Source organism: Rhinolophus hipposideros, assembly GCF_964194185.1.
Source record: "Rhinolophus hipposideros genome assembly, chromosome: 3".
NCBI classification, from domain to species: domain Eukaryota; kingdom Metazoa; phylum Chordata; class Mammalia; order Chiroptera; family Rhinolophidae; genus Rhinolophus; species Rhinolophus hipposideros.
The window spans coordinates 38,919,567-39,063,449 of NC_138049.1; the positions used below are offsets into that span (position 1 = coordinate 38,919,567).

Sequence of the window (143,883 nt, forward strand, 5' to 3'; positions counted from 1 at the left end):
ATCTACTTCCTGGTAGCTTTTGCTACTGCAATGTTTATCATAGTTCTTAAAGCCCGATAATATAATTATGTATTTAGATGTTTATCCCCCCCATCGGCAGTGTACTCAAAAAAGGCAGACCCTTGACTCACTGTGTATATATCCCCAGCATTTAGCACAGGTCTGGTACTCAATAATATGAATTAGGGGCATTTCTTTGCAGATCCCCAACCTAAAGAAAATAAAACATCTATTTTTGCTCACAGGTCCCAAGTGAAGGACTATGAATAATCACATACACATGCTATTTATATCTATTTAAACATAAATTTTTACCCTCAGAGACTATCAGTGATAAACAGCATTTCTATCACTTTTCCCATCCCTTGGCCTAGCTCTATCTCCCATGCAGCTGTTTATAACTTTTAATTTTCTCCTAATCATCCTAGAAAAAATTCCAAAACCTGACGACAATAAATATCATAGTACCCTACTAAAAAAATAGAGGCCATCAGATACACATGTCTTTCTTCTTTGACTCCTTACCTTCTCATTTAACTCCATACTAATCCTTTTCTTTTTTCCTTTCTCAGAGGAAAATGCTATTTCCTTTCCAATATGAACCATCTTTGAATGGATGGACTACATCTCTTTCAACATCCTCCTGGATTTATTTACATTAATTACCCACCTCATTCTTGTGCCTTGATTTTCTCTCTCAGCTGAGAGCTTTCAAGACAACAGGTTTTCTAGCTATGTCATCAGTTTCAAGCTATGTAACAATGGGCAAACTGTCTAACTTCAATTTCCTCATCAGTAAAATAGGAACAATAATCCATGTCTCACAAGAGTTTGGATTAAATGAGATAATGTACATAAAGAACTCAGTCCATTGCTCTCCTAAAAAACATATATCCCTTTCATTTTTCCCCATCCAAAACAGAATCACTTCTAAGGATTCAGCTTCCCAGTCTTGATTACATTTTCTTTTTTTCCCTTCCTTCCAGACCCTGAGACCTGTGCCAACAGTTCCTCTCCTCTCATTTACTCCTCATACTCAACCCACTGTAATCTGGCTTCTCCCCAGTCACTCCATGGAAATATATCTCATAAATGAAACCAAGACGCCTCAATGTTCTGAGTTTCACAGATTTAAATATTTTCTGGAAAAGCCAAAGAATGAATCATAGAATAAAAGACAGAATGAATCATGAATAGATAATATACTCCCTAGTTAATGTTATCTACTTTCATGGTTCTAACTTTTACCCATTTCTCATGATTTTCAAATATATCTCCTGAACTCTCTCTCCTACTGTGTTTCCTTGAAAATAAGACTGGGTTTTATACCATATTTCCCCACAAATAAGACCTTATATAAATTTTTGTTCCAGAAGATGCATTAGGGCTTCTTTTCATAGGATGTCTTATTTTTTTCATGTACAACAATTTACATTTATGCAAACATAGCCATGCCCTCTTCTTTTGGAACATCGCCATAACACATTAAATGTGTCCGTCTGGCTGATGATCTTAACTGGGGCTTGTTTTTGGGGTATATCTCATTTTCAGGGAAACACAGTATCTCAACCACTTATATATTTCAAAGGGCTTTCTAAAATTCTCTACCTTTAAATATCATGAGATCACAACAAAGATTTAGGCAAAAATCTACCCAATTGCTCAAATTGGAAACTCTAGTACAGCCAGTCCTCAGGAAGCCTCATTTTTCTTACATCTGAAAGCTAATCAGTCATTAAGTTTAGTCAACTCTATATTCAAAATATCTCTCGATATTAATCAAATTTCTGGGAAAGTTTCTAAATGTTAATGATGTCTTCTAAGGCTCAACCACCTATAGGTATAATCACACTAATATAAACAACTCAAGTTCCTTTTTTTCTTATATAAGGAATTTTATATGTGTGGGCCCTTCAGTATCCCCAATCTTCCAAGGGAGAACCTTACATATGCTCACAAATCATTTGCACTTTTTGTTCTCCCCTATGTAGCTTCTCTTAATAAGTGAAAGACCTGTCCATAACTCCACATTTAGGTGCTTCATAACTGCCGCCGACGGTTCCTATGTCAGAAAGCAAATGATGCTGTCTAGAATGTTATCACTCAAGTTCTCCAAAACAACACACTTTGAGACGTCAGGGAGTATCATGTACAAATGAAAACATGGCCCTCCATCTGACTCAGGCTGCACATGGTCTTCTGGTTTGGGAACAGAATTACTGGTACCCAGCTCTTATGGTATCTCTCAGCAATCAACCCCCATCATCTTTCTCACCCTTCACTACTTAGAACAACCCAGTCCAAAGGGTGAAGAAGGAAACCAGTAGGGTTTGATTCTTTCTGGTGGACCAGTCAGTAAGCCAGCATCTCTGATAAAGACAACCTTCTCATTCTTTGTCAAACCAATTCCTGGCATTATAATAAATAGCAGCTCTGATAAATACATGCTCCATAAATGAGGTGGCTCCATCCACAAGTTCCACAAACAGCCAAACTCAGAATCCTAGTTTAGGTTACCTAGGAGACTCTGCTACATTTATTTGAGACATGAAAAAAAAGAAATAGAAAATGAAAAAAATTCTGGAAATTATTAGCTTCTTTGCATTTAAAATAAGAAGAATTAAAGGAAATTGTATGTATGTTTCCAGACACATGGAACAAAATTGCAAAGGGTTAATATCTTAAAATTATAATAAATTCAAGTTGATAAGAAAAACCACTAAAAACCAATGCATAAACGGGTAAAGAATGTGAATCAATTATTTCAAAAGATGAAATGCAAATGTCTAAAAAGATGGGAAAATGTTCAGACTCATTATTAATGAAAGAATTGTAATTTAGAACAGCAAAATAGAATGGGTCTTATTCAAACAAATTATTAAGATTTTTTTTTTAATGAAAGTATCTAATGATCTTACAAGAAATAAACTCCCTCACATATTGTTTCCAGGAGTAAAACCATCCCAGAAAGCCAAAAATAGCAATATATATCAAGAGTCTTATAACTGTTCATTTTCTTTTTACCCGGTAATTGCTCTTCTGTGAAAATATCCTAAGGAGATAATCATAAATGTAGACACATTTCTGTAAGCAACAAAGTATTTATTTTAGCATGTTTTTAATACTAACCAAGAAACAGAAACAACATGAATGTCCACCATTAAGGAACTGATAAAATATGTACTCAACTGGTACATCAACTGATGGAATATGGTATATTCCAGAATATCAAGTTTCTGAAGTTTCAAATGGCATAAGAAAGTAAATATAATATTTCCTTTAAAAAATAAAATTCAGAGTTCCAGTCAAGATGGTGGAGTAGGCAAACGTTGTGCTTGCCTTCTCTCATGACCACATCAAAATTACAACTAAACAACAAAACAACCATCATTGAGAATCACCTGAAATCTTGCTGAACTGAAGCCCTACAACTAAGGACATAGAGAAGAGGCCACCTTGAGACTGGTAGGAGGGGCAGAGATGCAGAAGAAGCTGCTCCTACATCTGCGTGTGACCATTAAAAATCGGGAGAGGTATCTCAGATGCAGAGGTCCCCCTTGGAAGGGGGGACCAGCCCCTTCCAAGCCCAGGGTTCCAGTGCCGGGGAGAGAAGTTCCCATAACATCTGGTTGTGAAAACCAGCAGAGATTGTGACTAAATGAGACAGAGGCTGGCTGGAGTCCAGGCACTCCTCTTAAAAGGACCACACAAGGACTTACTGACCAACAGAAACACTGTCTCTGAGCTCCACTGCCGGTACAGCAGCTGGAGAGGTGGCAGGGACATATGGTGGGGAACTGAGTTGTCTGGCTTCAGGATGGGGGTAAAGGGGGCACTTTCTCCTAGATGGAGGAGCTGGCAGAGGCCATTGTTCCTTCTTTCAGCCCTCTACCTTCCCAGCACGCAGATGCGGGTGGCCACTATATCTGAGTCTCCATCAGGCTGGTTAACACTGATCCTTCATCTCTGCTTGGTGATTTCAGACCCTGCCCCACCCAATTTCCGGACACACCTAAATCACTTCCAGTGGCTTTTTTGTACAAACCTCCAGCCTTGGCTCATGCTGCAGACTTTCCTAGGGTCTCTCAAAGGTACACAGAACCCAGACAAGCAGTATCTGGCTTGAGCATGTCCTGTACCTCTGGCTGAGCAGCCTTAAACCTAGCACTAGCGGCAGCAGGACTTGGTTCATGGCTTGGCCTCTCGAGGCACTTCCAAGCATGACACGTGTGGAGGCCATCTGTGGATTTCTTTCTGGCTCCCACTGCGTGGCCCTGAGTAGGACACCAGCTGTGGCTGAACCTGACCTACAGCGGGTCCTCTCCCAGTTGGCTCTGAGGCTGGTGCCCCTGGTGGCAAGCTTTGAAATGAGCCACCTCCAAGGATGACACACCTAGGGGACAGATTGACACCTAGGCATCAATCCTGATGAGTCCTGATGAGGCAGATCCTGCTCTGTATGGTCTGCCCCTGCACTACAGCTCCTCCATTGTACTTATGGCCAGTCCTCACAACCAATCAGTCCAAGAGTCAACACCTCTCACTCACATGCAAATAGCAACCATGGCTCAACTACAAGAGGAGGGCACAGACAACCCACACAAGGGACACACCTGGAGTGCATGGCACAAGTGACCTGGAAGACTGTGCCACTGGGCCCCACAGCACACCTACTACATAAGGCCACTTGACTAAGATAAGAAGACATAGCATCCCTACCTAATACATAGAAACAAAATGGGAAGACAGCCAAAATGGAGATACAAAGAAACATGTCCCAAATAAAAGAACAGAGCAAAGCTCCAGAAAAATACCTAAATAAAATGGAGACAAGCAATCTACCAGACACAGAGTTCCAACTACTGGTTTTAAGGATGTTCAATGATCTCAGGGAGAACTTCATCAAAGAGATAGGAAACATAAAAGTGGAGATAGAAAACATAAAAACAACCAGTCAGAAATAAAGAATATACTAATAAAAATGAAGAATACATTACAGGGAATCAGCAGTAGTTTAGATGAAGAGGAGGACTGAATCAGCAATTTAGAAGATAAGGTAGAAGAAAATACCAAATCACAACAGCAAAAAAAAAAAAAAGAATCCAAAAAAATGATGATTAAGGGGCCTATGAGACAACATCAAGCGTAATAACATTTTCATCATAGTACCAGAAGGAGAAGAGAGAGAGACCGAGAAATTGAAAATGTATTTGAAGAAATAATGATGAAAAACTTCCTTAACCTGTTAAAGGAAATAGATATACAAGCCCAGGAAGTGCAGAGAGTCCCAAACAAGATGAACCTAAAGAGGCCAACACCAAGACACATCATAATTAAAATGCCAAAGTTTAAAGACAAAGCAAGAATCTTAAAAGCAGCAAGATAATAGCAATTAGGTACCTACAAAGGAGCTCCCATAAGACCATCAGCTGATTTCTCAACAGAAACTTTGCAGTCCAGAAGGCAGGAAATGTTCAAAGTGATGAAAAGCAAGGATTTATAGTCAAGATTACTCTACCCAGCAAAGCTATCATTTGGAATCATGTAAAATGTCTGAGCTAAGTTATACTTGAGAGAGTGAACTGCAGTGTATGGGCAAGAAAGAGCACAGATGACCTACTCTTAGAGTGTGTGTTCTGCTGGAACACTGCTCTCCCCATAGGCATAGATGGCATATCATCACATCGCCATCTTTCTTTAAATAATGCTTCAGTTTCTAGATGCTCTTTTATTCACCATAACTGCAGTTTTCCATAGAGGATGTAAGTAAATGTCTTCATACCTTTGTGTGAAAGCACCACATTTATGTAACAAAAGCCACAAGTAAGGCACTTTAGACACAAAAGACAAAGATGATTCCACACCTCCCTGTACTCCCCCTTTGAGATCGCTATTACATATAATCCTCTGGTGACTGCTCTTCACCCGAATGCTTTCTATTGGCAGCTGCTGATGTCGTGGAATAATCACGAATTTACTATCATAGTATGCTTTAGCTATAATGGTCTTTCTAATACTAGTTTTCTGTCCCCATCAATATTTATTTCATTTTACTGCAGCAATTTTGCATTAGGAGACACAAACAGAAATCAATATTAAGATCCTTCTCCAGGAGCATGATGTCCTGCACACTGTCACTCCTTAATAAGTGACTTTTCTTTCGTAAATTGAATATAATCTGCTCTTTCCTAAAACCTCAGTGATGAACTCAGCCCCTGGAAATGCTCATATTTTAAAAGTAAGCCAATGCCCCTCTCAGGGCTGGGTTTACAGTGTGAAACCTCACTTCATGTGTCCCAGCCATGCCTATCAAACCTGATATTCTCACCTCTGCCTTTCTGAAGCAGGCAGATTCATTTAAGTATTTTCCCATGAGTTATTTATTTTGTGAGAACGAGGCCAAAAAGCTGTCTAGGACTAAAGCAAAGCACATCTTTTCCCCAGCACCTGTGTTTCAGGACATTTTATACCTTGAAATCTAGCAAGTTGTGTTGAAGCTGAATATATCACCAGGATCCCCATTCAGAAGTGATACAAGGGCAGCTGTGCTGAAAGCTTTGCCCCTGATACCTACAGAAGGCTCAGGACGGCTCCTGTGAGGTCCATGCCCATAGCAGGACTGAAAGCAGAGGGCTTGATAACACTGCAAGTGAGCCTGTAAGCTGTTACAACATTAATACCAATGAGATGGGGTCTGTAGAGTATCTCATAAAGCTGTGAAAAAAATGAGATGGAGTACCAGTTGTCAAAGCTTATTAGCCCTCCCGGGATCTCTCAGATGTGTGGCTAAATAGCCATCAATAGGGTTGTAAATTTTTCACAAGGTTGCTCCTTCTGGGAACTTCTGACTTAGTGTGTAGTGTCTCTCTATTTTTCTCTCTTCTTTGCACCCTCTTTCCTACCTCCTCCCCACCACCATTTTATTTTTCTCAGGTTTCAAACGACTACTGAAATCTCTGCATTGTGAAAAGATTTTCCACAAACAAACAAGGAAAAATCTCTGCTCTGAGTCTTAGCTTACCTGCAGGTGGTAAAACACTGAACCTGGATGATTGGGAAGAAGGGAGGAGCAGAGGCGAAATGGTTGGGGTGGGGACAGAAGTGGGAGAGTAGCCCCCAGCAGGTATAGATATTGAGACAGGTTTTTCCACTGCACAAATTTTCTGTCACCCATACATTTTTCCTGGGGATCCAATTGGCCACACACTGTTAGCAATGGGGCAGAATGGAGATGCCCACTCTGCCCAGCCACATTGTCTCTTATTTTCTGGAGCTGGCATCTACCCCAGTCTAGAACGGACTGTGCTCAGCTGCTGGATCTGGGCTTTGAGACTGGGGGAAGCTTCCGCTGACCTCACCCTGCTGGCCCGTGAAGCCCAGTGGGACACACTATGCAAGTGTACCCATCAGTTCCCCAAATGGAGGATGAAGGGAGTGCTGATGAGATGTTCCCTGACTCCTTCCCTAGGCACCCAAACAGCCCCTCTTGCAACCGTCACATGAATGGCCTTGAATTCCCAGCTGCTGTCCTCCACCAGCCTGCTATGGGATCAATATCTAGTCATACTGCATGAAACCACCCTATTCTTCTGATGGGAAATTAGTACATTTTGATATTTTTTCTGTTTTTAAAATCTGTGTAATAGAATCAGAGCAAGCCTGAGGAATAATGAGTCAGTACCTCCCTAAGTGCATGTCTAGGATGCAAAGCCATTCCCAAAACCCCTAAAGAGCAATGTGGGGTAGGAAAAAGGAAAAGATGTGCTAGAGAAATGACTATGTATATTGGTATTATGCTGCCTGACTTCCTGACTAAAATAGAAGCCGTGCCCAATGCAGTACTGGCAGGTGGGGCAGCTGCTTCAAGTCCGCTGTATTTGGGAACTTGAATTGAAGCAGACTTTGGAGTCGTAAGTAAAAGCTTTTTCCCAAACACAATTGATGCATATTGCAAGGTCCTCGCTCTCCCGAGGTCATTGTGGCTCCATGTTTATTGATGAGAGTGCTTCGTCCTAATCAGTATTCAAATCAGGGTGTTTGCCTGATTTTAAACCCAATTTTACACATACTGTGGTTTTAGAAGTTGTTTAAAAAATGAAACCTTACTAACAGCACAAAAATAACAAGCATGAAGTAACAGAAGGTTGTGCAAAGACTGTAGCAAAACGGGGGAAATGCCAGTGATTACTCAGGAAAAAAATCTTTGAAAAACATTCTGTACAGAAACAATTTCTGCTGATGTGTCACATCTTGCAAGCTTTCTCTGAGGCATCCTGTCTCTTTAAAGAAACATTTGTCAGGAAGGGTGAACTGGAAATGTGTCATCTTAATTATTACATGAGTAACCTTCAGATTCAAAATGATTTTTTGATTCACCCACTGAGTGTAATACTTGAAAGCTAACCAAAAATTTTTTAACATTACCAAGATTTTCTGCTCCTGTGACTTCCAATCTAAATAGCCTAGCAACACTAGGACAGAGATAAGTCTAACAGTTAAACTCTATTCTCCGAACCATGAGAACAAAATCAATAAAAAATTGTTGCTGGTGTGATGAGAGTGAGGCTAAGAGTGTCTGTCACCTCTGCCAGTGTCACAGATGGGCAGGTTGACTCTTGCAGATATCTGTAATCATAGAAAAATTCTAATGCCCTTCAAGTCCTCTCTAAACTGAGCAGAAAGAGAAACATCTGGAAAAATGCTGCAGTTCCTTGTATTGGTTTCTCCAACTGCTGTGACTCTGGCTTTCCAAATCGATCCTTAGCATCCATGAAACAAGGATTGGGAAGCCATGTGGCTGGAGGGCCTACATTTACATTAGTTCATTTGAATTACATGAATTATTTGAATGGGCTAGAGGATAGCAACCATGCAGAAAATGCCTTTAGGACTTCATAGAGGCCCTAAGCAGCATGCAGACAAGCTTCAGGTGGGGAATCAGCACTACCATGAACAGGTCTGACAGGTAGATTATAAGGACGCTCTGGCTGTGAGGAGGTATCAGGGAGTAAGTCTTTATGTGCCTGGGCATCATCGCATGAGAGATGGCCGAGTATAAGGGAAAGGTGCAAACTAGATTGCACTGAAACATCCTGAAGAGCAGAAACCGAGTCTCTAACATACTACTTTTCTGAAGGTACCATAAAACAAAACCCTAAATGGCAGAAAAGAATGAAAATGTGAACTCACTATAGTCTAGATGATGGAGTGGGGATGGAGAATTGTGAAAGATCCCTAAGTTTTATGAGCAACAACTTCAAAATATCTTTGAACTCTCCTGATTTAGCTTAAAGATCAACACAAGTAGGTAATACACCCTGGAACGAATCTTTACTGTTGTAATATAAAATCATTTGAAAATTGTTTTTCATTGAATAAACTCTGGGCATATGTTCCGTGTAGACTGAGGGTATACAACTGCCCATCTGAGAAGCGAGATCCTAACCTATTTGGACTCATTCTTTAAGGAAAAAATGTGAGATAGGTTAACACAATAATGGTTTGATTTTTCTCCTTAATAAAATGTTTAGGGAAAAGAAAAAAAAAGATTCGCCCTACTGGAGAAAAAGTATGCTCAAGTGATTCACAGATGTTCCTGGAGTGTCAGGCTGAGACAAAAGAGGGCAAAATAAGTTATGGTTAGTCTTAGTGATCATAGTGCCACTTCAGTTTAGAATTTTAAATGTTTATAAGGATAAAATTACTAGCCTGAAAGAGGCTAAAAATATGATTAACTGACTTTGGGGGCTTTTAAGGAATCTGGGCTTGCAAATGAGACAAACATGGTAAACTTTATATTTGCAAAATTGGATCTAGAGAGTGTTGGATAATTTGGAATGGTCAATAACACCATTGTTTCCATGAGCTCTTCCTCCCTAAAACTACCCCAAAGAAGCTAACAGTGTAAGTAAAAGATAGAGTGTTCTCTCAAATCCTTACCACTCACAACCAAATGGATTACTGTTTTAAACTTTCCTACATAAAAATTATGCAACCAGCACTAGATTTTTCCTGGAGCTATTGATAACCACAGGCAAGCTCTATTTCATTAGAATAAAGATATCTGTTTTAATGAAAGTTATATGTTGTAATGTCTCTTTGGTATATACCGTGTTTTCCCAAAAATAAGACCTAACCGGAAAATAAGCCCTGGAATGATTTTTCAGGATGACATCCTTGAACACAAGCCCTAATGCATCTTTTGGAGCAGAAATTAATATAAGACCCAGTCATATTTTCAGGGAAACATAGTATGTGCCCTATGAATTTGCATTTAAGTTTATTCCTTTACTTTTTTTTTGGCTATTAAAATACCACCCCATTGAGTTCACATTTGTATAACTATCTCTTTAATGTGAAAAAATTTAATGAGATGGAATTATTAAATCTAAAGCCTTGAATGTTTTACATTTTGAAACCTTCTGCAAGAGTTATTCCAACTTACTCTACCACTCATGATCCATAGTCTGAAAGTATTTCACCTACCCTATTGACTTAAAGTTTTGAAATTATTTTTGTCTTTGTCAATCTTATAGGAGAAATGTTTACTTCAATAATTTTTATGCAGTTGAACTACTTTGTAAATGTATTGGCCATTTGTATTTCTACTTTTTTGCTATTCATAGCCTCTATCCATTTTCTTTTGGGGTGATAGAATTTTCTTATTGACTCCAAAGAGATCTTTCTAAATTAACAATATTAATCCTTTGTCACATATAATACAATATTTCCTCAGTTCATCATTTGTTTTTAATTGTAGATATGTTTAACATTTTTATATTATAAAATGCATCAATCTTTTCTTGCTTAGAAAAGCTGGACACTCTCCAACATTTTAAATATGCTTTTTTTTTTCTGTTTTCTTTTTAACTTTTTATGTGCAAATTTATGTGCAAATCTATTCAGATTTATTTTGGTGTAAGAAGGTATACATTTATTTTCTTGTAAATGGATAACAGTTACTGCTAATTCCTCTACTGAAGCCACAGTACAATATCAAGGTTTCCCAACATGATCATAGGAGTATTAAACAAAAATAAAGTTGTCCAGGTCCCAACCCAGACCCTCAGAATTAAAATCTCCAGGAAAGTGGTCTAGAAATTTATATTTTTAAATAATCATCCAAATGAAACTTATGATCAAGAAAGTTGGAGGAATAATTAGAAAATGTGAAAGCTATTCATACTTATTAAAGACCACTAAAATTGAAGTTTACCTTAAAATTATTATTTTTCTTCTATTTTGGAAAACCCAGATTATGGACAATCTTAGATATAGAGATTTAAAGCTACTGCAATGTAACAACTAAAGGAAACTTGAAATGCTATCTGGAATTTAAGATGAGCTTTGGTAAGCTGGAGCTGGTTTACATTGGCACTTGAAAAGTCAATTAATTGTTAAATACTTAGGAATTTTACAAGCTGGTTGTTAAACACAGCTGGTATTAAAAATTGTATTATATAAACTTACAAGTAATTATATTAAAAACAAAGGGTAATAAATACTCAAAAGTCATCAATTCCCAATTAATTTAGAACGTTTAACTATTATGTGCTCTTGAGATATTTATATCTATTGAATCTATCGTGGAAATCGTACTACTACACATCTCTTCTCAATTCTGTGTTCAATGATGTCATTTTTGCAACCTAAAATCAGCCATGGTGTGAACATTTATACCAAGGAAGTCAGCAAATGTTGATTTATTTTTCATTGATTACCTACACCAGGGTTGGAAATTTTTTTCTGAAAAAGGCCATATAACAAATATTTGAGGCTTCATAGACCATGTGATCTTTACTAGAACCACTGAATTCTGCCTTTGTTGCTTAAAAGTAGCCATATACAACATATGGAATATACAACATACCATATACAACATACCATATACAACATATGGTAGTTCCAATATGGAACTACCTTACGACCCAGCAATTCCCCTCTTAAGAATCCATCCAGAGAATTCCAAAATGCTAATTCAAAAAAAATTATGCACCCTATGTTTATTGCAGTGCTATTCACAATAGCCAAGACATGGAAACAACCGAAATGCCCATCGATAGATGACTAGATTAAGAAACTGTGGTACATTTATACAATGGAATATTACTTGGCCATAAAGAAGAATGAAATCTTAAACCATTTGCAACAATATGGGTGGACCTAGAGAAAATTATGCTAAGTGAAATAAGTCAGATGGAGAAAGACAAATACCATATGATCTTACTTATATGTGGAATCTAAAAAAATAGAATAAATGAACAAACTAATCAGAAATAGTCTTAGAGATATGGAGAAAAAACTGAGTGTTGCTAGATGGGAAGAGGGTGAAGATGACGGTGAAGGTGAGGGGATTAGAAAGCACAACTATCAACTACAAGATTGCCACAGGATATGAAAGACAGTTTGGGGAATATAATCAATAATGTTGTAAAGATTTTGTAGGGTATCCAATGGACACTTTTCTTCTTATGGAGACCACTACATGGATTGTGTAGGTGCCTGACCACTGCTGTGTACACCTGAAGCTGAAGCTGAACAATAGTGAATGTCAAGAATGTATATATGTATATTGAGGATGGGGGTTATCTCTTTGTGAGGGGTGTAAATATCTAACTATTACATTGTTTTGTGCACCTGAAACTAAATAAAAAAGAACTATACTCGTCCCTCAACTACAATCATAGACTGAATATATAAAAAAGTTTGACAAGAATCAATGAAAGCATTTTATGAGAATCAATTGGCTATATGAAATTTCCAATAAGGAGTATTGTATATTATAATATTAGTAGTAAATTTCATGCTACATATCCTTTATATTGTAAAAAATAATTATGTGTGTGTGTTTGTGTGTGTATGTGTGTGCATTGCGTGCGCACTTGTGCATTATCTCAGGGGCTGGAGAGGAAGGGGGCCAGTTGTTGAACATTTGCCAGCACACTACTTTCATAACTCTCTTAATTTATAAATAAAGAGAGAGATGCATACTTTTAGCTCCCCTGGTGGACGTCTCTTAGTTTTGCCTGCACAGTGTTTTCCCCCAATTCTATTGGTAAGACACCTTAATTTTCCTTTGGGAACTGTCCTCCCTTGCATTTCAAGTTGTATTGGTTACCAAGTGTGGATTACAATATCTCTTTTTATTTTCAGACCGTCATCATGACTGAGAAGCAAAGATACTAATATCCTCTTTGAACAGACAAGGAAATTGAGGCTCATAACACAGAAATGACTTTCTAGCTTCCACACAGGAAATGAGTAATGTAGGCTCAGCTTTGAACTCAGGTCTTCTGACCCTTTCCTTCTTACCTGCCTTAGTTGCTGTATCCTCTTGGCTGTAATTTGATACATCTGATTGCCCTGCCTGTGACTTTGACACATTTCTCTGTGCTTCCTGTGTCTACACAAAATTCTCACCTTGCTCCTGCCCAATTCCCAGCCATAGCCTTGGCTCCCCCAGTACTCACACTCCTCTGTTTCTCCCTACTCTCCCCACTCCGTTTTCCACATGGAGACAATGGCATGGTGCTCAAGAACCCAAGCTGCCAGGTCACTTTTCTCAGGCCCTGAGCTGAGACTGGACGACTTCTCCCCATCACATGAACAGCAACAGCAGAAGCAGCAGCAACAAGCCCCCGCTTTCCTGGCTGCACAGCGCAGTGAAGTGCATGGCAGATCAAGGAACCAAATCAAAAACGGCCATTTTCTGATTATATAAATCTTGCCCTAATATTCATGACTTCCCATAACTAAATCATGCAAGAAACTCAGTTCTAAATTAGAGGCTTTCTTTGTGAAAGCTGTCTTTGACTAAATAGCTCAAAAAAGGACAAAGTAAATGGGATCATTACTAGATAGCGACTCGGCATGCACTAATAGAGAGGGAAGGCCAAAAAGTCTTCCACATACCACACATTTAGTTCTCCTCGGCTGACAAACCCTCAACTTGCCTAGATTTCTCTACTGTTATAATTTATTGATCTCTCATTCATTCACTATATAGTCACTAAACTAATATTTGTTGTTTCAGGGCTATACGTATTTGTTTCAAACATACTTCTACTCAACAATTTATTATTAAAACATATTTAGGTGATACTACTGATATTTCACATTTATTTGATTTATTTCCATGAGAAGAAATTGGTGAGTTGACAGATTTAAAGAAGAAAGGAAGGGAACAATGACTGAGGGCAGGAAGGCAGAAAGCCAGTGAAGAAACGAGAAAGAAAATCAATATTTATTTAGCTACCATGTCCCAAGAATTGCAGGAAGCAGTGACATGGGTTCAAGCCCTTGCTTTGCAGTTTAATAGCCAGATGACTTGAGACTGGCTCAGATCCTCTCTAAGGCTTAGTGTCTGTAGCTGAAAAGGAGAAATAACAAAAAATGCCTACTTTTTAGATGTAAGGGAAAGATTAAATGAGATAATGCATATACAAAGTTTTTTGCAAACTGCAACACAGTAAACAAATGTCAGTTGTGGGTTTAGTTACCTGTAGTTTCTTTTTATCCCATTAGCTTGAAATTAAAGGACATGGACCATTGACATACTCTCCCTTATATACACTAGATATTTTAATATGGCTGATGGACTGATTTGACCAGTAAAGAAATATCAAACCTGGCTCAATCTGTGAAAAGATAACATTAGCTACAGAGATAGGGTCAGCTTTGCATATAGACAAGCACTGCTGTGCTTTCAAGAGGGACCGCAAAGCTCTCATGAGCTTAAATAACTACCTTTATTTCCTGGTTCCTGCCAAAAATGTTGTTATTTATTTTCTTCTCGGGTAATATCTCTGATCTCTAATATGAAAATACCTATGAGAGGTATCTTGTCCATCATTTATTTTCAGTTATTTGAAGTCAGATCTATGAAGGATCCTGACGACAACCTTGGTGGATGTGGGACACAAGGACACTTGCTATCCTACAACAAAAAAGAGAAACTGCTTACTAGGAAGGCTGGTCACCAATAAAACAGCTGTCTGATTCAAAATTTTGCTTACAGTTAGTTTCCATCTTTAATTTCACTGCATTTTAGTGATATTTTCTACTTTATAAGTTTGAATACTTCTGGAAATTTCTTGAATTAAGATATAGTTCTCATTTGTGTAAGATATAAATTGCATCTAAAGTTTTTGAATGAAAATGGTATTTGCAAGTCTCCCAGGCAAGAGACACTCACTTAAAAAAAAAAAAAAAAAAAAAATTCTGCAACACAATTGAAGTGAGAAAAGTGCCTGAGGTTTTCAATAGAGCTGTGATTGTAAGTTGAAAACTTCAGACCTGTCACTGTCAAAAGGTTCTTTCTAATTTGAATGCACATTTTTAGAACTCTTTTCTGCCCAAACTCTGTAAAAGTTAAAACTTGAATCTATGTCTTAAGACAGACCTTACCTACTTGTCACATGTATGCTCATTACTATTTTAACCTGGTAGAGTTTGGGGGTTTTTTTGTCTTAAGCAAATCAATTATTCTTTAAAATAACAGACTTGGCAAGAAACACAAGAAACAAAGTCCAATGTGAAGTTATCTTGATTGCCAGTCTTGACAATGTTCCTTTTGAAGTTTATATAGATAGATATAGGTATAGGTATAAGTATAGATATAGGTATAGGTAGAGAGATAGAGATAGAGGTAGAGATAGAGCTAGAGCTAGAGATAGAGATAGAGATAGAGATAGAGATAGAGATAATAGATATCTAGATATATAGATATAGATTTCAAAGAAGAATATAAAGCATCTGATATTGTAAAGTGATTAAGACTCTAGAGTCAGACAAACTGGTTTCAAATCCTAGTTCTATTTGTTTGAGCTACTTAGCATTAAAGAAGTTTCTTAAGTTTTCTATGCCTCAGTTTAATCCATCTGTAACATGGATACATAGCATATATTCACAGACTTATTGTGAAGTTTAAATGAGATAATACAAATAAAATTTATATAGTGTTATAACATACCTGTATTTCAATAATTTTTAGCTTTAATTGTTGTTGTTGTTATTGTTATAATTAAAGGAATGGAAAAGTGAATGTTCCAGCTAGAATTCCTCACAAAATAGGAACAAAAACATGTTCCAAAATAGCTACTTAATTCCTGCAGTCATGTGAAGAGAAGAGGAAAAAAATATCTCTACCATATCTTGAAATCTAGAAAATCATATTTCAAATTGACAGGCTCAATCATGCACTCCTCCAACTATTCAGGATGGAACAAAAGGAGAATGTTAAACACAAGTTAAAAACAGGAGTCACGCCAACTACAACATTTTCTCAAAAAAAAAAAAAAGAAAATTCTTTTAAAACTGCCAAAAAGTTTCATATGCTGTTAATTATGGGAATTGCATAGACCTAATTATCTTAGATCAGAATATCTGAAAATGAACCAATATATTTCCAAACTTGTCAGAGGAAACATACATCTTTATGGTACACTTTAAAACCATAGGAATTCCAAAGATTCCAGATGGTGATTGCTTTGATGAATCAGATATTTTTAAGAGTTTTACACACTTATGAGTAAGACACCTCAACCTATTTTAAGAGTACTAGCTGAAGGGCATCTACATGAGGGTCAAAATTTGTTTTAACAGACAAGTCATCTCAGAGTAGTCCACTATGAATATATACCTACAAATATTACAGAGATTCTCTGAAAGAAAAATCTCTCATTATAAATCTAAAACCTCCGATAGGCAGGAATTTAACAGGGATCCAACACAATGATTTGATGGTAGACCCCAAAATTGAACTTTTTCAAGTAATGCTGGTAGGCTATTCTGCCTAATAGATTACTTGAGAGTGTATGGAATAGCAAAGTTCAATGTCTAATCAAACAAATGTTACAATTCAAATGAGAAATATACAAGGAGAGCAGTAAGGGCTAAAAGACTCAGAGTCTCTCTCACCATCCCCCTTATCCAATCACTGAGTTAGGTCTATTGTAGATCCTGTGAAATTCTTTAATATCCCATTGTCATTGCCACTGCCCTTTTTCAGTCCCTCAGCATCTCTGGAGTGAGATATAAGGACACCTGGAGTGAGACATAAGGACATGTAAGGATATAAGAGGGAAGGCCACCTTTCCTTATCTATCCCCTTCCTCCAGTCTCACCCTGCCATCCATCTAAAATGCGAATTAGAACTTTTCATTCCCTGCTTGAAATCCTCCAATGGCTCTCAGAGTCTTTGGAATAAATGAGAAGCTGCCTGGCATAGTAGCCAACATCATTGTCCCCCATCATCCTATCCCCAACTCCTCCTACATACTTACCTGGTAGACAATACTGAACGTCTCTAACACTCAGAACATGCCCTGTTGCCTCACACCTCTCCTCTACTTCTTGGCATATATAATTTCCTCTGCCTGAAATGTCTGTATAAAAACTACCCACTCATCCTTCAAATTTCAACTCAAATGTTATCTCTTTTTCTTACATGCTCTTTTCTCTCTGCTCTCGTTTTACTTTGAATATATCCAGGAGAGCTGCTTATCTTGTTTTGTAAAATGGCTCCTTTGCCAGTCTGCATCACTAGTACATAGTTAAAAGTTCTCCAGAGTCATATAGGCACAGTAGTCACCCCCTTCTCCACGGCTTCAGTTACCTGCAGTCAATGGTGGTCTGAAAATATTAAATGGAAAAACTCCAGAAATAAACAATTCATAAATTTTAAATTGTGTGCCAGGCTGAGTAGCGTGATGAAATCTCCCGCCATCCCACTCAAGATGTGATCCTTCCCTTTATCCAGCATCTCCACATTATATACACTGCCTGCCCGTTAGTTACATAGTAGCCACCATCATTGTTATCTGATAGACTCGCATAGTATCCAGTACTTGTGTTCAAGTAACATTTATTTTACGTAATAATGGCCCCATAGCACGAGAGTAGTGATGCTGGCAATTCTGATATGTCAAAGAGAAACCCTAAAATGCTCCCTTTAAGTGAAAAGGTGAGTTACAATACAATAAGATATTTTGAGAGACCACATTCACATAAATTTTATTACAGTATATTGTTATAATTGTTCTATTTTATTATTAGTTATTGTTGTTAATCCCTTATTGTGCCTATTTTATAAAGTTTATCACAAGTGTGTATGTATAGGAAAAAACATAGTACATATAGGGTTCAGTACTATCTACAGTTTCAGGCATCCACTGGGGGTCTTGAAATGTATCCCCCTTAGATAAGGGGACAGTTGGCCATTGTAATTGGTGGAAGAACAGAGTAAGAATTCAAGGAGTCTATTGTTCTTTCTATTCCCAGTTTGTGCTTCTTACTCTAAGATAAATCAGTTTTTAATGTATCTTTTCACACTTAGAAATTATGGATTTTTGTAAACAACATAAATCCAGGATACCATGTGGCTCAGGTTCAACTCAAAGTCACATTCAAAGCAGCACAGAGCAGCAACTATAAGTAATTTAAAAGGAATTGCAGTCTTTACTTGCATATCAGATAAAATTTTAGTGATTTAACTTATAACCCACGGCAATATTACAAAAAGCTTTTTTTCTCTTGTTTTTTTTTTTTTTTTCTGTTCTGCAACTATTCTCTACTTTCTCACCCACCAATCCAGAAAAACTTTTACTGCTATTTCCCAAAATTCTTCAGGCACTCTGCCCTTCTGTTTTACCTCTCTCTTCTACTTCCTCCTTTCAAATATTTCACTAACCATCACTTCCAGAACAGGAAAAGACCAAGTGGACTTAAGGTCCCACCCATTTCCACCCACCAGCAGCTGTGCGGTGGTCAGAGTCACCCTTTCTGTTGGGTTCTCCTGCTACATTCTTGCTATCAACTTCCCCTCAAAATGACTGCCTTTCTCCTGAGGCATTCTTGTGAGGACTTTCTGGTGAATTGTTCACCTCATCACAATTTCAAATTTTAACTGTTTTGTGAAACTAGAAGTTTCACCTTATGTTCCTAAGGAAAAAAAAAAATGCTTCAAATTTAGTAAGTAAAAAACTAAACATTGTGTGTGCTCTTTGAGCCTCCAGCAATAGTGTGCAATTACTCACATACCATTGATGGAAAAAAAAAATCTCTGAAAGGGTAATCCTCTTCATCTCAATTTACTTATTTGGAAGGAATCCATGAGAACTAGTAAGCGAGCAAGGCAGCCACCTACATAAATTGATCAAATTGTAAATCAATGGGTTACCATTGTTGCAGCTATATCATCCTTACACCCTAGTTATAAATAATGCTTATAAATCATGTGTTATGTATATCAATATAAAAGAGTTTACTAACTCATAATAGATAGAGCAATTATATTCAGATAAGAAAAAACTTATCTGAGGAAGCTCTTTCTTTCCTCGAAACTAACAAGCTTATGCTGTTGCCACGCAGCTAGAGGATAAGAGAGAAGTTGCTGGAGGATCTAGTTAACCACTTTGGAGGTGCTCTTTTTATTTGGATAAACAGAGGGTGCCAAAAAAATGTATACGCATTTTAAGAACAGAAAACTGTATTAAAATTGTAATACTCAATATATACCGATAACAACAGATGAATACAAGTCACGTTTGACTTCTGCAATTACAAGAGGTGCTCAAAGTGGTTCCCATCAGCGTCCAGACACTTCTGATTATGGTGAACTACTGCTTGAGTAACGCTGACCAAAGTGTCCACTTGTGTACATTTTTTTGGCACCCCCAGTATAGGTATCCATAGCACTTATTGGGTCTATAATTTTAGTTTCTGATAAGAATTTTATCTCCTACTTACACTCTAAAACTCTTGGCTTAAAGCTCTCAGCCAGGTCAAAGTAACTAGTATTCACAATAATATCTAGCCCTTTTTAATACCAACAAAGTTTTCAGAGTCTTATTTATATTTATTAAAAATGGGAAATATTAGTTAAAACAGTATGAAGATTAATAAAGGATTTACTTTATAACTTTTAGAAATAATGGAATGCGGTGTTTCCTCTTAGGAATCTTTCAATAATCTTTTCAGTTTTCAAGTGGGTGAAAATACTGCCCATGAGTATTGAACTTCATAAGTTACAATGCACAGTCTTACATCCATTAACGTTACAACAAGCCTAATGAAAATTACAGCAACCCTAATGAAGGGACAGTGACTTGAAAATTTGCATTTCTTTCACCTAGAATATTTACATTCACATTATACTAGCAAATGTTCTGAAATACTTAGAAAAATCCATGTTAGTGAATAAAAAGGTTATTTTTATCTTATCAACATCCATTCCACTAAATGATTACCATGTTCTTACTAAGAACCACATGCACATAATAACTAATACTCTGGATTTTAATGAAGGAAAAATACTTTATCCCTTACATATTTTATAGCTTCCTAAAGGAGAAGGAAAAACAGAGCCCAAACAGGGAAAAACAGCCATGAGAGGAAAAAGAATAGTACAGAATGAAACTGATGCTAAGCCCTCTGACCTACTAATGGATTCTTGAAGAAAGACTTTGAGGAGATTAATTCGAAAAGAAAATGAAGTGGAGCCCTGAGCTGTTACTTGGTGAACACTCTCATTGTAGAGAAATGGGAGCTATTTTCTCAGTAAATGTGTTGCCAGAAGTCAAGAGCACTAATATTCAAACATTCCCCATGAACAATTTATAATTGTTCAAGTACAGACTCCCTCCTCCTCCACGGCCTCTTCATTTACCTCCTCATTCTCCCTCCATTGTTCTGCTTCTTTATGAACACAGCTAGCTCATTGAAGCCTGGAGACAAAAATAGCCTAACCTGCAGTAACCATGGGATTATGAAGCCAAAACAAGAAGGAAAACAAAATGAAAAACCCATTCCATGGTCATGCTGACATCTTCAAGTCCCGTACTGCTTGCCCACGGGACTCAAAGGATGTATAGTGATAACTATGAGATGTTATATAAGTATTATTATTTGATAAGCATCAAATTACTGATGTACATTAATAGTCAGAGGAATTAAAAGCTTGCGAGTCTGGAGATTTTATTTTGATGGTCTTTTTTCCATTACCCATGGATTAATTTTTAGTAATGACAAATGGGTGGATACACTCTCCATAATAAATCTACACCCATTTTGCTCTCCACTGGGTCCTACTGACATGAGATGGCACCCCACACTGCCTCAGTAAGTCTCATTACTGAGTTGGGGGGGGAGGCTCAGCTGACCCCACCGGAGCCCGCAAACACTTCCCTGATGGAGAATCATAGCATCTGCTTTCACCAGGTGAGGAATAGGAGATCCGCTTCCCACAGCCTCATTGACACTACACTGGCAAGAGAATCAAAATGACTGCCTAGAGAAGGATAGACGCTCAGCTGCCCGCTCCATCTTATCAATAACACACCAGCAGAGGAATCAGATAACTGCCTCCTGTTCTGCTGGGCTTAGATGAAGAATAGCTCCCAGCTGGGTACCACCACCACCACACAGTTGGGGAAATCAGAAATTGCTGCTTGCTTCCTCACCGCAGAGGGTAGGGAGTGGTGGTGGAAAATCAATTCCCAGCTGGTCCCAGCTGAAATTGTAGAAGGCAGGGAGGTGGTTTTTCTATTGGTGTTTGGCCAGAATAAGATGGATATTGTCAAAAAGATTTTATGTTGTTAGACCACACTTTTTTGATCCTTTGCCTAAAGGGAAACAGTTTCCTTGGAGCCTTTTTGGTCTGTGTGTTGCCAGTTCCAGGTTGGAGGCTTTTGCAGTGTTCTGAGATACATGGGGAGATAATGAAGAAATCCAGAGAACACACTGCCATGTCATTCCTAAAGACCTGAGGTCCCTAGGTTGCCCACCTTATTTCAATCCTTCACTCTCCTATGCTTATTGTTGTATGATATCTAAAGATTTTTAGTTACAAGAAAGAATCTGGGAAGAATGATGAGGCTACTCCATTTTTGGTGGAACCAGAAATCTTCCCTCTTGGCAAAACCAGAAGTGTGTGTGTGTGTGTGTGTGTGTGTGTGTGTGTGTATTCACACACACACACACACATATATCCATGTATATATATGCATATATGTATATAAATATATATGGACATATATAATTGAGGTATAATTCATATACCATATAATTCACCTAATGAAAGTACTTATTCAATGGTTTTTAGTACATTCAGAAAAGGACGACTAATACCACAATCAGTTTTAAACATTTTCATCACCCCAAAAATAAATCCCATTTCCCCCACCCCCAAACTCCTCATCCCCAGGCAACCACTACTCTACTTTCTGTCTGGAAGTATTTGTCTATTCTGGACATTTCATATGAATGAAATAATACAGAGCCAGTCTTTAGTGACTGACTTCTTTCACTTTATATAATGTTTTCAAGTTTTATCTTATGGTGTCACATGTATCAATATCCCATCCCCTTTTATGGCTAAATAACATTTCATTGTATGGCTGCATTATATTTTGCTTATTCATTCATTAGTTGAAGGACATTCTTGTTTTTTTCCATTTTTTTGACTATTAATAATGCTTCTATGAATATCTGTATACAAGTTTTTTGTGGGCCTAGGTTTTCATTTATCTTGGGTATATAGCTAGGATTAGAATTTCTAGGTTTTATAGTAACTCTATGTTTATTCTTTTGAGGAACTGCCAAACTTTTCCAGAGAGGCTGCACCACTTTGCATTCCCACCAGTGGTGTATGAAAGTTCTAATTTCTTTACATCCTCCTTAACATCTGAGACTCAGCTGTCCACGTGGATAGGGTTTTGATTTTCATTTCCCTGATGACTAATAATATCAAGAATATTTTCAAATACTTATTGGCAATTTATATATCTTCTTTGGAGAGATGTCTGTTCAGATCCTTTCCCCATTTTTAAAAATGTGTCTTTTTGTAAATCGTATTGTAAGACTCTACATATTCCACATTCAAGTCCCTTATTACATATATGATTTGATATATGTGGTATATGATTCTGTGAGTTCTCCTTTCACATTTTTAATAGTGTCTTTTGAACCACAAATGTCTTTAATTTTGATGAAGTCCAATTTTTCTTCAATTTTTGAAAATCAAGTAAAATTATAATATACATTCTTGCTTTTCCTTCAGTAGTATACGTATTCTTACCGGCTTGTCTGTTCTTATTTGTATTATTTATTGAGTAGGTACCTAGAAAAATCAAGACATCTTTTAAAATTTTCCTAATAAAAGAAATTAACCATTTCTCTTCATTCTATGCACTCTATTAAGCTCTTTAAAGAACATGTGTTTGGGATAAAACTTGTCTGAGTATTATACCAATATATGGTCTGTGTGATTTTTTTTTCTTTTTTTCTTTTGTTTGATTTTGTCTTTCCTCTTAGCAGTTATAGGAATATCTCCAAATATCTACAAAATTTTTGGTTCATGTCTCTAACTGTCATGAATATAAAATTCAGCTGTTATGTGTGGCCCAGGAAAAGAAAAGATTGAGAAATGTACTAATCAAGGTTCTCCAGAGAAACAGAACCAAAAAGATATATAGAGAGAGACACATAAGAGGAGATTTATTATAGGAACTGGCTCACGCAGTTATGGAGGACAAGAAGTCCCACCATCTGCCATCTGCAAGCTGGAGAACCAGGCAAGCCTGTGGTGTAATTCAGTCTGAATCCAAAACTTGAGAATTAGGGGCCTGATGGTGTAAGTTCAGTCTGATTCCAAAAGGCTGAGAACCAAGAGTGTTGATGTCTGACAGTAGGAGAAAATGGATGTCTCAGCTTAAGCAGAGTGAGAGAATTCACCCTTCCTCTGCCTTTTTGTTCTATTCAGGCCCTCAAGGGATTGGACGATACCCACCATCATTGGTGAGGGCAATCATTTTTACTCAGTCTACTAATGCAAATGCCAATCTCTTCTAGAAATAACCTCACAGACAAACGCAGAGGTAATCTTTACCAGCCAGCTGGGCATCTATTAGCCCAGTCAAGTTAATACATAAAGTTAACTACCACAAGAAACTTATTTATAGTCATCACTGTTGTTTGCATTTAGAGAAGAACAAAACCTTGACACTAAAGTCACACATGATCTGAGCTAGATCTGGATTATAGAGAGGACTCTAATGAATGTTCTCTACATGTCCTGGATGCCATCTTGTGCATGGCATGAGGTCTCTGCTAACATCTTCCCATGAATAATGGTGAATTACCAAACTATGTAGCATTAGCAGTTCTCTGTCACAACAGACATAATGGATTCTGAAAAACAGTAAAGGAAAGTGATCAGTATTCTATCACGTTTCATGATGTTTGATTTTTAAGAAAATAAATGCCCACTAAATGGCTTTAAAAATGAGATGCATTTGAGGAAAAAAGGCCTAAAGCATAGACCCACAAATCATTTCCTAAAATAATTTTATAGGGGCATAAAGTTCCAGCATTATAGCATAATGTGTAATACTATTTTACAATGTAGAGTATTAGTTTAGACATTACACTTTGTTCAGTAATAGCTTATCGAATATATAGTATGTGAGAAGACCATAATAAAAGCTGGAACATTGTAAAATAGATTTGAAGGTGCATGCAGTCCCTCACCCTGAGATTTTACAACCATAGTTAATCAGACAGTATTTTAGAATGGCTTGTCTACAGTTTTGTAATTTATTGATCAGGGATTAAATAAACTACGAAACAAACTAATTAGCTGAGCTCCAAGAAAGTAAATCCTATTTGAGATGTAATATGCTTAGTATTCTAGGATTGTAATTACTAAATATTATAGAACAAACAATGTAAAAATATTTTGATGCCCAGTATATTCCTTAGAGGTATGTTTTTCAATTTCTTAAAAATTCCCACAGACAATATTTGGTTGACCAATTAACTTGCACTTAACTATCTGCTTTAGAGATGTTAAAAAATAATAAGAAAGAAATAAGTAGTATTTGAACATGGCCTCCTTTAAAAGGAAGAGCTCATGCAATGCTAATAGTATAAATGTGGCAGAGGTTTTGTACTCCTTTGCCTCTGGCCTTGGGAGTAAAGGGATGGAGGACAGCATTGGTTGCCTGTAAATTGTGCGTAGGACCTTGGCATTGTACTCTTTTAAAAAATCATTCTTTTACAATTCATAAAAGAATATATCCATTAGAGAAAATTTGAAATAATAACAGATCATAAAAAAGAAAATTAAAATTGCTTATAATCCTACTGTCAAGGCATACATTACTTACTCTCAAAATTGATTTCCAAACTGTTTTTAGTATGTGTAATACATACATAATATACAATACATTTTACGGAATTGCCCCATGCCATTGTCACCTTGGCCCCAAGTGGTATTTAGCTCCACTTTGAGCAATAGTTATAGCCCTCCCATCTTAGGGCTATACCACAACAACTTCATACTGTCATTCCTTAGGCTTATAGGTCCATATGGAAAGATGTCATTGTGAATAAAGGAAGAGTTAGGAAGATCAAGAAGGGCCAAGCTATAGGTTTTGAATTACTAGCATTTCAGTTATAACAAGTGATACCTAGAAATCCCAAGTATGCAAAGATATAACTTCCATTATACTGTATTTCATTGAATTTAAGACGCCATCATTTGTAAGATACACTGCTGTTTTACATAACATTAAGAAAGAAGAATCACTAAACTATGATATGCCATGGATTGTGTGTTCCATCTCAATTTCAGTGATGTTGAAATGTGGGGGAAAAAATGTGTACCTTGGAATCAGTGAACTAAGGTATTTCTATAATTGTACTTAATTCTCAAACCCCATTTTTACTGATACCAGGAACATTGATCTTACAAATTTAAAGTAAATTCTGTCTTTTCTGAGTTTTACTCAGTCTCATTTAAGTAAACATTCAGTCAAGTCAGAGATAGTTCACAGGGGAGGACTTGCTTTCTTCATTTCAAGAGATAATGCAGCATCTTAGCCATAGTCTTCCCCAGGCCACAGTAGCCCCGGCTGAGAGATGTAGCTCAATCTGTTGTGGATATCTGTAGCCTCTCCATGGCCTCTGTTCTCCTGGTCCATGAATTCTGTGCCCAGCATGACCAAACTACAAAGTGTCTTCAAGTCTACAAGCCCTTTTGGTAATCACTCAAGAAGCTCAGGCATTCCAGCTGTTTTTCCCCACCCTACAGAGAGATGCAGGCCTCATCAGCTTATATACCTCCCTCAACTAGAGACACGTTTCTGCTCTGGTTCCATGCTGGACTCAGGGCTTCTCAGGGAGATTTGTAGTTTCTCCTGATTACAACCTGGGCAGAAAGGTGTAGAGGCCTCTTCTAATAGAGGCCCCCAGATGCTCTGACATTTCCGGTATTCCTCCCAACACAAAGGACTGTTTCCCCAAGGATAGCCAGGTATATACCTCTTTCTCAGGGATTCACAACAACCAATTTTGTGCTACTCTTTTTTCAACTTCACTTTCTCCCTCAGTCAACAGAGTTTATCTTTACTCCCAAAGGCAGAAAATTCTGGCTACTTATTTAGACAAATTTTATGCCAAAAATTATGGCTTTTGATGATATACGGATGTCTCCTTAGAAGTTCAGATGCCAAAAATTTTACTGTTTTCTTGCTCTGGTTAATCCCGCACCCTGAAGGCAGCTCATGCAGAAAACCAAGGAGAAAGGAGCAAGAGAGCTGAACACTGGGAACAAGGAAAAGAAATCTTAATTAATCTGTCAAAATATAATATAACCAAAACAGTGATTCTAAAACACCTGAAGGAGTTAAGCCTCTGCTTTCTGAAATTCAACCATCTCTTGGGTTAAATATGCTGAACAGGTTCTTTATGGAGAAAGTTCTAAGGCTAGTAAAACACTGCACATTTACTTCAAAAGTGAGCTCCAATCCCAAATACCTGAGCTATTGGGTTCAACAATCCATATAAACACCAATGTATTTTAGGAATTGTCTCACTGTAGCCAGTAACAGGCAATGGACCATAAGTAGCCAGTCTCCAATGCACGCCTTGAGAACTATCGTGCTCCCTCTGAGAGAAGATGGGAGGAGCCAGGCCAAAGCCAGTAGCCCACAGAAGTGACTCCATGGAACCCTACAGCCATCTATATTGCACTAAAAAATCAACTTCCTAGAGTTTAAGATTGTGGTGGACTGATGACAAAAATCCCCAATTTTCCACTTTTGTCCTTCTTTCTTTTTCTTCCTTCCTTCTTTCCTTCCTTCCTTCCTTCCTTCCTTCCTTCCTTCCTTCCTTCCTTCCTTCCTTTCTTTCTTTCGTTCTTTCTTTTTTTTAATCCATGCCTTTCAAATATGGCTTTCAAGTTTCTCTTAAGAGGTGAAATCTATTCCCCTACTCCTGGCAACAGGTTGGCCTTATGACTTAATGTGGCCAATAGAAAGGACAAAAGTGGCAGTGTGCCTACTTCTGAGCCTGGACCTCCAAAGGTGTCACACATTTCTGCTTTCTCTCTCTTTGAACTCTGTCCCATACCATGAGAACAATCCCAGGCTAGTCTGCCAGATAATGATTCGTCCTCATCAACCAAAAGCAACCAACCCCCAGACATCCTATTACAGGAAGCCCCCAGCCATTCTCCTGAGTGACTCACACAACCTGAGCAAACCCAACCGAGATCAAAACTGCCAAGCTGACCCAAAGACTCATGAGCAATAACGAATTGCTTACTAACTTTTGGGGCAGTTTATTGGGCAACAGTATATCTAAAGAATATAGAAGTTAATGCCTGGGAGGGGATGCTACTTTAACAAAACGTAAGACACATACCATTCACTTTGGGACTTGGTAAGAAGCAGAGGCTGAAAAACAGAGAGTAAACTGTTATCAAAAGTTGGGAAAATTATGAGGAAATTATATTGGAGGATGAAAATATGGTGACCTATGTTATGGAGTAGCAAAACAGTAAATAAAATGGTAGTGTAATGTATCTAATGAACTTTTGGATCTGACTGAAAAAAAATCTCCAGATGAAATGTTAAAAGTGTTCTAGCTGCATATGATAGGATATAATAATAATAATAATAATAATAATAATAATAATAATAATATAAAGAAATAAGTGACCAGTTTGAAAGCACAATTTGAAGGAACTATCATAGGCCATAACATACTGAATTGAAAAATAAAACTGTTTCTTATCACAAGTGTCCCAGCCTGAGGACCAAAGTGAACTCAAGAGTAAAATCCCTGAAATAATTAAGTGATACCTAATAGGCCCTCTAATTTAGACAATCGAGCTTATATGAATCTTCACATTGTGGTCCCACAGAAGCCATCCGAAAGTAGCAGCAAGTCTAGAGAAAGAGGAATGTTCGGTTTTTGTCCAATGGGGTGGACTTTTGTTCAATTCACAAGAAGATCATAAAGTTTTTAATCAGTATACTTGTGAAAATACCACTAGCCTGGACTAAAATGGACAGGTCGTTCAAATTATAAAAAGACCTTGGCCTTCAATTTAATATAGGAAGGAAGAAGGCTGCAAAAGTGAATCTGCTGGCAAAAGCAGCAAATTCAGATGTAGCCAATGGGGTAATGGGAAAGGAAATAGGAGTGGTTAGAGCAAAAAGTGATGAAAACCTGAGGACTGCAGAGCCACTGCTTGGAAGCAATAGAGACAAATGGGCTGAGAAGACACTCCAGGGAGAACAACCTAGGTCTAATCAAGGAACATCCCCAATCCCCAGGATAGGAGGGCCTGGCAATACGTTCCCAGCTGGATTTCAGAACTGCTACAAACCAATGACTGCTACGTGCTTCCCATTATTCCCGTTTGTGTTCTTTGTCGCTATCTTATTGTTATCTCTATGTTCGGTAGGTAGGAGGCAGTTAACTTGTCATTTTTGTTCATAGGTCTCTGGATCAAAAAGAGCTACATCTAAGGAGACATATTTGAACCTGATTTAGATCTTTAAATTCTGGAATTCAAGCTTGATGCCAGGATTGATTGAAGCTTTTGGAAATCAAGGATGAGGAGGTAGAGGGGGTTTAAATGGAATGGAAACTATTCTCTCCCCACCCTCCTTTATCCATACCCTTTGCAGTGTGACTTTGCAGTTTAAGCCCCATTGCTCCCCTCCCCCCAATCAGGCACTAGAGTCCATTTTCCCTGTTGACTTGATCTGTCTGGTCAATGGACTGTGGCAAAAGTGACAGTATGCCAATATTGAATCTAAGCTGCAAGAATTCTTACAAATCATACACATTTGTCTCCCCAGCTGCAAAGGCTGCTGGAACCAATGCTCCTTCAAAGATAGATGGAGATTTTGATGAGATGGTGCTTTTAGTGTTTATTTTTAGCTCTTAGTATATTTTCTTACTCTTATTTTGGGGTTCCACCGAGAACTCAACCTGGGAGCTGGCTGACCAGCTAGAGGCACCACACTCAAAATAACCTTTTGTCTTTGAGTTTAACCAAAGCAATGTGCTTCAAATCTTTTCTGCTCTGATGGCCTTTTTAGGAAGCACCACAGTTCCTCATATAAACGATCCCCTCACAAGATACTTAGTTGTCCAGACACACACAGGCAGGCCTTAATTCAAGAATAAAATATAGCTTGGGCTTAAGCAGGGTCTCCTCCATTTCTGTAATAGAGCAAATGAAAATCAATATAAGCAAATATCCTATAAAATTCACTATTCATAAGAAATCCCATCTATCATGAGCTTATTATGTGCCAGACACTTTAAAGGGCTTTACATACAGCATCCTATTTATCCCCTTTTCAAATAAAAAGACTGAGGTTTAGAAAAATATGTAGTAACTTGACCAAAGTCAATACTTCCTCCAGGCCTGCTTGACATTAAAACTCTTGTTCTTGATCACTGCAATCTAAAGCAGCAAGGGGCATCTCTTACATAAAGAATGGGATTATAAACTTGAAAATCGCAGATCTTCATTCCTTTAATGAGTACTTATTAAATTCTTATTTATGCCTTAAACTATGCTAGACACATCATGAACAAAATGGTCTATGCCTTCATGAAGCTTACATCCAAATTGTCTTTCCCATCCTTCTTGACAAATAATCCAAGACCAACAGACGTAACTTCAGTAGAAGGGGAGTACGTTAACTTAAATTCAGACTATCCTCAAAGGGCAATGAAGCATCTCACCTATAAAGAAGCATATACTTCTTGAACTTTCTTGGAAGGCACAGAACAACCCAGGGATCGGCATCATCATGCTCTTTTACATGAGTCTAATCTGGTGTAAGGTGCAACATAGAAATGCATCTGAGTCATGATTTAGCATACATCTGAAGAAACTCAATCCTTTTTTAGTAAAAAATGTGAAACTTAGATTGAATAAACAGAGCCATGTATAGAATGATGAGCTCATAGTGTAATTCCCAAATGAATCCATTTCTGTAATATCTACCCTGCCAGCTGACTCATTTAGAATGTCCTATTTGCAAAAATGAAAATACTATCTTCAAAATAAAACAGGTATCAGAGAATCTGTAGTTTATATTTGATATATTTCCTAAATACTAAAATTTCTTAAACTTCCATTTGAAATGACAAATAGAAAAAGCAAATACTGTTTCTCCCCTGCAGAAACATTGGATAGTGCCTTCAATTACTGACTATCTAATATCTTAAAAGAGTAACTTTATGTGCCAAATGGGACTTGGAGGAAGGAGAGGTATACCTTTATGTGCTCTGCAAAATAAAGTGAAAAACTTTAACATTGATTCAATAAGATTTTCAAAAACAATAACCAAAGGGAAACTTTTCTTGACTTCTCTTTTTCTTCCAGAGAAAAGTTCACCCTGGTAGATAGATAAGGGAATTCCCTATGGGCCTAAAAGTCAGAGACCTGTATTTCATGTTCTTTCAGTTAGAGGAAGCCGCCCTGTTGTAATATTATCTCTAACATTAAAATGAAGGAAAGAGCCAAAAATTGAATTAATTTATATGGAGAACTAAAGTCTATCATGCAACCAAGTGAGATTGACTTACTGTGAGTGAAAAATAGAGCAAGCAATGATGCAGAAAAGACTCCATATATTGCTCTACATTTTTTATAGTTTAAGCACGAGTACCTTCTTCTGAAGAAAATACTTTAATTTCATGTAAGGGAAAGATAAAATTAGTTTTCTTCATACCAGTCCAGTGTATAATAGACATTTAGCCCCCATCGTATGATTTGAAGGCTGATCAGATCTCATCATCAAATCCGTTTTCTTTCGCCCACGGGCCTAAAATTCCACTATTAGGAATTCAGGTTTGGGTTTATAGGGTTTCTATTTTGCATGCACCAGCTTATGCCTACCTTGTTGTGGTATTACAGCCTTTGGCATTTCTGAATTTCTCTGTAATTTCTCTGCTTCACAGAACTTTTTGTGTATTTATGTTAGTGTACTTGAAATGATCTATTAAGGAAGAATGCAACCATGATTTTGAAAATTAGATATGAAAGTGCAGGAAAAGTTGCTAAATTTTGAGTGAAAATAAGCTAACTTGCAAGGTCATGATACCCATTCTTCTTCTTCAAAGACTTGAATCCATTTTGTTTTTAATTATATAACCTTCAGGAAATAAATTAGGCATTGTATTCTGATATCCAAACCTGATGCTTAACAACCATCACAGACAGGTAATTTCTCACCTAAGAGATAAGAAGTTTTCATTTGGAAGCCAAGTCAATATTTCTTCAGTACAATTTAAACATTGCTTTTGAGCATTCACTAAGGACTAGCCACTGAGCAAGGCACATAAGAGAATATAAGATCAGTCATGGTCTCTGCCCTCAAGGAGCCCCCAGTTTTCTGAAGGAGACAGATATATATTCAAGTAGTTCTAAAGCAGGGCAGACTATGACAAACATATCAGGAAAAGAAAAAATGAAATGTTAGTATAAAAGGCTAGGGATACAAATTACTTTAAAATTGGGGCAGGAGGAAGACCTTGTAGAGAAGGTGAAATTTGTAGAGAAGGTGAAATTTGTAGAAAAATCTACTCAGTTCTAAAGCAAGATGGGAATAAATAAGGCAATACTTGCGTTTATGTAAAACTTCAGGGTATCAGGGGAGCAGACCCTGAAAGCACTACAGCAGACTAATGTGGCACAGTGATGGTGGAAACAAATTACAGAACCATGGAAGAAAAAAATACAGAGGCTTGTCCTTCCAGAAGGGTTGGGGAAGTGTCTGCCCTGAAATAGAAATGTTTCCCCAGATCACGAAGCGTGCTGGAGGACATTCCAGGCAGCACAGTTAGAGTATCACACAGTCAAGGAACTGCTCTCAAAGAAGAGTCTGAGTTTCACAGGGGTAGAGAGTGATGGCGATTCCAAAGAAAAGAGAGTAAAAAACAGCAGTTAATTATTGTCTGCAAAAGAATGCTTTATAAATTGGAAGGCAGCTATCAACTCCACTTTCAATTTTCTTCTTTCTGGATTTTATTTTCTCATTATTTCATCTCTGCTGTGGCTGAGCCCTCCCATGTCCCCTAAATTCATATCAAGTTCGAAATTCACACTTTTCATTCCTCTATGCCAAGAGTCTCACCAGTCGTGCCCTCCCAAATTCTATACACCACACATTAATTGGTACATTTCAACTCTGTTCTCTGCTTGACAAAGAGAGAAATATACATATATACATATGTGTGTGTGTGTGTGTGTGTGTGTGTGTGTATACATATATACCAGGGGCGTCCAAACTGCGGCCCGCGGGCCAACTGCGGCCCACAATCCATTTTTTATTGGCCCACAGCAAATTCCAAAAATATATTTAGTTTACTTAAATAAACCAAGTGAGGCAATATGGCAATATGTACTTCATCTGAGTGAGTGGCCCGGTTATTTGTGTATTTTATCGCATATGGCCCTTGGTGAAAAACGTTGAAAAAAGTTTGGACACCCCTGATATATACACACATATATATGTACATATATATACATATATATATATACACATATGCACATATATACATATATATGTATATATCCTGTTTCCCCGAAAATAAGACCTAGCCAAACAATGAGCTCTAATGAGTCTTTTGGAGCAAAAACTAATATAAGAACCAGTCTTATATTATATTAGATAAGACCTGGTTTTATATTATAGTAAAATAAGACTGGGTCTTATATTAATTTTTTTCTCCAAAAGACACATTAGAGATGATTGTCCAGCTAGGTCTTATTTTTGGGGAAACACAGTGTATATAATTCCCCTGCTATACTTGCCCTTTACAGCTTGTCTCATTACGTGATTAACATTCCTGTTCCTGAATTTAATTTTCCTCTTAAGCGCATGTCAAGCATTGAAAGAAGCACTCATATGTTTACACACCTACAGACTTCACCTGCATGTGAGACATGATATAAAGATGAGAATGACCCAACACAATATATGCTAGAAATAACTTATTTATTAATAATTAATTAAATGTCCTCTACTTGTCCAGAAAAAAGGCAAGAAGAACAACCCCACTGGAAAAAGTTTTCAAAATAAAACATTCTACCTGGGAAGGAATAGTTATCTCTTAACTACCACTCTCATGAATAGAACATGTAAATAATAAAAATTTTTCTGAGGTGGTGGGATGAAAGTCAGTATCTAAACTGAAGGTCAGAACAAGTACCCGTAAGGCAAGGACCTGAAGCAGACCAGGAAAGTCAGGGACAGTCAGAGAGCCAGGAACATGTCTCCAGGGAGCCATAGATCTGGAAAGAATGCAGAGATACCAGGAAGAATTTCTAGGAAGATCAGTCACCAACAGTACAGCGGTGACTAGTTCTTCAGAGCTCCATGATCATTTGTGTGGGTACAGAGGCTTAAATTCTCCAGTACCAATGGAAGATGAGTGCCCATTGCTAAGTCATCTTTAGCCCAAGCCAAATACTTCTAAAAGTCTAAGTTCTTTGAATCTTGACTTCATGGCTGATCACCTTTATCAAATTCTTTATAAATATAATTTTAAAATAAAAGAAATATAGGTAGGATACTATCAATATTTATCTCTACATACTGGTTGACACTCCTTTCAATATTAATATCCTATTACCTTTCAGAGGAAAGTGAACAGGACTTTCCCCCCATTTTCTTCATTTTCATGTGTCCCTGGACTCTAGTAAATGGATACTTTCCTATTTTTCTAGGAAGAACATATGTGTGCACAGATTAAAATGTGTTCTAACAGAAAATCAATCCCACTAATGGCATCTTACTTAGTATTGGAAGAATAAAAGAGCTATAAACTAAGAAATCCCCAAACAATGAACTACTTACACCATTTAAGAAAGCAAGCAGAAAATAACTTTAAAGATGCTGAGATTAACTTGTCACTCTTAACCCAAAGAAAGCCTATTTAGTTAGGTCACCAAACCTGAGTAGAAAATACATTTGTACAACTTTATTACAGTAGCCAATGTGGCTCCCAGGGCCAGGCTGAAGTACAAAGTCAACACTGAATAAATAATATCAAGACAAAGACAAATATCTACCGATAATGATCTGTTCCCACCAAACCCTCAAAGCCAGTGTGACTTCACCAGAGGGTAATCTCATGACCTGAGTAGTAACTGCATTATGTATTTGTATAGTTTCAAGACCAGGCATATCTTAAAACTCCTAAACTTCTAGAAGCTCTGCTTAGAGAATGGCATCATGGGAATGTGCTTTTTATATATGTGTACACATACACACACATAAACATCATATATATATATACATGTGTGTATGTGTGTATATATATATGTGTGTGCATGTATGTGTATATATATATGTATGGTGTTTATGGGTGTATGTGTACACATATATAAGAAGCACATTCCCATTCCATATATAATATATATATATTCTAGAAATATATTCCGTAAACATACAGAAATGTTTATACGAAAGTCTGACAATTAAGTTCAACCTAGAAACTCATCCTAGAAAAAGTGCTACATACCTCATTGCTGAATCTCACTATGGTCACCTTTGAAGTACTACCCTTGGGAAGCTACGCAACCATGCCAGCACCTAGTCCACCCTTCAAAGCAATTTTGGAACTCTTTTTCTGGAATGACCATCAGAGCTGTCGTAGTATTACCCTTGATGTCCTGAATGTCATCAAAATGTCTTCCTTTCAATATTTCCCTTATCTTCAGGTAAAGAAAGAAGTCACTGGGGGTCAGATCAGGTGAGTAGGGAGGGTGTTCCAATACAGTTATTTATTTATTGGCTAAAAACCCCCTCACAGACAGTGCCATGTGAGCTGATGTATTGTCATGATACAAGAGCCATGAATTGTTGGTGAAAAGTTCAGGTCGTCTAACTTTTGACACAGCCTTTTCACCACTTCCAGATAGTAAACTTGGTTAACTGTTTATCCAATTGGTACAAATTCATAATGAATAATCCCTCTGATATCAAAAAGGTTAGCAACATCATTGCAATAAAGTTCACGAACTTAATTGTCAGACCTTCGTGTGTGTGTGTGTGTGTGTGTGTGTGTGTGTGTGTGTGTGTGTGTGTGTATTGTGTCTACACACAATGTTTATATACACACTTTAACCCTTATATAAGAGGATGGATCCATGAGATAAACACTTCTCAGTAAAACCAGGGTTATCGCAGAGCCATGAACATGAATCTAGGGAACCATACATCTGGCAAGAGTGTTCCTCAAAAAATTAAGAATAGAATTATCATGTGACCTTGCAATTCCTCTCCTGGATATATACCCAAAAAACCTGAAAACATTTATCTGTAAAGATACATGTACTCTGATGTTTATTGCAGCTTTATTTACAGTGGCCAACACATGGAAACAATCGAAGTGTCCTTCCATAGATGATTGGATAAAAGAGATGTGATATATGTACACAATGGAATACTACTCGGCCATAAGAAAAGATGAAATAGTGCCATTTGGAACAACATGGATGGATCTTGAGATTATTATTCTAAGCAAAATAAGTCAGACAGAAAATGTTGAGAACCATATGACTTCACTCATATGTGGGATATAAAACTGAAAGTAACAAAGGAACAAGACAAACAAATAACAAAAACAAAAACCCATAGACACAGACAATAGTTCAGTGGTTACCAGAGGGAAAGGGGGAAGAGAGGATAGAAGATGGTAAAGGGGGTCAAATATATCATGATGGAAGGAGAAATTACCCTGGGTAGTGAATATACAATGTGATAGATGATGTATTACAGAATTGTACACTTGAAACCTATGTTATTTTACTCACCATTGTCACCCCAATAAATTTTAATTTAAAAAAAGAAAAAAAAAAGAATGCAGAGAATACCAGGAAGAATTTCTAAGAGAAGCAGACACCAGCATCACAGCTGTGATTAGTTCTTCAGAGCTACATGTTCACTTGTTTGGACACAGAGGCTTAAATTCTCCAGGACCAAGGGAAGTTAATAGAGATTATATATATATATATATATATATATATATATATATATATATATATATATATATATGTTTTTATCATTGTATCTCCTCTTAGAAGTGTGTGTTTTGGTTTCCTTTGCCTTTTTTTTTTTTTTTTTTTGATCAAGGACGAAAAATAAGGTCTGTGAACCTGATCATGTCATTTTGGTCTTGGATATTCAAAAACTTGGAGAGAAAATTTTCAATTACACCTAGTGTTCTTAACCTATGATTTTGTCAGTCTTTCTCTCCCTATCTCAAATTTCCTCATCCTCATTATTTAGGTCTTGATATATTAACCTATAATAATTCTAATGATCGTTTTGCTTATGTTCCTACTATTTTTAAAAACTTCATGTCCTTTTTGTTTGTAAAGTATAAGACATGAGATATTTATTTATATGTATGTGAATACCTATCTGAATTTATAATGAAAATAGAATAACAGCTAGTTATTATTCACTTACATTTTATATTGAAAAGTATGCTACTATTTCTCAAGTGGAATCTGACAGTGGGTTTTGATATGGAAGATGGAACCTAGGGTATAGGACACAAGAGAGCCAGAACCCAGACAGAGGTAACAGGTACCAAAAGTATGTTTTTTTGTCACATTAATCACCAGTCAACTTCATCCAGGAAGAAACTCTGGTTCTCAATGGGCTCAGGGTAGGTGGAGAAAAGGGAGCTAAAAGTAGGTTCTTAGTAGTCAAGTGATTGCCAAATAGAAGCCGAAAATTCAATTACCCTTAATTGTTCCAGAGCAGCTTTGGAGCTGACTCCAACTCAGATAGACACCGAAGAAAGGAAAGAAACCTTACATCAGCTCTGGGACTTCTCAGTCTCTTAAAGCCACTCTACTAGAAAGGATTGTAGATCTCCGGCAAAAAGCAAAGTCACACTTTGAGTTTTACTCCACAAGGGAGGTAGAGGTAGACCAACAAGTGCTCATATAACAGTATTTTCCACTTTTTATTATCTCACAAGAATTTTCCTGCCAATCGATAGAATACATTTCACATTTGTTACTAGAGGAGATCAACTCAGTTACAACCACTCAACTCAGATCACATCCAAGATATCTTGATAAGCCACTGCGACGCATGATTGAACTCAATCAATTTCCTGGTTCGGTCATAGTTGGCCAAGCCCTGGTGACACTCTGGGATCTCTAAGACCAGCACAGGCTGGAGCTAAGGGGACTCTACTGTGGGAAGAGATCAGAGATCACACTGGAGCACAGCAAACTTAAATGTAGTCTAGGCATGTAGCAACATTTCCAAAATCTCATTCCAAGAGACAGAGAAAGGCATGTAGACCAATGTCCAGTCAATAGAAGAGTTGTCCAGCCAAGTAGAAAGCACAGTAAGATTAGGAAGTTTATTCTCTTTAAAAGACGTTAGAAGCAGGATGCAGGCCCAGAGAAAAAGCTGGCAAGAGCTTAGAAATAAAGTTCAGTCCCAGCCAACTCCATGATCCAGAATTCAGTCTCAGCGGAACCAGATGCCAAGAGCCCATGAAACAGAAGATGTGTACAGCAAATTGGCCACACTTTCAGTGGGATGGCAAGAAAAACAGAGGTAAAGATGGACATCTCTGCTTAGCCAGACACTGAACCTTTGTTATATACCAGACAATGAGTACAAGGTGACAGCATATTTACAGATCATTCCCCCTGGTGGGAAGGAAACTCTCGGTGTATTGACAGTCAGGGTTCCACTGGTTCGGGAACCTAGCAGGGCTGCATACGCCTGTGGCTGGCAGGCCTGAATACCAAGAGTAGCAGTTCCTGCCTACATGTGACATGGTGCCTTGTCCCTGACACAGAGTCATCTGCACAGGAAGAGTGTGAGACAGCCCTGCAGAGAGCACAGCTAGAGCCACAGGGAGCATGTCAGTGGTAAGAAGAATACATACAGAAAGTTGGATCAGTTCAGGAGCTCAGTCTTGAAAAAGAGAATGACCTTCCAACTATAATCATGTATTGAATTTCAAGCTATATTAATGCTGGAAAGGATAATTTTATGAATAACTTTCAGAAACCTTTATTCTCTCTTTAGAAACTTTTCCATCTAAATATTTTATATAAGTCTGTTTTCCTTAAAAAAAAAATCCAGCATTTATATAATACATCAGCCTCATGTATTTTATAATGCATGCTGTTTGAGTTAATGAAAATCCTGACATGAAACTTATTACTTAAATTATTTTAAGGTACATTATACAGCTTGTCGAAAACTGCCATTTTCCCCTCAGGATAAACCACTTCCCTCTGGTTTTGCATAATAAATACTTGCAAATTGCAAATTCAGGCATTATAAATCACTGTATCCCTTTGAAACACAACCAGTCAATTGTCTTCCTCAAGTACAATGTACTCGTTCCTCAAGTACATCATTGAAATGATGTTTTGTAGGCTATTGTAAACCAGGATACAAACGAAACCAAAATTAACTGTATGCAAAATCTATTACAAAGGAGTTTATAAACTTGCCACCTGAAAGTTTTAAACAATAATAAGCAAACACAAAAAAGGGGAGATTTAACATGAAAACAATTATAGTGAATACCTTTTTATAATTAACTAATGGCTACATATTATCTGATATTGTAACTAAATTATGACATATCATATTTAGGCGTAATGAGTTTTATTCTTTTAAAAAGCACACTGTGAAGACTATACTTTCAGGGATCATTTCTATAGTTCGTTAAAAAGCACACTGTGAGCTTTTTGTGTGTGGCACAATAATAATCTCTCTGAAGAAGGACCAGAACCATCTGGCCTACCTCAATGTATCTACTCTCTACTCTACGGGAATTTAAAAAAAAAAAAAAACCTCACCCCTATTTTTCTCATGAAATGATGAGAGACAAAGTTAAAAGTGAACTGCCCATGCTCATACAGCCAGAGCCAGCTTCACAGTCCTGCAGGCTGTGCTGTCACACAGGGTACCACACTTACAAGGGCTTTGCACTTGGTTTAATGCTCTGTGCCACCACCTTGAAATTCGTAACATTTTTTGAACAAGGTTGTCCTGCGATTTCATTTTGCACTGGGACCCACAAATTATGTAGCTAGTTATGCAGACAGAGGGGCCTATTACAAATCAAGGAATACTATCCCAATTGCCACAGAATTTCACATGTATTTGCCACATAGTATACAAACAGGAAATGTTCACTGAATGATTTAAATCATATTTACTCCCTAACTTCCAAGATACATTTTAATGCCAACAGTTCACTTCCTTTAAATCAATTGGGGTGAGAGATAGGAGAATCAAAGGAGCGAATCTCTCCCACTGATAATTCTTTCCCATATTACTCTCTTCTCTTTTTTAACAATCAATATGTAATACTTATTCATCTTTACTGTGTGTGAACAGGTTGTACTGATGTCCAAATTAATAAGAGTACTTCCAAAATCCTGAGGTACTCAGGCATGCCACCAGGACTCCTTTTCTATAAAAACTTCTTTAAGGAAACATAAAAGGTAACTTTGTAATTTGGCAGTTACTTCTTTGAGGCCCTTGAGCTTTCAAAATCTTGACTACAGAAGAGCAGTGAGTCATCCTGTTTCAAAAAGAGCTAGAAAAGTGATTTTACTTCAGCAAGGAGGATTGCTACATGGGAGATGTCACTCATATGCACTCATGTAGGCAGGTTTGGGGATTCCTGTCTGTCCATGTCATTTTATCTGTTACAGCACAGCATCTACTTCAGGGGTGGGCCTACTTTAGGGATGGCCATATTCTTGCAATATGACCCTGTTCCTACGGCCTTAGGTGATTAGGCAACACAGGTGTACTAGTCAAAGGCAGCTCCACCCCTGAGACTGAATGAAAACCTACCAAACCAGAGTCAGATAGGGAAAGCTTCCAAGGAAAGCTCAGGCAGAGGTGGGGCTAGAGGGACAATTTCTGACCACGTGTGCACCAATGTTTGAGTTATAGGAAGCCGAATTTCACAGTTAAATAAGAGAACAGAGCAAATATGCCAAGAAGGGAAAAGCCAATAACCTGGAGAGAGTACTACTGTATTTCCCTGAAAATAAGACCTAGCTGAACCATCAGCTCTAATGTGTCTTTTGGAACAAAAATTAATATAAGACCCAGTATTATTATATCATATCATATCATATCATATCATATCATATTATATTATATTACACCTGGTCTTATATTAAAATAAGACCAGTCTTATATTAATTTTTGCTCCAAAAGATGCATTAGAGCTGATGGTCCAGCTACGTCTTATTTTCAGGGAAACACAGTAACTGTCTCTATTCCTAGCAGCTTTCCAGTTCCCACTCTACTCTCACAAGGCTGATCTTGTTTTCATGGTTCTCATATGAAACAAAAACTCTTTCACTAAGATAGCTTAAATGGATTTTGGTTGTTTTGCAATCATATGTCTAGTACAGCACCCCTGAAGAATGTATTCGAAGTTATTTGGTAGCACTTACTATGAAATTAACACATCAAACAGCTGTAGTCACCTAGGAAAAGACCACCTGGGGTAGGCCATAAGAGCTGTCATTAGATTGGAAAAACATTATTCTCTCAACCCCAAGAGAAACTTATAGAGTCAATTATAACCGTCTTTTATAAGCTGAAAGTCTTTGCTTCTTTCCCGTGGTGCCTATTGCACCTGGTCTAAATGTCCCACCCAATGCTATAGACTTCCTTGTTCCTCTCCTGTTACCCAGTAGAGGGCGGGAAGTCCAGCCCTCTCTAGGACTTCTCAGAGTCTCACTATTTGGATACCTGCAGCCTGAGCACCAGCATAAAAAACATGACAATGATACCAATTACCCAGAGGTGCTCAGAAACTCAGGAGAAAAAAAAGAATCTCAAAAACAAAAACAAAGCCAGGCAGAGGCCTATATTCAAAACCCATTCCAGTGGCCATCCACATCCTTGCTTATCCTCATGACTGGTAGTATCTGAGAAAGCAAGGAATAGTTACATATCAAGCCGGTGCTCTTGGTAGTTTTGTGTTAAATTCTTTGATGATCTTTGCTGTAAGATTTATTATTTTTTCATACTGCTTCATTTATCTTCCCAATAAACTTTCAGAGGCACGGTAATGCCAAGAATTGTCTTTCATCTTGCACATTTGGCACAATAATAATAGACACATACAAAGTACTTAAAAATACTTACTCAACTGAATTAATTGAATGAATACTTTCTCAAATGGGGTTAATACATTTCTATTTTTCATATGGTGGAATCTAGCCTAGTATCTTTTTGGATAAAAGAAAAAAGCATAAAGCACATGGGAAAAATGCTTCATCTACTCTAACCTCTAAACCTTAATTGATTTTCTAGTCTTTGTTGAATTTTCCCCCAATATTATTCAAGACTTTTTTGCAACATGCATTTCTGCCAGGCCAAGCTTGAAACACAATATTTCAGCCCAGTTGAAGTTACACACACACACACACCACATATTGTTTTTGCATAAAGCAGATTCTTTGTTGAGGTTTCTCTTAGCACAGCACATAGCATCCTGCATAGTTGTCGGCATACACTAAGCACTTAATAAATGTTCTGCTATTGTAAGTAGTTGACTGTCCTTAGAGAGTCTTCAAAATAGCCCAAAGCTAAGGATAAAATGAAATCTTAATGACTGTTTTTAAAGAAATTGTCAGAAAAGAACTGCCAACAGCCAGTGCCCCTTTTCCCCAACTACTGTATCAGAATATGCCCTAGAAATCAGAGTTCCTTCATGGTTGTGATTTCCCATGCTGTGTACCTAGCTGACCCCTGAGCTCTGACCACATACACCTCAGCCTAGCTGGTTACACCATGCCATGGGGAGTTCTCTCCTTGCCTGCCTTGCTTCTCTTGATTTGCTGGATTATTTACCTCCTAACCCAGAATCAACACAAATGGACTAGGTTCGTCTCACCCATGTGGTAAGAACCTAGGGCTCTGAATTTCCATCTTATACTTTGTTATCACTAACTTAAATGTCTGACATTGACTGTTTTATGCCCAGCCCCATCTGGAACATAAAAATCCTGGTGCTATCCATCTTTTCTTCTTTCCTTCTTTACTTTTCATGCTGCCCTTTAACAAACATTAAATGAGGATTTACTGAGATTCTGAAGAAGCCAATATTGAATGAGATATAGATTCTGATTTGAAGGAACTCATAATCCAGTAAAGGAGACTGCCAATTAAATAAGCAATTAGAATACAATATGAAAAATATTCTTCCAGATAGATACACAGTGAAGTATCTGATTCTTTTGGGAGGAGTCAGAGAAGGCTCTGTAGAGAGGATGATGCCTAAGCTAAATTTTAATGACTACTGATTATATTGTCCAAATGCTATGCTATTGGTCAATGTTTTCATACATTGCTTCTGGGCAATAAGAAGAAGACCTATAAAGTTAAATTTACATTCTAGAAATTTCACTCATGTGGGTGCTGGTGACCCAGGAGTAAGGGTAGCAAAGTGTATCTGTGTGGATTTTAGAATTTTTTTCCTTATATTTAAGCCTTCATCTACTTTTTGGTGCTCATTATATTTACCATTTATCTTTCATTTAGTAAAAGTATTTAATGATATCTTAAAGGTCACATGGAAACTAATAACAAAAAGAGGCACTTCCTGGATTAGAGATTTTTTAAATTATTTATTGTTAAATACAAAATTAAGGGAAAAAGTATAAACTACTACTAAAGTATACATTTATTTTTATTACTAATAATATTTTTAACAACACACAGCTTCTTATTAAATATAAATAATAAAACTTACACATATAAGTAACCAACCATGATTGACCTTATATTTGGGTAAAGTTTTCCTGCTGATTTAAGAATTCCTCTTTATCTTCCTTATGAAAATATCTCTATAGGACCTGATGCTGAAGCTTAAAATATTGCTATTAGAGATGTAATTTTAGATTTAATACAAAGTCTTCTTACATATATATATATATATATATATATATATATATATATATACTTAAAAGATGATGGTGGAATACTGACTGGAGAGATAATCATTATCAGACAATAGCACCTTAAAGAGAATTAGTTTATCAACTGTGTTTCACCTGATAACTAAGTTCAAGTAGGTTACTGAGGAAATGGGATTCTTAACAGGGTTGGAAAAACACTAAGAAAGAGACGAGAACTGATCTGGGTAAGGTTTTTAATAGCACGTACTAGAAATCCAGGAGTAAACCTGAAAGAATTGCATGTCTTAAAGAAAGAGAGGTCAATACAAAGGAAAGAAAGAAAGAAAGAAAGAAAGAAAGAAAGAAAGAAAGAAAGAAAGAAAGAAAGAAAGAAAGAAAGAAAGAAAGAAAGAAAGAAAGAAAGAAAGAAAGAAAGAAAGAAAGAAAGAAAGATCAGGAAAGAGAAGAAAAGCAATAAAACGTATAATCACAATTTGCCTATAACTGACCCCAAATTTTCCTTCCCAAGACACAACTTAAAACTATTATTCTCATTAAAACAAGGGGGTGGGTAGTTCTGGAATCAACAATCCATTCCCCTAGCAAATTACAGCTAAAATTTTATTGTCAACTATGTGAGTATTCTGTAAACAACTACTGAGGTTTTTAAAAGTAAACAAAGTGAGGCTAATTCCGAAGAGGAGCTGAAACATAGAAAAGAAAGCGAGGGATGGTTCCCATTTGTTTTCTCACAACCTTGCTCCTAAGAGTGAGCACCAATCATAAAATAGCGTGGCAGTGGCAGCAGCCATGAAATATTCAATGGGACCCCATATTTATGGTCAGAGAAATAAAAAAAAGTAGATCTTACAGGATGGAGTGTATAAGAAAATCCCAATGCAATGAGAGCATTGGTGATTCCCTAAATCTGTGAATTTACGCAAGTCTCAGGCTTACCCTTTATCTATGCATGTGTGGCACAGACCCAAGCCAGCATAGTAAAGGCTTTGAGAAATAAACAGAGATTTGAACCACTGCCCATGTCTCAGACTAACCCCTGAGCTACCCATGTGTGAGACAGACTCAAATAAGAATAAAAAATGCTTTCAGAACTGAACTGATGTATTAACCAGAGCCAAAGGAGACAACACAAAACATTTGGTCTCAATCTACTCAAGTTCTCCAAGATTCTCCAGAGGATTATACATTCTCCAGTGTCTACACAACATAACATTCCCACTGTCCAGGATAAAATCCAAAGTTACTCAACACATCAAAAAAAAAAAAAAAAAAAAACCAGAAACATTTGACCAATTAGCAAAGGAATATACAATATACAGATGCCATTCTCAAGTGACCCAAGTGTTGAAATGATCATGCATTAACGCAACTAGTTTAGCTATGATCTGTAAATTAAACAATAACATGGTTGAAATGAATGAAAAGATAAGAGTTCTTAGAAAAGAACATACTTTTAAAAAATGGAAAATTTTTAACTGAAAAGATCAGTATCTGAAATAAAATATTTGCTGGATGAGCCCATTAGAGATTGGAGACGAGAGAGGAAAAATTCAATACATGTAAATTTAGATCAATAGAAAGTATCCAATCTGAACAAAAGAGACTAAATTTTTTTTTAATTAACAGATCTATAGCATAGTCAAAAAACAATTTTTAAAATGGCAATAGTAAGACCTTACCTATCAATAGTTACTTTAAATGTAAGTAGGTTAAGTTTTTCAATCAAAAGTCATAAAATAGCTGAATAGATTTTTAAAAATCCAGTGATATGCTGCTTTCAAGAGACTCACTTTAGCTTCAAAGACATACATAGGCTAAGAGTGATGAGATGGAAAAAGTAATTTCAAGCAAAGGATAACCAAGAAAAAGCAAGGGTAGCTATACTTACAAGATGTGGCCAAACAATACAGTGAATTTTTTTCGAACACACATATCCCATTGTTCTTGCCACTTTCTGAAGCAGTTCTGGAAGTCCTCTTTTGTGAGTGTCTTTATTTGCGCTGTCATGGCTGCCTAGATGTCCTGAATCGATTCAAAACATTTACTTTTCATGGTCAGTTTGACTTTGGGCAAGAGCCAGAAGTCGCACAGTGCCAGATCTGGTAAGTAGGGTGGATGACGACACACCACAATGTTTTTATTTGATAGAAATTGCCGTACCAGAAGCGATATGTGGCACGGAGACTTTCTGTTCACAAAATATGATGAATGCTGCTGCAAAGTGTCATCCAACAGAAAGGCAGAGATCTTCAATGTGGAAAGTGGTTCATCAAGCCTTAGTAACAGTGTGTGACAAGTTTCAACTTGTTCACTGCAGTTAGTCGGGTGTGAGCTATGGTTGAGAGAAGATGTGTTTTTTAAAGTGTGCCATAAATTTAAAGTGTTCATAAACGGATCACAAACAACGTATAAACATGAAATGGGCAAACGGCATCATCCTCCATCATGACAACACTCCATGTCACACATTGCTTCTGGTATGGCAACTTCTGTAGAATAAAAACATTACAATGTGTCCTCATCCACATTATTCACTGAATCTGGCACCACATTCTTCCCCAGAGTCAAAATGACCATGAAAAGTAAACATTTTGAGTTGATTCAGGATATCAAGACAGCTATGACAGCACAACTAAAGACACTCATGAAAGAGGACTTCCAGAACTGCTTCAGAAAATGGCAAGAAAAATGGGATAAATGTGATAGAAATGAGGGGGAGTATTTTGAGGGGAATTAATAGCAATGTGTCTTTTACTGTAATAAGTTTTTTAAATTTAAACAGTCACCATAGTTTTTCATCAGTCTTTGTATATCAGACAAAATAGACTGTAAACTAAAAATTGTAATAGGAGACAAAAAAGGTCATTATAAAATGATATGGGGATCAATTCATTGAGAAACTGTAACAATTGTAAATATTTGTGCACTCAACATTGGAGCATCTAAATATATAAAGCAAATACAAAAAAGAACAAAAACTAAATAAATTAAAATAAAGTAAGAGTTGAGGACTTAATACCCTACTATCAACAGTGGATAGATCATCCAGAGTATCAATAAACAGCTGATATGAACAATATAGACCAAAGAGACCTAACCAGTGTATACAGAACACTCACCTAATGTGAATAGAATACACATTTTTCTCAAGTGTAAACAGAATATTTTCTAGGATAGATCATATGTTAGGTCAAAAAACAAGTCTCAACAAGTTTAAGAATATAGAAATTATATCAAGTATCTTTTCCAAAGGAAATGGTATGAAACTAGAAATCTGGAAAATTCACAATTATGTAGAATTAAAAAACATACTCCTAAACATTCAGTGGATCAAAGAAGATATCAAAGGGGAAAACAAAAGAAACAAAATGAAAAAAGAACACAGGGGAAAAAGCTACTTGACATTGGTCTTGGCAATGATTTTTGCATAAAACACAGAAAGCATATTCAACAAAAGCAAAAATAAATGAGTGAGACAATATCAAACCGAAAATCTTCTACACGGCAAAATAAATAATCAACAAAATGGAAAGTCAACCTATAGAATGTGAAAAAATATTTCCAAAACATATATCTGAAAACAGGTTAATATACACAATATATAAGGAACTCACACAACTTAATAGCAAAGAAAAATACAATTTAATTTAAAAGAGACAAATAATTTAATTTAAAAATGAGGAAAGGACCTGAATAGACTCTTTTTCAAAAAAAGATAGAGAAATGGTCAACAGGTACATGAAGAGGTGCTCAATATCACTAATCATCAGGGAAATACAAATAAAAACACGAGATATCATTTCACAACCATTATAATTGCTGTTACCAAAACACCAGAGATAAAAAGTGTTGGTGAGGATCTGAATCAAAAAAAACCCTTGTACAGTCAGCGAGAATGTAAGTTGGTACAGCCACCGTGGAAAATAGTATAGAGAGTCCTCAAAAAATGAAAAATGGAAGTACCCAAAAGTGAAAAATGGAAGTACCAACAATCCCACTTCTGGGTACATAGCTGAAGGAAATTAAATTATCATCTCAAAAGAAATCTGCACCTTCATGTTCATTACAGCATTATTTACAATAGCCAAGACATGGAAACAACCTAAGTACCTATCCATGGATGAATGCATAAAGAAAATATGGTAGGTAGGTAGGTAGGTGATAGATAGATGATAGATAGATAGATAGATAGATAGATAGATAGATAGATAGATAGATAGATAGATAGATGATAGATTAGATAGATAGATAGATAGATAGATAGATAGATAGATAGATAGATAGATAGACAGATAGATAGATGATAGATAGATAGAAACAAAGTAATTAGAATATTACTCTAGGAAATAGGAAAAAGGAAATCTTTCCCTTTGCTACAACATGGATGGACCTGGAGGGGATTATGTATGCTAAGTGAAAGATAGAGAAAGACAAATACTCTATGATTTCACTTATACGTGGAATCTAAATACAACAAATTCATAGAAATAGGAAGTAGCTTAGTGGTTGCCTGAAGTAGGAGAAAAGGAGGTTGGGGAAATAGGTAAAGATGGTCAAATGGGTAAAGGTAGATCAAAGTTCTACTTGTAAAATGAATATGTTCTAGAAAAAAATTAACAGAAAATCAGAGACCTTTGAGACATTATGAAAATGTCTAACATACATGAAATTGAAACTCCAAAAGGAGAGGAGAAAAAGATTAGCATTGAATATTTGAAGAAGTAATGGCCAAAAATTTGATAAATTTTGATAAAGGACATATATTAATAGGTCAAAAAGTTCAACATATTCCTGTTGGAAGACAATTATCTAAGACAGTTATGAATGTTCTGCACAGTTTGCATCACATTTTGTTTCAGACTGTCTTTTCAAGCATGTTTGTATAGAAAAGAATTATGGATAACGGAGATAGTGTCTCCTTCTTAGGTAGAAGGCAGATTTATTTCATGATCATTATAATAAAGATGTCTTTTTTCAGGCAAAAGTTGGGCAGGTTTGTTTTGAGTGTCCTTCAAAATACAGTGGTACCTCAGTCTTCAAACGTAATCCGTTCTGAAAGACGGTTCGAGTTCTGAAACGTTCGAAGACAGCCAACAGCTAGGCCTCAGGATCTCGCACTCAGCAGAAGCTGCGTGACATGTTCGATTTCCAAGGCATGTTTGAAACCGAAGCATTTACTTCTGGGTTTATGGCATTTGTAAACCAAAATGTTCGTCAACGGAGACATTGGAAAACGAAGGTACTACTGTATTAGAGTTTCCTTAGCTTTGTTTCAAATCCACTGCATGTACAGCATTCTGCTGGACTGTTCCATATTGCACCATAGTACTTGAAAGGCAAGGGGAATCAACAAGAACATGAAACTCATGCTGTGTGCAGTGGCATAGGTAATAATATCTTTTGTCTCTTATCCAAAAGTATTATGTCTTCTTCCAGCATCCATGAAACTATATTAGGCTAACTTGTTAGTTCTCAAGTAGGGAAAATCTCAGGGCCTCCACAGTCTTGACTACCCCAAACAAGATACCTTCAAGAAAAATAATTCTTGGACTTTTTATAACCTAACTTTTGAACACCAAAAATAAAGAAAATTCTTGATGGTAGCTAGAGCAAAAACTATGACATACAGTAGAGCAAAAAAATTGAATAACCATGGATTTCTCATCAGAAATAATGCAAGTCAGGAGGCAGTTGGAACAACATCTTTAAGCTGCTGAAAAACTGTCAATCCACAATTCTATATCCAGAAAAAAAAATACCCTTTAGAAATGAAGGAAAACTACATTCTCAATGAAGGAAAACTAATAAAAGTCATCAATAGCAGACATGTTCTACAAAAAGTGATAAAGTAAATTCTTCAAATTGAAGGAAAATAATACTATAGAAAATATTAATCTTCAGAAATAAAAAACAACAAAAATGATAAATGGCTGGATAAATAAAAATGATTATTATTTTTCCTGTTCAGTTCTGCTAAAAGCAAAAATTATAACATTCTGTGCTAATATTTCCAATGTATGTGACATTATACATGTGATATGTTTAACATAAAGGGCTGTGGGAGTTAAAGAGACCTATATGGTGGCAAGTTTTCCACACTTGACATGAAGTGATACAATATTAACCATAGTAGACTATGGAAGGTTAAGTATGCATACTGTAATCCCTAAAAAGATTACTGAAAAAATAAAACAAAAATACATAGTTAAAAGTTAAATAGACAAATGTAAATTGAATATTAAAATAATATTTAAGTAATTCAAAAGAAAGCAGGAAAAGATATGAGAGGGATGATAACATGTAGCTGAGGAACAGAAAACAGAGACAATAGAGAACAAATAATAAAATGTAGACTTAAATCTAAGCATTTCTGTAATTATATTAAAAGTTAATAATTTACTTTCAAAAAATAGAAGAGGAAACACTTCTCAACTCAATCTATGAGGCCAATATTACACTGATACAAAAACCAGACAAAGACATCAGCACGACAATAAAAAACTACACACTAATATTCTTTATGAATATAGATCATAAAGATCTATATTCTATATTCATACAGATCATTTATGAAAAGATCAACAAAATATTAGCAAACTGAATCCAGAAACACTTAAAAATGGATCATACATCATGAATAATGATTGCTTCAATATACAAAAAGCAATCAATGTAACATGCCATTGTTTAAGGAGGTACATAGATCCCCCCAAAAAAACTCCTATGGGTAGTTTTGAAGACAAAATAAATAACCTACACTCTTTTTGCACATCTGAGAAAAATATAAAGGCTGCAACCCTAATATATAAGAACTTTGCAGGGAAAAAAAAAGATGCGAAAATTATATCAAATGAGAAACTCACCACTTGTGTCACAAGCACCTTTCCCTTAGTGGCTCTGGTTTCCATGACCTGGGTCAGAACACATTCTCTCTGGGTAATTAGCCCCAATATGGACAGGAGGAATATAGCATTTGGGGCTGATGTTTCTAAAGGAAAAATAGAATCTTTGCCCTTTACTTTCTATAACCCTACCCCAAAATCATTGGGATCATAATCTTTCCTTCCAAAAGGGGGGAAAATATCATTTGACTACATACATTGTAAAACAAAATTTAGTTCTGTTTGTTGTTTGACCACATGCACATGCAAAGTTTTCTATTGAAAAAGAAAAGACAAAGAACAATAAACAAGAGACATGATCTCTGGTAACTTTCTGGCCCACAAAAGATGTTGCCTCTCCAAACATGCAATGCTTTTGTGCTGAGCGTGGTAAGCAAGTGCATAATCCAACCAGTTTCCTTCTGCTACACTTTCCTGAAGTCAGAGCATATTTCTTTAACTCCATTCATCTAGAGTTCCAGACATCAATAAGTTTCGCCAAAACCTGTGTAACAATTAAAAGGCAGCATTGAGAATGAGGCTGTATCTATGTGACTTCTCTTGTTTCTGCTGCAATGCACTGCCATGGATTTTCTGTATTATTTTCCAAATTGTACTCTTTTACAGATCATGGCTGTTTCCTGATTATGGCAGCTTTACTTATCACAGGAGAGAGAGTAGCTGGTCTTAACTTACCTCTGTGTCATAAGTCCAAAGTCATCCCTGAAATCTTAACTTCCTGTTTTATTTATTTTCCACCTATTCTGCAATCAATTTAGTGATTGTCATTACTATAATTAAGCCTTTCTCTTGAAGGAGCTGCAGTAGCTTCTGACTGGTGTACCTCTGTTGGCTTGGCCCATCTGGAACGAGCTGCCAGTCACAAATTACCTTCTAGATTCCATTCCATAAGGCATTCTCCTGAGGATTGATTAATATTGGGTTCATCCAAAATTCGTATATTCAGGCTCAACCCATCTCATCAAAATCCCTCAGAGCTCAGCATTCCTATCTTAAAGGTAGCAAGGTAAGTGACTTTTCCATTCATAACTGGTGCTTACTCAGAGCCTCCTAACTCTGCCTCACTAGCTTGGAGCCTCCAAACAAGTCATCTTTGGTCTTCACTGTCTTATATTTCTACACCATTTGTCTGAATCATCTTATTCACATCCCAGTAAAATGTTTCCTTTCTAGAAACTGGACTATGTGGAAATTATCATATTATTTAGTTAATTCATCACATTCCTGTTTCTGTTCACTTAGACAAGAGTTCTAATATCTCGTATCTCTCCAGAAAAAAAACAACAACAAGGTTTCACATAGCTTATTCCCTTTGTGAACTTCAAACAAAAATTCTATTCAAGTGTCACAGCTTACCAATTTTCTATCTCCAATTCCCTCCTCTTCTGAAATATTGAAGTCCTCTGTTTGCTTTAAATAGTAATTTTATCAACACACACAAGTCATGCAATTCCTTTAATTTAGACAATTGGATGCAGTGCACACGGCTCCCAAGAGAAAAGAAAATACATTTTGCTTCCCCAAAACTCACTTCCAACCACAGGCAATCATGGCTAAAGTATTTTATGCACTTGAAACTATATCCATCAAAGAATATCCAACCAGAAATTAGGTCTATAATTTTCCTAGATCTGCCTATTCACCTGGCAGTATATGGACTCCTTGCCAACCTGCTAGACTCTTCTATTTTGTGCTTTCCAGACAGCTTCACCCCCCCACACACACACCCATCACACATTTTCACCTCTTTGTTGTGTTACATAACTATAAATAGAACCTACTACAAAAGTCTACTTCATGACTTCTATTTCCTGGTCACACAATAACTACCCCCTAGGTGTTCTTTCCCACATGCCCTTTCTATTCGTCCACCTTTAAATATTATGCCCTGCTGTCTTGGGAGTGCTAGAGGGGCAGACAAGTTTCAAGTCCCAGTGTGAGTTGAGTAGCACTGGGCAACTTATTTAGCTGTTTGAGCCTACATTCCCTCATCTATAAAATGGGATTCATAATACTTACCTTACTATGTTGTCAGAGAAAACAAATGAGATGATTTATGTAAAACACCTGGCATAGTGCCTGGTGAAATTAAAGGGAAAAGGATGAGTCTTTTGAAATGTAATTCTCCAGATGTGGTTTTATAACTCAGTCTATTGCTCATGACTAATAGAGAATTTGTTTAAAACTCCTGGAGGCACGTCCCCAGATGCTACATGATTCATTTCTGGAAACAGTCTACAATTAATCTTTTTTTTTTTTTTAATTTTAGGTAACGTGTTTTGGATCTACTGAAATTTAATGTCGTAACTATACAGATAGTTGAGGTGCCATTGAAATTTGCTCAGCCCTGCCCCTCTCAATCCTGTCTTTTTGAAGTCATTTCATCTGCTCTCGCACATAGCATTCCTCCATCTTACTCCTCCCCAGGTTAATTCAGGACAAGAACTAAATCTTCTATGTCTTCGTTTTTGTATTATAAAAGGACATATAACTGCATTTCTTTCCCATGCCAACCTCAAAGTTCCCAGTGCTCCTAATATGTTGTTTTCTACAGTGTTGTTCTTTAAACAAATCTTCTGTTTGTCCTGAACTCTCACATGCAAGTCACCTGCCCAGAATCAGAAAATGAAAACAAACATATAAGCGGCAATTGTCAATTCAATTGATTTTGAAATTGAAGGTATTTCCCTCTCAGTTGGCTCTGTGACTCTGGCTGGGGGTCCAGGACAACGGGCTTGCAATGCATCCAATTCACACAGAAATCTGAAAGTTGCTTGTCTGCTTTTATCAATCACTAGGGTTTTCAGCAAGACTCACCATCTTTACTACTTGCTGAAGCAAATTTATATGTAGAATTAATACAGGATAGGATTCAACTCATTTTATCTCTAAACAAAAGAGGCTACACTTGCTATTTAGTCAGCTGTACAGCAAACATTATTAGAGTGCAGGGGTCACATACCAGATTTAATTTGCTTCCACAAGAAGATCCACACAGGAAAAACTGTGCTTAACAACTAAAAATACTGTAACAAGTAAATTTAAATGACTTGCTATATTTAAGTACACTTAGAAGGAATGTTTTGATGGTAAATGTATTATAAAATGTTTTCCAAAGAACATACCACCTTTTTGTGAAAAGTTTATACTGGTACAAATATAAAAAGGCAAATTGAACATTGGCCTTTACATTTTTACATCAAATTTTCTAATGATGTGGAGAATTCAGAAGAAAATTAAAATTATCCGTAATCAAACCATTCAACATGTTTTCATTAACATGTTGATGTACTTCCTTCCATTCTTTTTCTCTGATCACTTTTAGAAATATTTGCAATGATATACTATTAAATTTTATATCTTGTTTAATTTTACATGTTTTTCTACCAAAGTATTATTATAACCTGAACACTCTCCATATCATTAAAAACTCTTTGTAAACATAGTTATAATAATTCCACAATATTATACATGAGTGTAATTTATTTAACTATCATCAGTTAGGATACTTTCAATAGTTACTCTTTTAAAAAATATTATGTGCATTAAATTTATTAAAAATTTTTATTATTCCCTCAGGATAGAGTTACAAGAGTATAACACTGATTATTCTTGATATTATAGCACACGGTTTAAAGCATGTATTTTAGTTAGCCACACTACGGATGGAATCTTGAATCCACCAAAATTATGAGATTTATAGTCTTGGGCACATTACTTAACCTCTCTGATGTTCTATTTTTTCATCTGTAAAACAGGAATAATAAATACCTCAAGAGGAGCAGCTCCAGGAGGATGACATGATATAATATATGCATAAGGCATAGTGGCTAAAAGCTTCAATCTACTTGGTTTGAATATCCTCCTTAAAAAAAAAAGATGAAATAGGCCTTTTTGAAACATTCAAACCCAATGAGTCATACATTTTAAAAAGCCACTGACCTCTTACTCAAATTTATTCTTCTCACTGGGCACATCACCCACCTACACAAGCTCCTATGCACGTCCAGATCACTGGGATCAATCACTGAACAGGCATTTATTGTTTACCTACTGTGTACAGTTTCAAAAGGAGGATAAAATAAAATATCTTTTATGGATATATAATAGAAAATATTTTTGAAACGTTAGCTGATATCCCCTCTCCCCAATATGCTACTCCTCCCTTCCTCTCCCTTACTCACCCACACTTTAATCAGCCAAGCAAGCAACTACAACACGTGTGTCATTGCCTCCGCGAAGTGATATAAAAGTAGAAAGAAAGGTAATGGTCCTTTACTGGCTTCTGCATTTCTCTAACCAAGGCTCTCACAGATTTAAGAGAAAACATGTTGAATAAGGGCAAGGCTTCCTCCTCTCATGCAGATGTTAGGAATGGTAATTTCCAGAGAGAGGGTCCTAGACCTGCTTTCCAGGCCCATCTTAATATGGGTTTATGAGGTCCGAGAGAAGAGAGGGGGAAACATTGAGAGAGTACAAAGGGGCATAAGGGGACTTTTGATGCATATGTTCATTGTCTTGATGTACTGATGGTTTCATGGATATATACAGATAGCAGAAAATATCCAATTGTGTACTTTAAATATATATAGTTTATCATTTGTCAATTATATTTCAAAACATTGGTGTGTGTGTGTGTAAGAGAGAGAGAGAGAGAGAGAGAGAGAGAGAGAGAGAGAGAATATCTGTGCATCAAGTTCCAAGTAGATGCCCAGGGAGGAGGCAGGACCCAGAGTATAAATGGCTGCCTGGTAGTATGTAGACAGGAAGGATGTTAAGCATTCTGTGAGTTTCCTATATCTTTGGAAGGTAGAGGAGAAAATAAATGATCATTCTATATCGTGAAGTGGCACAGAAGCATGAAACAGAGATTCCTGATGCTCTGGAATCCTGTGGGAAAGTAAAAAAAGCATTTCCAGGCCATCATGTGGACCACTGACCAGGCAGCAGATGGAGCAAAGACCACTTCCGCAGATACCTGTATAACCAAACGACAGCAGGGACCTATAGCAACCTACTCCCCACCCAATCCCTAGTCTTGGTGCTAGGTAAACTCTCTGCAATTCTGACATAACCTTGGGAGGTAGGGAGGGGTGTGGAGAGGAGAAATCCCTGAATTCACAGATATTTAGTTTCTGCCACATGGCAGCAAAAGGGTTGGAATAGAAATTGGGTAGTTATACATGAATAGACATACATTTCTCATATGTCTCAGTTCTAAATTGCATGATTCCAGGCTGAGACACAGTCCCTACCTTCCTAGGAGAATATATTTTCTAATTTAGGAGACTGTAAATGAGAATATAAGATCCCCAAGGATAGGTGCTGTGACTACACTATGAATACGCTATGAATACACATGTGTATTACCTAGTTTAATACCTTGCACTTAATTATGCTTTATATGTATTTGTGGAATGCATGGATGGATGGATAAACTCAAGTATACAATAAATTGTAACTAACCACCGAGATGAGAACATGATAAATGAAAAATGAGAGGTTTTAGAAGTAAGTGCAATAAAGAGAGACAGCTAAGGCTGGAGTCGCCATTGATTACCCCGTGGAGTAGAAAGAACTTGAAGGTGGTCCTTCAAGATTGAATAGAATTGATTCAATAAAGAGACAAAAGAGAATTCAATGTATTTTCTCCTATACTATTTTCTAAAAATAGTAAGTCATACAGGATCTGCTGACAATATTTGAAGGATAGCGGATGGATGCATGGAGCACAGAAGTGATAGGAATAAACCTTTAAAAAATATATAAAAAGACCTGAGTCTGAAGTCTTCAGACAATTTAGTCACTACCTAAAGTTTAGTTTTTATTAAAAGGAAAACTCTTAGGTTTTTTTCTAATAGCAAACCAGAGGCTCATGGAGGGTTTTACAATATTTGGAATTGTACTGAACCAGTATTAGACGGTTTGTGTTTAAAAAAAAAAAAAAAAAAAAAAAAAAAAAAAAAAAAAAAAAACACAAAAAACCTAGAATCCATGCCATTCAAGGATTTATATTGTGTAAACTATTTCTAACTCTGCCCACGTAAAAAGAAGTCATTATTTTAATTCCTGTTCTGCAATAACAGTTAACATTGTGTTATAATTTACCAACTTCTCTTACATTATAGGGGACTCATTCACTTGCATTAATTTACCAGCCAATAAATGGTAACACCTAGAAATGCATCCAGGCCCTTCTCAACACTACCTCGCCTCACTATTGTCACCTGAAGAATGAGAAAAGATGCTGAACTACAGAATTGTGTGTGTCTGTCTGTGAAAGAAGAGGGTATAGTAATGAGGTGACACATTAAAGGATTTTAATCATGGAAAATCATTAGTTGTTGCTTGAGTAAAAGGAAAATCTTTCCTTTTTCACTGGGAGGGAAAGGGTGTTCTCTGCTCAGCTATTCCATGTTTTGGGGGAATTTCTATTTGATTTCCCACAACGTCTCCCTCCTTTTTTCAAGTTCTCTCCCTGGAGCTAGAATGCTGAAGAGAATTTTTTATGGAAAAAATAATTAAGCTTTCTCACAGAGCAAATCCCCCAAAGTAATTTATCATAAAGAAAAACTCTAACCCAACCTTTTTCCTACCATAAAGTACTAATTTACTTTTACAACAGAACAGCTTTAGGGAACCCAAGAGCAGGATCAGGAAAAAGGAGAGACTGCCTATGTGATCTTCTTATGCACCCTTACTAATACAGGTTTGTTTCATACTGAGAATTATTTTGCACTTTATCCACTCTGATTTTAAATATTTCAGACAATAAATCTGAAGCCACTTAGAATGGGAGAGTCTGTTTTGCTAATAATTGGTTTTAGTCCTCTTTTTCCCTTCATGGGTAATGAATATAGGGGTAAATTTTTTAGAGTTGGATTAAATGTTAGGTCTCATAAGGCAGTCACAAGTGGCTGGCATTCAGTACATTTTAAACTCAAGTATTTATAAACTGCAAATGTTGTATCCATTTCTTCCACTCCTTCTTCTCTTCTCTGGTCACATCAATATGGTAACCATGTTCACCCAAAACAGTTGACAGACAAACATGTTAGTTTGAGAGGTGTATTGACACTCTGGAAAACAAGCTTTCAAAAGTTACGGATATATTGTGCCAGGCACTTTGATGCCATTTGCCTCAGTGCAGAACTGCCTATTCTCAAATATATGTCATCTGCTTTAAGCGGTTATTTATTCATCTGATACCTGGTTGTTAAAGGAGAATCACGATTGAACAATGGACCCACACTCGGGATAGACAAGGCTGAGTACTCTTGCATTCCCAAACCACCTCCTGATGTGAGAATTTTGACATTTCTATTTTGATGCAGTCATGTTAATGTAGATTTACTGACACAATCTGTCAAAATGTAAATTCACGGTTTTATATTGCCAAGTATTCATGGGATCCATCTCTCTGACTCTCACTCAATGCTTAAAATTTCTCCTGATTACAGAGCATTTTCACCTTCTAATTTATCCATGAGTTAATTGTTTATGTTTGTAAAAGTTCTTATAATCATTTTACTCTTAGAAGAAACCAAGGGTTGCTTTAAATTTTATCTGTGAGAAGGAGTTTAGCCCCTAAAGATTATGTCATCTATCCCCCCAAACAATCATTAGAAAAGAGTTTTATATTAATCAGGAAGTATATATTTTATCAAATTGTAAGAGGACCATCAGAGAGCTCACTGAGATTTTCTGTGCACTTTGGAACTGAAAATAAGAATATTTTTTTGAAAGGCTGCCAAAAGAAAATGTGTCCATGCTCTAGATTTTCAAATGGAAAACAAAGAACCATTATTAAGCTGATGATTCAATTTACTAATTGAAATTAAAGGAGTATGGCCATTGAAACAATAGCATGCAGAATATTAAAGATTCACATGAATTCCCGGAGATTAAGTTTATAGTAATACTTTGCTTAGCATGATAAGTCACCCTTTTGGAGAGGAGTAAATTTGGCAGACATGAAATTCCCATTTATGTGATTTTTCCTATGTAGCAAGTTTGAAGTTTACTCAGTCACAAAACGCTGGTGTGCATAAAATGCCAGTTTCTTTACATCTTTACAGCTACACTCTGCATCTCTCACAAGTCCCCATTTTTGCAAAATCTTGACAAGTTATGGTACCTCAGTCACTTCCACTCTTCATTTCTCCATTTCTTCACATTCTCTCCTTGTCCCGATGGTGTGTCCCCTTTGGGTCCACCAGCCCTGTCAGTCACATCTATATTCACCTCAGCGCTCTGGAGATGCTTGGCTGCTCTCTGCACACCCTCCATGTATAAACCAACATTATGAAGGTACAGAAATAGGAGGGAGAGAAAATAAAAGAATATGACTTTAGGAAATCAAGTGGTAAAGAAAAGAGCAGACATTTGGAGAGGGGCTGAGTCCCGTTAAAAGGCAGAGACTAGAGCCAATATCACTGACCATGTAGCTGAAGTCCCCAGGGCCTCCTCCAGAGCCTGATGTATTTGTGCTTCCTGAGGCCAATTTGTTAGATTTGTCCTACCATCTGTGTCCACACAACTTAACTCATTTGTGTGAACTACCATTTGTGGAGACAACTTAAATCTCTATGCTTGGCAACCATCAAAATGAAAAGGAGAAGCAAAACTCTTAGGATATCAACCTTGAAAGAAAAGCAGTTCCCGAAAAACATCAAGCCATTATTCCAAATAACCACCCAAAATTGTCACCGTAGAATAGCCTGCAGATCCATCAAGACAAATGTGTGTGTGTAGCCTCCATTGTGTGGAGAAACTTCAAATAGTTGTCCTACCCATAGAGCATATTTTACCCAATTCAGACAAAACTCTTCTAATAATGTTATCTTTCAGGTATTTTTGAAGACAATTTACCATTGTTCGGCATCACTAAAGCCATCATGTTTGATAATGAAAAGAAAAAAATCATGAAACTGGGCAACTATTTGTATCATATTTGTTATTCTCCACCGATCTCAATCCCGTTTTTCAGAAACACACATACACACACACACACACACACACACACACACACACACACACACAAATCTAAATTCCAAATGTTATTCTACAATCAAGAAACCAAAGAAAAATTTAACATCTTGCAAAGCTTAGGCAAAATTGCAAGATGTGTTTGAAAATACTACAAACTTTTTAGAAATATATATACTTAAACTTTTTAAAACCTGTTAATAACTAAAAATAAATACAATAAAGATCTTAATAAAATACAGCATATACCATTAGTAATTTGGATTTTATTTTAATAAAAAATGTTAAAATGTTGTAACACTGCTTAAGATAAGTTCAAAGTGTTTCTATTAACTTCTATAAATTTTTGAAGGTGGCATGTTACATATTATCATTTTTATGTATATTTTCTCTTTCTCCTAGTGATTTTACAGTTAAAAAAATCATATAGGTAACCTATACTCTAAATACATTAAACTTATTATGTAACATTGTTAACATTTCAGCAACCTTTACAGATTTCATTTAACATATTTTAAAATACTCCACATTTCCATAATTTTAAGGTTTTACATCTATATCAAGCTGAGAATTAATGTCCACTAGATATTAACTATACAGCTGTGGACAAATGCCATCATTATTATTAAAATCTGATTTTTATCCACACAATTTCACTTACAATAATATGACTTAACACATTTCTTTAGATATTTATAAAGAATGACTTTTAAATTGAGAGGTATTATAAAAACACTGGAAAATGATATGTATAATCAGTGAGAAAATAATTAGAATTCTTGTATCATCCTTGTTACTTGAATATCTGGTTTAAGCATTTCTACGCCTGACACACTACTTTACCTACATTGCAGCAAAACCAGCATTGTTGTAATAGAATATTGATTGTACAGTGTTCAAAGACAAAGAACTTATGTTGTTGCACCTTTTATACATGCATGGTATTGCAGCACAATATTCATGTCGATAATGTTCAACAAGTGAACCTCACTACCACTGTGCTCAGTGGTGATTTAGTTATGAAATAGTCAATCTTTTGATTAAATACTTTATCTTACATTAACCTAAAATATTAGTAACCATGCTGGACTTGGAAGTATTTAGTGTAAAAACACAGTGAAAATACATTTACCAAGTTCATTTAAGTAGTAAATTATTTTCCTAATTTTTATTATCAAGGTTTATACTCTCATTATAAACATTTGAGAAAACTTTCTCACGGAGATTTTAATCTCACAAGGATCAAGTATTAATTCCATTTCCCAGCACAAAAGAAAAAATAGGAGTAGCTTCAGCCAGGTGGTAAAATATAATTTTAGAAAGAATCCCTTACATGGGACCATTCGTATGGATACAGTGCTGATGCCCTTTTTAGAAATAATTTAGCCATGAAGAAAGTAATAAAGAGATGTCATTTTATTTACTCAGAAAAGCAAACATTAGATCTAATGAGAATTGTAAACAGAAACCAGAAGATAATCTTGCCATTAAGATTAACAAGTCTTTATTAATATGTTGTTTTGAGAGAATAAAGCAGCGAGGAATGAGGAACAGAAAAGAGTATGTTTACAAATTTGAGAGTTGAAAAGGTCATTAAAATTTATCTAATCCACCTGCAACCCAATGTGAGTCCCATTTCCAGCATCTCTGACATGTATTTATTTAACATTGGCTTGAATATCTGCAGGACAGCTAGTTTCCTTTTGTTTCGGGTATTTAGTCTTCCCTGGGTTTCTGGTAGCTAATAAGATGTTCTCGTTAACCTTGACATGTTTAGGTGTAAATTTATTTGTATTGGTCCTGCTGGATATTCAATGTGCATTTCTAATCAGTGGGCTAATGTACTTTTCAGTTCTGGAAAATTCTCTGATTTTATTACTTCAAATATTGCTTCTTTGCCATTTACTTTATTCATTTCCTGTGAAACCAAAGATGTTGGAACTTCACAAGCTATGTCCCTTGCCTCCTAATTCCTTTATAGGTCTTTTTTTTACATCTCTTTGTCCCCTTATTCTGCTTCTGATATAAATTCCTCTGCTCCCTAATTTTCATATTGGTTCTGTGTTTTCAGAAGTTAATCTGTTGAAATTTTTTTCTTAATAATTTTTTTCTGGTAAAAGTATCCTGAAAAAATAAAAATATTAGTGGGTAAATGATATGATTAGCATAGCATGTTATATTTATTTATATTAAAACATAAAATAACACTAAAAAATGAACATGGCTACATATCCATATACGTAATAGTTTTAAAAAATTAATTGAAGAGTATAAATCTAATTTTAATAGTATTTACCTAGTGCAGGAGTGGATCAGAAGTAGTAATCAAAGAGAAATTTAGTTTTATGAGTGATGTCTTTAATTATCTGTGTTAAAAATATACCTATATTTATATTTCCAGTATGCACGTGGAGAAAAAAGGTGTTCATGAGTAAACTAAATCACAGAAACTGGTTAATTCTGGAAGCTGGCAATATAGGTTCTTCTTATTTTTATTTCTTTTATGTGCTTTCCAAATTCATAAATATTTTTTATACTGCCATGAACTGAATCAGTTTCATCAGTCAAATATCTGACTTAGAATCAAACGTAGACAAATAGAAATTGGGAAACAAATTAATGTTCAAAAATGGAGGATTATTAAAGTAAATTATGTAAATCCCACAAAGGAATACTATGCAGTCACCACAAATCATGTTGTAGATAAATGTCATTACAATATGTTTTAATGATATAACATATATAAAGCACTTAGAACTTTCTGACATAGAGGAAACAAAAGAGAAATACTAAATCATATATTATTATTTTTAAAATAGGCAAGAAATATATTTAGTATACCATTTATAAAACTACATATACATAAATGTGTATATGTATAAACAATTATAAGAAAAATAAGACAAAATATTAATAAATGTACTCAAATGGTGAGATTAGAAGATATTAGTTTTGGTGTCCTTTCTTGTTTTTCTATGCTTACTAAGTATTTGCATTGAGTATGCATTCCTTTTGCAATCTAAAAGCTAAATGTTATTCTAAATACATTTTTTCTCTATTTAATGAATATTCACTATATGCCAGATACTAATGAACAAGACTTACATTTCCTTACATAACCACACCGATTATGACTGCATATATATACATTCTGTTAAGTACCAAAGAAAAAACATAGATAAGAAGGACACATACCAATTTCATGATAGTGGAAGTTCCTGGAAAGGAAGAGAAGGCAATAAGGCTGTGGAAGTGGCAGAACCAAGTCTCACAACTAGTCAGCCTAGGAGTCAATCCCACCTATTGACAAGCCAAAAGGAATTAAAGATCAACATTAACAGAACAATATACACAACACAAGGGTCACCTTTGGAGCACACGCAGAGGAGAATAGGGAAGTGGTGCAAGTCAAATATAAAGGACATATACTACATAAGATAACCCAGCAAAAACCAAGAACCCTAAGGGATCTATCTAATACATTGAAGCAAACACAGAGAATCAGCCAGAATGGGGAAACAAAGAAACATGTCCCGAATAAAAGAACAGAACAAACCTCCAGAATTGGAACCAAATGAAATAGAGGTAACCAACTTATCAGAGACAGAGTTCAGAACACTGATGATAGAAATGTATAAGGAGGTTAGTGAAAACATAAAGAAGGATAGAGAAATCATAATGAACAACCAGTTAGATCTAAAGAATATGATAACTGAAATAACACACTTGAAGGAACTGCCAGCAGGTTAAATGAGGCAGAGGATCTAATCAGCGAATTAGAAGACAAGGTAGCAGAGATCACTCAAATGGAACAACAAAAAGAAAAAGAAAAGAAAAAGACAATGAAATGGTTTAAAAGAACTCTGGGATAAATAACATCAAGCTCAACAACATGTGCATCATAGGAATACCAGAAGGTAAAGAGAGGGAGCAAGGGATCGAAAACATATTTGAGGTAATAATGACCGAAAATTTCCCTAACCCGGTGAAGGAAACTGACATACAAGCCCAGGAAGTGCAGAGAGTTCCAACCAGAATAAAGCCAAAGAGGTCCACACCAAGACCCATTATAGTTAAAACGGCAAAGATTAAAGACAAAGAGAGAATCCTAAAAGCAGCAAGAGAGGCAGGGGGTATACACGGGTATACCTATACCTTATAGACGGGTACTTCTATAAGACTATAAAATGACTTTTCTACAGAAACTTTGCAGGCCAGGAGGGAGTGATGGAGGTACTCAAAGTGATGAAAAACAAAGGCCTTCAACCTAGATTGCTTTATCCAGCAAGGATATCCTTTAAAATTGAAGGAGAGATAAAGAGCTTCCCAGAAAAGAATAAGCTAAAGGAATTTATTACCACCAAGCCAGCATCACAGGATATATTAAAAGGGATTCTGCAAGCAAAAGAAACCTGAAAACAATTTTACTACAAATTTAAAAAATGGCAATAACTATGCACATATCAATAATCACTTTAAATGTAAATGGATTAAATGCTCCAATCAAAAGACATAGGGTGGCTGAGTGGATAAGAAATCAAGACCCTTGCATATGCTGTATACAAGAGACTCACCTCAGATCAAAAGACACACATAGGCTGAAAATAAAGGATTGGAGTAAGATATTTCATGCAAGTGGAAATGAGAAAAAATCTGAAATAACAATACTTATATCTGTCAAAATAGACTTTAAAATGAAGAATATATTAAAAGACAAAGATGGGCACTACAAAATAACAAAGGGATCAATCCAACAAGAGGACATAACCCTAGTAAACATCTATTCACCCAACATAGGAGCACCTAAATATATAAAACAGATATTGACTGACATAAAGACAGAGATCAACAGTAACACTATCATAGCAGGGGACATCAACACACCACTGACAACAAGGGACAGTTCCTCCAGACGGAAAATAAGTGTGGAAACAATAGGCTTAAGTGACACATTAGACCAAGAGAATTCAATCGATATTTTCAGAGCATTTCACCCCAAAGCTGCAGAATACACATTCTTCTCAAGTGCACATGGAACATTTTCCAAGAAAGACCACATGTTAGGCCACAAAACAAGTCTCAATAAATTTAAGAAAATTGAAATCATACCAGTGTCTTCTCTGACCACAGTGCTATGAAATTAGTAATCAACTACAGGAAAAAAATTGGAAGACACAGAAATACATGGAGGCTGAATAACATGTTACTAAATAATGAATGGGTCAACAATGAAATCAAGGAAGAAATTAAAAGATATCTTGAGACAAACGAAAATGAAAACACAATGACCCAAAATCTATGGGATGCAGTCCTTAGAGGGAAATTCATAGCAATGCAGGCCTTCCTAAAGAAAGAAGAAAAATCACAAATCAACAGGTTATCCTTACACTTAAGGGATCTGGAAAAATCACACAAAAATAAGCCCAAAGGGAGTACAAGGATGGAGATAATAAAGATCAGAGTGGAAATAAATAATAGATACCAAAAAAAATACACAAGATCAGTGAATCCAAGAGCTGGTTTTTTGAGAAGATAAATAAAATTGACAAACATGTACTCCGACACATCAAAAAAAAAAAAAAAAAGAGAGAGATAATCCAAATTAATGAAATCAGAAATGAAAGAAAAGAAGTGATGACACCACAGAAATACCAAAAATCTTAAAAAATTACTATGAGCAACTGTACGCCAACAAATTAGACAATCTGGAAAAAATGGATAATTTTCTAGAAGCATACAACCTTCCAAGGCAAACTCAAGAAGAAATGGAAAACCTGAATAGACTGATTAATACCAGGGAAATTGAATCAGTAATCAACAAGCTCCCAACAAACAAAAGCTCTGGACCAGATAACTTTACAGGTGAATTTTATGAAACACTCAAAAAAGAATTATCACCTATTCTCCTCAAACTATTCCAAAAAATCCAGAAGGAGGGAAGGCTCCCAAACTCTTTCTACAAGGCCACTATAACCCTGATCCCCAAACCAGACAAAAACATTACAAAAAGGAAAACTACAGACAAACATCCCTAATGAACATAGACACAGAAATCCTCAAGAAAATATTAGAAAACAGATTTCAGCAATACATTAAAAAGATCATACACCATGATCAAGTGGGATTCATTCCTGTTATGCAAGGGCAGTTCAACATCCACTAATCAATTAATGTGACACACCACATTAACAAAATGAAAAATAAAAATCACATGATCATATCAATAAATACAGAAAAAGCATTTGACAAAATCCAGCAGTCATTTATGATAAAAACTATTAAGAAAGTGGGACTAGAGAGACCATAGCTCAATATAATAAAGACCATATATGATAAAGCCACAGCTAACATCATACTCAATGAGGAAAAGCTAAAAACCATTCCCCTTAACATCAGGAACAAGGCAAGTTTGCCCAATTTCTCTACTTTTATTCAACATAGTGCTGGAAGTTCTAGCCACAGCAATCAGACAAGAAAAAGAAATAAAAAGCATCCAAATTGGTAAGGAGGAAGTAAAATTGTATGCAGATGACATGATACTACACATAAAGATCCCTAAAGACTTCATCAAATAAAACCATTAGAACTGATAAATGAATTCAGTAAAGTAGCAGGATACAAAATTAATATTCAGAAATTAGTTGCATTTGTATATACCAATAATAAAATAACAGAAGGATAAATTAAGAAAATAATCCCTTTTACAATTGCATCAAAGACTATAAAATACCTAGGAATAAATTTAACCAAAGAAATAAAAGATCTGTACTCAGATAAATAAGACACCGAAGAGAGAAATTAAAGAAGATACAAATAGATGGAAACACATACCATGCTCATGGATAGGAAGAAATAATATAGTTAAAATGTCCATACTGCCTAAGGCAATATACAGATTGAACACAATTCCTATCAAACTATGAAGGACATTTTTCACAGAAATAAAACATATAATCTTAAAATTTATATGGAGCCATAAATGACCCCAGATAGCCTTGACAATCTTGAGAAATAAGAACAAAGTGGGAGGTACAACGATACCTGACATCAAATTATACTGCAAGGCTACAGTAATCAAACAGTATGGTAGTGGCATAAAGACAGACACATAGATCAATAGAACAGAATAGAGAGTCCAGAAATAAATCCATGACTATATAGTCATTTAATCTATGACAATGGAAGCAAGAATTTATGGTCTGGTTAAGACAGTCTATTCAATACATGGTGCTGGGAAATCTGGACAGACACATGCAGCAAAATGAAGCTGGACCACCTCCTTACACCATATACAAGAATAAATTCAAAATGGATTAAAGACTTAAATGTAAGATCTGAAACCACAAAACTCCTAGCAGAAAATATAGGAAGTAAGTTTACAGACAATACCTGGAGTAAGATTTTTACTGATATATCCCCTCAGGTAGGGGAAGTAAGAGAAAAAATAAACATGTGGGATTACATCAAACTAAAAATGTTTTTCACAGCAAAGGAAACCATCAATAAAACAAAAAGGGATCCTACCAAATGGGAGAAGATATTTGCCAATGATATATCCAATAAGGGGTTAATATCCAAAATTTACAAAAAACTCACTCAACTCAACTCCAAAAACAACAAACAACTCAATTAAAAATGGGCAGAGGAAATGAAGAGACATTTTTCTAAAGAGGACATACAGATGACAAACAGATATATGAAAAAATACTCAACCTCACTAATCATTAGAGAAATGCAAATAAAAACCACAAGGAGATGCCACTTCACCCCAGTCAAAATGACTATCATCAATTAATCAACAAACAACAAGTGCTGGCGAGGATGTGGAGAAAAGGGAACCCTCGTGCACTGTTGGTGGGATTTCAGATTGGTGCAGCCACTATGGAAATCAGTATGGAGGTATCTCAAAAAACTGAAAATGGAACTACTTTATGACCCAGAAATTCCACTCATAGGTATCTATCCAGAGAAATCCAAAACTCTAATTTGAAAAAATTTATGCACCCCGATGTTTATTGCAGCACTATACACAATAGCCAAGACATGGAAACAACAGAAATGCCCATCGGTCGATGACTAGATTAAGAAACCATGGTACATTTATACAATGGAGTATTACTTGGCTATAAAGAAGAATGAAATCTTACCATTTGCGACGATATGGATGGACCTAGAGAACATTATGCTAAGTGAAATAAGTCAGACAGAGAAACACAAATACCATACGATCTCACTTATATGTGGAATCTAAAGAAAAGAATAAATGAATGAACTAATCAGAAACAGTCTCAGAGACACAGAGGAAAAGCTGAAGGTTGCTAGATGGGAGGGGGGCTGGGAATGAGGGGGAAGGTGGGGGCATTAGAAAGCACAATCGGTAACCACAAGATTGCCACGGGTATATGAAAGTGAATTTGGGGAATGTAATCAATAATGTTGTAAAGATTTTGTAGGTTATCTGATGGACACTTGTCTCATTAGGGAGACCACCTCAGGGATGATGTAGATGCCTGATCACTGCATTATACACCTGAAGCTGAAGCTGAACAATAATGAATGTCAATTATGAATGTCAAATGTCAAATTCAATTATGAATTATGAATTATGAATGTCAATTATGAATGTCAATAATGAATGTCAAAATATATATATACATATATATATATATATATATACACACATATTTACAAGACGTGAAGTATAGAATTAGGAATAGAGACAGTGGAAATGTAATGGCTGCACGCGATGTAAGAAGATTAGTGGTTGGGTGAGAGGGGTTATCACTGTGTGAGGGATATAAATGATAAATGTGTACACCTGAAACTAATAAAAATTTTAAAAAGCTGTGGAAGATTAGAAAGGAATTTAAATTGTGTCCATAAAATTTCATTTTTTTAAGAGGAAAGAAAAATATCTAAAGCAAATGATAGGGTACTGTAGGTTTTCAGTCATAAGAGGTAAGTATGATCAACCTGGGGTTTTTTAAATTTTTTTTAAAATAATAATACAATAAAAATGTAAAAGACAGCAATAAATAAACACTGCATTGTAATAAGTATTACAAAAAGTAACAAACATGAAAATTATGTGCTTTACAAATTGGTAACCACAAGATTGCCATGGGCATATGAAAGACAGTTTGGGGAATATAATCAATAATGTTGAATAATGTTGTAAAGATTTTATACAGTATCAGATGGGCACTTGTCTTATGAGGGAGACCACTTCATGGATGGTGTACATGCCTAACAACTGCAGTGTACACCTGAAGCTGAAGCTGAAGCTGAACGATACTGAATGATACTGAATGTTAACTATAATATATATGTATATATATATATATATAAACTATAATTTTATATACATATATATTCATTCACAGGATGTGGAGTACAGCATAGGGAACAGAGTCAATGGAATTGTAACTATATATAAGATGTTAGAGGGATAGTAGATTGGGGGAGAGGGGAAATTGATGATTTTTAGGAAATTTACAAAGTTGTGTAACTATCATCATAGTCTAGTTTACTTTTTAAGCCATGTGCTTTCTAATTTTATACCTGTTTCCAGATTAAAATCAAAGCATGACATCTATCCATTAATATTTGCATTATCCCAATAGATCCTCAGGTTCCTTTATAGTTAATCTGTATTCTCATCCTCAATTCTAGGTAACCATTAATCTACTTTCATTATAGGATTGCCTAATTTTAGTATTTTCTTACAACTGAAGCAAATTGTGGCATATTCTTATAAAGAAAAAATATAACTACACTCAACAACAATGATGAATCTCACATACAAAATATTGAGGAGAAGCAGCCAAAAATATCCTTATGCTGTATGATTCCATTTATAAAAGTTTAAAAACAGCAAACACAATTTCGTGATGACAAATGTCAGAATGGTTATCATTATGGGGTACTGACTTGGAAGGGAAAGGAGGGAGACTTCTGAAGTGCTAGAAATGTAAACATTAATGAATCAATTCATTTTATTGTTTTATAGTTTAATAAATATTTTTAAGAAAAGTAATGCCACACCCATACCAATTTTTGTCTTTGATAAACCTTTGTTTATCTCATCATTCTTCCTCTCCCCTTTCAGTTCTGTTTCTAACATGTCATTGCCAAGTGGAACATGAAGTTTCTGAAAAATGTTACTGAAACCATTCAGTCATTTAGTTAAAAAGAAATGGGAAAATACAAAGCAGATGTCATAAATTCATCGTCACTCTTCTATACTAGTCTACATTTCTGAAGTGATGTTCTATGATAATAGGTATCTTATGAGAAGAGAAAATGGGTTTATAAGGACAATAAAACAACAATGAAACCCAGAATGTAACACTCATTTCAGCTAAAAATAGCTATACAACCAGCACCACAGATAAATTATTATGGCTTTCTTAAAAAATAAAAAGGAAGGAAGGGAAGGAAGGAGGGAGGGGAGAAAGAAGGGAGAGAAAGAGGAAGGAGAGAAGGAGGAAGGAGGGAGGGAGGGAGGAATTGAATCCAAGTTGTTCAATTACTTAAATTTTACAAGACCCCATCTATTAAATGGCCACATTCTCTAGGGATTTTCAGCCGATTGAAATCGTTTAATCAATACCTATCACGACACTTGTGCTTGATAGTGTGCATCTTAAATATCTACTGTTCATTTGAGGAGACTGTGGGAGACTGTGGTTTAGTGACTTACCAAAGTCATCTTAGCATCGCTTCAATATCATTTTTTAATATCGTAGCCATTTTCAGAAGAGATTTATACAACCATTCAATAGCAAATCTGAAAATAATTCTCAGGTCCTTTCATTAGGAAATCAGAGTACTGTCTTACTTTTTAAAGCCATGTGCTTTCTAATTTTATACCTGTTTCCAGATTAAAATCAAAGCATGACATCTATCCATTAATGCCTTCTCAACAATAATACTAATAACAATAATACTACTCAACAATACTACTAACAGAATTTAAAATCTGTGACTTATTGAGGTATTAATCAACAATCTTTTAGTTGTGAGTGGCAAAAAATAGTAAAAATTCAATCTAGCTTTTAAAAAAGAGGAATAACTAATTTATTAGATAATTATCTAAAAGTTGAGGGTTTAGTACTGACGTTAGGATTAGCTAGATTCAGGTCTCCAATCCCCCACCTCATCTCTTTCTCTGCTTCTTTGCATGTTGATATCAAATTTCTTTCACAGAAAAAGCAAAGAACTGACTTCAACAAGCTTTAACTTGTGTTTTCAATACAATTTATCATCCGAAAGAAAATGTGACCATCCCTTCCACTCCCCAACTCACCCCAAACCCAAGGCTCACATATCAAATCTTTGGGAATACTTCACCCAGTTTTGGGCATATGATTACCATTGGACAAATTGCTAAGACCAAGGGGAAGGAACATGTGATCTAATTGGCCATTGTGGTCATAAAGCCAACGCTGAGGCAGAGAAAAGAGGAAGTACCTCATGACAAAGAACTCCCATAGGACTACATGGAGTTGAGGAGAGGATACTTCCCAAAAGAAAATTGGCGTGCTGGCACTGAGGGAGGAAAAAATGGTGAACAAGCCAACACAACAGATGTCTACTATTGTCATCGCACTATGTGCTAATTCTTTCCATGTACTCAGCAGAGGTTTCCTGGCACACAGAACATGTATTTCTGTTCTTCTCCAGTATGCAATGAAAACGTTACTCGTGTGGGCCTTCAAGATACCTGAAAGTCATTTGAGAGGTTCCAATATAGGGGGGGAAAGATTACACTTATTGTTCCACAAACTTGATAATAGAAATCAAGTTTAACAATTCCCTTACTAAAAAGTTATTCCCCCACCAATCCTAAATACATTTTGGCACTTTTTAAACATGGATATTTTGACTTGGCTACACAAAAATGATAACCAAGAGATGTAAAAACACTTTATTTGTTGTTTTGTTTTAACAAGATATGAAGTCAAACTGATGCCTCCAAACTCTATCACATCTGCCAACGTTGCCACACCTGATGAAGATGGGAGTTGGTTGAAGCTGAAGAATGGGTTGGCAGTTTTTTTTATGGTCAAAAGCTTGAGAAACAGGAAACTAAGGAAATTTAGGTAAATACTGTTATGACTAAAAACTTGGCATGTCAAAATATTTTTAAAGCAAAATATCAAGGCCTAAAATCAAAAAGGAAAGATAGCTAGAGTTGATTGCCACAGTGAACATTATCATTAACAAAGTTACAAGACTATGGAAACTGAGTAAAAATATTAATATTTGGAACATATATAATGAATAGAGAATTAGTATTTTTAATGTAATAAGGGCCCTAAAAATCATTTTTAAAAAAGGCAAATACAGCAATAGAAAAAATGGTCAAAGAATTTCAAAAGAAGTAAATGAAAAAATATAGTCTAATGGCATGTGAAGAGATATTCAAATCTATTATGAATAAAAGAAATAAAAATTAAACAAATTTGACTTTGTTTATATTGGCAAATATTAAAACACCCACTGCTGTTAGATATTTAGATTGGTACAGCCTTTCAGGAAAGCCATTTGGCATTAAATATAATTTTGAAATTTAAGTGTATATTACCTTTAACGCAGCATTCCAGCTTCTGAAACTTTCACCAAGGAAGAAAAAAAGAGAACCATGAGAAAATATCACTAGTGTGTGCATTTGAGTGTATATATTTGAGTGTGTGTTATATAAAAGGATTTGGGGGTAGCACTATACATAATAATGAAGAATTGTAACTTTCTAAATGTCCAATAACAAAAAATTGGTTAAATAAGCTAAAAAGTCGTTCTCTAAAATGGATCCCCTAGAAATTTTACATGATGGCAATGATCTGTATGAAGAAAGTTAAAAATATGCCCATGGGTTTTAGGTTGACCTTTTCTTTGCCAAGTTCAACTGTTTTGTAAATATTCATATAACTGGGAGATCAAGATTCAGACCACATATTACCATGCTTATTTCTCACTCCTCTATGGGGGAGATAATTTTTTAAGAAAAATTATAAAGGAGGAAACACACTTCTGGTCACCAGCAGAGTTTCACCTGTGGCCAAACTCCATGGACAGCCAGGTCACTGCTCTTCTCTAAATAAAATGTTACAAAATAGTAAGCATGCACAATTTTCCTGGACAAGAGACAGTAGAATTTTGCAGAATATTTTATGCTTCTGAGTTCATCTTAGTTTAATGTATCTTGTAAGATAAAATAGTAAAGCCCAAACCCAAGCCCAAAGATTTGAATCAGTTTATCATTCAAACCTTTCCAGAATAAAGAAAATGGTCACATGACTTATTACCAGGAAGCCCCCCCCAGTATGCAATTCTGGGGTCTCTAAAGGTCTCCTGGCACACAGGGTCGTAGTTGATGAGGGTGGGAAGAATCTAGACCAGCAAACAATATGAGCAATGTGTTCTCATTTTTATATTTTTCAGCACACATATATGAAATGCATTAACAATGGTTATATATGAGTTGTAGAATTATAGATTTTTATTTCCTTTTTATATAACGTATAATAATGCTTGAATCATTTGTGGTTAAATTAACACCCTCCTTTTTTCAGTTTTTTTGGTGTGTTTTCTTTTTTTAATTTTCACTGGGGGTGGGTGAATCACTTTATTGGTTGATTAGCAAAATTTTTCAAAATGTATCCTTGTCAAAACGACTGTAGCTAAAAGGCTGTGTCAGTATTTCCAGTGTTCCTTAAGACAATCTTGTTCACATTTTGCATCCACTGCCTCATTTCTGCTAGCCTAGGATTTCCTAAACTGTTTCATGACATTAATAGTTATCACACAAAAAAAATAATACATATGGGAAATACTAGGATAAGCAAAATTAGGCAGCTTTCGTTGTTTCAGACCTCAGAATATTAAATATGCTAAACATAATATGTGATAGTTCCAAATTTATTTTGCTCCAGATATGTTTTAAGGACGCTTCTCACTGTATGAATACTCCAAAACACTGAGTTAGGCAAGTGTTGTGGCCTATTCTGATCTTCCTGAACTCCTTACAACGCTGTTTACAAGTGGGTCCTACCTGTGTCCAGTTCACTCCATCTCCTATAGAGACAATTCACCTTATTTTCTGAGATGGTTCTTATTAAATGAAGGTCATCAGCAACTTTTGCTGTATGGCTAAAGATGGAACAGTTTTTGTTTGTTTTTCCAGTTTTCATTTTACTATACCTGTCCTCAATTTTTGGCAACTTGGACCTCTATATCTTTTAAAGAGTCATCTTTCTTGTTTTTTCTCTATTATCTCAGACATTCTCATTTAGTTCCCTTTGCAGTTGCTATTGCATTGTTAGCTTCCTCTGCCCATTTTGCTTCTTAAATGTTGACTTTCCCTGGGGATTGTGTCTGGCAACCATTCTTTTGACACCAACCACTCCCTAGGTGATTTCATTCTCACCTATAATTTCAACAAGCAGCTCTAATAAGTTTATTATTCATTAATCATGAAGAATCTTCAGCCCAGATCTCTGTTCTGGGTTAGATGTTTAAGTAAATCGCCCCCCTTAATAACTCTCCTTGGAAGCCTTACAGGCACATCAAAGTGAATACATCTAAAGCTGACAAGTATTTTTTCTCCACCCATGTAACATTATTTCCTATATCAACAAATGATGTCCCTCATCCACCCAGCTTCCATCAGCTTCACTTATTTCTCTCCCTCACACACCAAGCCCTGTTAATAATCAATTTCTGTTGATTTACTTCCTAATATCTCTCCAAAGATCTACATCTCCCCATCCTAATAACAATTATCTTAGTTCTCAACAACTTCATTTGTCACCTAAATTACTGCAAATCTCCCAAGTTGTGCCTAGTTCTGAGTTAGCACTCCATAAAAATTTATTGAACAAAGGAATGATTTTCCTTAAGTCTTGTCCCTTCTAATCCAGTCTCCTAACTGTAACATGGCAATCATACCAATACTCAGACTGGATCATTTCGCTGCACCTTGCAGAGTAACAGCTGCCCCAAAGAAAAAGAACAAATTGTATTATGCACATCAACTCATGAGTTGACACTTGCTCACTCTCTCTAACCTTACCTGTCACCACTCCACAACTCAAAGTACATCCTCCAGTCAGTCATACTGAGCAACGTGCAGTTCCTTAAGTGATACCAGAATAACTTTTCTCCTCTTTCTTTCTTCCTTCCCAAACCCCATCTGGACCAATTCTTATTCCACATTCAGGATTCAATAAGGATGTTACCACTTCAGGAAGTATTCCAATTTGCCAACATTGGCTTAGATGCCCTTTTTACAGGACTCTATAGTAGTACCCTATCCTCTTCTTTCATACATAACCCTGATAAGTTGTTTCCTGTTGACTTGACTGTAGTGTCCTTAAAGGTAGAATCTAAAAATTATGTATCATGTAATGCTCAAGAATAGCCCAGGATCTGACACTTAGCAGGTCACTCAGATTTAAAGTTCCCATTTGTATAATGGAGACATTGTCCTACCAACTTAACATAATTATCAGAGGATCAAATATAGAGTTACCAAATACAGGACAAATTTAAATTCCAGATAAAAAAATTTTAGTATAAATATGTCTCATGCAATATTTGGAACATGTTTACACTAAAAATTTTGTTGTATGTCTAGAATTCAAATTTAACTGGGTGTTCTATTTTTTTACCTAAATCTAGCAATCCTAATCAAATAAGATTATATAACTATGAAGGTACCTAAAACAGTCTTTAAAAGTTTCTACAAAGCAAATATAAGCTCTGTTTCTCTAAAAATCCATTTCAGCTTTGAAATGAATAATGAGAGAAGTTTCCATGTCAAGCTTCTGTGATTTTCATCCATTATTGACAAATCTTGTTATGTGAATGTATTTGTTCTCCTTAAGTTAAACAGTATTCTTCTTGAAAAAAAAGTAATTTCTTGGGGAAATATGTTTAATTTTAAGCAACCAGATACCAAGATGTATACTGATCACCTGAAATGATCATTACACTAAAGGAAGCCTGGGAACAAGAGGAGAGAGAGGTTGGAAAGATAAGAGGAACTTAAAACTGTGTTTATAATCAAGTGATTTCAAGAGAGAAAACCCTGGGGCTAAGTCTTATTTTAACACTGTTTCTACATTTACTACCGTCAGTTTGGTACCCACTGATCTATGCTTCTACACACTGATTAATCTGAATAAATTAGGGGAACCTAAGTTTTCTAATTACCCACTTGATTTAAGATGTAAGAAGCATCAACATAAACTAGAAAAATCCCTGGACTGGAGAGAACTAAGATACCTTCTTCTTCAACTAACTTTTGCCTCTCACCAGACTGGGCATCCATTTTCTCATCTTTAATAAACACGGTATTGGTTCAGGTGATTTCTAAATTTCCACATAGCTTTATCACTCTGAAATTTTATGAAATATTCACTGATATTATCATGCTATAGGCATTAGTAGAAATAGAATATTAAAAATGTCTTATTTGTGTCTTAATTTATCAAATGAAACCTTAGAAAATGAAATGCCTAACTCCATTTGTTAATCTGTCATAATTATACAAGTCTAGTCCAGCCACAGACAGCAAGTAAAGCTAACAAAGTTCTAGTGGTGGCAGAATCATAATGCAATTTCAATAAAAGTACAGGAGATCCACAACTGGCAATATTCAGAGAAAAGAAAAGACAGAGAAGTTTCATCTCTCCTTCCCCTTCTCTTCATTGCTCCTGAAGAGAAAGGAGAGAAGAGACTAATTTGAAACTGAGCTTAAATGCCATAAATTCTGGGACATCAGGAACAAGAACAATTATCAGAATCACTGGAGTGGAAGAGATTTAAGAAATCACCCCAGACAGACACAAATTACTGCTGATAAACGGATTCCCTTGCAAGTAGCAAAGTTAAAGAACGGATATTCCTGTTTTGCACATACCAATATCATAGAAGAGGCTCCCGAAAAATAACTGGTTTTAAGTATGGGAGTGAAGTAAATATAGTTTGTTCTGCTCATTCTTCCTAGGTGCTTTCTTTTGCTTTCATTCACTGAACCCTCCCAAGCTCTCAGAATGCTTGGACTTTAGGGAGAAAGAGTCAGGGGAAAGCTTCTAGGTCCCCTGAGGTGAGACCTGGGAACGAGGCGGAGTTAGTCAATAAAGGGGGGTGGAGGGCATTTGAGGGAGACATTTATTATTGGAGGTATTGTTCACCTCCCTTGCTTCTTATGAGAACTGCACCCTCACCAACTCTTACATGGAATGTTCCCAAGGGGAACTGCCATCTTCTTTAATGGGCCTGCTCTTGGGACCACAGTGATTGGTCCAGATGACAAGCGATCCAAGATGGGCCAGTCATCATCCTCCTTCATGATTTTCTAAATTAGAAGAAAAAGAATAGAGCCCATAGCTCTCTGATAGTGAAGCGAGAAAAATGTCAGGCAATAAGCTGTTGGCAGCCACTTTCAAGGCACGTGGAAGAAATGGAGTGCAGAAAAATGAATGCAGCCAACAAGTTGACAAAAGAGATCAGAGGCGGCTTGGGAGAGTCCTTGCTCTATCCGAGGCCTGGTTCCTCTGTATTCCTGCCCTTCCCTGCTTTGCTCAATTTATGTGAGCCAATAATTTCTCTTCCTTTCTTTCCCCAGGTTTTTTTACGTTGAGTCTGGGCCAATGTAAAAACATTATTTATAACATTAAAGACTGAGAAAACAACATTTGCAAAGGCAAGTAGCAGTGGCATAACTGATAACATGTCTAATAAGGGCCCTAATCGCTGCCTCCCCCTAACTGTGGGAAAATATGCCACATTATAACAACCCAGACAGAGTGTGCTTTTCTTTAATGATTTATGGTATCATTAATTTCGGAGAGGCTTTTCTATATACAGAACAGAAAAGCCTGAATTATATCAGAAAAACTTTGATAAGTGGAGTAACGTATCTGGTATTGATTATACTCTCATGGATATTTGATTTGGCATTTATAATTTGGCTATTCAACATTTCAGGAAGGTGAGGCTTAAATTTTACCACACAGAGACAGACTTATGAACTCTTCCATAGGCCACTTGGTAGAGCAGTCTTTCACAGTCTATGTTCTGAGGAGAGATATGCATGTTCATACTGGCTCAGGAAACACTGCCTAATGAAGTCTTCCTCTTGGAGAGTCACAGTGCTTGTTAACACATAAAAATTGTATCAGTAAATAAATCTGCTTAAATTTGTCTAACAGTTAAACAAACAAATGTGTTTGCAGAGGGAAAGTTTGTTTTGTTCTTCCCCCACTTAACTCCAAAGCAGTTAGCTCTTAACAACAGTTAGCATTTAAAACCAATACAAGAAGCATACTATATAGACATGCACTGAAAATTTCAGGGAGTTTCACCCACTCTTTTGTCATGGAGACTCGATGGCAAATAAAATCATGTTCAAGTACTATAAAGTAATAGGCAGGTTTTAAAGAGGTTCAGACAAATTTCTCTTCAAGTATGTTTAGTGTTCTTTTTTTTTTTTTGGTATGCTAATGGTATTGTAACTTAGTGATCAATTGAAAATTTTATCTCCAGTTTCACCAGATCTTTAAAGCCTGAGTGGACAGATGGAATGCATGAGCTGCAATAGTCTTAGCTTCACTCTTGGAAGAGGTGTAGGAAAAAATACAACTCAGAATGGGAAGTGTAAACCAGCTCTATTTGACGAAAGAGCAATGTGCAAAGCCACACAAGGCAGGTCAGGGAAGATGAGGGTCCCAAATTTGGTAGCAAAAATGAAGACAATGGCTTGAATACAAAAGATCCGATGAGTGCTGACTGCTCTGGCATAGGAAGGGGTGAGGGAGAATTGTGGATGACCATGGAGTTTCTGGTGGGGCCACCAGCTGTGTGGTGACTGAAGACCAAACAAGCAACCTCTCATTCCTGTGAAAACCAGATATTCAGTCCAAATAGAGAATCAGAAAAAGGAAAAATTCTCTGCTTCTTGCTGGGCCAGCTCACTTTTCTGATGTCCTCCCACTATAATATGATTCTAGAGCACCAAGGGCATTTAAATCAGCACAAGGTGACACACAAGAAACCTGCTTATTCACAGATAAGCACATCTACCCAAGTGTGAAGAATCGTTTAGAATCATTTGAAACTAAATGAACTGTCAATACACACTGGATGATAGCTAGTAGAGATAAAAATTGTAAAGTTAGTCCTGCCTCACGTAGGCAGAATAAACACAAAATTAAATCCACTGGATAACACCTAAGATGCCTTAAAATGACACAGTGGCTTTGACGATGTGAAGTATGAAAGATTAATTTTTCTCTGAAAAAGGGTTTGTCACATAATAGCCAGTAGTCCTAATCATTAGAAATAACTACAAATGGTACATAAATACATTCAAACAACCGTATAAATAAGGAGTTTAAAAATTCATGAGCTGCCATCTTTTACTAAACTGTTCATAATTTGGCAATATTTTAATAATTGACAGCACTATAATACAATCAGTGTTTCTAGAATAAATCATTTCTGTTTTTCACTACTGAAAACATAATCCAAAGCTTTTCACTAATCCCAGCTTTATTCCCTCAGCTTTATTCAAATACAGGAAATGTTATATTCAACCATATCTACAATTTAATGGAATAATTCTAGAATAAGTTCTATAGTAAAGACGTTATCTTTATTATTTTCTACATAAATCTTATGACCATGTCTGGTAAATAATTCTCTTTTCTGAAAAAATATATCACAGTCCTTAGTTATTTTATGCCAGCCTAACATTTGGTATATACTATAATGTTTCACCTCCTTCAGCATTATCTTGAATTCCTAGGAAATGAATGATGGAAGTGAAAATGCATTCTGTTTTGTTAATGCCTCCTTATAAATTGAGTATACATGTACCTTTGCTGGAATTTAAGTTCTATCTGCCGTTTTTAACTTATCTGAATAATAAACTTTTTGTAAAGTAATTTCACATATTTTCCTTGTATTGCAGAGTTAGAAATAATCTACTCTTTACCAACTCCCAATAATATAAAACATAGAATGGCATTAAAGCATAATTTGGATATTTTACTAACTTTATATTTTGGCAATGTTTCATGCCTCATTTGCCTGAAAACTCATTAGATTAATGCAACACCATGTTTTAATGCAATAGGTTCAGTCTTATTTTTCCAAGTAAGTTGAGCCCTTCTTATTTTCTGTATTTTCATGGTTGAGTTAATAAATTGCAAAGTTTCCTTCTACTGTTTGCTCTGTTTTCCTTTATGTACCAGTTGTTGGAGGTTCTCTATTTTAAGAGAGAAGGAAGAGATGACAAGTAAATTATCCCCTTGGGCTTGTAAAATAAAGTTTGCCTATCTACAATCTTCAGTTTCAATCATTTCGTATATTTTCCTATGCCTTCAATTCGTGACAAGTACATGCACTAAAGCTAACATATCAATGAAGAAGAAACCAGAAAACAATGATTGGAAGAATACCTGCTGAGGACAACAATGGAAATTACATCCTCTCAGTCACGGTAATCACTACAGTTATGCAAGCTTGGGGACTAGGAAGTCTCCAAGACTAGCATGACCCCAGAAGACCTCTGCATTTCCTTCACAACCATATAGAGGGTATGTTTGCAAAAATGGAGATGTATCTTGAACTGCTACCTGGTCATCCAGCTCCATCCTCCTTAAAATTAGGTTACACATGAATGTAACTTTCTTATGGAGAAATTATTAAATCAAAGTTTTATCTCAGTGACTCCTGTTCTCTGCTCAATGGTCTCACTCTTCTGCATTTTGAAGGTATTTGAATCACCTTAGTGATGAAGGTTTAAGTGAACACACAGATCAGTTAGCTCTCCTCCCAACTCCCTACCATGCTCTAATCATTACATAGAAAAGTTAATTGCAAGATTTCTGGTCAAGATGGTGGAGTAAGTAAAAGCTGTGCTCACCCCTTCACAGCCACAGCAATTACAACTAAACTACAGAACAACCATCATTAAGAATTACTTGAAATCTAGCTGAACTGAAGCCCTACAACTATGGACATATAGAAGAAGCTACCTTGAGATGGGTAGGAAGGGCAGAGATGAAGAATGGGTTGGTCTCATACCCACATGTGACCAATTAAAAACCAGGGATATCTCAGCTGTGGAGGTACATTCCACACCCCACATCCCTTGGGGGAGTGAAAGGTCCCAGACCCACATCAGGCTCTCCAGCCCAGGTTTTCAGTGCTGGGGAAAGGAAGTCCTCATAACTTCTGGCTGTGAAAAACAGTGCACATTGTGGCTAAGTGAGTCAGGGGACAGCTGGAATCCCAGGCTCTCCTCTTAAAGGTCCTGCAAATGGACTTACTGATGGACTCACTCTGAGCTCCAGCACTAGGGCAGCATCTCAAAAGGCATCAGGGACATACAAAGAGGAACTCAACTCTCTACCTTCAGGGCATGGGCTGGAGGGGCAGCTTTCTCTTGGAGTGTGGAGCTAATGGAAACCATTACTTTTTGTTAAGCTCTCCCCTTTCCCTGTATGCAAATGCCTTATATGAGTCTCCACCAAACTGGCTATCAACTTTCATCTACCCACCCTAGTGTTTCCCTAAGACCATGACCCACCCAACTTTCTGGCACAAACAAGCCTATTCCACTTGCTTTTCTGTACAAATGACCTATCTTAGCTCATGCTGCAGACTTTCCTAAAATCTCTCAAAGGTTCAAAAAACCCAAACAAGCAGTATCTGTCTTCAGCAACTCCATATATCTGGCTGAGCAGCCCTCAGCCCAGCACTAGTGACAGCCAGCCTTGGTTCACAGATTGGACTTTAAAGGCACCTTCAAGCCCAGCGTGGGTAACAGCCATCTGCAGATTGCTCTGTGGCTCACATCACATGGACCAGGCAGGGCACAGGCTGTTGTTGAACTTGGCCTGCAGTGTGACACCTCACAGGGAGTCCCAGGTCTGGCACACCCAATGGCCAGCTTTGGACCAATCTGGAGCATCACCTGACTGCCCCCAAAGATGACATACCCAAAGGGAAGACTGAGCAGGCACCAGAGCCCCACTAAAACAGACTCTGCTCTGTAGGGTGAGCCCTTATACCACAGCTCTTCCACTGTAGTCGCATGCAGTCCATCCACACAACCAATCAGCTCAAGAGTCAATCCCTTCTAATGACATGCAGACAGCATACAAGGCTCAACTACAACAGAAGAGCACGCACAACCCACACAAGACACACACATGGAGCACACAGCTTAGGTGACCAGGAAGCCTGCATCACTGGGTTCCACAGCACACCTATTATATAAGGCCACTCTAAGTCCAGGAAGAAGAACAGCCCTACCTAATACATAGAAACAAACACAAGGAGGCAGACAAATGGGGAGAAAAAGAAACATATCCCAAGTAAAACAAGAGAACAAAGCTCCAGAAAAAAAACTAAACAAAATGGAGACAAGCAATCTACCAAATGCAGAGTTCCAAACACTCCTTTTAAAGATGTTCAATGATCTCAGGGAGAACTTCAACAAAGAGATAGGAAACATAAATATAGAGATAGAAAACATAAAAAGAACCTGTTGGAAATAAAGGATATAATAACTGAAATGAAGAATACATCAAAGGGAATTAATAGATTATATAAAGCAGAGGATCAAATCAAGGATTTAGAACATAAGGTAGCAAAAACACCCAATCAGAACAGCAAAAAGAATAAAGAATCCCCTCCCCCAAAAAAACGAGGTAGTTTAAGGGGCCTCTGGGTCAACATCAAGCTTACCAACATTTGCAGCATAGGGGTACCAGAAGGAGACAACAGAAAGCAAAGCATTGAGAAGCTATTTGAAGAAATAATGACAGATAACTTCCCTAACCTGGCAAAGAAAATAGAAATATAATCCAAGGAAGCACAGAGAGTCCCAAACAAGATGAACCCAAACAGGCCTACACCAAGACACATCATAATTAAAACGCCAAAGCTCAAAGACAAAATCTTAAAAGCAGCAAGAGAAAAGCAGTTAGTTACCTATAAGGGAGCTGCCGCAAAACTGTCAGCTGATTTCTCAACTAAAACTGCAGCCCAGAAGGGATTGGCACAAAATATTCAAAGTGATGGAAAGTAAGCACCTACAGCCAAGATTACTCTACCAAAGTTATCATTTAGAATCAAAGGACAGATAAAGAGCTTCTCAAACAAGAAGCTAAGGGAGTTCATCATCACCAAACCAGTATTACAAGAATTGTTAGAGGTACTTCTTTAAGACAAAAAAAAAAAAAAAAAAAGATAAAAAAGTATGAATAATAAAAATATAAGTAATATCTATCAACAATTACTTTCAATGTAAATGGATTAAATGTTCCAATAAAAAGACATAGTATGACTGAATGGGTAAGAAAACATGATCCTTACATGAGCTGTTTACAAGAGACTCACTTCAGATTGAAAGACACATACACAAGCTGAAAGTAAAAGAATGGAAAAAGATATTTCAGGAAGGAATGGAGAAAAAAAAGTAAAGTAATGGAAAAAGAAAATGGAAATGGAAAAAAAAAAGTTCGGGTAGCAATACCTATACCAGACAAAAGAGACTTTAAAACAAACGCAGTAACAGGAGACAAGAAAGACCAAGTAATCCCATTTCTGGGTATTTATATGAAGAAACCCAAAATGCTACTTCAAGGAATGGATGTTCATTGCAGCATTGTTTACAATGACCAAGATATGGAGACAGCCTGGGTGTTCGTGAATGGAAGAATAGATAAAGAGAAGGTGGTACATATATACAATGGAATATTGCTCGGCTATGGAAGGGAATGGCTTCTCGCCATCTGTGGCAGCATGGATGGACCTGGAGGGTATTGTGCTAAGTAGAGTATGTCAGACAGAGAAAGACAAATGCAATGTGATTTCTCTTATATGTGGAATCTGAAGAACAAAATAAACAAATAAACAAAACAGGAAAAAAATAATAACAACTCTCAAAGTAGCCATTTGCCGGTTCTGTGCACTACGATTTCCCTTCAAGTCCCTTTGAAACCTTCACAGCGCTCCTATCTTCAAAATAGGAAAGATGTTTGCCAAACAAAACTTCAAATAAAAGAATATCTTGGTAACTAGTGTGCAAATAGAGCATCTGTCTACTTACCTAAACTTCTTTTTTGGTAATGAAATAAAAATTATGTGTCATTTTTACTTTGTTTTCTATGTCTGTCTTCATTAAGGTCAAGAACTAACAATTACTGTATACGGCCGTGAACTGAATCAGTTTCATCAGTCAAATATTCTGACTTATTCTAAACTTTTGATAAAGTTTTATCAACATAACTTTTTAGAGGAATATGAACTTTCCAAAGGAAAAATACTGGAAGTTTGATTGACTATTAAGCAGAAGCTTTACATTTTTGAGAGAAGAGGAAACGAAAAAAAATGAGTCCATTCTGGCCCTTTTGCTTGACTTTTTTTCTTGCTTTGGAAGCCTCTCACTCTTCAGTAAATATATGGCAGAAAACTGCTTTAGTCCTTCAAAGTCAGAAAATACATTTATCTTCTTAGTAATAGTTCAGCTAGGCATAGAATTTGAGGTTCACAGATTTTAACCTTAGTGCTTTCGTGAGATCTCTGTTATTATTTTCTGTCATCTATGCTTGCTGATGACAAGTTTGCTGATGTTCTAATTGTCTTCCATTTTGTTTCTGATACATAGTGTGCCCCGTGTTTCCGGTAGCTAATAACATGTTCTCATTAACCTTGATGTGTTTTGGTGTGAATTTGTTTGTATTGGTCCTATTGGGCCAAAAGTGCATTTTTAATCAGTGGGCTCATGTACTTTTCAGTTCTGGAAAATTCTCTGACTTCATTGCTTCAAATATTGCTTCTTTGCCGTTTACTTTATTCATTTCCTATGAAATGAATGATGTTGGAACTTCACAAGCTATGTTTCTTGTCTCCTAATTATTCCTTTATGGGTCTTTTTTTTTTTTTTATTTCTTTGTCCCCGTATTCTGCTTCTGATAAAAATTCCTCTGCTTACTAATTTTCATATTGGCTATGTGGTTTTTAAAGTTAATCTGTTGAGAATTTTTGCTTAATGATATTTTTCTGGTAAAACTACCTTGAAAAAAATATTTATAAATTTGGAATGTACAAAAAAGAAATAAAAATAACAAGCACCTATATTGCTAGTTTCCAGAATTAACCACTTTTTGTGATTTAATTTACTCATGAACACCTTTTTCTCCCATGTGCATGCTTTACAAACTATTGGAAATATGAATATAGGTGTATTTTTAACACTATATATAGTCTTTAATTAGAGACTTCACTCATAAAGTTATCTTCAATCATTACTTCTGATCCACTCCTGCCCTATACTGAGGTAAATACTATTAAAAATTAGATTTATATCCTCCCATTATTTTGTTAAATTTTTAAATATATGGATATGTAGCCATGTAAATTCTTTAGTGTTATTTTATTCTTTGATATACATAAATACATCATGCTATGCCAATCATATCATTTACTCATTAATATTTCTGAAATTTCCCCACATGGTAAAATACATAAATTTAGTGCATTTTCTTTAATGACATTATATGTTTTGCTACACTATTTATTTACTCCTCTTTTGTTATCTTTTGTTTGTTTGTTTTCGGTATCAATTTTTCTCTATGATTAACAATGAAACAAAAGTTAATTTCATACTATCTTAAGTATCTGAAGTACGTTCTCTTTTCCTTGTTGACTCTCCAAACCCTACACTATCTCCCTGGCCCTCACCTGCTTCATCTCTTGCTGGAGGTCTCACCTTGTATTTCCGGTTCAGTGCTCTCACCTCCTCCTGACCACAATAGGATGTATTGCTTGAGTCCCATGTAACTAGTAAACATATCCCACCTCTCTTATTCCTTTTTGCATTACTGATTTTTCATGTAGTGTGTTTTAGTGCTCAAATAAGATAGCATGTGCCTGTGATATCTCTGTCATATTTGTATACCCAATAGTGTCCTAAAAAAGAGTATGGGCTCAATAAACTCTTTTTAGTTTGCTAGCTTTCCTTATTTTAGAGGTACAGTTTAGACAAAACTAGAAAATGAAGCTTTGTACTTTTCCTCTCTACTCCATATTAAACTCAAATCTATCATCGACACCCATATTCTTTCCCCAAATTAGATTTTTTTTCAAATACACATTTTAAGAACTGACCTAATTTTACAACATCTCTAAATATTGAACATTGACTGCTTTAATTTTACCCATCCCTAAGAAAAACTCAAAAAAGCCCTCTCCATTCAAACGTCACAGTATTTTGCTTCTTTCCACATAGAGTTGTCTTCATGGAACTTGTGGAAATCTCATCATTTTCATATTTTGGCCAATCCTGGTTATCTATTCTCCTCCTATAGTTATCCTATAGGTTGGAAAACTACAAGCTGTCAGCCAAAAATTTATCAACTGAATACTGTCATACCCAATCTGCTGTGGTTCATTGTTGTGTGTTCTCTTAGGTGATGGTCAGTGATGTACAGTCACAGGAGAAAGCAGAGGAGAGGCACAAGAAAACAAAGTTGATTACACTCACAGGTCCTGGAGAGGGGTGTGGGCATCATTCCATGCCACACAGAACTATAGGGGAAGCACCAGGTTTTGGTCAGGTGGCAGATAGGAGTGAGGGGGTTGCTTAGACCATGGCCTGTATTGGTATGTCTGCAGGGAAGTCAGGGCAGGGAAGGGTAAACAGCTTAGAACTGGCTGGTTTGAATGATTTCAGTGGGCTCTAAGCTATAGAGGTGGTCTTAGATTCCTAGTGCCTGGCCCAGGAATGATTAAGGCAGAGAAATATTGCTTCCTGAGGTGCGTGGGCCAGATAGAGGAGGTAAGGCTCTACATTGGTTAGTTTACATATCAAAAACATGCTCTAGCTGAGTCATTCGTACCTCTAAGAATTGACCAGCCCTGGGACAGGTAGTCTCTTCTCAGCCAGAAAGATTTTTTTAAGATGTCTAAAGATCATAATATACAAAATACAAAAATATATATATACGATACATTCAAGAGCACACAACATCAGTGTCTGAGATGGGTAGCAGCACCATCTAGCACATGAGTAAGTGGACTCTCAATTCAGATGGCCTTACTGAAATGGCAGCTTACTATCTGTGGGATACTGGGCAAGTTACTTAATCTCCCTGTAAATCATCTTCCTCCAGAAAATGAGGCAAAAACCTGTAGAGTTGTCTCTACGGTTAAATGAGGTGATATGTATTATACAGAGCACCCAGCCCAACATCTGTACCAAGTAGATGGTAGTTAAATTTAAAAAATAAATAAATAAACTAAGTGTGTTAAAGGGGAATGGGAATTGATCGAGAAGTTTAAAAGAGGAATTGAGGCAGGAACCAGAACAGGAAAGTAGACTCATACCAAAGAATTGTATGTAATCCAGCATGGAGTCCTCAGTCAAGGTTTCCCAAAGAATTACTTGTTAGCTCAAATGATTTTAGCTTGCCGAAAGTACCTTTTATTACTTAGTCCTTTACAGTTATTTTTTTTTTGAGGTACTTTCATATGCCTACCTACACATGGTATGATGGTAGGCAGAGTTGACTATTTCTGTTTTTTGGATAAGGAAATTAAATCTCAGTGAAGTTAACATGAATTGTCCCCATCACTCGTAAATGACCCTCAAAATGACCCAGAGTTTTCTGAATACTTGTCCCAGGATGTTTCCCACCACAGTAACCTGATTCAGATAACCCACTTTCTTCCCATTTGGTTCATAGATTTCCATTTAGATAGAGAGTCCCAAGAGCTGAGCTGGCCAGTATAGTAACCAATAGCCAGATGTGGCTATTCAGCACTGGAAACGGGGCTAGTGCCACATGTTGAAAAGACAATATTTGAGATAAAATTAAAACATATTATAGAAATTAATTCTCCCCACGATCTACTTTTTATGTGTCCACTAGAAAATTTTTAATACAAGCATTATATTTCTACTGGGCTAAGCTGTAAGAGTTACCATAATCTGAAAGCTATGTTCCTTCCCCACACTTTTGTGCCCAATGCTCTTCACCACTGCAGTAACTCTGAGATCAATTAATCAGCCATAGCTTTATAAGAAGCAATTGTCTCTTACCATATATCACTTCAGAAAAGCAGGTCGGTATTTCCCTGTACTTACTACAGCTTGGTGGTCATGATAGCCCCAGGGAGTAGCATTTACTCAATATGTGAGAGATTAATGAAGGTCTGTTGCTAAAATAATTTCTTTTAGTTAACATAAGCAATATAAGATGATGAATATTAATTGTTTTTCAAACTATCATTATGAAGGAAAGTATCTGACAAAATTGAGTATTTTACAGAAAGGTCAAATACTGTTAACAAAATTAATTTCACTTGGTATCTGCATGTCAGTCTTCTTTCCTACTCAAGAACCAATTGCTAGGAGCCCTTTTAAGTTCTATGGATAGATATAATATAAATGGATTGTGACATTTTTACCTGCTAACTTAGCATTGAAATGTTCACAATGTCAAGTGGGAAATTAATAATTACACTACTTTTAACCACTGAATGTCTGTCAAAGAAAATAAAACTATGTCAAGCAGAAGCAAAGTACAAAGATGGAAGAATTTATGACACCATCTCTCATCCCTGCATGAAACAGAAAATCAAAGGCAAGTTCAATATGTTCCCCTAAAGTTAATAGATACAAAGTACTAGTGTAATAGGACAAATTAAATTAATTTCGTATTCAGCCAGGCTTTAACTATGTGTCAAGAAATAAATTTTGTCACATTAAAATGTAGAGAAATTTAAGTCAAATAAGGGTAAAAAAAATCTCAGGTCGGAAATCAAACTTATGGAGCATAGATTATATTATATTACCTATGTAATATCCATACACCAATGAAAACAAGTCAAGTCAAATTTCCTACTAGTTACATTAATAAAGGAATTCAAAACATTGATCACTTTGGATTATCTGTTCACAACAGAGTGTTGTGGCCTCTTGTGTTTGGCTGAAAGGTAATCAAGCCAGTTGTCAACTTAAAGTGTTTAACTATAAAAGATTATATCCTCTGGGGTTTTGTGAAAATACAGACAAATTTATTCATAAAGGAAGTCTCCTCTATGTGATCTGATTTGTGAGCCATGAGAAAGATCCTTTCAGTTAAAGATATTTTATCAATGGATTCTGAAAGTTCCTCATTAGTAAAAGTCATCCATAAGATTCTTGTCCCTGTCAGCAGTATTTTGGGTATGAAACTAAATCACTTACTTATCAGGGTGGTTGTATCAGGCAGCCTCTTTCCTAGTATAGAATAGAGAAGGGAAAGAGACAGATGTGGTAGGATACCATATCAGAAGGACTAGAAATAGGATGTAGAGAGTGCTACAAACAACGAATCTTCAATATTTTCCTCAGGAAAAGAAATAATAGTCTCAAAATGATGGCTATTCTTTAAGGGTTCTCAAGTTCACCCTTTATGAATCATGTTAAAGAAAAATGTACACTTTGCATTCATCATGGACTTATACTCCAATAGATCATCCCCTTAAGTCTCTGATGCTAAATAATTCTTTTAAGAATACTAAAAAGCTTAGTGCTGTAAAGGAAATTCACCTGGGTAACAATTTTAAGATGCCTAGAGTCTCCGAGCTCTGCTTTTATCACCAGCTGAAAAGCCAATAAGTCTTAATTGTCTCTAAACAATCTCCAGCTGTGTAACCTTCTTTCAGTGCGAATCTTTATAAAAGAAAGTCCCATAAAATAGTTTTCTAAGTGCCATATTTATGCTGGGATTTAAATTTCAATTACAAAGAGAAATTTTATCTCCCGTTTGATGCAAATGCATTTGAACATGTTATGACTATAAAAGCAAAACCTGCTTAATCTTCTCATAAACTTAGTAATTTTATAAAATTCATATTGTTTCCTACACATAAAATGTGAATGACAATCAGCATTCTAAATAGTAGCTTAAGTCAGGAACACAAGACTGTATAATATTCTCAATGTTTTATCCTTCCATTTACTCTATAACAAGTGGAGTAAAATATGCCTCCCATATTTTAAAAGTGAAAATAAGAGCTTATTATTCCACAATTCCTAGATTTCATGGATCCGATGTTCTATACAAAATGCATTTAGAACTATATTTTATACTTTTTTGTTAGCACATCAACATTTCCTGAAGTCTCTTCAAGTTTGCAATATAAATCTAAACATTTTAAAAACTAAAAAGCACTTCTTCACTACTTAAAACATTCCAATTGTTATGGAACTCTAATAGCCCCTCAATTCTCCCTCTAATCACAAATCAAAGTGGGGATCTGTAGCTCTTTGGTTGAAAATATTTTGCCACCACCCCTTGGCCCTACTGGTCAATAGACCTTCCCTAAGCAATAATGTGGAAAGACCACACACAATTCCCAGGAAAATGGAAGAATTTTCATAATGAGATGGTTGGAGAGCTCATTCTCCAGAGGGACTGAAATTGCCAGGGGAATGGATTTGATAGTTCTTTTGTCCCACTTCCATAACTCAAATCAATTCCTATGTTAGAGATACATTTCCTTTCCTCAGTACTCACTTCCCTTGTCCAGTATGAAAAGCTTTCAGAATCTCCAAAAGTATGAGACTCTGCAGTCACATCCATTTCTTCTACTTCCCTGATTCAAAAGGGGATAGGGTTTAGATGACGTTATAGATTCATAGAAGTTGAGTGAGGAGCCAGAAGACTGAGAATGAAGGCAACGAGCTTTCTGCCAAACCTGTTTTATTTACCACACATTTTTCCAGAAAACTAAGGTTGGTGGTAAAGAATAATAGTACTCATTCACGTTCATGTCTTAGGAAAGTTTTCTGGATAACATACATACATGTGGCCCATATTAAAACAGGATATTAACAAGCAATCTAAAAAGAGTATCTGTTTTCCTGCCTTGCTCACTATTTCTAAGGAGAACACAAGCTCACATTTCTAGAACTCATGGAGTTATCTTTGCCTAAAAATTGGAACGCATGAGGGAAAATTTGCCATTCACTAACTATATAACAGAAAATTCTGCACATCATGCCAAGACATTATGCAGCAGGCGGTATTAACATGGGAAGCTTTTATCATGAGCAAGTAGAAACCCCATTACCTCCTAAGTTAATAACTGCAACCTGTAATATGAAGTCCTATTTTAGTAGAGCTTTGTATATTTTTAAAGACTAAGAAAAGATCATTTGTCTCCCTTTCTATGAACCAGGCTACACAATCTGTTGCCAATGCCTTTTCATTTTTTGTTCTATTTCCTTAAAAAAGAAAAAGCAATAATAGTCTATAAGGTTGACTTCACATGAAAGGACTGAATTCACAAGAATGGAATTTTTTTCATGAGGGAAAGAGCCTCCCAGAACTGTAGGCAGAGATTAATATCTGGGAATAAGTAGACCACAGACCATTTGATAAATTTTGTTTCAAACATTGTCTCTAAAGAATGATTTCAACAAAGCCAGAACAAAATTCATCTTTTTAATTTGTAGTCACACCATGTAAATCGGGCTTTTATGGAAATGCATCAGTCTCTCAGGAATGATTAGGGAATTGATGATACACAAATGTTTCTGACAGCACGACTGAGTGCTAGATAGGAATGAGACCTGCGCTTTCATGCCAGCTCACCTGCTCAGCCAGGTAAGAGAAAGGCATGGCTGAAGCAAACATCTGGCAGGAGAAGGGCACTTATGCTGCAGTCCTTGGGCCACATGTGGGTCTTTGTGTTTTCCCTTATTCTTGCTTGAGAGAAGACAGTAAAGCCCTCAATAAACATTTATTGACCAGCTCTGCAAACCTCTAATACCCTAACTGGAACATTGTGTGTCCCGTGGGATGTGGCACGATGGCATGTCACCATGACGTAACCATACTTGTTCGTTTGTTCTGAAAGGTAGACAGCACTCTAATGATCCTCATGGACACCTCCAGAGTCTCATCCCTAAAGGAAGGGGGAGTACTTGTCTGGACATCAGCAGAGCCACTAAAACAATCAATTGAGCATACGTTGTCCAAGTGCTTCTTTATAACAGTACTGAGTGAGGAGCAGTTACTTTGGAGCTTTGTAAGAACAAGAATCGGATGGGCTGAAAGGAATTTCACCTTTGCAATGAAATAAACCATATTCATTTACAATGATTAACTCAACTATAATTTCACAAAGCAAAATACAATAAAACCCACAGAAATTGCACTTTGGGCCTACTGTTTGGCTGTCAATCATTTTCCAACAAGATACTGGTAAAATCCTAGCCAGACAAGGCTAGGACAATGTTACTGCCCTAGTTGTGACAGATCTTTTTTTCCCTTCTATTTTGTTTCTTTTTAAATTTAAATTAACATTAGCATTAAGTACCCTCCAAAAAATGTCCTAACCCTAGAAAACACAGTGATGTAAAAGTTAAATTGAAATGCTTTCACTAGAGTAAAATGGAAAGATGTGCCCACCCATCTTGATGACTCATGCTAAAATGTGCTCAGAATATTAAAAGGAAGGAAGGAAAGAAGAAAGGAAGGGAGGGAGGGAAGGATAGAGGGAAGGAGGGAGGGAGGAAGGAACTGGGCTGCAGCTGTCATTGCATCCAGTCTGCCTCCTATCCTCCTGCTGCCCTAACTTTCCTGCTTCTCGAACCCCTTGCTTTAACCCTGTGCCCCTGCTACTGTTGCTCTGCTGCCCCCTCTCGAGACACCTAGGTTTGAATTCACTTTCTGCGTTTTGATTTCAGCTCTGTCTATCCAGGACCTGACTTATCACCTTCTCATTGACCTCCAACTTGTAAGACCATGGGATAGAGGCATGCAGGACCTCACACCTACTTAGTCCCTGTAGGACCAACTAGAAGATAAGACTCTTCTGCTAGTTCCTACATGGGAAAAAGACTGGGCAAGAGATGACAGAGTGAGAAGTTCAGTGAGACTGAGAAAGCCAGAAAATATCGGACCTAACTTTCCTAGCCCCATCCAGTTGTAGGAATTGGAAGTTTAAACTATACTACATGTAACCTAAAGCAGTCCCTGGGTCCAGCCTACAAGCCCAGAAGATTATCAGAAGCATCATTTCTCCATCGTGTGGGATCTAAAATAATATTACTACCTAAAGCCTAGTCTCCGTGTTCACCTCAGCCATAGCCTTCTCCCAATTCCCTCTACAATTGTTCAGTTCTATGTCCCAATTTCTGCTGTCTAGTAGGTTTCCAACTGAGATTAGAATTCTGACCTGATGGCAAATGACTGCCTGTAGTGCTAACAGCATACCTAATCCCCAATAGTCCTCTCACCCAACATGGACCCTAGTTGCTGTCACCTGCTAGCTTGGAATGGAAGCACAATTCAGACTCACCTTTGGTGCCAAAATATGATTATCTCACTGATTTCAATCTCATGGAAGCCAAAAACTCCAAACACAAACAAGCACTCATAATTCTTAGGTATCAACACCAGGCCTTGCCTCCTTGAACACTGTGAATGATCTACTACTTCTGCTGGCCTAAATTCTCCAACCCTCCTACAATGTCAGCCCTTATATCCCTGGTCATGCCCACTGCTAGCTTCCTCCCCACTGTCACACTATGTCTCCTGGTAAAGTCAATATAGGTTATAACAAAAACATTAGGAGAATGTTGTTGTCCACGATTGACAAACAGGTTTCAGATTTCAGCTATACAATATTTCTGATGATGATAATAAAGTCTGCAGCTGAATATCTTTTGCACAGAGTCAGCTGAATTTATCTTTTGAAGATAAATGTGTAACAAGGGTGTCTGCACAAATACTGTGCCCCCATGTGACATCAGAAGATAGGGAAAAAAGATAATGAGTCTGATACTCAAGTGGTCAATGGGTAGAGAGACATGGGTAGAGGTTGGTGGGTAGTTTAGGTAGAATTCTAAGATGCCCCCATGATATCTAGGCCCTAGTGTCCCATAATTGTGCCACACAGCATAAAAGATTTGCAGATGTATTTAAGTGTTTTAATCATTTTCCAAATGAGCCTTTTAAAAACAAAAATTCTTCCCCAACTACTTAAGAAGAGTTAGTCAGAGAGTAGAAGCACAAAGCGTACTCAGTACATAAAAAGTTCTCCATTTCTGGTTTGAAGAAGGAGGGAGCCACATGACAAGGACCTGAGAGCAGTCTCTAAGAGGTGACATCAACCCCCTTCCAACAGCCCGCAAGGGAACAGGGCCTCGGTTCTACAGCCACAAAGAACGGAATGCTACTAACCATAAGAATGAACTTGGGAGCATATCTTTTCCCCAGAGCCTCCAGAAAAGAGCCCAACCCAGCCAACACTGATTATAGCCTTGGGAGACCCTGAGCAGAGAACCCAATCACGTTTAACCAGACTTTGACCTACATAACTGTGTGTTAGTTCATGGGTCTTATTTCAAGCACTAAGTTGGTGGTAATTAGTTATACAGCAAAAGCACATTAATACAACACATGACAGTGACAAGGATGAGGAGAGGTTGATAAGAGCCAGTGGTATGAATCTCACCGGGTAAGACATCAAGATATTAAGAAGTAGCACAGGTGATTCTAATGTGACATCAACGATGAAAACCTTTATCCTAGAGGTTACGTTTTATATGCAGGTGCTACAGGTCCTCACACAATTAGGTTAATCAATATACAGTGAAAACTGAACATTAATACTAGATATTAATAGATGTGAAACGGAATGTATTTTTGACTTCTCACAAATTTTCGTTGTCATCAATCAATTTTTAAGAAATAAAATTAATTGTATCAAAAGGTTGAATCTTGGTATATTTATACTAGCATTAATTAGTTTTATTTTAAATATGAATTGTGATAGATAAGTGGATAGACATATAGATTCATAAAATTCATAAGCTTTCATCATCATTTTATTGTATTTCATCAGAGAGATTTCTTTTTTTTTTTTTTTTTTTTTAGCAGACCATATTTATGTTCTGGGCTTAGACAAATAATATTCTTTTTTTTTTTTACGGCCTGAAACGTCTTGTCTGATCTTCTTTTTTTTTTTTTTTTTTTTTTTTTTTTAGTTTCAGGTGTACAAGACAAGGTAATACTTAGACGTTCATCATTTATATCCCTCACACTATGGACCCCCCTCTCCCATCCCCCATCCACTATCCCTCCGACCTCTCACCAAGCCATCACATTATATATATAATATTATAGTTGGCATTCATTATTGTTTAGCTTCCGGTGTACAGTGCCGTGATCAGGCATCTACAGCATCCCTGAGGTGGTCTCCCTAATGAGACAAGTGTCCATCAGATAGCCTACAAAATCTTTACAACATTATTGATTACGTTCCCCAAATTAATTTTCAAAACCCCTGAGGCCATTTTGTGGTTACCGACTGTTTTCTAATCCCCTCACCTTCCCCCTTATACCCATCCCCCCGCCCATCTAACCCTCAGTTTTTCCTCTTAGTCCCCAAAACTGTTTCTGATTAGTTCATTCACTTATTCTTTTCTTTAGATTCCACATATAAGTGAGATCATATGGTACTTGTCTTTCTCTTTCTGACTATTTGACTTAACATAATGTTCTCTAGATCCATCCATGTTGTTGCAAATGGTAAGATTTCTTTCTTCTCTATGGCTGCGTAATACTCCATTGTATAAATGTACCACAGTTTCTTAATCCAGTCATCTACCGATGGGCATTTCGGTTGTTTCCATGTCTTGGCTATTGTGTATAGTGCTGCAATAAACATAGGAGTGCATACAGATTTTTGAATTGGAGTTTTGGATTTCTCCGGATAGATGCCTAGGAGTGGAATTACTGGATCATAGGGTAGTTCTATTTTCAGATTTCTGAGATACCTCCACACTGTTTTCCATAGTGGCTGCACCAATCTGCAATCCCACCAACAGTGCACAAGCGTTCCCCATCAAAGATATTTCTGTTTCATGAACTAACATTAGTAAAACAATTTAATTTATCACTTGATTATATTGTTTCTATACTAAATCCAAACTCATTTAAAGAAAAATATCACCTTATTAATGAATTAAATCAACTATAAATTTTAATGTAAAATTATTACAAATTGTATGCAAAGGATATATTTTGTAATTGTTTAGTGGAAATGAGGTATTCCTTATAATTGTGAAATAAGGAAGCATCTGATGCAATGAACAAAATTTCTATATCAATTTAATGTTTTAAATGAACCAAATAAAACCATTATCTCAATGATTTGCAATTTATAGGACTTTTAAATCTCTAAATTAGGCCATGTCAAGGTGCCCTTAGAAATAGCCTGGCACTTCTGAATAATAAATAGTCATTTTTGAATTTATTTGCAATTCACTTATTCGGGTAATTTTGCACTAAATTATCTGCTTTAGAATTCAATACCCAATTTTCTTATTTCCTGGCTATGAGGTATAGTCCTTCCAAAAAAATGTGTACTTTAACATTCTCCAATTAGTCACAGATGAAAAGGCACCTCATTGAGCTTTGTCAACATGAGTACTTGAAAATACTAATTGACTATAAATGAGAATATGACTAACCTATAAGGAGAACTGAAGATATCTTAAAAACGAAGAGAATTTTAGAGCTAGAACAAGAACATAGATAAGGTAACATGAATATAGGAACAAGGAAGGTGAAAGAAAGGGCTAAAAAAAGAAAAAAGAAAAAAGGCCTGAAGAAAATATAACAAAATATTACCGTTTTTTTCAATAAAGCAAATCAAAAAGACAAAAGGCATGAAGATTCAAAGGAGTTTTGTAAAACTGCCATTTTCAGATGAAATTATTGTCTCATAGAAAATCCTAAGGAATATACAAAGCAACTTGGTAAGAGGACAATATGAAAAATTCAGTTATATCTCTATATATTGGCAGGAAAAAATTGGATAGTAAAATTTAAATAACAATTCCATTAATAATAGTATCAGAAACACCTTCTACATTAATAACAAAAAGAATTGTTAAGAAAAATTATTAAAAACAGAAATAAATGAAGAGATATACCATGGTATTAGATTGGAAGAATCAATATTATTAAGGTGTAAATTGTCCGTAAATTAATTTATAGACTCAATACAATTCTAATCAAATCCCAAAAGACTCTCGTAAAACCTTATAAGCCAATATTGAAATTTACCTGGAAATACAATGTTCTTCAGTAGCCAAAACAATCTTGAAAAGAAAAACAAAGCTGGAAGACATACACCAGGTAACCTCAAGACCTAATCAAAAGCTACACCAATCAAGTCAGATTGGTACTGGCATAAGGACAGACAAAGAGATCAATGCAACAGAATGAAGAATTCGGAAATAGACCACACTTGAAACATTCGATTGATTTGCAAAAAGGACATCAAGGCAACTTTAACGGGAAAAGAAAATGTTCTCAATAAGTGGTTCAATGGTAACTAGATATCCATGAGAGAGAGAAAACAGGAACTCTGACCTCTTCTCTGAAACTATACACAAAAATTAATTCAAGATGAGTAGTAAGCCTAAAAGTAAAAACTAGAATGGTAAATCTCCTAACAGAAAACATTGAAGTCTATCCTTACAAGTTGGGAGAGGCAAAATATGAAAAGGGAAGTCACAGACTGGGAAAAAATATTTAAGACAAACAAACAAACAGAAGAACATAAAAAGAAAGGAACAAAAGACTTGAACAGACACTTTAAAAAAGATATCCATGTGTCCAATAAGCACATAAGAAAGTATACAACATCTTTAGTCATCAGGAAAATGCAAAATAATAGCACTAGAATGGCTAAAATTGGATTGACAATACCAAATGTCAAGGAGGATGTGAATCAACTAGAACTCCTGCACATTGCTGTGGGAGTGTAAAATGCTACAGTCACTTTGGAAAGTAATTTGGCATTTTCACATACACCTACCCTCTGACTCATCAATCCCACTCCTAAATAATTACCCCCCTCCAAGATAAAATATTCCACAGGAAGATTTGTACAAAAATTTTCACTGGAGCCTTAACTAGAAACAACCCAAATGTCACACATCAACAAGGAGAATGAACAAATGCGCTGAAATACTATTCATCAATGCAAAGAAACAAATTCTTGTAGTATGTGCCAACATGGATGTCTTTAGAAAATATTTGTTCTGAGTGAAAGATGCCAGACACAAAGGAATGTATACCATGGGATTTAATTTATATGAAGTTCAAAAACAGGTAACACTAATCTGTGGTGATAGAAAATCAGAAAGAACACCAGAAAGGTTGCCTCTTGATTTGCGGGAATGGGTGAAAACATGGCTTGAGGGAACTTTTCAGACTCATGTGACTGACCTATATCTTGTTTGGAATGGTTGTTAAATGGGTATATCTAATTGTCAAAATCTCTCACACTGCACACTGAAGATTTATGCATTTTACTGTATATAAATTATACCTCAACACTCTGCCATGCCAGCAAAAAGAGTGTAAGAAAATATAACAGAATGTCACCTTTTGTTGATGTTAATTAGTAGATATATGGCAAAGAATTGTTCTCTGCATTTTTCTTGTATTCACAAAAAAACTAAAATATTTTGATGTTCAATGTTTTTTAAATATATTGAAGTCAAATAAATACTCCTGATCTTAGGGAGCTTGCAAAATAATGAAGAATCAGATAAGTGGATAAATGTTTGCAATTCATAAGGAGCATTAAAATAACAAAGACTTTTTTACTCTTGTTTCTGAGGTACCAGTGTGTCTGGGATACAAAACATTGGATCTAAAATGGGAGAGATTCCCAGAACCCTAATTAGCTTACTTTGGGATGTGACTACATTGTATTAGAGCACCTGAGACTGTGTCTTAGGTCACCAAAATTTATAGGAAGCAAATAATAATAATAATAATAATAATAATAATAATAATAAAATATTGTTAAATTTATTCCTTTTAACATATACCATATTTACATGATTACAGTATATACCCTCTTTTAGTAACTCAGAAACAGGTGAGCTCAGCACCTAGCTGCAAAAATAAGTAGTAAAAATAGGCAAGGACCAAATGGTACCAGCTGATAATAGATAGCACTGTCTGAAATCCACACATCACAAATCACACGGGTGATGAGTTTGCTTTCTGTTCTGCTTGTCCTGGGCTTCCGAACTGCTCTGCTCTGAACTGTAAGGTTATGTAGTGAAAGTTTTTCACTCTAAACTAAATGTTGCAACAACTGAGTGCCAACTAATGAGGGAGAGGTACCCCTAAGCACCAAAATTATGCCTGGGTTGCTTTTGTTAGATATATATCACAACCTTTGTTCAATCACAGATGGAAATGTTCAGTTGAGCTAAATGCCAACTTCACTTCTATTCCTCTGGGTGTTTCAAATACTGTTCCTGGTTGAAGCCACACACCAAGAGAACTCAGTACTTTGGCGCCTTATGAAACCACCCTGGATGAACTGCACATGATAGTATTAGATTGGTTTTAGGGATGACATTGAGGACATTACCCACAACATCACAAGGTCCATGGATAAAGATTTATGGGACATCCCACTCTAAGGCCCCAGTGGTGGGGAATCTGTGTCATCTCTGAAGAGTGTTGTGATGACACAGGAATCCTTTATTAGCCTGCAATGTTCTCTTTGCTTTGGGCACTACAAAACTCATAATTAAATTTGCAATCCAGTTCTAGCAATTTTCCATAAACTTACTGTATGATTTATTTTTATCTATTTATTTTATCATGATATATTACTGCATTCATTTCTGTTAGCTTCCTGAGATTCTTTCTGGAGAAAATAAGATTATAAATAATTAAATTTATAAATTTATCAGTCATATGGCTATTTTTATTTATTTATATCCATACCTGCTTCCGAAACAAATTCAAAATGTCTCCATTAGATATATCTAAAAATAAACTGAAATTTAAATTGTATTTATCTGTTTTATTTTGCTCCATGGAGATATGACATATGTTCAGACCATTTGGATGAACACTTAAGGAGATACCTAAAAGAATAAACTTCAGTAAAATGATAAATTATTTAATGCATAGGGATAATTTAAGATGTAAATTTGGGTGTTTTTTGTTTGTTTGTTTGTTTAGAATAATTCAGGACAGGAATAAGGGATATCTTTTCCAATATCTCTATGGATAGACAAATAGTATTGAGCACTAGAGAAGCTACCTTCCATTATCTTGACAGAGGAAGACCCCTCAGACCTTAGTCATGACCCTGAGGGATATGGGAAGAACTCCCAGATTGATAAGATCAAATTTCCACCATCTCTGAAAAATAGGATGTTGAAATAGAAATTACAATTTTAGCAAAATAAAATTCTATGTCCTGCACACCTTAATTTGTATACACATTGAGCCTCATAATATGAAACAGGATGACATCTTTTTTCTATATAGATGCATATGCCTACCTGCATGAATTTATATATGTACAACATTTCTCTGAGTAAATATTGGTAGGAAATACAGAAACCAGCTGGTGTTTAGAACCTATATTTTACAAAAACAAACAAACAAAACACTTCTTATACATTTCCTGTGGGATAAAAACTATCATTTGTTTGTTTGTTTTTATGAAAAAGTAAAGTGTTTCATTTTATATGACAGTTATTTTCCAATAAATATTAAGAATACTAATTGGAACATTTAAAGTAATTGATATGGTATATTTCTCCAAGGAGAAAAATCTTTTGCTGTAACTTCAAAGCATTTTTGAGACCATTTTCTAATCAATCTTGACCACATATAATAAGTAGAGGACAGACATTTTTGTTTTTAGGTGAAAAAGTTGCATCCTAAAATGGCTAAATAACTACTGAAGTTGATATAGTGGATTTATGAAAATGGAGTGATCAAAATATTCTGCATACTGTTTGACCTTGAGCATTAAAATTGATTAATATATGTCATGGTTTTACCATAATGAGCCATTTCTTCTTTGTCTTTTTTTCACTGTTATCTCCTCTACTATAAATATGACCCTCCTTTGAATTTCACACACAGAATAAATTCTTTATTACGGCAACTATATCTAAATGCTCCTTTCTCTCCTGGAATCATGAATGTGATCAATTATTCAGAGTATTTAGCGGGAAATGATCGTTGTGTATATGGTTCTAAAGAACCAGAAGCACACACATATCATAATGGCAACTACAACCCAGATCCATCAGCGAATCCTTCACCTGATCAAGTTCATGGCTTTGTCTGTGTGCTTTCTGCAGCTCGGTTTGGATCTCTGCCACAGGACTTTCCCATCTTAATTTATATTACAATTTGCTGTTTTCATGGGCATCTCCCTCCTTGGACTACAAGCTTCCTGAGGGCAGGAACTGTCATGTCATCTTTGTATCCCCCTCAGTGTTCAGGACTGCCCTAAGACAAGCGTGCACTGCATTAAAAATCATTTGCAATAGGATGTAAAGAGAAAAATCTGTTCACAGGGATTCATTTAGGTACAAGTAGTCCAGCCAAGAATTGGCACTGCACAGAAGCCATGAAAAGCACCATGGTACCTATTCGTGTTTTCCTCCCTGCTGCCTGTCAAACATCTTTACTGACTACAATGCGAAGGCTCTGATGAAATGCCCTTGCCATTAGCCTATGTCCATCTGTCACGCCAGGTTGTAAATGGCAGAAGGTCAAGGGATCCAGGCATGGAGCCAAAACCAGGAAACCAGGATATAGACAAAACATGATGGTCATGACAGTAACGGGGTTGGTCAAAAGTCATTAAACAAATAAAAGTCAAAAGGATACTGACAGCAGAGGCCAGAGAAAGGCCCAACAATGAGCGAATGGGAAATCAGCAAAAGGTGAGGCTTAGCCCGAAGTGGAAAGTTATTATGCCCAAATGAGGTGGCACCCACGGACGCACAGATAAGCTGAGAGGATTGAGAGAAGGCACTTGTCGTATAACTTTAATCATCAGTCCCATGACCACACCTAGTACACTTTGAACCAAATTATTTTTTCATAAATCTTGTAATATCAGAAGCACTATTATATTGCATTGTATTATTGTCTGATAAAACATTTATTAAATTTAAACATGTTAAATAGACCACAATTTTTGCTAACCTATTTTGGATTTTCTTTTATTTTGGAAACACATCAGGAACTTAAAAAAATGTAAGAGATACTTGACTTAAGAGGTACTTGAGAGGGCCCATTTTAAACATTGCTTTTATCGTGTTGACAGAGGTCCAAGCAAACAAAAATTCAAGCATCACGTAGCTTAGCAAGAACACATCTAATCTCCTTACCCTGCTTTTTATGGCCCACTACAACCTGGCTTCAACTTTTTATTCCAACCTTAACTCCTACTATTTGTAGACAATAAGGCTCTCCCTCGCAACCTCTCCTTCCCCATGACAGAAGAGGCCAGGAGTACCAAGATCTTTGGGTAAGTCCGAACTTTTCCCAGCTCCCCCTTACCATTGGCAGGAATAGGAGGGAGCCTCAATCCCTTCAAGTTTCTGTTAGGACCTCCACCCTTTCCTCCCTCACCACACTCAGCCTTGCCACCACCATCTACCTGGAAATCTTTCAGGCCAGTCTCACCTTGCCCTGTATCTCTGTGCACATGCAGAGGTCTGACAATTAAGTTCTAGAACTCATCCTAGAAAAAGTGTTACATAGCTTATTGCTAAATACCACTATGGTCACCTTTGAAGAAACCCTCTTGGGAATCTATGCACTAATGCCAGTGCCTAGTCCACCCTTCAAAGCAATTTTGGAACGCTTTTTCTGGAATGGCCATCAGAGCTGTTGTTGTATTACCCTTGATGTCCTGAATGTCATCAAAATGGCTTCCTTTCAATATTTCCTTTATCTTCAGGTAAAGAAAGAGTCACTGGGGGCCAGATCAGGTGAGTAGGGAGGGTGTTCCAATACAGTTATTTGTTTACTGGCTAAAAACTCCCTCACAGACAGTGCCGTGTGAGCTGGTGCATTGTCGTGATGCAAGAGCCACAAATTGTTGGCAAAAAGTTCAGGTCATCTAACTTTTTCATGCAGCCTTTCCAGCACTTTGAAGTAGTAAACTTGGTTAACTGTTTGTCCAGTTGGTACAAATTCATAATGAATTCATAATGAATAATCCCACTGATATCAAAAAAGATTAGCAACCTCATTGCAACAAGTTTGCAAACTTAATAGTCAACCTCATATGTCAGAGAAATTAGTTCAGACCTCCAGGTTTAGACTCATCCCCAGAATCATAATACCCTTTTCTACTGTACTGCCTCTCCCCTTTCCAAATTGTTCTCTAATATTTGACATATTTTTTTTATTATGTAGCTATCTATCTGGCTCTACGAGAACACAGCCTCTATGAGGACAGGAATGTTTGTTCAGTTTCTTACAGTATCCTCTTTTCTGAGAGTGAGGCCTGGAACAAAATAGGCACACAAAAACTATTTATCTAATGAATGACTGAAAAAAATATATTTGAACACCCTGCTCTACATCCTGGATACAAGCAAATATTTCACTGTTCCACCATGCTGTTCCAATAGTTCCTGATGCTGCATCAGGGACCCTCCCTTGCTCCTGTCTGTTTCTGCAAATCCTATCTATCAAGACCCATCGACAACCCGTCTGCTTCTGGAAAACTATCTTGGCCCATTCCAGCCCTTAGGTATCTTGTCCTCCTCTGAATTGCCATGATACGTGCTGTCATCTAACCATGAATCATTGTCCTGTCTGTGCCTGCTCTGCACAGCTATGTATAACCACTATTTATAGCTTCTGTGGTTATTGAACTTATCCCTTTGAATTTGTCTTCTAAACTAGACTGTAAAGTGATAAGAGAAGAAAAAAATCATTTTTATCCTTTTTTACTTGCCATGCAAAGCCTTCCACAGAAGAGGGATTCCACAGATTATTGTCAAATAAATGATTGAAATAATTTAATCTTGGAGGTGAAAGAAGTACAATTTTCTTTTATCTCTTGTAAAGGATAGGATTGGAGCTTCTTTTCGTTATTGTTACTTTCTCATAAAAATAGAGCAATACGTAGATGTGCAAGTAATTCAGAAAATGTGTCATGAATTAGGAACAGAAGAACCAGTGTGAAAGAACAGACTTACTACTACAGTGGCCTTTGTCTTACTACTTACTACTACAGTGGCCAACATCCATTTACTTACCCTCCTGGCAAACCCTGACTTTGTTCAGGTATCCACTCTCCTCTACACAGTCATGTGCTTAGATGAAACTATATAAGCCTCATCCCAAGGGAATGTGTTCTGAATGCTCTACCTAAGGGGGTCCCACTGTCCTTGCTATCAGTTGTTTAGTCATTTGATGTAATTCGAACCAATGAAAACTGAGGCATAGTCTATTGGGGGACTTCTGGGAAAGATTAGTAGTTGCCAGGGCCCAGGTTTTGGTGAAAACAGATTGACGGCAAAGGGGCACAAGAGAACATTTTGCTATGAGGGGAGTATTCTATATCTGCATTTTCAATTACAGTAGCTGCTGGACACATATGGCTATTAAGCACTTGAAATGTGATTAGTCATATTGAGATGTGCTATAAGTATAAAAGACACATCAGATTTCAAAGACTGTAGAAAAAATAATGTAAAATATCTCAAATTTTATATTGATTATATATTAAAAGATATATTTTTATGTATTTAGTTAAAAATATATTATTAAAATAAATTTCACCTGTTTCTTTTTACTTTGTTTTAATGTGGCTACTAGAAATTTGAAGTTATATATGTAGTTTATATTATATTTTTATTGGACAATGCTGCTCTGAATCTTGACTGTGATATCAGGTATGTGACTATATACACTGATAAAACTCTTCAAATTGTATGCTAAAAAGGTTTAATTTTTCTGAACATAAATTATACTTCAATAAACTTAATTTTAAAATATGAGCTAGGAAAAACAGCAAAAATTTTATCATACAAAAAGTATTATATTATATTATTCATATTATGCTCACCCCTACTCTTGTATCTTTGTTTTTATTGTCTAGAAATTAAAACTTACTCACCTTTTAAAAACTGGCTAAATCAATCTCATGCATCATCCCCATTTCAGCTCTTTCCTGACACTCTGATCTGTCTTCTCTAAGTCCTTGTTGCTCTGAGAGTCACAATCTAACTCCTTCTTCATGCCATGGAATTTGAGCTTGCTGAGTCAGATACCAGCAAAGAGAGGAGGAAGGACTTAAGGGAAGGGATTGTGTTCAAAGGATGATGAGGTCAAAGCCTTAGATCCTGCTGGACTGGTTTTAAAGACCAGGGCTAACAGCCCAATGCTACAATCAGTGTCAAAACGTTTTCTAGGTGTTTTGGGATATGTTAGGTATGGCTTCCTGGCTGGAGCAAGTTATCTAAAGCCAGGAATCATGTCTAATCCTTCTTGGGCAACACTTGAGATATCCACTGCCCTTGACCTTGAGGTGTAAGACTACTGAGTCTAACATCTCCTGCTCTAATTGAAACCTGGCCTTCCCAAAACTCCGTGTCGCCAGTGACGGACTCAAGAGGTGGTCACTCTCTCACACCTCACGTACCTCAGACTCTATAGATATGGTTGGCGTCTGCCTTGTTCCTCATTGCTGCTTCCAGAACCATATCTCCTCACTTTCTTGAAAAACAAAAAAGCCACATTCTTTTAAACAACATGATATTCTGCTGTTTTACCCTTTTCCTTTCCTCCTTATCACATCTAAGAACTGCTTTGTACACCCCCTCATTTGTCAGTATCTTTGACACCTGATTTACATCTTCCTGTCTCCTCCAATCCTGCTATCAGAGACCTAAAAGGACAGCCCAGCCAGCCCCAAAATTGACTCCTGGAGATTAAATCCATCAGATAAACTTGGGAAATATGAACAGAGATTTAGTTTCCTATGCCTCCTGTTTCTTAACTCCATTCTCTCTCTTCACCAGCGTATAATATTCTTGGGAACTCACTGGACGAGGAGGGAGACATGTGCAACAATAGGATGTGTGGAAAAGTAAAAGATATGAGGCTCTCCAGAAGCCTTCAGGAGGATGATTTGTTCCAAAATGTTTAAGATTTCTTTATAATTTAAGGATTGATTATACAAATGATAAATTTCAGTGTGAGAATGTTGAATAGTTACAGGCAAAGAGAATAAAAATTGAAATTACCCATAATTTTACCAACCAGAGAAAAATCTCTATTATCATTTTAATAAATATCTCTTCCCAGACTTTTCTTTTTAATAAAATGTCATTTTGGGAAATTGTAACATGCTTTTTGCATTTGAAATAACATAAATACATTTCCTAATTAATAAATGTATTTTATTTTACATTTTCGCTTTTAATTTTGTACCATAATATATTCAACAAATTTGCAATTGTTGGCCATTTAGCTCATCTACAGTTTTTTGTTATTATTCATAGAATAAAATGAGTACTTGCAGCTAGATCTTTGTGCACATTCATAATTTCTTTAGGGTAAATTCCTATGACAGAATTTCCGTATTAAAGAATTTGTAATATTACATTGCTCTTAATATCTAAGCATATTTTAGATAGAACATCTAAGTACTGTGAATCACTACCTGTTTTTATGTTTTCTTAGACTATTATTTGACAGAATTCCTAAGCTACATTAACAAGTAACTAAGCTTCTATCAGTGTTAGTATGTATGATTTTTGTTTATTTATTCATTTTTAAAGTTGCTGGCCTGTCTCACATTCATTCAGAAAATATTTTTTTTAGGCCCTAGTATGTGCTGGACACTGTGACAAATGCTAGAAATAGGAAGGAAAGAAGACACATGGAGAAGGATCACAGTGTGATTCAGTATACTCTCCTTGCCCCCATGGGACTAGAGGAAGATGAGTGTGAACTGGCCTACAATGGTCAATAAAAGCTTCAGACTATTAGGAGATGATGTTTCAATGGAATCTTTAGGGAAAGCATTAAGTAGCCCAGCTAACCCAGATGGTCCAGAAAAGGAAGAATACCCCCAAGTAAAGAAAAAAATATGTGCAAAGGCACCTAAACATGAAAGAACACGTCACTTTGTGTAACGGGACCATAATACACAACTACAGCCTTCCTGAAAACTGATAAGCACAATACTTGTTGTTGAGGAAGTTCTGTGTGGGGACTGTATTACTAGATCACCGATATCATTCATAAATTACTGTTCTTTGTTTATTTTTCATTAGAGAAAGAAAAATAGGACTTCTGCAGTACTATTGATTCTGAATAAACTCAGTTCGATTTTCCTGTGTTTGCTAAGGAATTAATGTTTGTCCTCGTCAGAAAAAAGTCCCTCCCCACTACCTCTGTATTAGATAATCTCTGTACAAGGACAGAAATGGTTGAAGTTCAGACCCCACAAGGCTCAAGGGAATTAACACTTCAACCTCAAGAGACACCTTATTTGAAGAACATGGTAGACCTAGTTTTCAAATGTTATACTCTTCTGTGATTAGTAGGAAGAAAAAAATTTTCTTCATTTCTTCATGTAGTCAAAACAAATAATCCTTACAGGATAATTTTTTTTTCTTACTAAAGAGTTTTAAATAAATTATTATACCAAAGAACACACTTTTATCCTATACTCCTCCCATAGCTGAAAAAGTAAAAGTTTTCCATTTATGTACATCTTTAGTGTATTCAAAGCACGTTTACATATTGCTTATTGGAGCCTCAAAACAACCCTGGAAAGTCCTGAGATGCAAAACAGTCCTGAAATCTATCCCTATATTTGAAGAGAAGGAAACCAAAGCTGGAAGAAAGTAGCTTACTCAAACTTACACAATTATTATGACTGAAATATGCTGCTCAGAGATCAGCTTAGCCATCACCTAGTCTAACAAGCCTTCTAAAAAGTCTCGGTCAAGAGTGAACCATTTGTCCTTCTTTTGAGTCCCTATTGCCCTCACGCATGTCCCTACCACAGCACTCATTTTACCAGTGCTTCTCAAACCCTAATGTGCATGCAAATCTCCTTGTTAAATCTTGTTAAAATGGCAATTACGATTCTGTTGATTTGAGGGCGGGGCCTGAGATTCTGTGTTTCTAACAAGATCCTACGTGGTGCAATACTTCTGGTCTAAGGCATTCCAGTGGATCTTTACAGCCTGTTTTTGTGTTGTTCTTGTTTAATTCTCTTGCACTGCACTGTATGCGCTGTAAGGCCAGGAACTATGCATCATTAATCACAGCATTTCCAGCATTTAGCTCAAGATTTGACAGGCTATGAAAGTCTCAGTAAATATGAAATGAATGAATAAGTACATAAATGAATAACTGAAATACATATTTTCTAGCTTACCATGATCTCAGTGGCTAAACACATTGAAGAGTTTTTCTTTCTTGCTCACCTAAGTACATATGAGTACTCCCACTAGGGATCAGAGATAGATGGTAGGGAGTGCTCTGCTCTACTCAGTCACTCAGAGTCCAAGATGATAGAGGCTGTGCCAACTGCAGTATGGGGCTTTCAAGGTCACCTTCAGAATCAGTATCCAACTAGTATATGATGCTTGTAAATAACCCATCACTTCTGCCTCTATTCCAAGAGAATCTGCAAAATGTAGCCTTTGGTTGGGTGGTCACTCTCTAGCAACAACATGCTCTAGAAGAGACCAGGAATCTTAGGTGGACACCGCCCCGTCCACTCCCGGAGGGGGAGGTATCCACCTACGATAGAGCCCCCATGACAACCCAGTGTCCTTTAATGGCACATGGTACTTTCCCAGATTGTACGGCCAAATCCATGATTTTCCCTTTTCCTGGATTTTCTTTACTCCATAAGTCTCCTCTGTTTAGTCCCTACCCATCTTTCAGTGCACATCTAAAAAGATATTTTTATGCAGTTTTCCCAGATCTCCCAAACAAATATGCTATCCTTCTTTTTTAATCTTTCTAATCCTTTGTACTTTTCTAATAACCTCTAACACATCTATCATGCATTTCAGTTATGGGTGTACTTATAAGTTTCCGAAGAGCAGGACTATACCTGAATCATCTTGGTAGCCTTCTCAGTATCTAATGGAAAATCTGACATATAGCAGTAACTCAGTAAATAGTGCCATTTGTAAGTTGAACCAAAAACACGTATAATAAATATAAAGAACTCATCTGGTAAAAACCTTGTTCTATGTTTTTCAACAGAGGAGATAGCTATAACTCCAAAAGTAAAAGAAAGTAGATCTACCAGGGCTCAAAAGCTACAAATATAACTAGAGCCATGGAATAAAAAGAAATACCTCTGGTTCATATACTTACTCTGAGCAACACTGCATTTTATATACTCCTTCTTTAATGGTTTAGACGTACAGTTCTTAACATCACATGGAGACTCATAACCTTCAGAATACAGCATGAATCAGCTAGCTACACTATAAAGAGAATATAAAATGCCATCAAGAATGTCCTAACTGAAACAGTAAACTTTTAAAGTACAAACAATTCATCTGCTAGCAGCCTGGCATTTGGCTGTCTGGAAAGTAAATATGTTAGAAAGATATCTTTAAAGAGATTCTATTAACTGTGTAAGTGATAAATTTTCAATCATGAATCTGTAGGAGATCCAGGTAAGAGGTGCTATGACCTGGCCTTTTCATAGTAGATACTGCATAAGCAATTCCTTGGTCCTACCAGGAAGACTTTCTAATCACCAGACCTTGAATCTGTAGGCTGAGACAGATTTGTCCTCACATACCATTTATGGGGCATGGATTCTTAGACATAAAATCTAGAGAAGAATGTAATTAAAAACATAAATCTAAAAACAAATATGTCCTTCATTATTTTCCCCTTCTGGTTTTTCAAAACTTTGCCTAAGTGGTCTGGTTTGCTTCAAGGTGCTCCAGGGAATCCAATGTCTGAGCTTAACGACTCACCCAGATAAGTAGTTTCTGCTTTGGGTTGAGAAAAGCTGTAGCTTTTCATCTCAAGCCTAGAATCAGCAGCTTTCTGCATCTAAAACTTTTCAGATGGCAGGTGGCTACCTTAGAAGGGAATTAGCTCAAAGAATTAGTTTAGAGACTCTTCCCATGAGGAGGAATCCTCTTCATTCTTTATGCCACTCCGTTGGTTCTCAAACTAGCCCCGGTAAACAAACAGCAGGGAGAGACTGAAGAAAGGCAGATCACTCCAGATTGAAAGGTGGCATTCTTAACACGCAAGGGGACTTATATACTAGGCTTGTCTTGGACGCCGCAAGATTAGATCAAAGCACCCAACCCCCAGAATCTCGAAGTTTATCTAGAAGCCATAACTGTGTTCAGTCATGTCCATCCAGGTGGTCTCAACAACACATTATTCTCTCAAGCCTGTGTTCTTGAGAACAGCTCCCCCTGTGAGAACTGTGGACAGAAGTTACATTCCAAGGACAGGTGAGAGTGTGGGCAGCCTCTGATTGCCTGAGTCCAGCTCGAAGGTCAACCGGCACTCAGATCCTCTCCATGACCTCCTCCAACACTCCACCACCTGTGACTGGCCCTTACACTCTTATACGCCCTGTTCTGCAATGTGCTGTGAATGGTCAGTAAAGGATTGCATAAACATGGAGGACGCTCTTGGGGCTGCTATCTGGCTGCATGTTTATGAAGGCAGACACCACAGCAACAATGGAGGTACACGCAAGAGGAAACGCAGATTAAGGTAATGATTCCCAAAGTGAGTAACAATTTTTTCCACCAAAGGTCCCTGATCCAAACCACTGACTTATTATATGTGACTGACCCACTTAAGGCTTCTATATAAACCTTCAAGATCTGGCAGGTGTGTGTGGAGATCTACTTACCTCGCAGCACCAAAGACAAGCCTCATACGTAAGCTTCCTTGCTTGTTAAAACTGCCACCTACCCATCTGGAGCGGTCTGCTTTCTTTGGGTTCTCCTTGCCCTCTGTGTATTGAGTGACCAGTCTCAGATTTCACTCAGGCAACTTCTGAGGTTGTGAACCAACATTTCCATCACTACCCCACACCCAACTATAAAACAAGTGGGAGCATAAGAATAAAAAGAGGGGAAGAAAATAAGGTAAGCTTGAGCAAAGTTCCTTGCTGGAAGGAGTTAAAAATAGGATCAGGCTAAAAACTTTACAGCTTACACAGAAAAAAATCAGAGTGCAATTGTTTCACCACTCCCCATATGTGTAAAGGAATATCAAGAAAGCTCTGATTTCTCATGTTGATTACTTTAATCTTTATCACTTAACAAGAAAATATAAAATATAAACCTTTTTATCAAGAATTTTAGATACCACAATGTTATGGTTGTCCTAAGGCTAGGCTTTCCTATTAAGGCTTTCCTGGTTCCCCTCTGGGAGCCAGGAGCTTTAGGAAGTACTTCACACCTAACTCTATGGCTGTCATCTCAAAATCTAGGATTTCTGGAAGTTGTGACAAGTAATCCTACAAACCGGATTTATCGATTAAGCTTAAATTATTTTATCAATTAAATTATCAATTCAAGGGGCATTTGAGGATCATCCATGTGATCATGTTGGATATCGCAGGGTCACAAAGTTACGTAATGTAACAGTCTGGGTTAATTGGTAATTTTTGTTGTGGTTTTTGAGAGAGGATGGATATATAAAAGCTTTATAAAGTACAAAAATAATTGTAGGACACAGAGGACTATAAGTTCCAAAAGAAAGGGGAGGACATGAGGATTCAGAGGAGGGAGAGAAGGTATCTGGTTGGATGGACTAAGAAAAGACTTTATAAATGGGCAGGATTTGAGAACAGGATTAAGACTTGAAGGATGGTTAGTATGTATTGTCAAAAGGAAACAAGAAAAGTTTATGTAGAAGAACAATAGACTTCACCGTCATCATCATCATCATCGTTGTGACTGACACTAAGTACTTTATGTTAGGCACTGTGCTAAGTCCTTTATCTGGTTTAACCATCACCACACTGTGCAGTGGTCTGTTATAATCTGCATTTTACAAAAGAGGAAACTGAAACTCTGGTTAATTGCCAAAGACCATATAGCTAAAAGTAACACAATCTGAAACTGAGAGCAGTTCAGTTCAGGTAACTGTGAGAAATACAGTTTGAATAGAGCATTTAGTGCATACAGATAAATAAACAGAACTAAATTTGGCAATGCGGTTCAGAATTTTCCAAGGCCCCAAATGCTGGATTAAGGACTCTGCTTAGTTGACAGGCAATGGGCAGCCACTGAAAGGTTTTGGGCGGGTTTTGACGTTGCCCAAGCTGATGGTATTGTGGAGACCTACTGGGGCAGAGGGAACTAGAAGGACAGTAAGACCAAGAAGTCATTGTCAATTTTACAAATAAGAAGCAAGCTGAGAGTGAAGGCCTTGATAATAAAATGAAGTAAAAGATGTGATAAACGTAATAAGGTCAAATCAACAGAACTTGTCAACTAACTGATTGAATTCTGGAACTCTTAGAGAACATATGAAGTAAGCAGTAACTGCTAGATTTGGGGTTAGAGGCTGAAATGGTGGTTTCAGAAATAGAAGTAGGTAAGAAAAGATTGTTGAAGGGATGATAATACCTAGGAAAGCCTCCTCCTTCTGCTGCAATTCCTCCTCATTCCTGCTCATCATCACCATCATCATAGTCTCTAAGCGATGGCACTTAGTCTGCATTTTATACATATTAAGTAACGTAACACTAAAAGCTAGCTCATGGAGTACACACTAATAATACCCTCATTTTTATAAATAACAAAAGGGGAACACAGACAGGCATGACTTGCCAAAGGTCACATCATTAATAAAAATGTAGTGGAGACTGAATTACAAGGCATTCTGGCTCAAGTCCTCCTTTAAAATTTTAAAATGGAATGAAAAACAGACAGACGTCAAAATGTTGTTCTTGTTGGACAAACTTTTTTATTGGTGTTTCTGTATATTGTACACAAGGGAAGTTAGGATTAATAAACAGTCTCATGCTTGCTGAAAGGACCTCTAGCCCTTACAGGACATACAAAATATCAGTACTGAAGCCTTTCCTCTTTTCTATGTCCCACTTTTATCGGAGGTCAAGGTTTGTCTGCTTGCACCTTGCAATGCTCAATTAATTTTCCAGAGGCAGCCTGCTAGAATCTGTCTCCCCCATCCATGGAAACCTCATTCTGCCCTTTATAAGGAATAAAGACATTCTCTCCTCTGCAGAAAGTGTATCTGACCATTTGTACTTTCATTCTTCCGATCTAATATATCTGAACGATGTATGACTCTGCCTAGGTTTCCACTTTTCTTTAACAAGGCAATTTGAAAATATTTACACAGAGTGTTTTGTGTGTGGTGGAGAGCCAAGCTCGTGCTGCGGCGCTGACTACAGAGGAATTGTTTTCATTTTGCTCAATTAGAGTCCCCTCCAGTGTCTTCGGGTGATATATTCACTTGATTTCCTTGTTTCTCCTTTCCTGGTTCCAAAACAATGGAGTTGAACCCCATGCTGCCATGAGAAAGGGCCGAAGAAAAGAAAGCCTGCACCCAAGGAGAAAAGGAAAAGGGAGAGATGGCCAAGTGGAAAGCCCCCCAAGGGCTGCCTGACATCTGGTGGCGTGAGTGGCTGAGCGAGGCAGCAGCTGGCCTAGGCCTTGCCTCTTGTCTCCGGGGATGTAAAATGAGCTGGCAAGACTGGGAGGACACAAAAAATTACACATCATTCTGGCTCAGTATAGCCATTTCACAGAACTCCAGGCCCACAAGCCACATGTAGCTCAAAACCAGCTAACTAATGCTTTAGAACTTTTCCCTAAATTTACTATAATAAATTTTATAAACATACAGAAAAGTTGAAAGTTTGGTACATTGATCATAATTATTCCTACTGCCTAAATTTGACAACTGTTCATATTTTTAACATTTTGCTATATTTGTTTTATCTGTGTGTGTACCCACTCATTAGTATATATTTCTATATGTGTATATTTTTGTTTTACTGAACCATTTGCAAGTACGTTACTAACATCATGGCATTTTATTCATAATCACTTCAGCTTACCACTAATAGAAATTAAAATGTTCTCCTTAAAGAACAGACCAGTATACCTCAAAAAAACTAACAAATATTTGATGTAATGTAATATCCAGACAATATTTAAATTTCCTGTATTGTCCCAAGTATATATTATCGGATCTGTCTAAGTTCAACTTTGCACTTGTGTGTTATATCATGTCACCTTATTTTTTCAAGTTTCTTTTTATTGTAGCATATGCACAGAAAAAAAGGCAGCAAATCATAAGTGTCCAGCTCAGTTTTCACAAAGTGAACACATTTGTGTAACTACCACCCAGATCAAGAAATAAAACATTACCGACATCTCAGAATTCTGCCTCGTGCTCCCTCCCCATCACTTTGCCTCTCCAAAGGTAACCACTACTCTAATATCAACTGCCATTGATAATTTTTGTCTATTTTTGAACTTTACGTAAAAACCTGAAAATACTTTTCATACAGTTCATACTTTATTTTGTCTGGTTTCTTTCAAGCAACATTGTGCTTGTGAAATGCATCAATATTGTTGTATGTAGCAGTAATTCCTGTCTTCTCATTGCTATATACTATTACATTTTACTAATAGTCTACAATTTATTTGTCCATTGTTGATTGGGTATTTGAGTATCCTCTTTTTTCAAATGCATGTTAAGTCTATGCACATTTTTAATTGGGTTTCCAATTGTGAGTTATTTTTAAGTTGAGGACATGAGCTCCTTGTTAAATATATGTATTCCAAATATATTCTCCCACAGTATCTTGCCCTTCACTTTCTTAACTGTGTTTTCTGAAGAGCTGTTTATTTTAATGAATCAGACTTTCTTTTTATGGCTAGTGCTTTTGGTGTCCTTTTTAAGAATTATCTGCCTACTCCAAAGTCATAAACGTTTTCCGTGAGCTTCATTGTTTTACCTATTACACTGAGATATAAAATCCTCTGGATTTGATTTTTATGTGTGACATGAGGTAAGGGTCAGATTCACTTTTTCCATATGGATATCTCATTGAACCATTCCGTCATTATTGAAGCAATCAGTCGTTTTTCTCTTCATTGTTGTGTCAATGTTGTCATATATCAAATGATCACACATTTTAAATGTTATATTTTTCAGTATCATTCAATTCAAAGTATTTTTAATTGCCATTGTTATTTCCTCTTTGACCTATGGGCTATTTCCAAACATTGGGGATTTTTTAGTTATCATTTTATTATTGATTTCAAACTTAATTACAATGTTACCGTAGCAAAAAAAAAAAAGAGTTGTGAAAAACAATCCTAAGACTGGTTATGAAAGAGTAGCTTATGGCTGACAAGTGCTTCTGATGAGAATGGCTAGATAAGCTGGATAAAATATAAAAATTAGCAATATAGTCTAGGAATTGAAAATAACTAACAGAAGACAACAAATGGAATCATAAAACAAACACTAAATAAGTCCTATGAAAAGCAAGAAATGAAGAAAAGAGGAGAAAAAGAAGATGGAATAAATGAAAAACTGGTTCTATGATAGTTATAAACTTAAGTACAATGTAATAACTAAAGAAAGAGATCTAAAAACTCCAATTAAAAGACAAAGATTGTCCAATGTATCACAGAAACAAACAATGCTATTATTTACAAGAAACATAATTTAGATATAAGGATGCACATAGTCTAAAAATAAAAGAATGCACAGTTACTAAGGACATTAATTTGCTATTGCTACTGTAGCAAATTACCAGAAACACAGATTAAAATGGCATAAATTTATTATCTTACAATTCTGGAGGCAAGAAATCGGAAATTAATTTTATGGGGCTAAAATGAAGGTGTCAGCGGGGCTGTGTTGCTTCAGAGGCTCTAGGGGAAAACCTGTTCCTTGCTTTTTGCAGCTTCCAGAGGCTGCCTGCATTCCTTGGCTTGTGGCCGCATTTTGGCAATCACATTTCTCCAACCTCTGCTGCTGTTACATTTCTTTCTTTGACACTTCTAATCAATATATATGGAACACTTATCAATATAACCATACATATTATTTTCAAGTGCTTGTGGTACATTTATCCAAACTGATGACAAAATGTGTTATAAAGTCGATCTCAACACATTCTAATGAATTGAAATCATTGAGAATGTGACGCAAAACATCCTTCATTTGCATAAGCACCAGAAAACTACTTTGTTATACTTCTCTGAACTTCAGGTACTCTATCTTCTAACTGTGGTAAGAATATATTTTAATCACACACACAATATTAAGGTATTTGGATCCAATACTTCTTTGGAAACTCATCCATATCATTTTCTTTCTCAAGAGGAAAAGCATTTAGCCATATTGAGCAAAATGGGGACAATAATCCTAAGTATACTTACAGCTAACCCTGGCTCCTGCCTCCTTAAACCTAGGGAGAAAAGTCGAGTGAGATCCCAACTTTCTTGAGTGCAAGGTCATGGGCTGCCATCCATGTGTGGAATACCCAGTACATTTTGCAGTGGCCCAGAGTGGGTGGAAGACCATCCATGGCTAATTTTTAATTATATGATCTTGGGCAAGTCAGTTAGACATTCTCTCAACCTCTGTCTCTTTTACAAAGTGATCAAAATAATAGCACTTCCTTCATTTACTTGTTGTGAAGCTTAAATGAGATAACACAGGTAAAACAATATAGTTCCTAGTATATTATGCATACTCAATAAATGCTAACAATTTTTTATTTCAATCCTAGCCCACTAACACTTTACTAGTGACTCTTACATGAACATTGAGGGACCTAGAAGGACACGAACATAGCAGATGTGATTTTTGCCCTGAGAGTGGTGAAGAGATTACAAGATTAATTGGTGAAAAATTTCCTGATTCTGTCTCCTATCCACCTAGGGTCTAAAAACCAGATGGTGGATAGGAAGAAAATGTATCTGCTGTGTTAGGATAAAGAAACATATTTATAAACATGTGTGTAAGCCATCTTTTGTGGGAGGTCTCTGTAGGTGTACTTCCATCGGTCTGTCACTGACTATACACATTTACACACATGTGTTTAGTACCTCCTGTGTTCCAGTCATGAGTCAGAGCAGCAGGCATGCCAAGAAACAGCCTATGCCAATTGCCAGTGTTCTAGTTCCTCTACATATTCATGGCATTTAATCTTCACCAATGACTAAAATACATACTATTGATATCCTAATTGGACAGATTAGAAAACTGACACACAAAGAGGGTAAGTTTAAAGGCACACAGATAAATATTAATGACTTAGACCTTGTTCTCATGATGCTCACAGTCTACAGAATGGAATAATTTTTAGAATATTTTTTAACTCCATTAAATGTAATACTATTCAAAAGGTGGCAAGCATCCAGGTAATCAAAAATTAGCTTGATATACAATTTTCATTTAAGTATTTGAAGTCATGTAGCCACAGCCTGTTTCTGTCTCTCTAGCGTTCCTGGTGTCTCATTATTTGTCTACGTAAGAAATATAATCAGCTCCCTGTCCAAGTAATTTTAATGGCCTTTATTGGATTAAACTGGAATTCTTTTGAAATGCTACTAGAAGTACTAATATAACTCTGTTCTAAAAGAAAAAAAAATGCAAACTATGCTAATTACGGGTATAAGTATGTTAACTGACAATTTTGTTAGAAGTGGTATTAAGAAAGCTGGAGTTTATGTATTCAGTTAGTGAGACACCAGCATACCTGAAGTTTAAGAATGACTAAGATATAAAAAGTAACATGTTAGAGAATATTTATCCACTATAAAAAACTTAAAGTTAAGTGCAATGCCTAGGAGGAACATATGATTCACAATGTGGCTATTAAATTGCAATCACGTTAAGAATATTATTTTACCAAGCTTGTGTGTGGCATGCTTTTCACATTGTAAATGTCATCATTGTTGATATAATGGGTGGGTCCAAGGGGACTACATCTGTCTTTGGACTTCAAAATGCCAGTGCTACACTTTTAAAATGTAATATAAATATTGCTTTAAAGGAGACTATTCTCAAGAAACCACAGTCATGCATGAAGGAAATACTGTTAGGAGCCTGGAGCTGTAGAATATAGTTTCCTGAAGTTAAAAAGGATCTGGGAGTTTCCTTAGGATTTGAGGGTAGAAGAGAGGACTTAAGTCAACAGATATTAATAAACAATCATCTGAGTAACTACTCTGTGGAAGCAATTATGCTTGGGGCTTAGATGCTTCTTCACTACATTTTTTAAATGTGGTTTTGTTGTGTTCTATGCTTTCTCTCCTACCATCCCCTTCCAACACCACACACACACACACACACACACACACACACACACACACACACTTAAATATACTATAAAGAAAAGAATATATTTTTATCATATCTTTGGTACCTAGTAGAGTGCCCATATTTTGTGGTCAATACATAATTGATAGATGAATAAATGAAACAAAAAGACGTAAGACACAGCCTTTGCCCTTACGAAGAGGCAGCATGGACTAGAAGAAAGAGAACTGAAATGGGAGGGCAGAGACCTGGTTCTCAGCTTTTTTAGGCCAGGTCTTTAGTTGTTAACCTTGAGCAGAGGACCTCAATTTCTTCATGTGTAAAGTAATTAGGCTATCTCTATGATCTTATTTTTATTTTAAAATTCAGTCATTCTATGTCAATCTTTAAATACACAAAGAATGTCCATCTTCAAGTATAAAAATGAGAGAGCATTTGCTCAGGGTGTTTCTGGGAGGCAGATCTCTAAGCCAGACGGATTTCAGCACTGCATTAGCTTCCCTTGGCTTCTGTAACAAGTTAACACAAACTTGGTAGCTTAAAACCACAGAAATGTGTTCTCTCCCAGTGCTGGACAACGGAGTCCAAACTCAAGGAGTCAACAGAGCCACAATCCCTCCAGTGGTTCATGGGGAAATTTTGTTTCTTAATCCTTCTAGCTTCTGTAATCCATCGGCATTCCTTGACTTGTGATTCTGTCTTCACATGGTAAATATTGTATACACTTATGTAATCCACTTCACTCATTAATCCTCTCCATTACTATATATTTTTCTACTCCAGAGATAAGGAAAATGAGGCTTGGGGAGGGCCGATAACTGACCCAAATTAACAAGCTGATAAATGTTAGAGATGATATTTTGACACAATAGCTCATGTTCTTTCTAGCACACTGTGTTTCTCATTTAAAATAATTGACCTATTATGTCCCTTCCAAAAACTAAGAGACTCCATGATCTCTATAAAATCACTATTTTTTATAAATTTCAAACAATATCCTCCTCTTTGTTGTATTTCTTTATTCGAGTTGGTTTTAGTCTCACAATATGTGCTCTTCCCAAGGAAATTTTCTCAGATTATGCCCGAGAACCACACTTTCTACTTGTTTTGGATAGCCAACACTTTAGCTAAGTGTGCTGTTATTCACTGAAGTATGAAGGACTAAGCACAGGACACTACCCATGGTAAATACTGAAAATATGTGAAGAGGTGAATTAGATCTGGGGAGTTCGGGGAGCATGAGGAGTAACCAGCATGAATAAAACAGAGACAGGAAGCTGATCTGTTCTGAGGAATAGATTTGCCATAGGTAGATTTGCAATAGGTTTGCAATAGTTAGAATGTGGTCAGAAGGACCACACGAGTAGTTTAAACTTGATGTTTCAGGTAAGAAGAAGCCAATAAAGGTGTTTGATCAGATGTGTTGCAAGAATAAAAGCAATCTTTCAGAAATATTCTCCTAGCAGTACGATGCAGGATGAACTGCAGCTGGCAAGAGAATGGAACCAGATGCGTCCACGCACAATTGATACAGAAATCCAAGCATGACCTAATGAGGGCTCAGACAGGGATGGTGGAGTAGGGATGATGTCTCAGCACTGAACTAAGCTGCATTTATATTTCCCTAAGACAATTATCTGTTTAAGTTACTTAGGGAGCTTAAGTGGTAATGTTGTTGCTCACGTATTTAATAATACTTTTTCAAAAAAAGCTGATATATTACACAGTATTTTCTTCTCAAGGCCTTGTATTCCTTTCTCTTTAATGTACTGGAGCTCTTATCTACTTGACACTATCCCAAAATACGCCTTTTAAAAAAGCTAATACTTGGGAGAAAACTTGAGTTTTCATTAAAAGTTGATTAACAAGTGCAGCTGTGAGGGGCTAGCCAGCATCAGAAGGCCTGCGTTTTGATCCCAGGTCTACCAATTAGAAGCTGTGTAGCTTGAGGCAAGTTATTTCACCATTCTGAACTTCAATTTCCTCGGCTATAAAATGAAGATTACAGTACCTATCTGCAATATTATGGCCAAATTTAAATGGAAAAAAAAAAGGTACATGCAAGAACTTCATACATTTTACAGTGCAATGTGAGTGCAGAATTTTATTTTTGTGCACAATTATACATAAATCGAAACACAATCATCAAAAAATAGAAAACTCTTTCATAATGAAACTTCCTTAAAAATCTCCACAGTTACTCATTTCCTGCAGGTATTGGGGTACACTCAGCAGCAGAAAAAGGGCATCAGTCAAGCAGGTGGTATCAGAAATACTACCCATCAGGAATATGGCCCAAGTCTCTCCTCCCGCTACCTTGTCGAAAGGGAAGAAGGCTGCGGGGAAGAAGGCGGAGCCAGCCCCTGCTGTCATGTAGAAGCAGGAGGCCAAGAAGGTGGTAGGTAAATCCCCTGTTTGAGGAAAGGCCCAAGAATTTTGGCATTGAACAGAACATCCAGCCCCAAAGGGACTTCATCTGCTTTGTCGACTGGCCCTGGTACCTTCAGCAGCAAGGGCATAGAGCTATTCTCTATAAACGCCTAAAAGTGCTTCCTGCCATTAACCATTTCACCCAGGCCTTGTACCGCCAGACTGGCTAAGCTGGCTCACAAGTACAGACCAGAGACAAAGCAAGAGAATAAGCAGAGATCACTGGCTCAAGCTGAGAAAAAAGATGCCAGCAAAGGGGAAGGTCCCCACCAAGAGGGCACTGGTCCTTCGAGCAGAGGTTAATATTGTCACCACTTTGGTGGAGAACAAGAAGGCCCAGCTGGCGGTGACTGCACATGACCGGGATCCCATGGAGCTGGTTGTCTTCCTGCCTTCCCTGTGCCTTAAGATGGGGCTTCCCTACTGCATTATCAAGGGAAAGGCCAGACTGGGGCATCTAGCACACAGGAAGACCTGCACCACCACTGCCTTCACACAGGTTAACTCAGAAGACAAAGGAGCACTGGCTAAGCTGGTGGGAGCTGTCCATACCAATTACAATGACAGATATGATGAGATCGCTGTCACTGGGGAAGCAACATCCTGGGCCCCAAATCAGTGACTCACATTGCCAAGCTGGAAAAGACAAAGGCTAATGAACTTGCCACCGAGCTGGGCTGAGTGTACACTGTTGGCGTTTTCTGTATATAAAAGTAACAAAAAGTCTCCTTTAAGAAAAAAAGAATAGGACACAGGCAGGTCTGTAAACAATAGTCGTGGTACATGACAGACAGAAAACACACCAAGACTTGGACAAATGGGCTGGGTGTCAGGAAGGGCAGGCACTGGTGCTGGAATCCTGGAGTTCAGGCCAGGGAGGATTTGCAATGGTGAAGCCAAACCCCAATTTTAGAGAAACTTAGCGACAGTAAAACCAAGGCACAAGGAGTATTGGCACAAGGGCAAAACCAGAGAGCCATATACAGAAGTGGCTTACAAGGAAAGAATTTGGCATAAGGAATAAGGCAACAATTTAGTTATGGAACCATGTAGCCATAAGGATCATACAGTGCTGAAGCTGCCTGAGCTACCGACCTCAGGTTCTAGAAATTTCTTCTCAGCTGGTAAGGTTGGTATGTTTTCAAACTTAAGTGCAGGAGGTTATATTTATGCCTATTAAATTTCATCTTATTTCTTTTGGCCCATCAGTCCAGCGTGTCAGTATCTTTTTGAATCTTGACACTGTCATTCAAAGACTTAGTTGTTGCCACCAGTTTCATGTCACCTGTAGATTTGATGAATGTGCTTTCCATGCTTTGCCACTGGTTTATTAAAAGTTTTGTAGAGCCCTGTGGCACATCCTTAAAACTTCCTCTAGGAGATAGCCAACTTCAAAGCCAGCTTCACTCTCAGTGAGCCTCATTTCTTCACCTTTCTACAAAAGCGTAAAGAGGACTGTCAGACGTCTTCCTAAAATCTCAAAACACTGAAAGTCCTAGCTCTGTCCTTGATTTTCTACTCTACACTCCCCTCTTACTCTTAGCTATCTCTGCACACATGCTCATCTCCTCCCCTCACCTCCTCCCACCTTGAAATAATAGTCACTCTTTGTGCCAAGGTCTACTCCCTTCACCTGTGCCATGAATCCCAGCACCTCTAATACCTTCTACATCGTTTAATGCATCACATTTCCTCTATCTGTTTTCCACCTCCTCCTTTCCACCAGCTTCTCAGCCTAGCACAGTATGCATCAGAATCTCCTGGATGGCTTGTTAAATCACAGGTTCCTGGGGACCAAAAATTTGCATTTCTAACAAGTTCCAATGGTTCTAACATGTGGTACTTGGACCAGCAGCACCTGGGAACTTGTCAGATATGCACATCCTTAGGCCCCACTCTAGAGCTAGTAATTAACACTGTGGAGGGGGAATGGCTAGAGTTCAGAAAACTGTGTTTTAACCAGCACTCCAGGTGATTCTCATGCATGCTAAATCTGAGACTCACTGGTCAGCTTATTGAGTAAAAACAGGACTTTGCAGCCAGGGAAATTTGAATCCAGATCCCTGCTGTGTTCCTTCCTACCTGTGTACTGTGGTCACCTGACTTACCTTCCCAAAGCCTCAATGTTCCAATCTATACGCTGGGAATGATAATACCTACCTCTGTGGGCAGAAATGAAAATTAAATGAGATAGTGTAGGTAAAAAAAAAACTCAGTACAATGCCTAAATATTCAATAAATGGAAGCAATATTTGCTTAATCTATTAGGAAAGTCTAAATCTCTGTCATCACTTAAAAAAAAAAAAGTCTCTCCCTCTACTCTGTCTTACTGTGACCTTCATAGCCAAACCCATAAAAATTTCCATTCTCTGTCTCCAATTTCTCACATCTCATCACTCCTTAGATTGCCACAGTTGGCTTGCAAAAGTAGTGGACTCTGCAGCTCTCATTTTTCTAGCCTCTGTATTCTTTCCTTCATGACATTCTCTCTTTCCTTGGTTTTCCTCTTCCCCCTTTCATGATGTTGCTCCCACCTTCCTGCTGGTTCTGCCTTTGTCTCTTTAACTGGCTCTTCCCCCATTAACTGCCTTTTCAGTGTTCTCCATAATTCATCTTTGTTTCTTCTCACCCATGACTACAGCTTTACCTACCACCTATCTGCATTCCCAGACAAGAGCTCTCTGGATGTCCAGACATCTCCAACTGACAGCTCAATATCCCAACTCAGAAGACCTGTGGCACCTCAAAGTCAACACAACCCAAAGATCAAACCCATGCTGCTCCCTGACATGTTTCTTCTTCTCAATTCCGTATGTTCTCAGAGACTGGGGGGAGAGAACGGGGCTCTAAAGGTCAGAGTCAGGGTCCAACTATCTCTGATCTCTCCTATCTGGCCTCAGAGCCAATTAAGCACATAATAACATATATGTTTATTGAATCCGTGAATCAATAAAGTGAATTATGTCATATTGTCTAGTAAATTTCATAAAAAGAAGTTAAATACTCTAATAGGAAAAAGAAAACAATTGCTTCCTAAATCCACACTGTTAGTTGGAGTCATCACTTCCCCGTCTAGATCTTGACTTCAAATGCACCAGTCTTTAGTATCTGAAATCTACCTTTCCCTTATTAAAAATCAGGATATTTACCCATTCCAGACTTTGCATACCTCTCTTCATAAATCCTCCAACATGATCAAGAGTAGTTTTGTAATCACACCAGTAAGCACTTTAATTCTGCTAGAATACCGTTTGCCCAGAAATTTGAACACCTTTAGAGCAGTTAAGTGTTTCCTCAATATTGCTTATCTGGGGTTTCTGGTCCTTTTTAAGTATGTTTGTTCTGCTCTTTTTAACTTGAAGGTCATTCTCCTTGATACTAGAAAAGTAGAGGTGAAATCAAAGTTGAGTACTTTTGTTCTCTCAGTCATGTAGCCTTCAACCATCCATCCCTACTCCATTGAGTCTTTATCCCTTCCTGATGCTTGAGTGAAAAATACAGTTTGGCATGTTGTTTTTCTATCATCTTTAGCATTCTTATCACGATGAGTTTTAGTCTTGCTGATTATATTCTTACATTTTTAGCCACTTTAGGAGTATTCATTCTTGGCAATGAGCACCTCCTTCAGTCTTTTGTATCCTGGCCAAAGGAGAGCAGGTGAAGAGACGAAGGAGCTAGAGAGCCAGGCTGAGAAGGGAGCAGGTGTCCCCCTGCCCTGAGGAGGTCCAAGCGGTCTAAGCAGCACAGGTATCAGAAGGACACAAAGCTGAGCACCAGCTCTCAGCAACCAGAAAATGCAAGCCCAGGGCTGGCCAGATGTTTCCCGTTGAACCAGACATGCAAGTATTTTAGCTTCTTATCTGATAACATGAACATTTCAAATTGGTTGTTATTTTAATTTTAGATTTGCCTATCTTAATTCCAGATTGCTATTTAATCATCAGTGGTTTGGAACATTTCAGCTTTTAGTTTCTTACTAAGTTAAGTATTTAATGATCTGTAAACAAACACTTGAGAAGATGCTACTTAAAGGGCCTCTAATCCCTCTGTACTTTGTTAAATGGATAAATTCACTCTTAAATTATCTTCTGATTTGTAAGTAAGCATTCTGCTACTAATGTCAAAAAAACTGGGGTTGGGGGTGGTGGTCATTGAAGGGAAGGAAGCATCGCTTTAAAAAATCTTTTGGGCTTTTTCAGTTCCCACACCAGCTGGAGGTAAAATCTTTTTGTGGAGGTTCTCTGGCCATCATAACTGGGAGGGAGGGTTTGGGAAAGGGAAAAAAAAGCAGGGGGTGAGAGTATGGGATTAAGAGTGCCCCAGGACCCTGACAGGGAAGGAGAACCTATGTGAGTTTAGGGTCAAATCCAAGAAGAGAAATTCCAAGAAGAATTGACAGGAATGAGATATAGAGAAAGATTAATTTAAACACACAGTTGATTTCTTAGACAAAAGGAGACCAAAGCCAGAGGAAACATTAAAAAGCAAATAAGGGAAACTGAACAAGTATGATTAGAAAAGTCTATGATAAAACAATTGCTCATTGTCAACCCTCACTTCAGATTCCAAGAATGGAATTCATATTCAGCAGGTAGTCATGCTTGGAGCACGTCCTTTATAAAACATGCGCTCACCCCTGAGACCTCACTATTGCTTTAGATAACTTAATTTTACCCTTTATAAGAACCATTTCTTACAGGTCTGTCAGATTTTCTTTTACTTCTTTTCTTTCTTTCTGGCTTTTTCTTTTTTATCTTTTTTTTTTCTTTAATAGCCATTCATGCCTCGTGGTTCTTTTCTAGAATCTCAAGTTTAGGGATTATGCTTTTTGAGAAACATGTCTCACCCTAGAAGTTACAGTTCTTTGTCCTGGCTATTACATGTATCATAATCGCTTCCTCTTGAGAAATTAATCTTCCCTTATTCATCAGAATTAGGTCCAGAGCAGCAGTTCCTTTTTTCACTTCTAGGAAATGAAACTGTCAGGAGAGCAAATATAGTATACTCAGATGTTCTTCCAATTTATTGTCATCATTGTCTCTTATTTGAATATCTGCTACAATGAGGTTTTAGCTACAGTCCCCACTGAGATTATAGAAGTAGAAACAGATCCACAACACTGTCAAGCAGACTCTGATCACAGAAAGGCTCACCATCCAGGTAATAGCACAAGTTTTCTTGGTTTCTAAGACTACCATGGCATGGGGAAGTGAAAATGAGCAAGCATCTTAGGGCCAGGGTCACCAACATTAAGTCCTAGCCTGAAGCAATGGGGAAAGCAGAAGTCAAAGGGAGGAACAAAACTGGAGGTGGTGAGGTGTACAAAGATCCCAAATGCCAGGAGGGGATTGTGCAAAAATCAAACATGGCGTGCTTCCCAAATGATGGAAGCCAATATTTGGTTTTGGAGCCAAGAGTTCATTAGGGAATAAATAAATAAATAGGCAAGTACAACAGTTGTGTGTTTTACAGGTTCGTGAGAGCAGAATTTCATTTGTTTGTTCATTACTCTATCCCAGGGTCCTAGCGAAGCTGCTGGCATATACTACGCTGTTTCCCCTAAAATAAGACCTAGCCAGCCAATCAGCTCTAATGCATCTTTTGGAGCAAAAATTAATATAAGACCCAGTCTTAAACTATATTATATTTATTATATATTACATTATATTATATTATACTATATTATATCACAAGACCCAGTCTTATATTATAGTAAAATAAGACCAGGTCTTATATTAATTTTTGCTCTAAAAGACGCATTAGAACTGATTGTCCGACTAGGTCTTATTTTCGGGGGAAACACGGTAAATGCTCAAGAAATTAGTAGTGTCCTTTCCAACCTGGGCCCAGCAAAATGGCTCCCCCAAAGAAGGGTGGCAGGAAGAAGAAGGGCCATTCTGCCATCAACAAGGTAGTGACCAGGGAATACATCATCAATGTTCACAAGCACATCCTTTGAGTGGGTTTCAAGAAGTGTGCCCCTCCGGCACTCAAAAAGATCCCGAAATTTTCCATGAAGGAGATGGGAACCCCAGATGTGCATATTGACATCTGACTCAACCAAGTTTCTTGGACCAAAGGAATAAGGAATGTCCATACCGCATCTAGGTGCAGTTGTCCAGAAAGTGTAATGAGGATGAAGATTCACCAAATAAGCTCTATGTATTGGTTGCCTACATACCTGTCACCACTTTCAAAAATCCACAAACAGTTCATGTGGATGAGAACTAACTGCTGATTGTATAATAAAGTAATAAAACTGCCAAAAAAAAAAAGAAAGAAAGAAATTAGTAGTGAATCAATCAAACATCCATGTTTGCAACATTTGTTTAAAGAACTAGACTAGCATAGGTGTGGTACACAATAATTAGAACTGATTTAAAGGGCCAACGCTCCAGTGGAGGCGGTGCTGCAGCACTACGTCAGCCCATGTGGCCAGGGTCCAGCCTCTGTCAGAGTTGCCATCAAATCATACTCCTCCTGCAGTTTCAATACCACTAAGCCATCCCCACTAATAAGAGATAAGAGAAAGTGTCTGGGTACTTTTGTTGTAGCACCTTTGCCATAGACATCTTTTCCACAAACATTTTTACTACATTTTTGCCACAAACATTTGTACCAAGTAACTAGCTGGCCATGAGGCTATTTTGCCATTTAAAAAAAAGATATGATCATGACAAATAACAGAGGAACATTAAAAATGGCATAGTGAAATACAAAAAAGTGAATAATAAAATTAAAAATACTTTCTTTAAAATAAATGTAGATTCATGGCGACATTGTACAAATAACTGATCTTATCTTGTGGATTGTACCTAAGCACTTCTCTTCACTCTAAGAGAAATGTGGATTCAACTCTGCACCTTCAATGAAGGCCTCTGCCTCACTTCCTCTTCCCAATGTAGTTTCTTTCAAAATAAGAAATCAACTCTTGGGGCAAATCATCCTCATCTGGAAGGAATATTAACTATTTTAAGACCACGCCACCACGAAGTTTACTTATCACTCTATAGACTGTTATGAGGGCCAGCTAAGATTTACATATAATATAAAAATGGAAGTAACTGCAAGAACTTCATCAATGGAAAAATGAAACCAAACTTATGACTAGCTTAAACACATTAAGTGTGCTGAAGGTGGTTGATTTGTTAATGGAGAAATGAAACCAACCAAACAAAAGAAAACCCAGCTGCCCACCAGTTAGTTTATTTTTTTTTTCAGGGTAGTTGATTGATTTGTCCATGGAGAAATAAACCCAAACAACAACAAAAACTGTCAACCAGTTATCTTTTTTACAGCAAAAGTGACTTGCAGCCAATTAATTATGTGGTAAAAATGTTTACAGCAAAAATACTTGTGACAAAGATGTCTACGGAGAAGATGCTATGGTAAAAATATCAAAATTGCCTTTTATGTAAGTATAAATAGACTGCACACTTCAAACAAACAATTACTTTCATGAAAGGTTTTTTTCTAAACAAAAGTAATCTGAAACCTTAGAGGACACTATTAAATATATTTTCACCTTGGTTAAAATTGTTACTAGTGGGAACCTTTAGGAAGACATTAATGGGCTTTTTAAAATGTTTGTGCTGCAAACAGGAATGGATTTCATACCTATCTGAACGGTATAATCATTTAATAATTCTGCAATTCTAAGCTAAAATTTTTATAAGAGAAATGATCCCACTATCATCACTTACGACAAAGTCTTCCCAGTGAGTTCAAAAGATTTTTGCTTATTATAACACTACACAGCAAGATTTTTTCCTCTGATAATCTTTGCAACAGTGGAATCCTAATATCCAACTCTTTGTAACTTTAAAATGTTGTGAATCTTTGAACCTCACTTTTGTAAGAATACTGGGTGCTTTCTGTGCCAGTTTGCCTGATCCTGACCTTCACCCTCCTCCCTCAGGGGAGCATGGTGGAGCACTCTGTAAACCACCAGAAGGTGTGGCAAAGGGTGAATGCGCAAGAACACATTTCCCATGGATGGATGAGCTTGCCTGAGTCTCTCTCCTGATGTCAGCTTGCTTTGGGGATGATAATCTTGTGGCCATGTCCCTGCTGTTGAGAAAGCTGAGCACAAGGAAATGTCGTAGAAGGCAGCAAATGGGGAGCAACACCTCAGTTCAATCTTTCTCAAATTGTCACTGAGACACAGAAACCATAGATGCTGCATTTCAATGGGTAATAATAAAAGCTAAATGCATGGAAATCATTGTGGGGTGTTCTACTTTATAGAGTGAGAGATGACTTAAAATGGGTCATAGGAAAATGAATGAGAAAGCTCTTCTGTCTAAATCTCTTTCTTTCCAGGTACCCAAAAAAGGCTAGAATTCTATGCTTAGTTCACAGATGATCATGACCACAATTAGAACAACGGGGAGGAGAGAAAAAGCATTTTATTTCCTCTACCAACTCCCCTTGCCTTAGCTCTCGCCCTGGCCACAGTCCCTTGGGGCTGTGGTTGGTTATGGGAGTGAGCAGCTAGCTGGCTACTAAATGAGAAACGAGGAGAAATAAACTCTGATGCCAAGCCAAGGTGAAAGTCACCCATGAAAGCAGGATATATGATCAAAAGGAATCAATCATCCTAGATATGGCATGATTCTAACACCAATTCCAATGTGTAGGGGTATTTCCCACACCACCAAATTCTTGGATACCAGCTGGGAATCCTACAATTCAACTAAAGTCTGACACTATCCACCTGGAGATAGCATCAGCTCCCACAGGTTAAAGGACTCAGTCTTACAAGACTGCACTCCATTTCAAACGCCAATCTCAAGCCCAGATTATTACCTGTACTTCTACTTGGGATCTACCAGCTACAGATCAGGCATTTCAACAACCTCATCCTTGGTCTTTATTAATTCACTAGAGTGGCTTACAGAACTCAGAGAAACATTTTACTTGTTACCATATTACCAGTTTGTTATGGAAGAACATAACTCAGGAACAGCCAGAAGGAAGAGACACATAGGGCGAAGTATGGGAAAAAGGCACAGAGCTTCCACGCACTCTCTCTCCCAGTGCAGAGCTCTCCCTGCATCTCTACTTGTTCACCAACCCAGAAGCTCTCTGAACCGTGTTCTTTTGGGTTTTTATAGAGGCTTCATTATATAGACTAGATTGATTAAATCATGCGTCATTGAGGATTAAATTCATTCTCCAGTCCCTCTCCCTTTCCTGGGTGCGTTGTGGCAGTTGGGGGCGGGGGGGAAGGCGGGAAGTACTGAAAGTTCTAACCTTCTAATTACAAGGTTGGTTCCATTGGCAACCAGCCTCCATTCTTAGGTTACACAAGGGCTTTCCTAAAGTCACCTCATTAACATAACAAAAAAACACGTTGAACACTTTCTATACTTTAGGAAATTCTAAAGAAAGCTCTAAAGCATCCTGACCACGGCCACATAGAAAAATGGGATCTCAAGCTAGAAGTCTAAAAAAATGAGAATAGGCAAGACTAAGAGAATGAGCTCAGGAGACTGAGTCCCGAAATGTCCTCTGACAAAATGCTACAGGAAAAGGGTATGAGAATCCATGTGTGTTTTCTTAGGCAGGACGTTGGGGGGCAGCACTTAATGGCATCATGCTTATCAGGACATTTTTAGGATTATACCCCCAGTTCTTTACATGATTACATAATAATATAAGCACATAAAGTGTGTGTGTGTGTGTGTGTGTGTGTATGTGTGTGTGTTGAAAAGGATGTTTCTACCTGGTCCTTTAAGGATTCACAACGGCAACTAACAGTCTTCCTAGGTAGGCAAGTCATTAATTTTATTACTATGAGCATAAGGTAAAGTCTAGCATTGGGATGGAATAAATGCTATTCTTCACATCTATAATCCATGCTCAGAGAATGTGTTTTGTTCAGCAAGAGTGGAAAAGTGAGATAAATAAAGCTTCTTTTCTACAGAGTTCATGATATATGAAGAATTATGTAGGTTATTATTAATGCCATGTAAGCACCTTCTTTAAAAATCGAGAAAAATGCTCTGAGAGGACCTGAATTACACATGTGCGGAATATCTCCATATCTGCTTAACTGATGTGTGTCACAGGAAGGGATAATGTGAAAATAAAACAGGAAACATGAAACAAATCCATTTATAACACATGAAAATGGGCAGGTAAGAGAGTTGGCATGCATGAGGTATAGAAAAAGAATGCATTTGCACATAATGCTCCTGATGAATTGTTCAAGAACACTTCACCCTTGGAGAAGGATTCCCTTTAATTCTGTCAAGGTTGGTGTCTGCATGGGTTATGTGCCAAGTAATTGTCCAGTTTCAAGTTAACAGTGTCGAAAGGCTATTTTAAAGATGAATGGGAACATAAAACATATTTTGTCCTATTCCCCACTTTAAATATGTCTCTGGAACAAAACTTGTACTTGAAATGAAATGGAGAAATGTGATTTTTATGAGTTACTAGATTTTTTTTTTCCTTCACATCACTGACAGTAGAACAGAAACATTTAAAGGAAGACAGCCCAATGTCATGGAAGTATTTGTACATTTGTTCCTACTGTGGCACACAAGGGAAATATCCAACCGCTCACCCCACCCCGACTAAAAGCAGGACATTATTTAGGCTCTGCCATCACACTCCAATGCTTTCCAATAGCTAAAAGAATTTTGAATTTCTTCCCATAGGAACTGTAAACAAAAAAATAGACTTTTCTGAAACATACTATCAATAAATTATATCCATTTTACTTTCTGAAATAGTTACTTTTTAAAAATATATGCTAAGAAAAATGAAAGGAAACAAAAAGGTCTTCCATTTATGAATTGCTCTTTTTTATACATACTATTTCCAAGACCAGACAAATCATGATAATCTTCCTAACAGAGATACACAATTCCACCTAAGAATTACCATTTTCCTAAACTAGTGAAAGACAATGTTTTCATTAGATGCTGAGGTAAATCATCTGTATATGCTCACATGTGCACCCTGGCAATTCCTTTTGAATTTCAAGGTTATGAATAATTCCCAAACTCAAGTTTATGCTGGTATTTTAATATGGATTATTTCTACTCCTCTGCTGGTGTCATTTCTTTTGATCTAATCATTATCCCTTACAGGCTGGCACTAGTCCATTCAGTACACTAATGGGTACCAAGCCATCATCCCACCTAAGAATATCAATTATGTTTTGAAAGCATACAATTTGATTCATGCAGAAACCACTGTAAATGCATCATACTGTTTTCGTAAAGACTCTCTTATTTACTTTAAACAGGGTTGTGCCTTTTGCTGTTTGGCCATGTACCAACTGTTTATCCTTTTCAGTCTTTTCAAGAAATCTTAAAGAAGAAAAAGGAAATCTTGACTTCAAGAATACATTTTTTTGTTCTTATAAAAATCATTTCCTTTTATGAATAGCTGAAACGAGGCAAAGCTTCAAAGCCACAGCCTAAAGTGCCATAAATACTGTACTGTAGGGACAGCTTTCAACCAGTTTGATCAATCAGCCAAGGAACTCTCCGCCAGCTGCTGTGTGCTTCCCCACTTTTTCTCCTCATGCACATCTAAAAAGGATACTGGACTACAAGCCCTAGTAGATTTCCTATTTAAGGCCTGTTAGCAAGGGATTCCCACAATAGAAGCTGGATACACACACGCTCACATGCAGCCTCTCTCCTTCACCCACTCAGGATTATCAGGACTCCACCACTGGCCAGCTCTATAGCCTGATTTCTAGAAGCTCGTATGAGCCCACAATTTGACACAAAAAAAGCCTGCCTTTTTCTATTTCTTTTTAATAGGATCATGGCAGGCCATGTCCACCCACATTGCTCAAGACCTCTGATCCTATAGACCAAACCTCCTGCACCCTCTTCATACTCATTAGTGCACCCACAGGCACTGACACACAGGCGTATGTACACATATGCTCACAGCCTTGTCAGGGGTGGCCACCCTTTCCTCCTCCTGCCCACAAACCATGTGACAGAGACAGCAACAAGAAAACATCATTTCATCTCCTCAAACCAATCCCATTGCCCTTCGTTCAGTGGAAGTGGTACGCCTTTCTGCATGGGGCCTTCTCCCCATGCAGCCCTGGGCTTCTCCAGACACATGCTCATTGAGAAATAATTAGCACAGCTGTACAGTGGAGAAGACAGATAAACAATCAAAGTACAGTTGAAAATTGCCCTGTGTGGTCAGAGTACCATGCTCTGCCAGGGCCAGTGTGGCAGAAGGGGGCTGTCTCTTCCCATGTCATTCTTCTGGGATTAGCTGTGTCAGCTCATGTAGAAAAGTCCTCATTAAAAATAGCCAAAACCTGAAACTTATATTGCACATGAAAGAAGACTGAGAGAGTGTCTGTTCATACACCTATCCTTGGTGGATTATGGCATAGTTTTGTCTGGTTCTTCTTACCATAACTCTTAGGATTTTGAAAAACATAGTCAAATGATTTTGGCCATTTCCCCTCACTTAAACTCTTCAAAATAGACAAATAAAATGTATTTGTAAATACTTTTCCAATGTTTTTACAGGCACATCCATGCATATTTAAAACTACTTCTGCTTTTGCTAAGTTTTTCACTTAAATATTGTATTTCTTTCCATGAAATGTTCTTCAATAATACTTTTGCAATTAAATATTCTTTGACACCATTTTTGGGGCATTTATTAATTTAATTAAACATTAAACATTTAGGTGTAAATGGGAACAGATTCATCTGTGACATGGATCTGATATAGCCTGCAAAAGTCCAGATCTCATCTTGTACCAAGGAGAAGTATTCTCTGTTCTATAATACATGTTAAAGACGTGGATGTTTGTTCTCACTGATGGTTTCCAATTCTTGAGAACTTACGTATTGGTCTTCATTAAATCTAGGGGTGATACTGGGTGGCTGAGTGTGAAATATTATTTATCTCATTTATAAAAAATAAACTATTTTTTACTAATCCATAACTATAGCTACATTTGTTGTTAGACACTCCATAAAACACTTATGATTGTTCAATTCTAATTTTTAGGCTAAAAGAGCATGAGTACAGCTGATAATCTATGGAGTTCCCTTTCTCACTGTAGAGCCTCTTAAACTCTAATCATTTTGTGACAAAAGCACAACACATATCAGCACACAAGCATTCATTTTGGTATGAACGGAAGATTGTTGATTGTGCTTGGCCTTTAACTCTGTAGACCAGGAGCAATTATAGGTTAAGATTATGTCCCTAAGCTGGTAACTCTTACAAAGAACCTCCCTTTAGCACTATCATGAGACTTGGGATCTGTAGACAGCTTCCTAAAAGATCAAATCATAATTTAAATGTTTTAAACTTATATTTTAATGAAATAAAATCCCTTTAGGATGATTTGAAAGCACATTCTCCAGCCATATAGAGAAGAAAAAATATCCCTCCCATACATGTACTAATAGTATTTATAGACAATTAATTGGTTCAGCTGCCTAATGATTATTAGAAAGAATAGGTTATGACCAATAATTCTGAAGGTAACAATCATTATTTTTGGCAGCTATTTCTTGGTTCAATTAGTTTGTATACAATAATTCCATCTAACAAATCATTCATATGCTTGTTTAGCACCTTAGTAGTTTCACTGGGAAGCTCTTTTGTCAAACCAGATATTTCTTGAGCAAATTACTGAAAATCTATGACTGACAGGCAATTGGCACTCCTACTCTCAAAAAATCCCGGGATATATTATATCCACCACATTCTACAGTATAGAGCTTTGGGGCATTGAATATTCATTTGTTTTTGTTAGTGGTGCAGAAGTAGAGGGGTTTTCTATAAAAAAGACCTTTTGAGCCATCTCAGTGGAGAATTGAAATGACCATCCATTTAGTCTGAGTTTTAGCTGTATTCTAATAGGAGCATCAAAAATGAGACGGCTGATAATGGAGGAAGATAAGATCTGCAGAGACTTCTAGAGAATATGACCTCTGAAATGATTCAAGAGGACAAGTGGGCTAGGTCTTGAAAAGGAAAGGGGAGGAATGGCCTTCCAGGTAGAGGGAGCAGCATGTGGAAACAGCACTATGGCATGGAGCAGCATAATGGATTCGGGAACTTGCATATTATTGAGAATGGTAGGAATGAGGGTAGGAGAGATGGAGAGAGTGATGGGAAATGAGGCTAGTGCATGGTCAGGAGACAAGCTGTGAATTACATTCTGTGTTAAACCAAAATGTCTGATCTTTATTCTCAAGAATATAGGAGCTCGTTCAAGGATTGTAAAAGTGGGGCTATGACGTTATATGATTTGCCGTTTACAAAGGTTACTCTGGCAGCAGCGTGGAGAAGGAGGATGGGTAGGGCTAGACACAGGGAGGACAGTTCAGAAGCTATTGAAGCAATACCAGAAAGAAAGCATAGTAATGTAGTAATAAGGAAAACAAAGCAAAACAGGGATACAAAAGATATTTAGGAAGTAGGATTAATGGAATAAATTGAAGGTAGAGAAAGAATAAAGAGTTGAATTAAGAATGGCACCCAGATTTCTGGCTTGGGAGATTACGTGAATAGTAGTTTAGTTTCTGAAATCAGAATCTTATACCAGGTAATGAATTTGACTTGGGACATGCTGAATTTTAAGTGCAGGTAACATATCCAGGTAGAGCTATCTTAAAAGGCAATTGGTTACATGAATATGGAGCTTGGGAGAGACATCTGGGCTATGGGTGTAGATCTGAGAATTGTCAATACATAGGTGGTAAATAAAAGCCATTGGTTTAAAGGAGGTCACCCATGGTAAGTGAATAATGATAAAGCAGAGTCAGGGATGAAGATCATTTCCCACTAGAAAATCAACAGTAGCCTTAATGGAAGATACTACAGTGTAACAGTGGGGGGCAGGAGGCTCATGAGTTAAGAAGTGAATGGCACTTAGAAATATTGTTAAACCTTTGGACTTTGGTAAAAACAACTAATGCAGAAGTGTGGGAAGAAATATATTTCTTATCAAGGATTTTAGTCATCAGTAAGGAAACTAGGAATCTAGAGAGAAGTCAGTAAAATAGTTGATGTGATCATAGGCTGGATTGAAGAAGTGTGATATCTGGAACAAAAAATACGTTGTCACATGTGGAATATTATGCTCAGTTCTAGGCATGAGTCCTTAAGTTCTAGCTTAATGGACTTTAGGTTTGAAGATTTGCTACCTTTTTTCCATCACTATTGCAAAGGATGAAGAAAAGATATGAGGAATTAACCAAAGAGAATCCAAAGAACTAGGCTTATTAATTATTATGACAAGTATTGGGCTCTCAAGAAATATGGGAGTTAGTGATGGGGCCTACTCCCTGTCATCCACACTAAATTAAAAACAGCCAAGCTTACAGGGCATGGCTGACTTCACCTACTCACACAAGAATTAGGAAAATTGGACATTTCACCAAAATCATGGAATTTTCTGTCTGCCTCTAGAAAAGAGGGTCCATTTTGCCCCCAGTGTGCTCACTTCCTGAAAGCAGGAAGGAGGAGTCAAGGCAAGTTTCTTGTGTTATCCATGAGGGTGAAGTAGACAGTGAAAGAGACAGGACAGAGACCGTTTATCACCTTTGAGGTAAAGTGTGAGAACAAGGCCATTGTAAGAACCTTGCCTCAAAGGATGTGATTCTAAACATTCAAATTAGTTACAACTCTTCCCCTCAGAAGGATAAGAGAAAAAGCAGACAGAGAAACAAAAAAAGTGTTCACACACACACACACACACACACACACACACACAAGTAAAATTCCCCTCCTGTATGGAAACATGTGGACAGGAATAATAAGCTCCTTCCCCAACAAAGGATAGCACATTCTGAGCAGATCAAGAGGAAGATAAAAAATCTAAAGCTATGGTAGGTGACAATTTTTGGAGCAACAGAAATGTACTTTAATTGTGATACAATGGATGTAGTCTGGAAAAAAATATATATAGCACTTCTTTACATGGCCCATGATGAAGAATAGGACCAACAGATGAGAATTAATGACCAAATAACCAATCGTCCTGGTTTGCCAGGACTGAGGGATACCCAAAGATGCAGAATTTTTTCACTAAAACCAGGACAATGCCGAGCAAACAAGAACAGATGGTCACCTGAGATGACAGATTTCAGTTCAATTAAAGGAAGACACCTTTTAATGGTCAGAACCGTCCAGTGGAAGGTAATAGGTTTGTTATTACTGGAAATATTCAAACTCACCTCAGCATGAGGCTAGACTGCCAGTGAAAGGAACGTGGGAGGTGATGACTTTCAAAGGTGAACCCATCTATAGAATATAGGACTTCATACCTCTATAAAGCATGTGTGAAATGAGGAGATAAATCCCATGAGCCACCAAGAAAGAGTTTCTTTACTTCCAAACATGCCTCATATTCTCAGTATTCATAGCTTTTTCTCTCATGATTGACTGCTCACAGCTTAAAGCCAGTAGGGAGAACAGTGCTGGTGCCAACTACAGGGCCAGCCTTAGGGCCTAAATTAAAGGAGAAGAACCAGGGTCCTCTCATAGGTGCTACCCTGAAGAAAGCATAACATCCTGGTGTCCTGGCCTTTTCAAAATCTTACTAGAATATAAGCATTTTTAAGTTAATTATTGGTTTTCTTTTGAAATCTATGTAATAATCTTCTTCTAAGAAATATATTCATTCATGTGTTACATACACACACACACACACACACACACACACACACACACGTTTCTCTTCTGCTAGAAACTGCGAGTACATTGTAAGTCAGATGTTCTCTAAAACAGACTTGATTTTACTTGCCATAGAAGATTATGGTTGAGTTAAACAGTGGTTGGGCTAGAGAAAGGGAAGTCAATTCACTCAAGACTCTCTCTCTCAGTTCCTTTTAAATTCATTTATTGAGGGCCTGCTTTATTTCATGAGAGGTGGGGTAGAAAACACAATAAAGGATATGGCCTGTATTATCACAAACTTGTGAAATTACGAACATGCACTTATAACAATTTCCCAAGTCCCTAGTTCATGACTAACAGTGCCTTCTATACAATTTTAAGCCTAGAGACCAAGGACAGCAGTGAGTTAGAGCAGCAGGGGCAAGACCCTCCATTTGGCTTGCCAGAGGCTAGACTGGTCCACAGTTGTCATAAGAATGATGGTAGAATATGGTTGGATATGTTCCGATTTTCTCAGGACAGCCCCAGTTTACTCATGTTATCCCAGCATAATTATTAATAGTACCCAAGTTCATAGGGTAAGTTAAATGATTACCATGGATATGGCACCTTTACTGAGCATGCCCAGAACAGAGGCTGAAATTGCATAAGCCAGTGGACTTGTCCACCCCTCTGGGTCTTTTTAGTGTTATTAGGTTGGTGCAAAAGTAATTGTGGTTTAAAGGTTTAAAAAATTGCAAAAAACCCAATTACTTTTGCACCAACCTAAGATTTCTAGCATATGTCTATGCTGAGTCCAGGTCTTGAAGCGATAATTATGCCTATGTGTATAAAGCAATATTTTTATTATTATTAAATCATGATTAAAAGCAATTTATGACCACTCAAAGAAAACATATAATAAAATTTGAATTCAAAAAAAAGAGTTCCCCAGGGGATAATCCAAGATAGCAGAGTAGACAAATGCTGTGCTTGCCTCATCCCATGAATACATCAAAATTACAACTAAATTATAAAACAATCAACCTTGAGAACCATCTAAAGTCAAGATGAACAGAAGTCTTATAACTAATGATATAAAGAAGCCACGTCAAGACTGGTAGGAGGGACAGGGGTTAGCACAAAGCTGAACCCAAACCTCCATGTGACAAATGAAAATTGGGAAGGATATCTGGGCCACACAGGTTGCCCCCACTGGAGCAAGGGACCCCATTCCAATGCTAGACTTCCCAGCCCAGAGTACTGGTACAAGGCAGAGAAGCCTCCACAACATCTGGCTGTGAAAAACAATGGGGATTCCAACTAGCTGGGTGAAACAGAAGGCATTGGGAAAACCTGACATTCTCCTAATAGCTTGTGCACAAACTCACGTGCTCACAGACGCTCACCCTGGGCTCCAGTGGAGGTATGGTGACTCGGGGGACTTCAGAGACATACAGGGCGCAGACTGAGGTGTGTGGTTGTAGGCAAGGACTGGAGGACAGTCACCATTTCCCTATGTGGAGTTCTTCTGAGCAGCCAGCAGACAGGTGCTATCTTTCCTGTGTTGAGCCCTCCCCCACAAGTCAAATCTGAATCTGAATTGGTTGATAAGCTCCACAGCTCTACCCAGCTGACTCACTGGGACCCCAACACACCCAACTCCATACTGCAGGAGGCTTTATTGACAGCTGAACCTTACGACAGCCAGCAACCGGGCAATCGGCAGCAGGAAGCAACAGGCCTGGGTATGTCCAGGCTTTTATGGAGCAACCCCAGGCCCAGTACTGGTGGCAGATGTCCTCTGTTTGCAGCTGTGGTCTTTCCCACGCACCACCAGGTACAGCACAGTCAGTGACCAACTGCGGATGGCTTTGTAGCTCCTACCAGGTAGTCTCCAGCCAGTCACAGGCAGAGGCTGACCTGGGCCTGCACCGGAGCCCCTCTTAAGAGGCCCCCAAACTAGCATACTTGGAGGTTTGCTTCAGACCACAGCCGAGAACTGCCCAATTAGCCCCACAAGCAGCAAACCCAAAGGGTGGTCTCAACAGGCACCAGAGCCCACTGGGCCAAATCCCACTCCATGTTGTAAGAAACTCCCAAACCCCCAACTCTCTGCACAGCAGCCTGTAATCTGTGGATGAGGCCAAACCCCAGAGTCAGTCAGCCTGAGGGTTAATCCTACCCATTGATATGCCAATAACAATCAAGTCTCAACCTTAACAGGAAGACATACACAACACTCACAAGGGACACTCCTGGAGCACACAGCACAGGTGACCTAGGAGACTGTGCCATTGGGACACACAGGGCACCTACTACATAAGGCCAGTGAGCAAGGCTGGGAGACATAGCAGATTTTTCTAATATATAGAAACAAACACAGAGAGGCAACCAAAATGAGGAAACACATCCCAAATGAAAGAACAGGAGAAAACTCCAGAAAAAGAATGAAACAAAATACAGGCAAGCAACCTACCAGAGACAGAGTTCAAAACACTGGTTATAAGGATTTCAAGGAACTTAGTGAGGACTTCAACAAGAGATAACAAGCATCAAAACAGGACATAGAAACCATAAAAAAGAACCTGTCAGAAGTGAAGAATACAATAAGTGAAATGAAGAATGCACTAGAAGGAATCACTAGCAAACCAGATGAAGAGGAGGATGGAATCAATAATTTGGAAGACAAGGTAGCAGAAAACACTCAATAAGAACAGCAAAAGGAATAAAGAATTTTTTTTTAAATGACGATAATTTAAGAGACTTCTGGGACAACATCAAGTTTAACAACATTCACATTATAGGAGTACCAGAAGGAGAAGATAGAAAGCAAGGAATTAAAAATGTATTTGAAGAAATAATGACTGAAAACTTTCCTAACCTGGCAAAAGAAATAGACATAAAGCCCAGGAAGCACAGAGAGTCCCAAACAAGATGAACCCAAACAGCCCCATACCAAGACATATTATAATTGAATTGGCAAGGTTAAAAACAAAGAGAGAATCCTAAAAGCAGCAAGAGAAAGACAACTTATAAATTACTAGGAAGCTCCCATAAGATTGTCAGATGATTTCTCAACAGAAACTTTGCAGGCCAGAAAGGATTGGCAGGAAATATTCAAAGTTATGAAAAGAAAGGATCTACGACAATGAACTCCTTGCTTTAAATGAAACCAAGACTATCATTTAAAATCAAAGGACAAGAAAAAGCCAAAGGAGTTTTATCACCATCAAACCAGTTTTACAAGGAATCTTAGAGGGACTTCTGTAAGATGAGGGCAAAAAAAGATAAAAAATATGAATAATAAAATGGCAATAACTACATATCTATTAAAAGTATTTTAAATGTAAATGGATTAAATGCTCCAAGGGATGGAAAACGTTATTTCATTAAAATGAAAATGGAAAAAAAAAAAAAAAAAAAAGCTGAGGCAGCAATACTTATACCACACAAAATCAACCTTAAAACAAAGGCTATAAGAACAGACAAAGAAGGACCCAGTAATTCCACTTCTGGGTATTTATCTATAAAAAACCCAAAACACTACTTCGAGGGGACGTGTGTCCTCATATGTTCATTGCAGCATTGTTCACAATGGCCAAGATGTGGAGGCAGCCTGGGTGTCCGTTGATGGATGAATGGATAAAAAATAGGTGGCAATATATACAATAGAATATTGCTCAGCCTTGGAAGAGAATGGGTTCTGGCCATCTGTGGTGGCATGGATGAACCTGGAGGGTATTGTGCTGAGTATAGTAAGTCAGACAGAGAAAGACAGGAGCAATGTGGGATCTAAAGAACAAACAAACAAAACAGAAACACACTCATAGATACAAAGAACATTTTGATGGTAGCTAGATGGGAGGGGGTTGAGGGGTGGATGGAAAACAGAGAAATTCTTTAAAAATTAAGAAGTACAAATAAGTTGTTACAAAGTAGTCAAGGGATGTAGGGTATAGCACAAGGAATATAGTCAACAATATTATAATAAGTATGTGTAGTTTCAGATGGGTACTAGATTTATCAGGGTGATAAGATGGGAGGGGGATTGGGGGACAGGATGAAAAATGCAAAGGGATTAAGAAGTGCAAATTGGGAGTTACAAAATAATCATGGGGATGTAAAGCAAAGCATAGGAAATACAGTCAGTAATATGGTCATACCTATGTATGGTGCCAGGGGAGTATTAGACTAGTCAGGGGGGGTCGCTTCTTAAATTATTCATATGTCTAACCACTACGCTGTACACCTGAAATTAGTACTAAATAATATTGAATGTTAACTGTAATTGAAAAATTTAAAAGGGGGTTAAAATGGTGAAGGAGAAAAAGAGGTTCAGATTTCCAGGTATAAAACGAATAAGTCATGGGGATGCAATGTACAGCATAGGGAATATAGTCAATGACATTGTGATAGAATCGTACAGTGTCAGATGGTTGCTGGACTTATCATGGTGATCACTAATTTAGATATATAAATGTTAAACAACTATAGTGTACACCTGAAACTGATATGATGTTGTATGTTAGCTGTATTTTTTAATAATACTCAAAAACTTAGAATTAAAAATGTTTTTCAGAAACACTTTTGTGGGCTTTGTTTTGTTTTTATGTGTGTTTAACAATAGGAAGGAGAATGAAGAATATTGTTGTCTGCATGGCAGTTGATTTTTTTTATTGGATATTCTTTTTGGCTGCTCTTTGCTGTCAGACTGACCAAACCCATCCTAGAAAAACATCAAGGTTGAGATTCTTGTAGGGAAACTCATTCTACTTTTCACGATCAGTATGCTTCACTGGGTAACCACAATAGTTTAGTGGCTAGATGACAAAAGTCAGTGACCCTGATACTCACGATTTCAGAAGACTAGAGACAAGTTCTGGAAATCAGCCAGCTAGCCCCAAACCGGAAAGTTTTCCAGACTTACAGAGCAAGTGTAATACTGACATTCCCAAATCAGCTCAGAAATGCCCATAAACCACCACCAATACAGCAACCTGTAATTAGTGTTTAGAAGGAAGAAGATTTTAAAACCAAGGATCATAGTAAAAATGAAAGACTAGAAATCTGTGGCCAGATGATGTGGATGGGTGGGAAGAAAATGAGAAGGAGAGAGATGGGAAGTACAGACTGGTCCAAAATGAGGCTGGTCCTACATGAGACTCATAGCTATCCAAGCATGAGGGCAGCCCACCAGGAACTCTCCTGGATTGAGGGACCAGATAGCAATACTAATATGAGAGAGATGGTCAGGCTGACCAACTTTATCCAGTTAACAAAAGCTTTGTTGTTGGAGGAGAAAGAAGATTCTAAATATAGTATTGTGTCTGACACTCAACAAATCCTTATTGAGCATCTGTGATGTGCCAGGCACTGTTTTGTGTGGGGGTAGGAGAAACACAGTCAACAAATGAACAAATAAATATACAAGATAAATTCAAATAAGGGCTATAAGGAAAATAAAACAGTGATGTAATGGCGCCATTATGGGGGAAGGGACTATTTCAGCAGGAGTCATCAGAGAAGGTCTCTCTAAAGAGATGTAATCTGAATGAGAAAAAGTGGAGCCATCCTGTGAGAGAATCAACTAAAGATAAGATACCATACATTGGGTTTGACAACATGGAATTCATTGATGACTTTAGAAAAAGCAGTTTCAGTGGAGAAGTGGTATGAATGCCAAGTGAGGTGGGAATATGGTGAATGCAGGGTAAGGAAATGGAGACAGATTGCAGATAGTGGTCCACTTCAGATCTAAGCTTCCTGGAAATTGACAGGGTACATGCAGTTGCAGGGAGGATTTTAGGGTGGACCACGCTGGAACATTGCTGAGAGGGAGAGTTAGACATGCAGAAAAGAGGAGGAGGAAATTCCTTGCAAAAACAGTACGGATCCAGAACCCATGTAGAGGCTGGTCTTTGACAGGAAGAGAGACACTTCCTCTGCTTTAACAGGAAGAGAGGAAAGGAAGAGACTAATGCAGGGGTGGTTTTATGGTTATGATAATGGAAGTTGAAGGAGTTTCCATCTCATTACTTCCATTTTCTTAACAAAGAAACAAGGTCATCAGTGAGAGTGTGTGCAGGGAGAAAGTGTGCAAGATGTGAGGTGAGGGGAGAAAATAAAAAATAATTACCTTGAGAGTGGTTGCGTTTACTAGCGTAACACTACTGTCACGCACTGCCAAGTGCCTACTTAAGGCACTTAAATATGATGAGGAATTCATTTAGTGGAAAAGTCAGGCAGCCTGGTTATTGATTTTTCTCCAACCATATACAATTATTCAGATGTAGGTACAAAGAAGGTGGGTAGTTGGGCTCAACCCATGCTCAACTTCTCCAGATGAGCTTGAGAGGCAGAGAGGTGAATAAGAGAATTGAGAGTCTTTACCAAGATGTGATTATGATTTCATCCATAAAATCTAAGCTGGGCAAAAGGAAAAGTAAACAATAGTTGATAATGAAGCTGAGGTGGCACTAATGGAGTGGGTGTCTCAGCGAGGTTGTACCAAAGTGGTAGTGGGCTGTGGTGGGATAATGTGAGATACATGAGTTAGTCATTTCATAGGTAGTGAAGGGTGCAGAGTATGTTGTGGCAGGGGGTGGCTGACGTAATGTGAAGAAGTAGAAGGACTTTTAGCAGAGGAGACAAAGGGAACGAGAACAAGAGTGGAGAATGAGTCACCCCGTGCATTATGAAAAAGGCTAGAACAGAAGTAGAATTGGCTTCAAATGCTGTGAGCCAAGGATATTATTATTGAATAAATGCTTAGTAGCATATCATGCCTAATGATTAAGGATATATGTTCTAGAGTCAGACGCCAGGGTTTGAATTCCAGCTGCCCCTGTTTTACACACACACCCCTTGGGCAACAAAAATAACAACACTCACATAGTTCTTACTGAGCACTTTATATATGTTCATTCCTACAGTAATCCAATTATTGTGTGAGGCATTTTTATATCCACATATACCTATGTGAACAAGGTTTTTGGCCTCTGCAAAGCTCATAATGATATGATAATGATAGTTTCTACCTTATGGGGTTATTATGAGTTTTCAGTAAAATAATCTGTGCAAAATGATTAGCACACTGACTGGCTCAATAAATGTTAACTGATTTTGTTAGATAAGAACAAAAAGATTAGCCTCACAGGAGCAGAGTTTTAGTAAGAAGGAATAATGGTCTGAAAGCAAGGTTAGCAAGCAAGGACACTCACCCAATTCTGGCCCTGAAGAACATGAAACATGAAACAAACAACAATAACCAAAAATTACATGACATTAAAAAGAAATTCCTGGTGGAGAGGATTCAACTGGCTGCTAGGCAAAGAGAAACACGTCAGAAAAAAGGCTACAAATATTGGAAAGTTTTCTACTGAAGAAAGAGAGTTTTGGAGTATGAAGCAAGAGTGAGGGTAATGGAGGGTGTTGGGCTGGAAGAGAAATGTACAGGGAAGTGTGGATGGGG

The 143,883-nt window shown here is 37.0% G+C and overlaps 1 pseudogene across 1 annotated transcript; it reads left to right on the forward strand.

Annotated features, from left to right (window-relative positions):
• The first annotated feature begins 13,519 nt into the window (after positions 1-13,519).
• On the forward strand, positions 13,520-120,470 carry LOC308494217 (large ribosomal subunit protein eL8-like; annotated as a pseudogene). Its single transcript has 3 exons — positions 13,520-13,666; positions 17,891-17,962; positions 119,762-120,470. The product of its transcript is annotated as a large ribosomal subunit protein eL8-like (transcript).
• The last annotated feature ends 23,413 nt before the right edge of the window (positions 120,471-143,883 follow it).